This window comes from Tasmannia lanceolata, unplaced genomic scaffold (assembly GCF_043159265.1).
Source record: "Tasmannia lanceolata isolate RefF3 unplaced genomic scaffold, GAP_Taslan_0.1 ptg000011l, whole genome shotgun sequence".
In the NCBI taxonomy this organism is placed as follows: Eukaryota; Viridiplantae; Streptophyta; class Magnoliopsida; order Canellales; family Winteraceae; genus Tasmannia; species Tasmannia lanceolata.
Window position 1 is genome coordinate 19,050,012 of NW_027518688.1, and position 116,037 is coordinate 19,166,048.

Consider the following 116,037-nt stretch of genomic DNA (forward strand, 5'->3'; position numbering starts at 1 on the left):
AGCCGTCTTATAAAACTTCCCCTTCAACTTGGTAGGAATCTTATGGTCGCACAGAACTCTTGAGGCAAGCTTCTACTTCAACCAGCCTCAGCTTATTCTATGGTTAACATCATCTTCAATCTCTCCTTTCTTATGTAGAATTGAACCAAGATAGCGAAAGATATCTCTCTTAGGTACCTCATGTCCAGACATATTTACTACATCCTCGCCTCGCCTCCTTACACTACTAAAGTTGTACTCCATATACTCTGTCTTAGTCCTACCCAATCTAGAACATTTGGATTCCAAAGCAGTTCTCTATAACTATACTTAACATTTACTCCTGCGTTGGTTTCGTCGATTAATACTATATCATCTGCAAATAACATACAACACGGCACCTCATCCTGGATACCCTCTGCACGCTTATCCATAACTAGCGTAAAAAGATAAGGGCTTAGAGCTGATCCTTGGTGCAGTCTTATTGCAATTGGAAACTCACTAGACTTGCCATCCGTGATTCTAACATCAGTTACTACTCCATCATACACATCCTTAATCACATCAACATATTTAGTACACACTTTCTTACTCTAAAGGGCCCACCACATAGCCCGACTACGTCATCTAATTTTATCTCAATTCTCTTTTGGTTATTGGATTTTTCTGTTTTTTCCTAGGTGAACCTGACCCAACCCAACTCAATCCAAGCCGGTTTCAAGTTAGACTGATTGGGTCAGGCTTGAGAGATTTGGAAGCGGTTTGAGTTAGGGTTAACCATCTTCAAGCTGAGGCTCGGGTTGGGCTGTACTAGGGCTGAGGTAATGCAATCTTGGGTTGGGTTACGGTTGGGATCACCCCGACCCGAGTTGCACTCCCAGAGTTTCTCTTAAAAATATAGAAATTTTGGTCCATGGAAAAAAAATCCATGAAAAATGAGTTAGTCAAAAGCTGGAATTCTTTTTTTTCAAGGAAAAAATATTTTGAGAATTTTTTCCCCTGTATTCAAACTGGCCACTGGTGATTTTAGAGCTAAAGATTTTTTATATAAAAACATAAAAGAGAAAAGGTGTTCGAAATTTATAAGCCATTGACATGAGAGAGATGGATTTCTCATTTTAAATCCTCAACCATCATAAGTCCAACTAAATGCTATTGATAATTCCTTATTAGGATGATCCTCAACACTCGATCCATCATGGCTAGTGTTGCAACTCGAGTCGATTTTTCCAAAACCCTACCTGAGAAATTATCTCGGGTCGGGTCGGGTTTAATTTTCTTTTATAGAAAAACAGAGATTTGTTACCCGACCCTATCCGAGATAGTTTCTCAGGTTGGATGAGGTTGGGTTTTCATGTTCCAGCGATGAATAATTTTAAAGATTGTAGAAAACAACAAATCTTCACACCAAAATTTCTAAATTTATGCCATAAAGCACATTTTTTCCATGTCACAAAATGATCACCTCAATGATAACAATTATATCAATATATTGGAAACAATTTGCTATGTTATTCAAGAGATATTTAAGAAAGTCATAATGCACCTATATGAGTCGGGTAGAGCTTCAAGTTTGGGGTTTTCTTCCTTAGACCTGACCCTACGCAAGATTGAGTCAGGTTTTTCATTCTAAAACCGAACCCAACCAAAGACCTATGATTTCTAAACCCGACACATGCTTTTTCCTAGTTGTGTTTACCCAACTCAAGTTGCAACCTAAGGCTCTGTTCACTCGCTTTCCCAGGAGACCAAATCCCGGGAAAATGGGTATTTTTTCCAGGGAAAGATAAAATAGTGTTGTTTTGTTGCATTCGAGGGAGAATGATTTTATGCACGTGGAATATTTGCAGCAATTAAAAATGACGTGGAAACTCTACTTTTCCTTGCCTTGCGGGATTTCATTTCCGACCCAAAACACACGGAAATTATTTCCTTTCCCACACGAGCTCGTGGTCGTCTCTCGTTTTCCAAACCTGGAAGGCCCTAGCGCTGTGAAAAAACCTCATCGTCGGCGGCGAAGAAGCTACCTTCGGCGAGACACCGCAGGTACTCCTCTCTCTCTCTCTCTACCTCTCCTCTCTCTCCTTCTCTTCTCTGTTTCAATTTTTTTTTTTTTGGAAAAACAAGGTAGATTTGGGTTTTTGGGTTTCCAGACCTAGATCCCGCTGGTTTTTTGGATTTTGAAACCAAGATTTCGGGTTTTTGGGTTTAGAAACCTAGATTATGGGTTTTTGAGTTTCAAAACCTATATTTTGGCTTGGGTTTTTTGGGTTTCCAAACCTAGATCCGAATGAATACCTTTGCTAGATTTTTGGGCGCGGGTTTTTGCTGGTCCCCTTGAAGAACTTCAATCTGATGAACTTCAATCTGATGAATACCTTGGCTAGATTTTTGGGCGTGGGATTTTTGGGTTTCCAGACTTCAATCGGTTCGATTTTGTGTTTATGGGGTCGGAATGATGAAGTGGGTTTCATCAGAACTTGAATCTGATGAACCCAATGCATTTACGTTGTTGGATTTTGAGTTTTTTTGGGGTTCGAAGGAGATGTTAATGTGAAAATGTATTTGGGTTTTTGTCGATCTCTGATAGTTTTGGCTCTATGTTTTTTGTCACAAATAGGGCTTGTTCTTCGACACGGTTTCCTCGGCCATGCAAGCTATAGAGACATTGGGTACTGCAGAAGATATGTAAGCTTTGTTGCTCTACATGCTATATGTTTTTCTTAGGCTTGGATGTAACGGGAGAGTAATTTGCATGCTTGATTATTGAATATAATTTATCTCATATGTTTAAAATGACTTTTTATGTTTAGGTTTCCACCACTGTTTAATTGGCAAGTGAACGAGCGCAGGAAACCTTTTCTTGCACATTTCCCAGGATTTCCTGCGCATGTGAACACGCGCAGGAAACCTTTTCCTGCACAATTTCCATGGATTCCTTTTCCTTTTGCCACGTCAGATTCCCAAGAAACCTTTTTCTTTCCTGGGAAAACAAGTGAACAAAGCCTACACTTGTTTTCTAGCTGCAGGAAAAGAATCTGATGTGGAAAATTGGAAAATAAAGGAAAAGAAACTGTGAGAAAATTCCTTTTGTGAGAAAATTCTGTTGTTCAGTTGGCCGAGAAAGGAAAAGAAAGTATGCAGGCAAAGTGGGTTTCTCAAGAAAGTGATTTTCCCATCCTTTTGGTGAGAAAATTTAAAGGGCAAGTGCAAGAAAGTTGGTTTTCCACGTCATTATTTATATTTTCCACCTGTGTAATTCCGCTTTCCCAAGAAAACAAGTGAATGGTGGAAAATGTCAAATCATGTCCAATCACGAAAAAATTTGGCTTACTTTCGTCTTCTTTCCTTTCTCAAGAAGGCAAGTGAACAGAGCTTAAGGGAAATGATAAATGTGCTCCTTTTCATCACTTGGGACACCCAGCTGTATCATACAATCAGGTCACTTCATTGATGTGAAGTACATCAGCAGCTTTTCAGTCATACATATAGTGTAGCTGGGTGTCCCTACTCCATAGTAATGAAAAGGGGTGTAAATATCACTTCCCGACCTTAATCATGTCTAGTTTATGGTTCCCCCAAGAAAATCTAAACCGTTAGTCATCTCATTAAGTGCGTGTTTGGCGTACCGTTTAAAACACCGTTTGGCGTTTGAAACACCGTTTTGGGGCCAAACGGCCGTTTGGGAGTGTTTGGGTGTGCAGCCACCGTTTGAAACGAGGGGGGGAGGTCCGTTTGCAAAACGCCGTTTTGAACGGAGTTTTTGGGCTGTGGGTTTTCACGTGTTTGCCCTCACCAAAACCCATTTTTACATATATATATATATATATATATATATATATGCGACTTTATGCGTTACGTCAAATACCAAAAAAGTGGGGGTGTTAATATCATTCTTGAGGACACAAATTTGTTAAATTGTTAATATTTAATTCAAAACAAGGGGCTGCTGATATCATTATATGATCTCTTAATTTTGATTTTTTAAAGACAAATGAATTAAAAGAAACCCTAGTTTCTTACTTTCTTCATCTACTTTGCAAAGTTGCAAACCCACTTGTCCGCCTCACTGCCTCAACGCCTCCACTCGTTCGTCAAATCCGGCCGTTAAGAAGAAGAAGGAGAAGAACCCCAAAGGTATAGCAATTTTTTTTTTTTTGGCAATGATGTTTAATTTTAATAGTGTTTGAATGAGATCCTAATGACCTTTTAATATTGGGCCCAATGAGAGAGTAGTCGAGTTACATTGAAGCCAACCAAACAATGCCCTTTTTGGTCATTTTACTACTAAAACTCCGTTTTGGGGCATTTGCAACCAAACACACAATACCTCAGTTTGCCGTTTAAAATGCCGTTTTGATATGGCCAACCAAACATGAAAACGCCGTTTGGCAAAACACCGTTTTGCAAAACGGCGTTTTAAACGCTATTTCAAACGGTACGCCAAACACACCCTAAGTTAGACCTGGCAAAAAGTGACCCGGACCCGCGGGTCCACCCGGCCCGCACGTAAATTTACGGGTCCGGGTCACCTGTTGGTGACCCGTTAGAAATTGACCCGCGGGTCCACCCGGCCCGTCAAAAGTGGGCCGGGTCGGGTGGACCCGTGGGTGCCCGCGGGTGCCCGTGAAAAAGTGCAAAAGACGGTTTTTTTACTTTTTTCCGTAGTTTTCTCGGTAATTGTCATATTTTATATGTAATTTTTTTACTTTTGACCTTTTTACGGTAATTTTTCATTTCAAACTTAGAAATTCTGAGAATATTTCAAAAATCCGTAATGATTACTTCTCTTTATTCTCTTTGTTGATAGCAACCTTTGCCCCAGACCCTACTTCACCCAATCTTTGCAGCAAAGGAGGGGCTACAAGCCGAAAAATAGCCCAGGAGAAGGTGGCTAGCAAATCCCTAAATAAAAAAAAAACTCTTAAAAAATACGTCAAAAATCCGGGTGACCCGCGGGTCGACCCGGCCCGTACGGGCCAGGTGCGGGTCCAATGTCAATGACCCGTAGAATTTTCCGGGTCACTTTGACCCGGCTCGTTTGACCCGGACCCGTACGGGCCGGGTCAAATCCGGCCCGGCCCGCCCGTTTGCCAGGTGCCTAAGTACTATAAAACTAACGGCCTCGATTTTACATATACATGCCCCACTTAAAGACCAAAAGTTCTCTTTTACCATTGATCATAAAAGCGACTTTCTGCAGAGTCATACTGCACTAAAGCCCGTCTCTCTTTCGTGGCTCCTTCCCACTTCATTTCCGTTCATCGCGAGTTGCAAAAATGCCTCCTCGATCAACTCAGAAAAAGCTCACCAAATCGTCTCCAAAACCCTCCCCAAAAACCCTAGAAGCCCAAAACCCTAAAAAAATCAAAACTGTAATGGAAACCCCTTCCAAAGCCGAAAATCCTCCTCAAGAGATAATGCTCGAATCCACAGCCGATAATGGCGGAAAAGCGGTTTCTTCAAATGGTATTTTGCTTCTTATTTGATTGTTTTTTTTTTGTTCTCTCTGTTTTTTTTTGCTTTCTTAATAAGTTCTTATTGTAATCAGACTCAGTGGTTGTAGAAACTAGGGTTTATGAAAAAGTTGTGGAAGTAAAGAACGAGATTTTAATGGAAGACAAAGGTGGAAAAAATGTAGAAATTAGGGTTTCTGAAGAAGTATTGGGAGTGAAAAATGAGATGTTAATGGAAGAAAAAGGCGAAAAAAATGAAACCCTAAAATCCAATGAAGAAGAAGAATATGAAGAATATGAAGAATATGAAGAAGAGGAAGAGATTGAAGAAGTTGAGGAGCCTGTTAGGGAAAGGAGGAAGCAGAAAGAGTATGAGGTTTTTGTTGGGGGGTTGCATCAAGACGCTGTGGAGGAGGATTTGGAGAAGGTGTTTAAGAAGGTGGGGGAGGTTGTGGAAGTGAGGTTGGTGAGGAAGCCGCATTCTCAGAAGAATAAGGGCTTTGCTTTTGTTAGGTTTGCGACCGTTGAGCAGGCGGAGAGGGCCTTGACTGAGCTGAAAGTCACTCGGGTACGCCTTGTTCAGTGTGTTTGTTTTTCTTATCTGTTTATTGGTATTGAGTATTTTTGTAACTTGTTTTTAATGCAATCATGTATGTTTAGTGCCTTTTTTTTTGGATTTCTTTGTTCTGTATGTGAACCAGCTAATTATTTACATTGGAATTGTTGGTTGATAATGTGTTGGTCGAATAATAGGATATGATTGATTGCTGGATTTGGGTGATTCTGCTTAGGCCCTGTTCGTTTAAGATCATTGCAACCGATTGCGAAATTTTGAGTACAATAATCGGTTTAGCACTCACAATCGGTTGCCTTGATCTTAAACGAACAGGGAAGAATACTAGTAATTAGGAATTTAGTTTGTTATGTAATGTTCTGGTTAAACTTGAATCTGATGCAAAGCTTTTAAGTTTTATTTCCCCATTTATTTAAAAAAGATAACGAAATTATATTAAAAAGAAGAGAAATTTACAAAAGGTGGGCTGCTGCTGCTGCTGAGGTTGCGCCTCGTGCAAGACCTGTTGATGAACACCCGATTGAGCCAAACAGTCCGCTAAATCATCGGTGCATTTAGAGATACAATTAAATTGGATATGTCAATTTCTGCATTAGTCCCTAATGTCATTAATGTATCTCGCCAACCGCCGCGGACCCTTGATGCTACCACCGTTCGCCCAAAGAGATGGCAAGGGAGTAGTCTCATTCGTTGTACAAAAACTTTGTGTTTCTGCGCTGAAGATTTTGAGCCCGATTAGAAGAGGATTGTGTCTCCGCTTCATTTGAATTGGTTCTTCCAATTAGGCCAGAGTAGGACCAAACTGTATTCTCAGCATGGTTTCTAAAGACTCCTCCCACTCTCGTCCTGTATTGTCGAGCAAACAACCATCAAAATTTGCTTATGCCGAGTAATCTGCCAAGCAATATCCGATCCGATCGTGCACAAATAAATGGAATTGTAGAAATAAACAAGCCACAAGATGCACATACACCGTTATTTTACATGACTCAATGAAGATGCCTACTTCCACGGCCGATAACATGATCTTCTACTATGAGAAATCAAAATACGAGTATTACAATGGATCAACACAAAATCCGCAATTGCAACCCTTACCCTTCTTCTCAATCAAAACTGTACACCGAGCAACCCAAGAGAAAATCAAGAAGCAACCTGAGAGAAAACCCAAGAAGAACACAATTCCCTCTCTTTCTCTGTCACCCCACTCCAACCCCAAGAGAATAGCCTTCTCTGTACCCACCCAGGAGAAAAACCACGCTTGCATTTTTCTCTCCAACTTCTCTCAGCCGCCAACTTAGCCTCTCCTTGGTCATAGGTTTTTTTTTTGGAATGGTTAAGCATTTCATTGAAAAGGACCGAGATGGTCAAGATATACAAAGAGGGAACATAATAGAACAGAGACAATATACAAAGAAGAAAAAACAACGAAAGAATCATGGAGGGAGAAAATCACAAAGCTCTAGCAACTCCAAGTGAACTCCACTTTTAGCCAATGTATCCGCCGAAACTTTTGCCGACCTCCTAATGTGACGAAAGGTAGTGCAATCAGATCCCATAATGTCTAAGATCTCATTGAAGAAATTTGCAAACCGCCAAGGAAAGGTGCGTGAGCCGGATAACCACCGGATAATATTGAGTGAATCGCCTTCCACCACAATACGATTAATATGTTTTTATACCTAGGTTTTCCAAAACCTAAAGAACTATCCTTTCTAAGTTTAATTCCCCACTAAGTCGTGAGAAACAAGACATTATCCCAATGGCTTGATTGCATTGAATGGGTAGCCCTCCACACAGTTGATTATCTTTTTAGGAATTTTCTCCCTTGGGATCTGATTTCATTTTCTTGTGAAGTCCTAAAAAGCATAACCAAAGAATTATTTTCGAGCTCATGCCCAATGGATAATCTGTACTTTTATCTTCCAAATCAGCATTGTGAAAGAGACCTATTTATCCTTGAAAGTCCTCCTGTCTTCTCTCTCCCTCTCTCTCCCACATGCTCCATATGATTGCATAATTCATCAGCCATAGTATTATGTCCAAAGATACCAAATGGGTATATCTTCATCCAATGAACAACTCTAATATGGGCTTTAGCATAACCCTTGAAAGGCCAAACCATCTCACGGATCCAATCTTTATAAGAGAGAGGGCAGTGGATAAGGAGATGATCAACTGATTACTCCGCATTGTTGCATTGTGAACATTTGTTTGCTGGGTGAAATTCTCTTCTTTGGAGGTGATCCATTGTATTGATCTTCCTAAACATTATATCCCATGAGAAGCATTGGATACAGAGAGGAACCAGAGCCTTTCATATGTGGTGCCATCGAACCTTAAGTGTGTCCTTTGTTGTAATGAACTTGAACCTGAATCCTGGTGAAAACATTCCTTTCGGATCCTGAAACCAAATCCATTTGTCATATTCGACCTGTGGAGCATAACAATTTTCAAGAAGTGAGGGTAGACCGACCAAAACATCAAACTCAGATTCCTTCCAATTATGGTAGAACTCCCATATTGTCTCTCCCTCCCTCCCTCCCTTTCATTGTAAGAAGACACCGTCGCCCTTTTGTCCCTCACCAACCTGTAAATGCTCGGAAAGAGACTCGCAGAATGGAATCGAACCCACCCGCATATCCTACCAAAACCTTACTATATTCCTTTTCCTAATCCTATACCTTATCCCTCTGTTCAACGACTCCCCCAAACGACAGATTAGACTCCCTAGCCTCACTTCCCTCGCCTCCCATCCCATTCCTCCACATACTTGCATTGAATGCAATCGTTTTTCTACAAAGCATGTCTTTCCTCACCGCATCGCCAAAGCCATTTGCCTAATGAGGCCACATTCTTGTCTCAGATTGCCAATTCCTATCCTCCTTTCACACTGCAAATCTCTTCCCACCAAACCAAATGTTTTAATCTCTTTTTTGAATCCTTTTCTTCCCATAGAAAATCTCTTTGGAGATCCCACCAACACATCCTCCCAAAACCTTACTATATTCCTTTTCCTAATCCGATACCTTATCCCTTCGATCAAGGACTCCCCCAAATGACAGAGTAGACTGACGAGCCTCACTTCCCTCACCTCCCATCCCATTCCTCCACATACTTGCATGCCGTCATTTTTCTCCAGCGCATGTCTTTCCTCACCAAATCGCCAAAGCCATTTGCCTAATGAGGTGACTTTCCTTGTCTTCAGATTGCCAATCCCTATCCTCCTTTATCACTACAAACCTTTTCCCATCAAACCAAATGTTTTAATCTCTTTTTTGAATCCTTTCCTTCCTATAGAAAATCTCTTTGGAGCTTTTTAATTCGACTAGCAATTGTATTCGAGATTTTGACAAGCAACAAGAAATAAATAGAAAGATTAGAAAAAATTGCTTTAATAAGGGGATTTTATTAGCCAATGATAATTACAACTACTTCCACGCTGTAAGCTTGTGTTCCACTCTTTCAATAATGGGAGACCAAATTTCGTAGAAGGAATTTTGTGCCCCATGAGGAAGAACACGGTAATATAATGGAAACTTTTCCTTACTGCAACCCATGATATTAGCCATCTTGACTAATTTATCATCCTCTACCATACATCCCACCATAATGCTCTTGCATGTGTTCTTTATGTTTGATACCTTTTTCACCACGAATAATCTTGAGATTGCTGATTTGCCTTTCTTCCGCTCCACAAATGATCAAAGTATCATCTACGAATTGAAGGTCGGTGATGAACCCAATGCCATTCATCTTAGCTCCTCTAGTAAGAGCCTTTCCCCCAGCCCTACTTATAGCTTCACCCAACATGGTGAACAAGAATGGGATAAAGGGTCACCTTGTCTTAAGCAATACAAACTCTCAAAATATCCCTTTTGGCTGCCGTTGATAATAATGGAAAAATAAAATCGACGCACGATTTCACCACAATCTCCATCTACAGCCAAAACCCATATTGCCAAGCGAATATTCAGCAAACTCCCATTCTTTGTGGTCGTAGGCCTTCTCCATATCAACCTTGCAAACCATCCTTTGAAGTCCCTATTCCCACAATTGAACATTGTTGTTAGCAATAAGAACCCTATCTAAGGTCTGTCCATCTTGAAAGTAAAATTTCCTTTTTCGGGATAATTCGTTTTAGGGTTACAAAAGGTGATAATAGAGTTCAATTCTAGATTTATCCCTAGTGGAATGGGGTGCCCCTGAAAGAATTATTCCCAGATCTTTTTTAGTGTGGTTAAAAAGCACTAAAAAGAGAGTCCACAGTCAAAGATTCTTTCATTCAAATAAATGGAAGGGTGGACTAGAAGGTAGAATTCCGTAGAAACTTCTTCGATATGGAGATAGAGAGGGTGGGTGGTGTTTATGGGTACTTTGGACTCCGTTTTATCTGGCTTGAGACGGGATTTTCTCTTTCCATTCTTTCTACCAACACCTTGTGTTGGCTGCGCCTTCCTCGTCTCTGAACATGATTTGGGTTTTTTGCTCTACTAAGGGGCCGTTTGGATACGCGGATTTTAGTATCCGGGATTTCTTCAAAATTGTAGCTAAGAGACAAGAGAAGAAGCGGACCAGCGTCGTTTTTGACTCGTTTCTTGACTTGTCGCCCTTCTTTTCGTCAGCAAGAGAGTAGTAGATTCTCCCATATTTCCAGGTTTTAGAAATCTCAGGATGCATGAGAGATTTTTAAAACCTGAATTTCTCACTTAAAATCCAAGAAACACTGCCAGGACAACATACAGCAGCTTGATCATGAACCCTCTTTTACACTGTTTTCAAACTAAAAACCTGGATTCTAAAATCCGCGTATCCAAATGGCCCCTAAGAGTCTGTGCTTTTGGTTGGACTACATACCTGAAAACGATTTTGACAGCTGACCACTTGCATAGTCAAAACGTTACAATAGTCGGTTATTGCGCTCTATGCATAAAGGTGGGGAGACTGCAAACCATATCTTCATTCATTGTAGGGTGACTAGAGAGATTTGGTCCTATATTACGAATTTATTTGGAATTGCTTGGGTCTTCCCATATAAATTTACTGACCTTTTGGAAGGTTAGAGCTTTGCTTTGTGGTCCTAGAGGGATCGCACTCTGTGGATAGTGGTCCTTCTAGGTGATTTGGAAGGAGATAAATAGGCGCATCTTGAAAGTTCTGGCAAAAAATTCTTGCAATATCTATCAACATGCTTTATCGATGATTGTTCATTTGACCAGAGTTCTCTCAGGTTTTAGGGGGATATTCGAATCTACTTTGAGACGATCCTGGACGGAGCTTTGTGTCGCAAGCAAAATTGTGGTCCACACCCATACTTCTAAGTAGCCCCCACTTGCTATTGGACATATTAAGCTGAACTTTGACAAAGCTAGTATGGACAACTCGGACCCGATTAGAATTTTTTGTTGTGGTCGTAGTGGTGGGAGGAGAAGAGAGGGGGGGGGGGGGGGGGGGGGCTGGCTTTGAAATGAGTGTGGTGATACTGAGTGGGCTTACTTTTGGCCTATTGGAGAGAAGAATACGAACAGCGGTCAATTGCAAGTTTTACTGACCGAAATCCTTAAGGTGGATCCGAGGGACCTCAACAATTTGATCTTGGAAAGCAACCTGCTTAATGTTATTAGGTGGTTGAACCTTGTGGCTGGTTATCAATGGAGATTTGAAGATCCTATTGAAAGGACCGTGGATCATACTAAGGGTCACCCAGTAATATTTCAGCATGTTAGACGCTTGGCCAATAGTGAGGCCGACTGCTCACTCGCAGTGAGGTGGGCATTGCTTAATTTAGAGTTTTTCCCTTTCCTCTTGGAGGTTTTGTTATTTTTTGTTTCTCCTTTTTCTGTTTGTATGTTGACCATCTTAGTCCCCTGGGCTTTGCCCTCTACTCATTGCCACAAAAAAAAATTCCCCATCACATTCATAAACCTCATTGCGAATGTTTTGGCATTGATTTTGTATCAACTTCCCACAAGGTTTATGTTGATTCAGGACTACCAACAATAGGTAATTTCCAGTAACGAACAGTCTTAGAGAATGGATCTAGGCAATCCAACTGTAATCTGATCTGTTATGTAAGTTAAAGACTTAAAGGTAATGGATGAAAATGTAGTTCAGATTGGAATAGGGTAAAGGAAATTAGCTACGCATGTTGTAGGGATCTGATCTTATAGTCTAAGGCGGTCTGATGTGCAGGAATTAGGGACTGTTGCCGGGTTTTATTGACTGTCACAGATGGTATGGGACGGTTATGGAGCGAAGGGGGCCGGAAATTGCCGCAGTTAATATGGTTGGAATTGTGAACTCTTGTGGGTGAATAGGGAAGAGCTTAAAAGGGTTCCAGGGGCTGTTTTAGGACTGTCTGCAGGTGGCTTGTTAAATAGTCTAAACACTGCAGATGTACTATTGCTAGTTGGGTTTTAGCGGATCTGATACTGTATTGAAGATCATCACAGATCTGGGAGTTGACAGTGTTCAAATGGTTTCTTGAGGTCGCAGGACATCAAGGGTATAAGATGGAGAATCGGCCCTAAGGATGGTGTGCAAAGATGGGGATTTCTGGGAAGTCAAAGATATGGGTTTTTAATTGAGCTCTGCAGTTCGTAGGTTGAGGTGATGGCTTGTCTGAATGGGAGATGGGAGGAAGGATTTAAAAGCTCAAGGGAGCATGTGTAACTGCCGCAAGATTGCAAGTAAGCAAACACAAAATGAAAAGAATTTTGGTAGATAAAGATAGAGAAAAAAAAGGAGGAATACCCATGTGGGGTCTTTCTTAGGCTAGGTGAAATAAAAAAATGAAGAGAATATGAGAAGATAGAGAAAAAGAGAGGAATACCCATGTGGCGTCTCTCCCAGTCTAGGTGAACACCATAGGTCTATAATATTTATAGACCCTTGGTACATGACTTGCTAAAAAAAAACTCCTAAACCAATTTAGAAACTAGAATCCTATTTTGAATTTGTAGTTTTTAAATAAATCAACTTACAATCCAAAGTAACCACTTACTAAAAAGCAACAACTCCAAAATGGAAACTACACAAGGACTCTTGAATCAACTTAAAGCAATAATTAAAATAGAAACTAATCCTAACATGACTTGATTTGAACTCTGAAATTTAGACTGAAGCAAAAAGGAAACAATCATCTTCACTTTATCAACAAGATATTAATTAGGATCTTTTCATTTAAAGAAATCCCCAAATTAGAGAAAGCCAAGCTTATGCAACCAGTTATGTATCAATCATCTGTATTGATCCACCATAAGTTGCTGCATGTATGTTCATATTGACTCCATCTATCTACTATTCATGCATTATTAAGTTTCCTGATGTTAATCTGTGCAGCGTCTTGCTCTCGGAAAATTACCCTTCATTTTTCTTAATCTTTTATGCATAATGCTCCATGTTCTTGGAGATTCCTTCGAATTCCACTGTAAATTTATTTTACTTTTTGAGTGCATCAATTTTTGCAGGTGAGAGGTAAGGTCTGTGGAGTAACAAGAAGAAATGACAATGAAACGCTCCATCTACGGAACATATGCACATCATGGACTCAGGATGATGTATATTTCTAATCATCTTCCTTACTATTCTTATTTTCAATCATACATGTTACTTTTAGGGGCCATTTGGATACGCGGATTTTAGAATCTTGGATTTCCTCAGAATCCTGGATGGCAGACAAGGGATGAAGGAGACCGTCCCGTCGTTTTCTGATTTCTCACCCCTCTTTTCGTTGAGCGAGAAAGTTGGAGATCGTCCTAAATTCAGGTTTTAGAAATCTCGAGATAAGGGAGGGATTTCTAAAACCTGGATTTCTTACTTAAAATCCAGGTTAATGGGTTGTAAAATCCAGAATTTTACACCACTTTCAAACTAAAACCTGGATTCTAAAATCCACGCATCCAAGCCCCTTAACATTTTCAACACTTTGTTGTACAGGTGCCTCATGCTTTCCCTTTTTCTGTGGGAATTTAAGGCATAACTGCAGTTGTTTATGAGTCTTCTTGTTGTTTTCCACAGCTCGTAGAAAAACTGAAAGCTTATGACTTACACAACCTAGAGGAAGTTCATTTGATGGAAGACCCTACAAATAAAGGAAAGAATAGAGGCTATGCATTTCTTGATTTCGGCACTCATTCGGATGCAGTGGCTGCCTGTACTAAACTACAAAAACGAGATGTTTTCCTTGGTACAGATATCAGAGCAGAGGTTGCTTTTTCAAATAAGCCAGATGCGGAGGTTATGGCTCAGGTATGGATTTCTTTTCTAACATGTTCCGTGGTAGACTTTTCCTGTAATTTGAATTCTCAAAAAATCTTTGTTTCCATCAAAAAAATTCCCCCGGGCTTACCTGATGCGTGTGGTTTACGGGTGATTGCGCGCATCCGTAGGGAATAGTTCTGCCCTAAAAATTGGGGTGGGGATACCCTATGTCATAAAAAAAAAGGTTTTTGTTTTCCAACGTGTTCTGTGGTGCATTTTGCCTGTAATTTTGATTGATATATTGCCCTTGCTGCAGGTCAAATCTGTTTTCCTGGATGGTTTGCCTTCTAATTGGGACGAAGCCCATGTCCGCGAGCTGTTCAATAAGTATGGTGAAATTGAAAATATAGAACTTGCTCGCAATATGCCTACTGCCAAACGCAAGGATTTTGGTTTTATCTGCTTTAAAACTCGGGATTCAGCATTGACTTGCATTGAAGACGTCAATAAAGTTGGTGTTGTTGATGGAACTCAAAAGGTGTTGTGTGCTTTGAACTTGACGCCGTTGTACATTCCATCTGCTCTATACTTATGTGTTGTTCTTATGTGCTGGAATTATAGGTGTCAGTAAAGGCTACTCTACGGAAACCTTTGCTAAAAAGGCCGCCACCAATGCTTATGGGTGGTTGGAGAGGTTACGATAGTAAAATCCGTGGTGGGAGGTGGGTACAACCACGTGGAACTGGACGCTCTTACCCTAGTAGGCCAAGCAGAAGCCGTGAATTTGGTAGGTTTGATGGAATTGGTCGATCCCCATATGTAGATGATGAATTTGAAACAGCAGTGCCTCGTATGGGGAGATATGGTGCTCGGCTTGAGAGGGAGTCTATCAGGCGATTACCTGGTAAACCGGTTCTTCCCTGGGACCATCCTCGGCCCCATATTTCAATTTTAAGCTTCTATTATAGAAGGAGTGCCCTTATCAAATTAAGGCAAAACATTAAAGTATTTTTAGGTGTCCTTATCAAACTTACTAACCATAGTAAGCTTGTATTTACTAAAAATAACTACTTGCAGCTCCCGCAGCAGCTCACAGCAGATCTAGAGATCCATATTTTGAGAGCAGTTCATCAGGTAGACATATACCGAGGAGTGATCGAGATTTTTCACCTTCCTATTCTGGGCGTCCTTCTCGCGGGCTATACTATGATGATGGTTACGATCCTCGGTTTGAGTATTATGAGAATCGTTCTACTGCCGCTTATGATTACCCTGCTCCCTCCGGATCAAAACGCTCGTTTTCCACCCTAGTAAGTTTCATAAGTTCCTGGTGTTGGTTTTGCAGTTTCCAAATTTTGTTTTGTTGGAGCAGTTCAGTAATGAGTTTTCTTTAGGAGGAGGACCTGCCGGTATCATATTCCCTTACAAGACGTGCTAAACGTGGGTTAGATTTGGAGTTGGATGCTTATCCACAGCAAAGTGTTTCTGCGTACGATGAATATTCAAGGTAAAGTTTGGTTTTCGACAATGACACTGGAATAATATCTGCATGTCCATTGATCATATCTAGGGGTGCAACTCGGGTTGGGTTGGATCGGGTTGAGGCCAACCCTAGCCCAACCCGAGATAGCATTCCCTCAACCCTAACCCGACCCAACCCGAGCCTCGGGTTGAGGATGGTGTACCCTAACCCAACCCGCTTCTAAATCTCTCAAACCTAACCCAACCCATCTAACCCGAAATCAGGTCGGGTTGGGTTCAGGTTCACCTAGTGCCAAACAGAAAAATACAAGAAAAAAACATAACCCAAAGAAAATCAAGATAACATTGGAAGACGGAGGTTGGGTTCGGGCCGGGTCGGGTTGTCAAGGCCTCAACCCTAATCCAAACCCAAAATTAAATCGGACTGGCTTTTCCCAACCCTAACCCAACCCAACCTGAGGAAATGTCCTACCCAACAGAAGCCAAAATCGGGTTGAGCCCGACCCAAATTGCACCCCTAATCTTATGCTGATGCCTTTGATGTTTCAACAGGATTTTGCCAGATGACCCTTTAGATTATGACCGGAGAGGGTATCCAAGCCGGAGTTATGGAAGGGGTTATCTGTCTAGAAGTGGTGCCTCTAGATCTTTCTACTGAACTGCGATGATGCCCATGTTATGTCTCACGCCTTCTCTCTCTCTGTGGTATGCGCTTCCTGCCATTTCGGGTTTTGAACTCCATGTTTATCTCTGCATTGCAAGGTTGCATGGGAGCACTGGTTTCTGAATCAACTGGGTGAAATTAACTCCAGTTGAATTCCTTCTAATCACGTGAAAGTAATTCTAGGGTATCATTTTAAACTTTTCTCTTAATAACTTAGTTGTTGGATCTGCAACAAGTTACTTCGAGTGTCTCTCTTTTATACATGTTACTTTTGCTGTATTTGTTGTTATTTTGTTGAGCAACTGATACCAAATAGTAGATTGTGCTTGGCAATCCTCCCCCCCCCCCCCCCCCCCCCCTTTATTTTTTTTCTCTTTTTCTGAAGGCTCTGTTCACTCGCGTTCCCGGGACACCAAATTCCGGGAGAACACCTCCATTTTTCCCGAGAAAGCTAAAATTCGCATGTTCACTGGTCTACACGGGATTTTGAAGGAGCATAGGTGGAAATGTCACATCTGACATGGAATTTGGGAAAAATGATGTGGAAATGAGTCTTTTCTCACAAGTGTGAGATTCATTTTCCCTTTATTTTGGTCGGATTTGCTTTCCCAGGAAAACTAGCGAAAAAGTGGGCAAGCAGTTTCTCGGGAAACCTTTTCCTGCACAGTTCCTGCGCAAGTGAACAGGCGCGGGAAACTTTTTCCTGCACAGTTTCCCTGGATTTCTTTTCCTAATGCCACGTTAGATTCCTGAGAAACCTTTACTTTTCCTTTCCCGAGGAAACAAGTGAACATAGCCAAAGATTAGGAACCACTATTTTCTCTGTGGCTGTTTTGAATCATCACCATTTCATAGTGAATTCTGTGGGTCTTCACCATTTTGGACCGGAACTTATAGGGGCCGTTTGGTTATCAATATTTTTTGTATCAATATTTTAAAATCTTTGATGTCCTCAAATTCTTGGATAGAGACGAGGGAAGGAGACCGTTCGTCATTTTCTGATTTCCCGCCTCTTTTTTCATTGAGCAAGAGATTAGGTGATCGTCCCAGGTTTTCAAGTTATAGAAATCTCAGGATGGGGGTGAAATTTCTAAAGCCTGGATTTCTTACTTAAAATCCAAGGTAATGGATTGTAAAATCCAGAATTTTACACTGCTTTCAAACTAAAACCTGGATTCTAAAATCCACTTATCCAAACAGCCCCTTGGGGTATCTTCAATGTCTGATTTTACAGTCAGATATTGGAGATTGTGTGGCATTATAGCTGGGAAACTCATGCCTTGTAGGTGATTTTGTTTGGGACATTCTTTAGTAGCCCAGGAACTTTCTACTAAACTAGCAGTTCTTGCTTTTGAAACTCTTCATACTGAGTTAGGTCCTTTATTTTCTTTAGTTAATATAACGAGATTTAGAACACCTTTTCTGTAAGCTATTAAGTTCTCAATAAGTAATTTATTAAATTTAAGGAAATGATATTGGCACTTCTTTTTTTTATGGTTATGCTTTTATAGTTAGCTATTGAAGACTTTCAGTTTCCAAAAAGCTATAAAATCAAGTGAGGAATGCCATTATCAAGACAAGTGTGTCCGAACAGCACCTGTTTTGGAAAATGATATTAGACTTGTTCTGTTTATAGCATTCCTTAATCCCTTGATTGGCTGTTGGTACATTCGACAGCTAATTAGAACATTGCAAAACGAAGAAAAAAAAGTTATTATTAAGTAGGAAGTGCCAATATCACCAGCACCCTTCTTACACTAGCCATGTTTGGCAACAATGAATTTTTTTTCATGATAAATTAGTTTAACAAGGGGCGAGAAAGACGTAGGGCGCGCGCGGGAGAGGTAGACTTATGAATATTAATTTAACTAATTATTTTAATTTATTAACATGGATCACGGCAAGCACTTAGTATAGGCAATAATAAGAACATATCACCAATTATTAGCGGGCATTGATAAATCGGCCCCAAATATCTTAAATCGACCCTCTTTGTGTCTTTCTCTCTGGACCTTATTAGCATGCATAAATCAACATAGACTCAACATATCTATAAAATATTGACTGAAAGGCCATTGTGTGTGCGTAATGCAGGGGGAGTGAAAATATCATCGCCCTGTTGGAAATATTAATACCATTCTTCTTAGAAAGGGATTTGCTAGGGACCATTGCAGAAGGAATTTCGCGGAACTGCTGTTGCATCAGAGTGTGTATTCCCCTTTAAAAGGTCAGTGTGCATTCCCTTTAAAAAAAAGCTTGAATATTATTGGAGGAATGAAAGAAGCAAGGGCCATCTTTATGCAATGGCTAAAGAAGGGCCCTTGAATAGATCCACGTCATTATGTGCAACCGGATTTAGTTTCTCAACTGACTTTTAAAATGACGTGGATCTATTCAAGGACCTTCTCTTGCCCTTGCATAAAGAGGTCCTTTGTATCTATCATTCCTCATATTATTATTAGGGCGTCAATGATAAATTCGCACCTCCTGTAGGATAATTCACACCCTATAAAGGAGGATATGTGACAGACGTTAACACTTTTTAACGCTACAGGGGTGCGAATTATCCTACAGCGGGGTGCAAATTTATCATCACCCATACTTAGACCTGGCAAGAAGTGACCTGGACCCGCGGGTAGACCCGGCCCACCCGTATTTTCAAGGGTACGGATCACTCATTCGTGACCCATTTGAAAACGACCCGCGGGTGCCCGTAGAGAAATGAAACAAGGTTTTATTTTGGGCTTTTTACCGTAATTGTCATGTTTTAATGCATTTTCTTTGTAGTTTTTTTCGTAGTTTTCATATAAAGGTACCTCAGTACTTTTTTCACTAGTTTTTCTACTCTCTAGCCCTTTTTCTATAATTTTTTTCCAAAACTTAGGACTTGCGGCATAATTACTATGATTATTATTATGCTAGCCACCTTTGCAGGAGTGGTACTTCGGTGCAGTTTTCATCACGTCAAGAATAAGATAAATCTCTCAAAAAGTCTAAATGGCTAACATCAAAAGATGGGCGAGAAGTAGCCTTCGGCGAAGGTGGCTAGCAAATACCTATAAAAACAACAAGAATCTTAAAAAAACAGAAAAAAACAAAAAATTACCAAAAAAACAGGTGACCCGTGGGTCCACCCGGCCTGTACGGGTGGCGTCCGGGTCAACCATTTGTGACCCGTAACTTTCCGGGTCATATTTTGACTCGGCCCGGCCCACCTGTTTGCGAGGTCTACCCATACTATATTACTATTCTTCTTCTACGAAAAGTAAATATTAGTGGGTCGAAAATTATACATCAATCTTGTGTGGGCCTACAAGATCAACGGTTCAAATCACCCAACACATGTACCGTGAACGGTGGTGTGGCACACAAGAAAAAACTGTTTTTCAATTACAATACTAACCCTAATTTCCCAAGAATACGAATAGGGCTGGCAATTTCACTCGTTAAAACGGGGATCTGCCACGCCTCGTCCTGAACGGGGAGGGGATTCCCCGGCTTGGAGAGGGGACGGGGTCTTAACCGAAGCGGGGACGGGGCGGGGATGGAGATGGCCCTGCCCGTTTTTATATGCAAGCCATTATCAATATCCTCTTATTTTAGTATTGTTTTAGTGTTTTTTAAGTTAACAGAAAATATTTTTTTTATGCTAGTAATATTGGCACTACCATATTTTGATAAGTGCACAAACACAGCTTGTCGTTTTCTTTTTTTGGGGTGTTAAAAAGCTTCTTTGAGGTGAGGATTTTTGTGTGAGGCGGGGATGGGGAATGGTCTTTCCCGCGGGGACGGGAATGCAACATCCGGCCCGGGCCGCCCCGTCGCCAGCCCTAAATACGAAAGTGTGAAATGGTCAATAATTTAAGCCTTAGGGTATAATTAGTAACTAATGTCCTCAGATTTTTCTACACACTTCTCGGGCGGCGCCCCTTTCAACTCGTTATTCCCTTTGAACAAACAAAAGCTCTCTCCTCTTTTCTTCTCCTTTCCTCTCGCTCCGAGAGAAAAAAAATCCTAACCCTAAAAAGGAGGAGAGAAGAGAAAAACGAAAAAAAAACCCTAACCCTAGAAAAACCAGAGCTATCACAAATGGCAGATTCAAGATCTGATCGAGACGATAACAACAGCCATGTCCGTCTTTACAACCCATACAAAGATCTCCAAATCCCAATCTCAAACCCTTACAAAATCCCAACCACACCTGAATTCCTCTTCGAAGAAGAATCTCTCAGGCAACGTCGATCCTGGGGAGAAAACCTAACATACTACACCGGCACCGGATACCTCGCCGGAGCAATCTCCGGTGCCGGAAAAGGCCTCATTGAAGGGGTTAGGGCATCAGAAGAAGGAGACACGACAAAACTCCGCGTAAATCGGATTCTCAACGCGTCCGGTCATTCTGGGCGGAAGTTTGGAAATCGAGTCGGAGTTTTAGGGTTGCTTTATGCTGGATTGGAGAGTGGGATTGTTTATGTGAGAGATACTGATGATGTTATGAACAGTGTTTTGGCTGGGCTTGGGACTGGAGCTCTGTTTAAGGCTGCGTCGGGCCCACGGTCTGCGGCTGTTGCGGGTGCTATTGGTGGGCTTGCGGTTGGAGCCGTGGTTACAGCGAAGCAATTGGTGAAGAGATATGTGCCTATTTAGGGTTTGGTTCTATTTGGACTCTCTCTCCCTTTTTGTTGGGTTTTTTCTGATATCATTCTTCTGCACTGTTGAAAGATATATATATGTTCCATTTTTTTTTCTTTTTTTCCCCCTTTTTCGCTATGTGCAACTGTGGAATGTGCGGATGCTGAATATTTACAGCTAAAGGCGTTTAATTATATGCTTATCATTGTCTGGCGCTCTTAATAATTCGCATTTCGTGAATTTATTGTGGCTTTGCTTGTTTTGTTTCTTAAATTTTGTTGGATTTTTTTTTTTTTTGAATGTTAGATTATATGTGGATTCTTGTTTCTGATTGGGCAATCTTTGAAATAGGAGGCTGTGCATACAAGTCTTATGTTCTCTGCCGTAACGATTGGGACACCTTTATGATTTTAGGAATCCTTGACAAAATCTGTTCTATGAATTTATTGTACCTTTGCTTGTTTTGCTTCTTAATTTTTTTCTTTTGAATGTTAGATTATATGTGAATTGTTGTTTCATATTGGGCAATCTTTGAAATAGTAGGCTGTGCGTACAAGTTTTTTGTTCCTCACATCCTGATGATTTGGACACCACTCTGATTTTAGGAATCCTTCACAAAATCTATTCTACCCGATAGGTGTAGGCGTGTAGTTTTGATCTTTCTAGGATAGCCCATCGAAAGAATTTGTTTTGGGCTCATTCAAGGGTTTTGGTACTTTAGTAGCTGGAATTTCAAGAGAAGCAATGATTGATGCTTTTGGAGATGCTCTAAGGGATCCTTATCAGCTTTGGAAATGATCATTTTCTTCCCTGGTTGATATACTGGTTGTCATTAGATAATTTCTTTCTACCACTTGGTGGAATGTTTTTTGATGTGTGATGCAGGTGAAGTTACCAAGAATGTTCTGTTTGTCTCCGTGAAAGAAATCTCTTATTTTCTTAACTTCAATTTTCGTCATCTTATCTGTACCTTACATTTCAAGCATCAAATCTTGTGCCTTTTTCTTGATTTTGGTATCATTAGAAAGGTTTTTCGATACCTTTCTAACGAGCCGAAGATCACGAGATTCGGATGTGATTTGAGAAAGTTATGGGCATTTTACGATAACGATTTATGCCAATTATGAGATTTCTATTTTAGGGATATTTTATTCAAGTTTTAACTTTTATTTAGCTTAATTTAGATTGATAGACGGTTGAGATTAATTGCTTAGGCCTAAAGTTAACTCTTAGGGTTTCTTTTCTTATAAATAGATATCATCGAAGCAATGTAATGTGGTTCTGTGAATTATTGAATGAAAATTGGCCTTTAGGGTTTTCAAGTTCTTTGAGAACTTCGAGCATTTTCAGTTTCGCTCTGAGAAACTTGACTTCGATGGGATCGGAGTAAATCTCATCCCCTTTGACGACGATGCGCGTCAAAATGCGTCCAAGAAAAATCCTTGTCGGCTCGGCGCGGACGTGGTTGGGTACTCGGTTGACGTAGTTATAACTCGGGAGAGTTAAAGGAGTTTTTATCGACTCCGTAGGACAAAACACAGAATGCAGCCAAGGGAAAAAAGGGAGTCGACTTGGGGGAGTCCACGATGATGTGATGTGAGTTTTAAAAGTATGAATGACTGTATATATCTCTCAAAAAATGAAAATGACCGTATATGCAACATGCCACTGCATCATTTGTTGTTTAATATAATGAGTGGGTTATTTTTCTATGTAAATATCACACCTGGAGAGTGGATGATCTAAGTGGGTCTTAGAGGTATGTGGGCCTAGATCAAGGGGTCTGATATGCAAGATAATCTTTCGCATGTGTGCATGTGAAAAGAATAAGATATGCATCAATGGGATGAGGTGGTATGACACATCTACGTGGAGGAGGTCTATCCCCTATTTTTGTTGGATTGAGTTTCTCCTTTCTTATTTCGTGGGGAGGAGTAAATATCTCTATTTCCTATTTCAAGGAGAAAAATATCTCAATCTCCTATTTTGTAGGAGGGGAGAAAGAGAATTGAAACTTACTATTTTTAGTAAGTACACAACTTACTATTTTTAATAAGTATGCAAATAAGGATGGAAGGGAATTCCCTACGATTAGAAGTAAGGGGCATTTATGTCAACAAGGATTAAAGAAGGGATTGAAGAGGGCACTTGGAGGATACCCACATCTTGAGTGTTAGAAGTAGATAAATTTTTTCTGAAATGGAGGTATCGTACACTGGGATGTAGATCTGTGAGTGAGGATAATTTCTCCCATGTCTCCCATGTCTTTTCACCTTTGTTCATTTTTTTAGGTTGGGAAGATAGATGATTATTGTTTAGTCTTTCTCATTATTTAAAGAGTCTTTAGAAGTGTTTAAATGCCCCATGAGCGTGGAACAAACAGCGCAGATACAAAGGCAATTCCTTTTGAGGGTGACCATATGAAAAGAGGAAAATGCATCTAGTGGTGTGGAAGGAGGTACGCAAGCTGATTAAGGCAGGGGGTGGTCTACGGATCGGAAGGGTAAGGGAAGTAAATAAAGTATTGCTAGGGAAGTGGTTTTGGAGGTTTGGAGAAGAATCCAATCATTTATGGGTGTAATTGAAGGCAAGTATGTCGGTTTGGGGGGATTCTAAGCCAAAGTCACAAATTTAATAAAGGGGTCAGATTTAGTGTATATTCGAGAGGATACAATTTTGTCTCACAAGTGGTGTGGGTAGAGGCCCCGTTGAAAGAATCTTTTCCCGATATATATGTAGTGGTGTTGGATAAGGAGGCAGTGATGTTGGATAAGGAGGCCTGGGTCAAAGACTGCCTTGATCGAGGGGAGAATGGCATCTCTTGGAAGATTAATCTGAGAAGAAATTTCTTCGATAGAGAACGGGACCGAATGGTGAGGTTATTGGAAGTTTTGGATCTGCTTGAGGGTTGCTATATGAAAAATTCTTGAGGGAATGATAGGGTTTGGATCTGGTGTTCTTCTGGGATGTTTATTATCAAATCATTCTACAATCAGATTACATCTAACTCTGCATCTTTGTTTGCAGCCAGAGTGTGGAGCATACCAGCCCTGCCAAGAGTATATGCATTTGGTTGGATTGAGGTCCTAGATAAAATTCTCAGTGGGCCACCTTCATAATCCACACGTAGACTATCGATCATTGCGCTTTATGTCTAGAAGCGAGGGAATTAGTGGATCATATTCCTACATTGCAAAATCACTAGATATATTTGGACCTAAATGCTCAGCAGATTTGGAATGATTTGGGTATTCCCATCAAAACTCTCGGATCTACTGGATAGTTGGTCCTTTACCCTGTGGTGAACGAAAGATATTGCTGGCCAATATTTGGGTTCTAGGGAAAGAGAGAGATATGCGAGAGTGTTTTTAGGGGCATCGTAAAAGGACCCGAGCAGCACATATACACAAAGGCAATCATGCTTACCATATCGAGCCAGGGCTCTTCCTAGCTTTCGGTTTGTATCTGCCTATGATCTTTGCCATGGGTGGAGAGGTGTGCACAAGTGGTGAGGAAAGGTTGCCCATTTCCCAAAGCTGGGAGCCTCCTCCACAGAGATACTTAAAGCTGAGTTTTGATGGCTCAAGCATTGGGAATCTTGGTCCAGCTGGAATAGGTTGTCTCCTCAGGGATGAAAGTGAAGCTGTGAAGTGGGCTTACACAGGTCCTATTGGGATAGTTGACTCCAATGAGGTAGAGATTAGAGCGGTTCTTCAAGGAATCCGGCTAATCATGCCAAGCACCCTTTGATCAAGTGATGGTGGGAGGTGATTCAATCAATGTTATGAAATGGCTAAAGGGAAGCCTTTCCCATCCGCAGAGGTTTGTCCATTGGATGGATGAGATTATGGATAAAGTGGCAGGATCAGACATCTCCTTTCATCATGTAAGAAGATAGGCAAAATACCGATGCCGAGAAGTTATCCCAAGAAGGAGTATCGAAGGGTACGCGCGCGGGGTGTTGGGGGCGGGGCGGGGGGGGGGGGGGGGGATGTGGATGCTTCTTTGTCCTCCCCATTTTTCTATTTCATGCTTTGACCATCTTGGCAGAGAGTTGAGGTTTGTGAAGGTATCCCAGTGAGTATCAAACTTTCCTCACTGTGAAGGTATCCCAGTGAGTATCAACCTTAGAGACCATCTTACCTCTCAGATCCATTCTAGATCGGCCCCTTGAGATTGAGGAGGAGGACCTAGTTTAGTATCTAGAGGATTGAGGATGATGAGCCACTACGAATAGTGTACTGAATGTTAGACCTACTAAGGGAGTTCGTTTTCTATCGACGGGTATATTAGAGATGGGGGAAGATGTATTCCCAGCTTCAGTTCGGTTTCTCAGGTGCAAAAATTTTTCAACAGGGAGAGCCATGATCCAGGTGGATCTTAGAGGTACGTGGTCTAAGAGCAGGTGGTCTCAATTGGATGAGAATATTTCTCATGTATACATGTTGCACATGTGTAAAAAATATGTTATGCATCAAAGGAATGAGGTGGTATGACACATCTACATGAAAAGGTCTGTCCCCTATTTTGTTTCAAAGAGTTTATCCATCCAAAGGGAGGAGAAAATATCTCTATGAATTCGCAGAAAGCTTACTATTTTTAATAAATACACAACTTACTTTTTTTAGTAAGTACGCAACTAAGGATTGAAGGGAACCGTCTACTATTATATGTCGGGGTGGGGGAGGCATTCATGTCAACAACTATAAAAAAAAAAGGGATTGAAGAGGGCAGTTGGAGCTTACACACATCTTGAGGGTTTGAAAAAGAAGATCGATTTCACTTGTTTTTCTCACCGGAGAGGAGATAGAAGATGTATGTAAGAATATAACGAAAGGAATAATGCCTAGGAAGGTAAAAGCATCCATGGAGATTATGGAGTTGGGAACCTCGATCGACCATGGAAAATTCCACCCTGGGAATTTGATTGAAAGCTTGAAAGGCGTCTATTTGTTTCTACGGCAAGGTGAGTACTCCATGAAAGATGCTCCTAATACCTTAGAGTTGAACAACGAATGTTGCAGAAAGAAAATGTTAATGGTAGAGAAGAGGGTCATCACCAAGAACTTCCAGGGTATTCAGCAAAATAGGAAGGATACCTTGGAGGAGAGTGACACTGGAACAACTGCGAAGGAAAATAACTCTTGCAACCAAAGATCATTAGAAATCAATAGCGATGATGATCTTGGTGGGGAGGGGTATGGGAGCAGAAAAGGCGAAGGAATAGAGGTTTTTGAAAAGCCCCGGATAGCAGATCTCCGTTCTTACCCTGTGACTGGAAGTGTGGAACCTAAGTTTACCACAACTTCAAGCCAGGGCTGACTGTCGATGGTGCTTGAAGATTCCACACTAGTAATCAAAGTCCAACCATAGCAAACAAAAGACGAGCTTCAAGATAATCGAGGAATGGCTGCAAGGGGGATCAAGTGGATATTCGTGAGGAAGGAGGTTACCATGTGGTATCATTGTAAGAAAGGTGGAGCTAATTTTTTTTCTTTCTAAGTGCTTGATAGGCAAAGTCAATATGCCAATCTGGAGCATAGAGGAAATACACAGCTGGGCGCAATGGTTTTGGGATATCCGAAAACTCCCTTAACCGTTGACGTTGAACGATGAAGAGGTATTGTTTTACTTTCAATCGGAATCACAAGCCGAAACTATCCTCAAGGCTGGAAGTTGGGTCTGGGGTTAGAAACTTCTGAAAATCGATCCTTGGAATGCGGCATATAGAACTGGAGCAAGGTCAATCTGGGTCCGATTTTATGGCATCCCACTGCATGCATGGGCCACATCCATAGTGGAAGCCTTGGGAAGATTGCTAGGATCGGTTCTGAAGGTGGATATGAGAGCCGACCGGCAATAGAAGAAAGCATGGCTTATGCCAGGGCATTAACCTTGACTGGTGATTAGGGATTTCTGAGATCTACAGTCATGCTGAAGGTGGGGGGAAGCTGGTACTCTATTGGGGTTGGGGGTAGACTGGCAGCTGAAGAGATGAGGCGGGACAGATCACGCTTCCTATTTGGGTACAAAGGAGGAGACAAGGTTGGGACGGCTCTAGAAGGGAGATGATATAGAAGAAAGGGGGAGGTGGCAAAACCTACTGGGAAGCCCTAGTGAAAGTGAGAAAAGGGTCTGCAAGAGCCGGGCTGCAGCAAGGTCCAGGGAGGAAGACAAGAGCCGGGCTGCAGCAAGGTCCACGTAGGAAGACAACTCAGGAGCTGTCTGATCAATCACCACAAATCAATGGCCCAGACTATCTCAAAGAGAAATTGAGGAAAGATAATTTCTGCTCAATAGTCTGATATTTGCGAGAAAAGATTTAATCCAAGCGGTCCATCCCAGAGAGAGAGAGAGAGAGAGAGAGAGAGAGAGAGAGAGAGAAAATTCAAGCAAAATTCCTTGTTTTTGGAAGAAGAAAGGGGGAGGTGGCAAAACCTACTGGGAAGCCCTAGTGAAAGTGAGAAAAGGGTCCGCAAGAGCCGGGCTGCAGCAAGGTCCAGGTAGGAAGACAACTCAGGAGCTGTCTGATCAATCACCACAAATCAATGGCCCAGACTATCTCAAAGAGAAATTGAGGAAAGATAATTTCTGCTCAATAGTCTGATCTTTGCGAGAAAAGATTTAATCCAAGCGGTCCATCCCAGAGAGAGAGAGAGAGAGAGAGAGAGAGAGAGAGAGAGAGAGCACCATTCCCTAGAAAATTCAAGCAAAATTCCTTGTTTTTGGAAGAATTTGGTTTAAAAGTTATGAGGAGGGGACAAGGAATCTACCTTAGTAGACATGCAATTATTGCATGTGAGACATCCAAGGCAGTCAAAAGGTAGTCCAATGCTATTTTGGCAACCAAACGTGGAATGACATTCCAAATCCAAGCAAATTCCTACGGCTGCTGAGCTTTTGTGCAACCAAACACACCCTAATGCTCCGTTTGGTTGCCATTGGGTTTTTATTTTCCAGGAAGTTTGTTGGAGAATAGCTGCGATGTAGGGCAATTTCCTTGTTTGGTTTCCAAATAGCATTGGACTCCTCTTTTACTCTCTTGGATGTCTCCCATATAATAATTGCTTGTCTGGTGACATTGACTCCTTGTCCCTTCCTTATGACTTTTAAACCAAATTATTCCAAAAGCAAGGATTTTTGGTGGAATTTTCTAGGGAATGGTGCTCTCCCTTCTCTCTTCCTTCTCTCTCATCTCTCCCTTTATTGGTAATGACACCCCTACTTATTCTCCTAGTCTCCGAGTATATGCCATGCAACCAAACCCTACTTACACTATTCTCCGAGGTAATTCTAGACAAATCAAAATACTTCTCTCCTTCCTGTTGACTTCATATTCCACTACTCTCTGAACCATCCTCGAGCAACCAAATGGAGCTTAAAGAAAAAGGTCTTGAAAAGCTGGCGGGAATGGTGAGTTCGGACAAGATTACCTCCTACACTCATATAAATTATGATGAAATCATCAATTTTCTGTTGGTAGAAATGGTAAATATGGCAAAAAAGAAGACTGCCATTGATAGGAAAAAGAAACAAGGAACATCCTCTCCCACTAAGGAGGAAACGTAAATGGGCCTGGTCAGAAGCGAGGAGAGTCCATATTGGCCTTCCGAAGAAGAACAGGAAGCCTTGAATACTTGTGGAAGACAGCAAATATGAGGCTGAAGAGATCTTCGCTGATAACCAACCTACACTGAGGGAAGGTCGGGTGGTTCAATCGTGTGTGTTTTATGACCGGAAATGCAGGAGATGAAAATGGCAGCATGGGATCCTATATCTGTGGAGACAATGGGGAATCTTCTGAGTCCCAATCCCCCAGGCTTTTTTTGAAAGATGGGAAGAAGAAGACACGTGGCAGCGACTGTAGATAATTTGAGGGGATTTTAACACCGTGAGATTTTCCCATGAGCAAAGCAATGGGGGAAGGATCACAAGGAGTATGGCGAAGTTATCAAATTTTATTCAAGAAAATGAACTGGTGGATCCTCCTTTAAAGGGAGCAAGATATACATGGACAAACAATCAGCCTAACCTGATTCTCTGCAGGCTCCATAGAAGGCTCGATGGAAAATGGTTCCTGTTAGTATTGCAAAGGGCCTTGCCACAGCAAACATCGGACCATTGCCCAATTATGATCAAAATGAAAGAGGATGACGACGAGCCAAGACCTTTCAAGTTTGATCTTGCACTGTGTGAGGAACCGGGATTTGAAGGCAAGATTAAGCAATTGTGGCAAGAGTCAGTGCTGACAGGATGGAAAGGCTTCATTTTGAAGCAAAAGCTAATACTACTAAAGCAGAAAATCAGAGAATGGTATACGATCATGAAGAATGGAAGAGAGTCCAGGAAAACTCTGGTGATCCAAGAGATCGAGTGGCTGGACATGTTGGAGGAACTTCATCATTTGAATGAGGAGGGAAAGAAGGAGCAGATGTCACCAAAGCTGGAATATGAGGAGATTCTTAGAGTTGAAAAGATTACATGGCAACAAAAGTATAGAGTGATTTGGCTTACGGAAGGGGATAGATTTACAAGATTTTTCCATAGGATTGCTAGTGCAAGAAGGCAAATCAACTCAATCAACTCTTTGAGAGAAGGTGATGAGTTGATTGAGGACACGTAATGCATAAAAGATATGATCTTACGCTACTTGTCTATCCTATACTCTTTGGAGTATGATTGGAGATCAAAACTGGAGGGAATCCCTTTCAAAAGGATCAACATGTCGCAGTGTGCATGGTTGGAAAGGGAATTTTTTTTTTGAATGGTAGCAGTTATATTAAAAGAAGACTGAGGGTGTCCCCCTTACAACACAGAAAAATAAGACAAAACTAAGGCAATACAATTAGGGCGGGAGAAAATCATAGAGTTCTAAAGCCTGCAGCGATACGCCAACTTTTGCTAAATTATCTGCTACGTCATTAGCAGAGCGCCTCACATGATTAAAAGTTACCGGCCGCCCCTGTAAGATATCTGTAATCTCGTCAAAGAATTTAAGAAAGCGCCACGGGGGAGTCCGAGGTCCCCTGAGCCATCTTATAACATTCAGCGAGTCACCCTCCACAACACAGCTGTCTGATATTTCCCTAACCAAGCTGACTATGCCTTGATGCGCTGCCCTTACCTCAGCCTCATTCGAATCCGCTATGCCGAGTGGCCCAGAATAAGCCTTCAGGACGACACCGTTGCTATCTCGTAATACTCCACCAATCCCTGCAGGGCCTGGGTTGCCCAAGCTTGAACCATCAAAATTTAATTTAAAGTGCCCTTCTTGAGGAGGGCTCCAATGCTGAAAGGGTACCTGTTGAACTTCCTTGCTATGGCACACTACCGTCCACCCTTCTCAGAGATCAAATGCCGAGACGAAACGGAATACCGGCAAGGCTCTAGCCCAGGAGATAGTAAGCGAAATTACCTTAATAAATAAAAAGAACGGAGATTTAGCTTTCCCATCAAAGATCCGAGAGTTCCTTTCTGTCCATATTACCCATAAAACCGCCATTAAGGATAGCCACCACAACCTCTTTCCCTTGCTTCCCCAAGGTATACATCCCCAGCCGGCAAACAAATCTTGCAAACATGAAGGGAACACCCATATGATGCCAAATCGACCTAGCAGCCTCCCCCAAATCTCCCTTACTACTCGATAGTGTATGAAAATGTGATCAACCGACTCCCCTGATGCAAGGCATAAAGTACAGTGATCGACAATCAGCATGTGCCTTTGACGCAGGAAGTCCACTGTTTGTATTCGATTTCTTAACGCCGCCCACCCGAAGAAGCAGACTCTAGGGGGCGCCTTTGTTTTCCACACCTTTGCTATTAGATGATTAACCTCAAAAGGCACCAACCTATTATAAAAAGACTTTACCGAGAAGCTGCCTGAAGACGTTGCGGCCCACAACCTTTTGTCTTTCCCAGAGACTCTAACATAATTCTGCTCCAGAATCTGAAATAAGTTCGTCACTGATGGTAATTCGCGGTCAAAGAAATTCCGACGGAAAGGAGGCTGCCATATAACTTTTCCTCCAACGTAATCAAAACAATCTTTCACGTAGAGATACTTATTCGCTGCAACTAGATAAAGATCCGGGAATAGGGCTTGGAGCGGTACAGCCGAACACCACCGCATGGGCCAGAAAGATATCCGCTCGCCGGAGTACACACGATACGATATTTCACGATCAAATAGCGGTAAGAGGCTGAGAATATCCCGCCAAATCGTCACCCCCGGTTTGTTGAATATATTCAAGGAAGTCCATTCACCTGGAGCAACACCATATTTACCTGAGATTACTCTAGTCCATAGTCTTGACTTCTCTTCACCAAACCTCCATAACCATTTACCCATCAGTGCTTGATTGACCTGCTTGATCCTCCGAATACCTAGGCCTCCCCCTTGAAGGGGCATACATACTGAATCCCAACTCACTAGCGCCAGGACCCGCTTCGACGCTAAACCCCCCCACAAAAATCGTCGTTGAATCTGTTCAATGCGCTTGACCACAGACACCGGGCATTTGAATAATGATAGCTGATAAATGGGTATATTGGCCAAAGCAGCTTTGATCAAGGTTAACCTGCCACCTTTAGATAATAAGTTCCTCTTCCATGTATCCAGCCTTCGCTCAATTCGATCCACAATGTGATCCCATGCACTTTTTCGAGGTCGACCTATTCCCAGAGGCAATCCCAGGTAAGAGGCAGGCAAACTCTGCAAGGAACATCCCATAATCGTCGCTAGATCGGAAGCACCTTCGGCGGACATATTCAAAGCGTAAAGACGAGATTTTGAGAAGTTGGAAAGGGAATTCATAGAGGAAGGCCCCGTTCATTTCAGATTGAGACAGCCGATGGTGAGGGCCCCAACTGATTATTGGGCCAAAATTAAACATAATTTTGGGCCAATAATCGGCTGGGGCCCTGACCATCGGCTGTTAGAATCTGAAACAAACGGGGCCGAAGGAGTTTGGGCTACAATCAGTAGCATGAAAAAGGACAAGGCTCCAGGTCCCGATGGCTTTCTACCAACGATATTGGGATTTCATAAAAAATGAAGTCATTGAATTCTTGAAGGAATTCCAACAGAGAGGGAAACTGAGCAAAGAAATAAACACCATCTTCATCACTCATACCGAAGAAGGAGCAAATTAATTGGAAGGATTTCCGACCTATTAGTCTATTCCATAGCATGTATAAAATCCTGGCCAAAGTGTTAGCGAGAATTATGAAGTGATGGGAAGTATCATCTCCAAGTTTCAAGGGGCTTTTGCAACTATGTGGATGGTATTCTTATAGTTAACGAGATAGTTGACACAACAATGAGAGGAGGTAATTGAGGAATCATGTGCAAAATCGATCTAGAAAAGGCTCATGACCATGTAGATTGGAAGCTTTTGGAGTACATACAGGAAACGATGGGCTTTGGACAGTGTTGCGGAAGATGGATTAGGGAGTGTATTGCTACGTCTTACTCTATCAGTATCAATGGGGTACCGACATGTTTTTTCAAGAGTTCAAGAGGCATAAGACAAGGAGACCCAAGCCTGCCTTACCTTTTTAATTTTTTATAGTATCACTGGAAGCTCTTAGTGCACTCGTATAAAAAGTGGAAGGATTTGGAGTGATTAGGGGATTGGAACGAAGCAAATACATGCATCTATTATCCCATCTCCAATATTGCCTATGGAATGTATCAAAACCTTGTTAATGTAGTTCCCATTTCATTATGTTTTTATCTACTAGGTTCTTGCATGTTTATGCTCATGGTATGCTGATTTTGTGTAGAAAAAGTGGAGTAATCATTTCCCTTTGCTAAAAAATATTTTTTTGGAGTAAAAGTGTTTTGTTTCTTTGCCTACCAGGCTATCATATTCGCAATATTTTCTGGAAGATTATGATTAAATAATTACCAACTTCTTTACCATTCTTTTCAAGTCAGTCTATATATAGTCTATGCAGAATTCTATTTTTTAGTTGTTGGGAGGAAACAGCTAGGCTGTATGGGTTTTGTTTGGCACTGCAAAGATTTATTTTGAAACTGTTAAAAAAACCCAAACCCCCCCCATTAGTGGTGCATAGCTGGAGGAGTGAACAATGATGACTTCGAATTGTGCAGATTCAAATGCCCATAATGGAACAGAGAACTAAGGATTCAATTCCGCGCATTTGTATTGATCTCAATGATTGGATCAAAGCACAGAGCTCATGATTGAGGACTAAGCAAGAAGGGGTGGAACATAGACCAGAGGAATGATATTTTAGAGTGCAGGGAGGTAGAAAATTTCAACAGATGCAATGTTGCACTAGGAAAGTATAGCTTGTGTAGGAACCAAGGGGTCAAAATCCAATATGGAGTCAATCCTAGTTTGAGTAATGCCTGTTCTAGTTGCAAAAGCTTCCATGGTCGCGAAAGCCATTTTTCAGGATTCTAGGTTCCAACTGAGCTTCTTCTTAAAAAAGTTTTAATTATTTTTGAAAAAAGGATTATGAGTGCACTTCCGGGGTTAAGATTGCCCCGTATAGAATGAGACTGTAGATGCTAGGCTCCTGATTTAGCAAGGCGATCAGCCAAATCATTGGCGCTTCTAGGATGCTCAAAAGCATTCTAGCAAAATACTATTCTTCAAAATGGTATTCTTTCTCAAGCTCTGTTTGGTTGCAGGTAGTTACCTTGTAGAGTAGTGGTGGTAGTAATCAAACTGGGGAGACAAGCCCTGCAGTCTCCTTGTAGTTACCTCGTTGAATGGTGGTAAGTAGTGTGTGACCCTCAACCGTGTAGAATAGTGGTAGGATGTTTCATTACCACTATATAGAGAGAGGAGTGAGAGGAAAGAAAAAGCATAAATCCTATGGAAAACCAAGTAAAAATCTGTTTTTTGCTTCGATTTGTCTGGAGTTTGCTTGCACGGCACATCACAAGATAAGGAGACATACCTCTGTTGGTCTTCAGGGATTTTAGTTTTCTACTGGCAACCAATTAGGAGATTTTAGTGGCATGGCACCCAAAACCCAAGTAAAACCCCTACAAACAACTAAACAGACCTGGAGGAATTTGGATATTCCAGCCACTATTTCTTTTTACGACACAAGGGGTGTGACCCAGGGAAGAAAAGGGGTTGTACATATCATTACCCCATTGATAAAATGTAAAAAGTAAAGGAATAATAAATACGATAAGGTGAGTTGGACGGCTTTAATAAAATTAAGGTGACTTGGATCCAATGGGGTGCCCTTGCAGCTGAGTTTTTAAAGGGCGTCCTTCAATTTAGCATTTGTGTTAAATAATTATTGAACGAGTTGAGCAAATTGTGCATCCGACGGTCGTGTGAGCCCACAATAAACCAAGATTGTTAAAAGTATTGGTTCTTAATAATAGGCATCAAATGGCTTCAAATCGTATTAATCTAACTTCATCAAACCCCCAATTCCCTATCCGCCTACTCACTCTCTCTTATCAGCTCCTCTCTTTTAAGTCATCATCTCTCCCATCAAACCCTCATCGCTTCCATCTAGCCTTCATCTCTCGGTCTCTATCATTTTAAACATTTTTAATGGGTTAATGTTAACCTTATATAAAATGTCATGTAAGTAAAAGTCAAAGTTAGTCCATGAAATTTAGCCACATTTGTCACTCAGGCTACTAATCAGGGTTTGCCATCTAACATCTCTCAATTCTGCCTCTAATAATCATCCCAAAACTGAATAAGCACTCTACTTTCTCTGATATAAACAGCCCCAAGATCTTTTATACAGAGAGATTATCCACCCGCAAACCTGTTCGGTCTAAAATGCTCTGGCTCGGAGTCGGGTGTGGTGGTGAGTGTGGAGTGAGTGCGCGGGCATGCCACCTCTTGTGAGGTAAGATTGAAAATTCGAGGGGTTGACGACCGAATTTTTTTCATCCCCTGGGATTGGATTTTAGGAGATTCAGGAGAAGAGGGGAACAACACTTCTTCCTTGGGCTCCTCAGGATGTTTTATAGTACGAACGTGACACCAAATGTGGGGATGTCGACACACGCAAAATGTGAACGACACGTTGACACGCGCAGAAAGTGAACGACTCGCAAGTTTAAAATGTCGATGCCCGCATAATGCAAATGATATCGCAGATGCATGTAGAATGCAAATGACTTTCAGGTTTGACAGACCATTTGATCTAACTACCCAATAGAACAATTAAAGCAAATGCCAGTGTGAGGGATAACGAATTTAAGAGATAGACTTACCTACTAAGATAAATTGATTATTTCCTTAATCCTAGCTTCTATAGCTATGAAAAGAAAAAGACAATACAAGAAAAGTAAATGATAAAAGATAAGTACTAAAACGTGTTTGATTTTGGTTCTGAGACCTCTTATTTGGACACAGGCGTCTCCTTATATAGCTGTATTTGGGTTACCGCTCTCCATTACCCCACATTCTTAAGGAGGGAACTTCTGATAACTGCCTATCTCAGGCTCCGTTATTTGCGTCTCCTCTTTTCTTCCAGGTGGTTGTTACCCCACCTTCCCTCAAGTGACATCTGGCATGCCAATTCTTTAATCTACCCCAACCGAGTCTTAGTCTAGTAACTCGGTCCCTTCTGGCCGATCATCCTCAAAACGGGTGTAAAGAGTAACCCATCTGACTTATGCTCAAACGAGCTATCATCATCCTGTAATTCGGTCTCTCGCGACCCATTTCAAATTTAAAATTGGTGTAAACACAACCTTAGTTATCTTAATCATCCCTTAAGCTTGGAATTTCATAAGAAGCACCACAAAAAACCAATAAAATAGTGATGTCTTTCCATCATCTCTACCAACAAGCAATCGTTATCTGCCCTCGAACCAAAGACTTGAGGAGGTCACTCCTTTCGAGGGATCGCTAATGAAATCAACATCAAAAGAATACTAACATATTTACTGCACCATGTGCATTTCTCTGTATCTAATTTCTTCTACGCAATCTCTATGTTTATGTCATTTTCATAGCATAGAAATTCCTTTGTTGGGTAGTCATAAATGGTTGATCCTACTCTTCACATCATAAGGAGACTGTTAGGCCAAAGTTTGGAAGCCATGATTTTTATTTTCTCATGGAATATTAGCTTACCAAATTTCATAGAGTAGGAAGAGTGGGAGAGGGATAGAAGTGAGAGCATGACTGAAAAGTTGCTGAAAAATAAGGGAAATATAATCCTTATTTTTAGTAGTGTTTTTCTTTTCCTTTTTTTTCATTCACTTCTCACCTCCTCACTCGGCCTTGTAAATTCTCTCCCTCCCTTACCGTTCCTGTCCCTCGTCCCAACCCTTTATAAATTAACATTCCATGGGAAAAACTTTCATGGCTGCCAAACATGGCCTTAATGTTTTGACGAGAAGCCAAATCATTGACATTGGATAGATCATTCTCGATTCAGCATGGAACTAAGATGTTGTGAGTTATCTCATTGTCGTCATTAGACGAGTCGTACTACTGTTGATTGTGATTATATACCTTGATGATCTTAGAATCTTAATCACGGTCTATTTTGAATTGGACTGTCCATCGGAGTATCCTAAGTCCTACTTGCAATTTATACGGCTTAGGGTGAGAGAAGTTTACCATTTCGAGTATGATTTTTAAATGTTACGAAAATATCCCGCATGAAGAGAAATAAATGAACAAAAATGTGAAGGTATTTTTGTACATTAGCGCCCTTTGTTCCGATCTAGGACCCTCAATCGGATTTTGTGGCTACGTTTGGGTCACGATCCTAAGTAATTTCGAATCTTAGGATGTGGATGGATCCATCTATTAACGTTCAGATCTTTTGGATCCAATGGACCCCTAGCCACATGAATCTCAATACCACTTTCCTAATAGATATCTTTTGATTGATAATGTGAAGTATCCCCTGCTAAGAATTCATGAACAACACCATCAACCTCAATTGTGCTGCTTCCTGAGGACTTCTTGATTCCCATATCAACCAGTATCTTCCTCACTTTCATGGCATCTTCTACCTTACCAGCCATGGCATAGACGTTTGAAAGAGCTACGTAACGACCCTCCTCGTGGGGCTCTAATTCGATTAACTGCTTAGCCGCTACCAGCCCAAGTTCGTAGTTGCAACAAGTCTGGCAACCACCCAACAGAGCTCCCCAGACATAGGAATCTGGTTCGAAAGGCATGTTCTCTATAAGGAACCTCGCCTCATCTAAAAGCCCACTGCGAGAAAGAACATCCACCATACATCCATAATGCTCAATCTTAGGCTCAATGCTGTAGACTTGGCTCATGCAATCGAAGCATCTACGAGCATGGTTGACCATACGGCCGTGGCTACACGCCATTAACAAGCCCATGAAAGTAATTCTGTCTGGAATCAAACCCCTCTTCACCATCTGCGAAAAAATAGAAAGGGCATTGATCCCACATCCATGGATGGCAAAACTAGTCAACATAGTATTCCATGACTCCAAATTTCTTAGTGGATTCTCTGAGAACACTAAAACTGCGGCATCTAGACTACCACATTTCGCATACATATGTACAAGAGCATTATTTAATGTTGGAGTGAGCCTAATTTCAGCATTTCTATTGATTAAAGAGTGTATCCATTTGCCCATGGAAAGACAACCCAATTGAGAACAAGCCGAGAGGGCACTGACTAGAGTGACTTCATTAGCCTTAAAGTTATCAATTTGCATATCGCGGAATAGTTGAAGAGCCTCCTTAGGCATCTCGCTCTGTGCGTACCCACTTATCATTGCATTCCATGTGATAATATCTCTATTGGGCATTTCATCAAACACTTTACGAGCGTTCTCGATAGCACCATTTCGAATATAACTGACTAGCATCACAGTTTGAAGGGTTGGGTCTTTGTCATGAATTTTATCAAACAACTGGCGTGCGAAGCTCAGATGATGACAAGCAGAATAGAAACTAATGAGAGAGGTGGCTATGAATATATCAGAGCTGGACCCAGTTTTGACGATATGGGCGTGAATGGTTTTGCCTTGTTGGAGGGCGGAGACGAGCTCACAGGCTTTGATTGCCGAAATAATGGTGAGTTTGTTGGGGAAACGGCCTTGGGTTAGCATTTGGTGGTAGAGGAGAAGAGCATGGGTGGGGGATTTTGAGTGTTGGTTGATGTGGTTGAGGGTAGGTTTTGTGATACAGGAGAGGGAGGGAGAATTTGAATGGATATGGGTGGCGGGAACGCCAACGGCCATTTGCTTCTTTTTTTTTGGCCGGGAAGTAACGGAAATTTGATGGTTATTGTGATGTCACGCGACAGGGTTGGGTTGAAGGCAAGGTTTGGTAGTTTCTTGTTCCTAACACAATCTCTCTTTCTTTCTTTAGTCCATTTAAAAAAAATATTTTTGCTGACTTGAGAGTTTTAATTCAATTAATTAGACTATATATATATATATATATATATATATATATATATAGATGGATATGGTGCCTACAAAAAATCAGGTCCATAGGATCATCCTAACCCTTTCATTTATGGAGGTTAAAAATGGGTAGATTTATGGAGGTTTATACCCATCCATTTCAACCTCCACAAATGGAAGGGTTAGGATGATCCTATGAAGTTGATTTTTTGGGCACACCCTATCTATGTGAGGGTGTATCAAATGAATGCTTTGGATCATCCAAATAAAGTGGGCCCCTTATGTTTTTAAGCGCCACCTCATATAAGCTATATGAGGTGACACCTTAGGAACTCTATTCTCATATATATATATATATATATATATATATATATATATATATGAGGAAAGTTTTTCTAGTCGGCCGACTAGAGAACCTTCTCTAGTCCGCCGACCAAAAACACAGTGGGCCCATGTTATTTGGAAGATCCAAAGCATTCATTTGATGGGCCCTGGCATAGATAGGGTGTGCCCAAAAAATCAGCTCCATAGGATCATCCTAGCCCTTCGATTTGTGGAGGTTAAAAATGGACAGTGGAAGTTAAAAACACAGTGAGCCCACGTTGTTTTGATGATCCAAAGCATTCATTTGATGGGCCCTGACATAGATAGGATGTGCCTAAAAAATCATCTCCATAGGATCATCCAAACCCTTCGATTTATGGCGGTTAAAATGGACGCGTATAAACTCCACAAATCTGTCCATTTTTAACCTCAACAAATCAAAGGGTTAGGATGATCCTAAGCAGCTGATTTTTTGGGCACACCCTATCTATGCCAGGGCCTATCAAATGAATGTTTTGGATTATCCAAATAATGTGGGCACACTTTGTTTTTTGGTCGGCAGACTAGAGAAGGTTCTCTAGTCGGCCGACTAGAAAAACTTTCCTTATATATATATATATATATAAGGAAACTGTTGGTGCGCTTAAGCTCACCAACCTTATGGTGCGCTTAAGTGCCCAATCACATGGGTCCCACATTTTCTGTGGTGATCCAAACCATTCATTTGCAAGGTCCTTACATAGATGGGGGGTGTACCAAAAATCAGCTCCAAAGAATCATCCTAACCCATCCACAAATCTGCCCAGTTTTGTCCTCCACAAATGGAGGGGTTAGGATGATCCTATGGAGCTGATTTTTGGTACACCCCCTATCTACGATAAGACCTTGCAAATGAATGGTTTGGATCACCACAGAAAATGTGGGACCCATGTGATTGGGCGCTTAAGCGCACCAACAGTTTCCTCTCTCTCTCTCTCTCTATATATATATATATATATGAGGAAACTGTTGGTGAGCTTAAGCTCACCAAACTTATGGTGAGCTAGCTTGCCCAATCACATGGGGGCCCACTTTGTTAGGATGATCCAAACCATTCATTTGAAAGTCCCTTACATAGATGGGGGGTGTACCAAAAATCAGCTCCATAGGATCATCCTAACCCCTCCATTTGTGGAGGACAAAAATGGACAGACACCATAAGTTTGGTGAGCTTAAGCTCACCAACAGTTTCCTCTCTCTATATATATATATATATATATATATATATATATATATATATTATGGGGGCGCGGTTTGTGAGCTAGAGCTCACAAATACACCATATCCATGTTCTTTGAGTCATCCAACCAATTCATTCTATAAGACCTCACATAAATAGTGTGTTCCTAAGAAACCACCTCCATACCATAATCCTAACCATTCAATCTATAAAAGCACATTTTCTAGCCATCCATTTTTAAACCTCCACAAATCATAACCATAACCATAACCATAACCATAACCATAACCATAACCTATAAACTGACCGGACTAGATAAGTAAAAAAACTATGGGATATATGGTTTGTGAGCTATAGCTCACGCTGAGCTCTAGCGCACAAACCATATATCCATATATTATATATAGTCTAATAAATTGATTTAAAAATCTCATGTCAACAAATTTTCATCATATTGACTTTTTTTACATCTTAAAAAAAAAACAATTATGATTGAAAAAATAATTCTGGTGCATGCGTCACACATGTAAGGTGCTAGTAATTTCTCATTTTTTTTGAATGATGAAAATGTTATTAAGAAGGAAAAAAAGGGGGAACCCCCGAAATCGAGATGATAAAATACAACACAGAGCTTACATACAAAATGCTTAACAAAGATGGACTCAAACCCTCAAGAAGGAAGAAAGTCGGAGATCGTCAATCTCTCCGTATTAGCTCCCAAACTAGGAAGTTTGTGGCATTACTATTAGAAGATCTTCGAACATGCTAAAAAAATAGGGAATACAACACTCGGTCCTAAATCTCCACAGATGGGGATGACTCCCATGAAACCAATGAATGACATTGAGAGAGTCACCTCAACGATTAACATCCATAAATCCCGTCTCAATAAGCCTGATACCTTGAAGAACCACCTCACCTCTGCTTTATTTGAGCTGAAGATTCCAACTTGGCCCGCAAAGATCCATCTAGTTGAACTACTCTCATCCTTGAGGACGCCACTGAGTGGCTCCTGCAGGACTAAGGTTGTTCCATACTAGATCCATCAAAATTGAGCTTCAACTGACCTGAGCCGGAAGATTCTACCCTCGAGAGGGGTCTCAACAAGCCCACCATTGATACAGTTGAAGCATAAATGATTAAATAACACCAACTCTAACCGCTTAAGCTTTTGGAGTAATTGGTTGTTTCACTTGTTATAAGAGCAATTGCCTCACGACAGGTCTTATGTTCAAAACCCAACAACTCCTTGATAGAAAAAAAAAAAAAATGAAGCAATTTGAAGATAATTTGGACACATCCAATTTGACCAAGTTCAATTATAAAACATGTGGCACATGTTTCAAAGGTGGAACTCACACTATTAGATATGGCCTATCATAAATGTCCATGTCCTAACAACCTTTCCAATATAGGGGGTTCATGCCCTTCCTAATTAATTTTTAGTGTCTAAGTTAATTTGGACATTGGTTGCTCTGTTAATTGAACTCTCAAAATACAATTATTATTATAAAATTAAGCAATATTTGAATATTGACTAAATTAATCCCTAACCTATTTTTTTTTACACTTTTAGTATTATTTCTTTATTTTGTAAACTTTAAAATTAAGCTGCGCACTGAACTCCGTAGTTTTTTTATTTTTCTTAATACATAGGTCAGAATAAGTTTAGGTTTTCCTAATCTTTTAATCTTTTGTTTATTTTTTTTAAATATTTAATATATTAAAAATCTATTGATAAATCTAAATTAAGAGTATGGTCTATAAATAGGAATTAAATCACATGCGATTTCGTGAGAGGGACAAGAGCCCCCCCCCCCCCCCTATACTTTAAGAGTAGTTATATGATGTATGCACATATAGTTTCCAATGAAAAATATTAATCTATTTCCAAAGTTTTAATCTTCTCTTTTTGGAAGATGTAATTCCTAACAAGATCTCAACAACCATGAACTTCCACAACAAAGAAAGGGGTGCTGATCTCACAACATAGACGATGCTGATATTAGCTTCCTACATTTTCTTCTTTCCCTCTTTCCTTAGTAAAATATTACTATACTTTCTTTTGATAGTGACACTCCTTTTTTTTTTTTTTTTTTTTCTTGGAAATAATTATCTAGAAAATGAGTTTTCTAGCTCTTGGCTATGTTATTCCATGAAATATATTTTCCAAAATAATTTTTTTTCATTGTTTTAGGTGAGTTGAGTGAAAGTAAGATGAGCACACGGGTGAACCACACGTGGTACTTTCCATTATGGGGCCAGTAAATATTTGTACTCTCAACTAAACTAAATATTGGACTCACTACTGTGGAACCTACGCATGGTACGTCGAGGTTAGAAAGGGTTGTGATATATCTTCACCCCCTTTTTCTTCCCAAGACCACACCCTCTACTTCATTTATGACTCATCTTTTTACACTCCAAGAGGGTGGCCCGTGGAAGAAAAATATATGGGCTAACATATCATTTCCGGACAAAAAATCATGGACCCTCAACTGATGTGTGCCTCTCATTTGATGATTCACAAGCATTAATTTGCCAATCAATTTTCATTTGGTGCAATTTTGTCCGATCAACACAAATAAGAGGAATGATAGATGCAAGGGGTCTCTTTATGCAAGGGCCGGAGAAGGGCCGTTGAGTAGATCCACGTCATTTTTTAATTCGGTTGAGAAACTGAATTGGTTGCAATTAATGACGTGGATCTATTCAAGGGCCCTTCTTTAGCCCTTGCATTTATCATTCCTCCACAAATAATGATTTATTTTTCTTGATTGCCAATTTGTAGGCCTAAATTGGACGGAAAATCTCTTGGGAAAAATACACTTAGACCCCTGTGGTTTTTGACATATTCATCTTAACCCCTAAAGTTTAAAAAGTTACAAGTAGACCCCCTGTGGTTTCATTAGGTTTTTTTAACTGGACGGAGCTGATGTGTGGGGGAGTTTTATTTGTTACAAATAAACCCTCAATTTAGGAGTTTTATTTGTCTTCATTTACATCATTATAATGATTTGCACAAAAATCCTAATGTTTTAGGGCTTTATTTTTTGTTTTTATCAAAGTTTTTTTCTTGAAATGTGGGTTTGATGTAGCTATGGGGTGGGGTTCGATTGTCTGTGGTGGAGGTGACGGCGGTGGCCGGAGATGGCAACATCAGTGGTGGCCGAAGGTGGTGGCCGGAGGGGCGACAACGGCAGTGGGAAATGGCGTAATCCTAATCTCTCTGCAAATGAGGGTATTTCTGTTTTCAAAATATTAACCATGGTTAGTTTTAGTCTTTCTGTGAGGTTAAACTGACGGACAGTTGACGGAGGGGGTGTACTTGTCACGTTTTGAAACCACAAAGGGTCTACTTGTAACTATTTAAACTTGGGGTTAAGTTGAATGTGTCATAAACAACAGGGGTCTAAGTGTATTTTTCCCAAATCTTTTTTATGGATGGAAGGAAGAGATATACGCTACTAAGGGGCCGACAAACGAAAGGGTGACATTTATTAGTAGTGCAGAAGATATTATCATAGAGATATACATTGACTAAACTTGCTTCCTTCCCTGCGAAGTATTTAATTGATGTCTCAGACCTTCAATGCTCTGTCTCTCTCTCACTCTCTCATATATACACACAATCTTGGATGCATGGTTTCTCATGTGGGGTCCATCATTCATGATCAATAATGTGGGCTTCTGATATTTTAACGAAAAAGAAAGTTTCATGGATTAGGTTATATGTTTTAATTAAATTTTAGGTACTTTTATATAACAATATGATCCGGGGGGTTTTCTAGGCAATTCGGAGAAAGCCATTCTGCGGCTCACTTTTGCATGACAGAACAACCACGTATGCTCAATTTTTAGCAGATTTTGTCTTATTCATTTTGTTCATCTGAGATGGCTTTTCTCCCGTGCAAAGGTGAACTGTGAAATGGTTTTCCGCAAAATTGCCTAGTTTGCCAGCCATATTTTATTTTCGGGATTTGCTAGGGACTATCATAGAAGCCATTTTCGAGTAGGCTCAGATTTTGTCTTATTCATTTAATTCATCTGAGGTTAGGGATGGAGCCACAAATAGCATCGGGGTGGCCATGGCCTCCCAAAGACTTGCAAAATCCCTTTTATGAGTACAAGGGCTAAAAGAAAAATAGATTTACCAGCATTCCTAAACGCCTGTAATGGTAAGCGCCCCCCCCCGACCCCCACCCACCCCCCAAAAAAAAAAAAATAAAAAAATAAAAATTCCGGCCCCTGGAGTAAATTACTGGCTCCGCCCCTGTCTGAGGTGGTTGCTTTCCCGCACAACAGCCACCCGCGAAATGCCTTCTGTGGTGGTTCCTAACAAATCCCTTCATTTTCATATGAACAGCTTACAAAGGTACAATTAGAATGGATAAATCATCTTTGATTGAGTTGATAAGTAAAAAAATTTCTCGAAGTTCAGAGGCACGAACGAGACATTGACACTTACAATTAAAAATTTCTGATCTACTCCAAAGTCCAAATAGGTGGGACACTGACAAATGATGTGGCCTGTGGGTTAGTTGGATTGTCTCATGGAGGCCTAGACACAACCCTTAATTATTTGGGTGTGACCCATACCCCATAAAAAAGCCAATGAATTGTCCCAAATTCATTTTTTCTATAGTACAAAAACACCCATTATTTTTCTACTTACAGGCTAGCCATGAGGGTAATTTTTGGAATATTACATCCAATATTGTAAAACTAAAAAAAATTCTCATCAAACTGAAATGCATGTACTGAAAATTCTAATATTGTCCAAAAATTTAATTGTGTAAAACAATAGTAAGACCTACTGACCTTGGATATTCAAATGGACGGTTTGATTCTTCATGAGACTGCCACAAACACAGAAAATACGATCTGCGGATCCCACCAAGTACTAGAATTCAAATGAATTGTGACACATACATATGTGAATCCGATCCGAATTGGGTCCATTGACAGCCCCATACTTTAGGCATCGAAAATTTAAATTTTCTATCCTTTTTACTATACATAAGAAAGTCGAGGTGCGTACCTAATAACGTTCCAACCATCTGTGCTTTTATGAATAATGTTTTATAGGGTAAATCATTGTTGAGATATGATCATAATATCAACCTTAGGTCTAAGATATAACACGTGTGAGGCTTTCTACATATGCATCATTCAAAGCAACGAGTTTTATCAGCTGTAGCAAAGAAAGAGACTTCATAGGAGCCAAATATTGAAGAAATAGGTACGATACCAGTGATTTTTGGGCCCCACGATGGATCTTCATGATTAAATGGTCCCATCTTAGTAGTGCCATTATCAAAATATGGTAGTGCAGATATCAGTCCCCTTGCATTATTTTGCAAATGGCCTGTGCTTGTACTTTTGGCTTTTCTTATGTTTCAGCACATCCATTGTGAAAGAGCCCTTTTGTCACAGCCAGGTTGCAAATTTAAAGCTCTCTTAGTTTCTTACATTTATGCAAACAACCTTAATTATGAGACTGTCTTACTTCTCTTTCTCCTTCCTTCTATAACAATCTATAACTGTATGTTTCATTAAGTTTGTTGCTTGAAATAGCCTTTGATGGGTTATATACTTTATTATGACAGTTCTTTGCATTAATTATGTGGCTATTCTTCTTTCTTCAATATATTTCTACACTAATATTAATTGTGATCTTGCTCTCAGGGAAACTTCACTCTTACCTTTGTCTTTTGCTCTTCTTTCTGGCTCTGTTCGCTTGTTTTCTAGCTGCAGGAAAAGAATCTGGCGTGGAAAACTAGAAAAGAAAGGAAAAGAAACTGTGAGAAAATTTCTTTCGGTGAGAAAATTCTGTTGTTCACTTGGCCGAGAAAGGCAAAGAAAGTATGCAGGCAAAGTGGTTTTCTCATCCTTTTGGAGAGAAAATTTAGAGGGAAAGTGCAAAAAAGTTAGTTTTCCACGTCATTATTTCTATTTCCACCTGCGTATTTCCGCTTTCCCGAGAAAACGAGTGAACAACGGAAAATGTCAAATCATGTCCAATCACGGAAAAAATTGGCTTACTTTCTTCTCCTTTCCTTTCTCAAGAAGGCAAGTGAACCGAGCCTTTGAGTATTTTTGTGGAAGAAGTAGTTCAGAATTGAGTTTAGATTTATTAGCAAACTATATCCATAATAATAATAATATGAAAGCTTAGGTGTATTATAGGGACAATGTTTCACTCACAAAAATGATAGTTATTGTCCTGTATAATGTAATTTTTGTGTTTAGGTGAAATTGTTGCTCTGAGATTAAGGTAGGGATTCTATATAAGATCTTGCCTATAGACCTTTTGGGTACCTTGATTTGTGTTTTTTTTTTTCTAATTTCTTTGTTTGTTGTGTTTCAATCGAACTCCATATCAATAATTTTCATTAGAAATCATTTTCTTGTTTCCCTGTTTCTCAACTTAGGATTTTCGTTTTGTTAAAGACCAAGATTAGACAAGGGTTTTTTTTTTCAACCTAGAAAAATTGTTTGTTGCTAACACAAGAAACATAACTTCAATAACATTCAAGTGAAGTTAACGAATATTTCTAATTTTTAAACTTTTAAAACATATGTAACACCAAGCAATCTATCTGTTCTGAAAGTAATTACATTCTCCCTCGTAATGATGCTTTTTTTTTATCATTCATTGACCATGGGTGTGTTGATTGAGACAATTGATATTGTTACATATTGTTGGGGTTCTACGCGAAAGCAAAGATCCCACATTGGAAAAGTGAGAGATGTGGATGGGCTTATAAGGGCTCGGGTACCCTCCCCTTAACAGCTAGCTTGGGCTAGCTTTTAATGGTGAGTTCTACCAAGGTCCTGACAAGTTGTACTAGAGTCGGGGCGTGGTAACTTTGGTTTGCCCTCGAGGATGGTGAAAAATCCCTTGAAGAAAATCTCCAAGTTCTCACGTTGCTCCCCCGTGGAAGGGGAGATTGTTGGGGTTCCACGCGAAAGCAAAGATCGCACATCGGAAAAGTGAAAGAGATGTGGTTAGGCTTATAAGGGCTCGGGTACCGTCCTCTTAATGATTAGCTTGGGCTAGCTTTTAAGGGTGAGTTCCCATAGTTCGCTAACTCTGTTATTTTAAAGAAAAACATGTTTTTATTGGTGTGCCGCTTAATACTAAACTTTTACAGCAAAAAAACTCATTTTTTGAGGAAAACGTTTTAAACATGTTTAAAACATGTTTTAACTATTTTAAATGCGTTTTTTGGCCAACTTTCCAATTGTATCCCCACTATATTTTTCAAATGACAAAATTTTAAATGCATTAACTACTTTTTTTTAACCAATACTGTATTAAACTTGAATTTCTCTTGTCCCCCCTTTTTTTGCCGAATATCGTTTTGCTAACTATGGTTCTACCTGAGTCCCAACACATATTTTTCCTTCAAAAATATGAGTAGACAAATGTAAAGTAGGGCTCACTTGTTCAATGATCTAAATTATTTATCTACAAGGCCTTGCAATGAATGGGCCATGCACCGAAATTCGCACCCATCGATTGATCCTAAGCCTCTAATTTTTGGAGGCTTTCTTGATGAATGTGGACCATTTTCTATTTATTTTCTTTTAGTGCATGACCCGTCTATAGCAGGGCCTAATAGATGAAACATTTAGATTTTTAAGTGAAAAATAACTATATTAATAGAAACCATCTTTCAATTGCTTGACATTGGGCAGGGATTGGCCAGAGTAGAAAGAGTATCTTAAGGCTGATTTAGCCAACCCATCCCCAAGATTGTTGGCACTCCTAAGAATATGGACGAAAGAAAAAACAAAAAACACAGTGATGCATAGTGCAAATTTCCATCCAAAAACTTAGCTAGTCACGAAGGACCGATACTCTTACTTTTATCCCAAGAAATAGCATTAGACGAATCATCTTCTACCTCGGATTTACCTTCCATCTTGTTGGGAGGTTGTCTTATTTCCTTTGCTTCTTTCCTGTTGGGGTTGGCAAATCAAAATAGGAAAGGAAGGCAAAATAGAAAGATGTTAGGTTAAGTTTTTATTTGAAAACCTAAGGATAGAAAACCTCTTGTGGTCAACAACCAAGAGTGGTGGGAGACTCTGTGTGTTGCGGTTGCACAGGAGTGGCGGCAAGAGGTTTGGGCTAGATCAGAGAGGAGAGTGAGAAAGAGAAAGGGAGAGAGAAGAGGGCTTCTTATCGGGTCTTTTCTCTTGGGAGTTTTCTCTGGTTATCGCATGTACGATCTTGGCTGAGAAGCAAGGAAAGGGTTGAGAGTTTGTGGGTTTGGGTTAATCCATTGTAATCCTTGTATATTGTTTTCTCATAGTGAAAGATCATGTTCTCGCCCGTGGATGTAAGCATCTTGACCAAACCATGTAAAATCCCGGTGTTCATCTTGCGGCATGTGTATATCTTTCTACTTTTTATTTACTTGTGCACGAACGGATCGAATTTGCCCGATAGATTTTATCAACAAGTGGTATCAGAGCTGTGGTTGGAGTGATCGTTGAGGTTGGTGGAGCGATCGTTGAGGCTGGGTAGGGTGATCGTGTTATGATTGGATTGCAGTTGTAGTGATGGACAAAGGGTAGAAAGATTATCCAAGATATTCTTGTTTTAAGTGAATCCCTACAACGAAAAGTGAGAAGTCTAAAATGGTGGTAAAATCGAGTTCTACTTAGTTGAACATCGACATGTTCAACAGAAAGGTCAGCTTCACTCTATGACAAATGAGGGTGAAGGACATTCTAGTTCAATAGGCCCTGGCTAAGGCGTTGAAGGAAAATGATGTGAGCCAGAGAAGATGACAAATGCCGAGTGAGAAGACATTGAGTCTAAGGAGGTCAATACAATCCGACTATGTCTGGTGGGTAACGTTCTTTTTAACGTTATGGAAGAAGAATTGGCGCCTAAGTTATGGAAGAAGTTGGAAAAGCTTTACATGTTAAAAAGCTTGGCCAACCGATTATATATGAAGCAACAAATGTACGGGTTTAAAGTGTAGGAAAATAGATTTATTCTGGAACACATGACTCTGTTTAACTAACTTGTGGATCATCTCCACAAGGTTGAAGAAAAGATGAAGGAAGAAGAAAAGGACATTTGGCTTTTTACTTCACTGTTTGATTCATATGACAATCTAGTGACTACGTTATTATGCGGTAAGGATACCATGAAGGTAGAAGAAGTCACAATGACACTCTTATCAAATGACACTAGGAGGAGGCCTTATCAAGCTGTTGGTCAAGAGCACGGGTTGGATGTTCGTGATAGTAGTGAAGAAGGAAGGTCGTTTGACAAAGGATCAAGAAAAGGCAGGTCAAGATTCACAATTTACGGAAAGGGTGTGCAATGCTACTTTTGCAAGGAGTACAACCACATAAAACAAGATTGTCCGAAGCGAGCTAACCAGTCGAATGTTGGTGCTAAAAATACTGTGATGGCTATAACCAATAAGCAGAGCAAAAAGGTTGGGGATGTTCTCACAGACTCCATAGGTAATCACATTTCTCCTCTTGATGAGTGGATTTTAGATTTATGGTGCTCTGTTCATGCATGCGCCAAGAGAGAATATTTTTAAAACATTCTAGGAGATAAGGGTAGGTGTAGTGTCTTTGGGTGATGGGTCAAATTGTGATGTCACGTGAGTTGGAACGGTGAAGATCGAGATGTTCGAAGGAAGGATTCATACTTTGGGTGGTGTGACGTATGTCCCAAAGATGTGAAAGAATTTAGTATCATTTGGCGGTTGGACTCCAAGGTTACAGGTATTTAGCTGCAGGTGGAGCCATGAAAAGCACACTTAGTTGTATGATTCTGATGAAAGGAGAAAAGTGTATTGAATTATATCATCTGGTCGGGACACGGTGATTAGTGATCCTAAGAACTCGATGGATAGTTAGAAACGTAGTGGGGCACGCACATGCACAAGGGCTCTTTCGTAGTTGGTGTAGGGGCGTATTTCTAGGTTGCAAACGATGGTAAGAAGGTGATAGTGGTACATGCGTTGGGGAGGATGGATCGAGATCCCTCTCTGGAGTTGACCGGTTGAGTCAACGGGTCGGCAGCTACACATGTGTATTGGCTATGGTGTTCGAATTAGGAGACAGAAACAGGATGATTCGAGGGTGTGTGGCTGGTACTTTGGACGGCCAATAGTGGTTTATGGAACAACAGACTGGTGGCGACATCAACGAAATATCTTCAGGTGGTAAGGAAATAAGTCAAGGTGGAGATTGTTGGGAAGGTTTCCTTATTTCCTTCACTACTTTCCTGTCGTCGTTGGGAAATCAAAATAGGAAAGGGAGACAAAATAGAAAGATGTTAGTTTAGTACTTTTTTTTTGAAAACCTAAGGATAAATCCTCTTGTGTCAACAACCAAGTGTGGTGGTATCCTCTTTGTGTGTGGGAGTTGCACAAGAGTGTCGGCAAGAGATTTGGGCTAGAGAAAGCGAGACAGGAGAGAGAAAGAGATAGGGAGAAAGAAGAGGGACTTTTCTCTGTTCTTTTTCTCGGGTTATCTCTTGTTTACGATCTTAGTTGAGAAGCAATGAAAGAATTTCTGATTTGTGGTTTGGATTAATCCATTGTAATCCTTGTATAGTGTTTTCTCAAATCTTAGTGTTATCTTGTGGCTTATGTTTGTCTTTTTACTTTTCATTTACTTGTACACAATCGGATTGGATTTGCCCAAAAGATTTTCTACTCATGTAGACCCTAAAGAGGCCTTTGCCAGTGTGGAGTACGAACCTCAACCTCAATAATATGTTAAACCAATCGGACTTAAAAAGGCACAAGTAATGACATCATTGTTATCTCTAAACACACCTTCAATTGCTGCTTTGTGGGGGTTGCCAAAAGGGAGATAAATGGTTTAGATCATTGAACAAAACAAATGACCCCCACTAGTAGTTTTGGCTACTCTTTTTTTTTCTTTAAAAAATATGAACATACATCATATAACAACCCCTCTAAGAGAGGCCCTATAACTGTTACCCTATAACATTTGATTTATTAATATTTGATGCCCATGCTAAAGTGATTGGGATCTTTTCTCTACATGGGTCAAAAGATCAACCATCGTAAACGCCTCACCCCATGTCCTGCATGTGCTATAGACCCAGTAAAAGACATTAAAAATAAAGAGAAATGATATCTACACTCTCTTGCTTTGGTAATACTAACCTCATTTTATTAAGATTTTTCTAATTAGTTAGTTGTCAATAGCTTTTTTAGCACTGTACCTGCCTTTAAGAGCAAATTAGAAACCCATGAATAAAGAAACCTGTGTTAATATGAAAACAAGGGTGCAGCCGTGTAGATATGATTTCCAAAAATAAAAGAAATTCATTCACTCAAATGATAAGGACATGGGAAGTGGCATCCCTCAACTAGGGGTGCCACTTGGGTCGGGCTCAACCCGAACCAAACAACCCGATTTTGGCTCGGGTTGGGTTAGCATTTTTCTCAGGTTGGGTTGGGAAAAGCCAACCCGATTTCATTTCGGGTTGGGTCAGGGTTGAGGCCTTGGCAACCCGACCTAAACCCGACTTCCATCCCCAAATTTTAACTCTATTTTCTTTTGATTATATTTTTTCTTGTATTTTTCTATTTGGCCCTAGGTGAACTTGAACCCGACTCGACTCAACCCGACCCAATTTCGGGTTAGATGTGTTGGGTTAGGGTTTAGAGATTTAGAGGTAGTTGGGCTAGGGTTAACCATCCTTAACCCGAGGCTTAGGTTGGGTCGGGTTAGGGTTGAGGGAATGCTATCTTAGGTTGGGTTGGGTTGGGTTAGGGTTGAGGGAATGCAATCTTGGGTTGGACTAGGGTTGGCCTCAAACCGATCCAACCCTCAACTTGATCCAACCCGACCCAAGTTGCACTCCTATCCTCAACTTTCCCAATATTTCTTTGTGGTGAAAATGACAAATAAAAGTACGAAAAAATAGTCATTTCTTAAAAAAAATATAAAAGATTGAAAATGCCGAAAAGGAGTGCTGTTATGGAGACCGAGAGTGGAACTGAAAGTGTAACATAACAAATCCCCACATGCCACATGGCATGGGAGGGTAGTTTTGCCATTTTCCATGGAGAAAAAAGCCAAAAATCAAGGGAAAGATTTCTAATGTGTTAAGAGGCTATTTGTTAGGTTACACTCTCGGTTCCCAATTGGGTCACCATATCATTATTCTTAAAATAACCATCATCTATCTATACTATATATAATGGGAATACTTGCGTGGCCGTTGAGGTTATTTAAAACCTTATAAACATAAAGTTTCATTTAGGTATGAAATACCTTATAATCCAAGGAATGTTTTTATTTAAAACCTTATTAACATAAAGTTTCATTTACGTATGAAATACCTTATAATCCAAGGAATGTTTTAGAAAAGTTTGGAAAGGAAACATATTTCTAAAATTTCCTACCTTTTTTTTTTTCACAAAAAGAAAAAAAGAAAACTTGAACCAAGTTCATTTTCCTCTAAATTTTCGTAAGAATTTTTTTTTTACGAGAAATATTTTTCTTGCAATCCAAACAGAGAAAAGATAATTCCACCGCTTTCCACTCCCTTTTGTTTGTTTATTCCTGGTAAAGACAAACAAGAGTGAGTGGGTGGGTAGACCATAGACATAGTTAGGTCTCTCTTTCAACTTATTGGAAGGTTGTAGTAATTTCAAGAAATCTCTCATGATAGAACAACCTCTTTCTTAACTAGAGGTTGCCATGAAACTTTGACATGTGACCTCTCTCTCTCTCTCTCTTGTGGGTTTTGGACGCGTGATTGATACGAGAAGCTTCGTCTTCCAATCTTCTTTCTTCGATTACACGGTTGGGTTGCCAAAAAAGAAACTTCCTTTTATATGTGGAGAGGTTTGAGAGGGCCCCAAAAATAAGAGGTTATCTTTTCTTTGTCATACAAAAAAAAAAACAAATTAATAGAGAGAGAGAGAGAGAGAGAGAGAGAGAGAGGACTTTGTGGGATGCTTTAAATGCGTTTTGTTGGTTTTTTTTTTGGCCCTTCTCTTAACAACTAAGTCTTCTCCCTAACCGACCATAAAAAAAAAAAAAAAAACTAGGGGCTTTTGCAAAAGAAGTACTCAACTTTGATTTATTTACAAAGTCTGTCTTCTAGTTTCACAATTTGCAAAGGGAAGTGATAAATCAACCTCCAAATATCTTAAATAGACCCGAATATGGGAATTGCCATCAATTTGTGACTAAAATAGCTATGGTAGGTTTGTTTTTTCTCACAAAAGACCAGGAATGTCTTTATATGTGAAAAGATGAATATTACCTTGTAAAAGAGCAAAATTCCCATGATGCTAGTGATGATATGTTTTGATAGGATGGGTTGGGTTCCGCCAACTCAATTCAAACCCATGCATAGGGTGGGGCCCACCATTTTACCTTGGGGGTACATCCACACAATTTTACACATCATGAATTTGAAGGTATGAGTCCATTTTTTTTTTTTACACACCCATGCATAAGCAAGCTAGTATATATGAAGTTTCCAACACTCTTGACCTAAAACTTATCATTGACTGTGACTGTCATGGGCATTTTGGTCTTTTTACAAGGTAATTTTTTTGTGCATTCATAAGAAAGCTAAGTATATATGACATGTTGGTTTTTTCAATGAAACAAAATAAAAAATAATCTACCATGGGTATTTTGGTAATAAATTTATGACATGATTTGCAAAATTCCCTCAAACATGATGACTCTATTTGCAAATTTTAAAACTAGAAGACTCTCTTTACAAATAAAGCAAAGTAGAAGAATTCTTTTGCAAAACCCCCCAAAAAAAGTCCTCTCTCAGTCTCTCTTATATTTCAGCTATCCTCTCACCACGACCATTATTGGGCGTTCTCACACAAGAAAAAATGCCAACTGAGAGAGTCTGTTCTTTCTCATCTCTTCCTCTGACTCCACCTCCTCGCATTTGGGTTGAAAGAGCAAGAAGAGATAATGGAGAATCTTTTGTTTCTTCATTGTTTGGCAAGATCATTTCAGCAGTACTCACTTTCTTCTTTGCAATGGGTTGGTCCTTTTTTCTAAACTCCTTTCTTCTTTCTTTTTCTTATCTGTGATTAAAATCTGGTTTTAATTGAAGAAACCAACAGAGAATTAAATTGAGAAAGATGGTATTTTTCTTTCTTTCTTTCTTTTTTATCTTTGGGTTTTAAAGCTACATTTGGGATTTTACTGAGGAGGGTTCTGATTTCTCATATGTGTTTCTCTTTTTCTTGTTTAATTATGTGTGATTTGTATGTTTAAAATTGGTTATGCCATTTTTTATTGAAAAAAATGCCATTTTTCTTGAAAAAAAAAAAATGTTTGCCCTGATATCCCCTAAAAGTCTCTTCATGTAAAACCTAGATGGGTCTTCCTCTTTTTTTCATTGTTTATGCATTTTTCTTCTTCTTTTGGTCTTAAAGCTACATTGAGATTTCGCTGAGGAGGGTTCTGATTCAGGAATTGCTGTTGATTTCTGATATGGGTTTCTTCTTTTCTTGTTTAATTATGTGTGATTTGTATGTTTAAAGTTAATTCTGCCAATTTTTTTTCTTGAATTTATTTGCCCTGATTTCCCCTGAAAGTCTCTTCTTGTATAACCCAGATGGGTTTTTTCTCTTTTTCATTGTCTAGGCATAACTAAGATAGGCAATGTCTTTGTCCAGTTCTGTAATTTTTTAGAATTTTAACATCTATCCATTTTGTTTTTTATTGAAACTGTTTGCTCTTATATCCCCTGAAAGTCTCTTCATGTAAAACCCAACTGGGTCTTCCTCTTCATTGTCTATGCATAACTAAGATGAACAATGTCCTTGTCTAGTTCTGTTTTTTTTAGCATTTTAACATATATGTTAATAATAACTAAGGTTTCTTCTTTGTTATCTATGCAAATTTCTGATTTCTATGAGGTTGCAGTGGGTTCTATCTTAGGGGCCATGACAGGGGCCATTGTAGGCCAAGCGACCGAGAGTGGGTTCTTTCGGGGGGCTGGAATTGGAGCTATTTCTGGAGCTGTTTTCTCAATTGAGGTCCTCGAATCATCTCTTCGTATCTGGCGTTCTGATGAATCAGGAATTTGGAGTTTGCTATACATGGTAAATTAGAATCTAGTTTGTTTGATTGTTTTTTCAATGCCATTTACGATTTTATTCATTATATATTTGTGGTTTTTGTGTATCCATTGTGGATTGTGGAAAGTGAAGAGAATTTTATAAGAACCTTATTTGATGTCAGATTCCTGAATCTGATCTTAAAGCTAGATCTGAAGTTGCACATTTCTTGTATATTTCTTATTGGGTAGTTATTTATGTTGTAATTTGATTCTTACAGATTGATATCCTTGCTAGTCTTTTGACTGGGAGGCTCGTTCGCGAGCAGGTCGGTCCCGTAATACTGAGTTTAGTACAGAGTCAGGTACCTATACTTACTGAGGTGAATTTTGATGGTTGAAACTAGATTTAATCCTCCATTGTGATGCGATGACACTTTTTGGCTCTTTTTTTGTTGCAGATTAGTTCCATGGAAACAACTTTTGAGGAGGGTCGCGACATTTTTGGTACGGGTGGCACCAAAGGGCTGGCAGTGGATTCAGTTGAGAAGCTCCCAAAGATCAAGATTACAGCAAAAAACAATATGGATGCCTCTGGGGAGAAAATATGTTGTTCAGTGTGCCTACAGGTCAGTGTTATTCGCTATGATTAGCTTACACTTGAATGCATGGTTTTAAATTTTGGTTTCAGTTTCGGTATGAAATTTCGGCCCTATTCTTGTAAAATCACGGAAACATTTCGGTAAGAATTCATGACCGAAATTTAGGTAACATTCTTCAGCATTGGTTTTTCTGTTTATTTTTTGTCTGTTTTTTAGCAATATCATAAAGGAACTCGTTCTTCTTCTCTTTTCTGCGAGTAGAGTTATTTTTGTCAGGGTTTCGGTCGAAATGTCGTCATTTCAACATAAACTTTTTTTTATCTGAACAGTTGCATGTTTAGCATATTTCGGCCGAAATATTAATGGAATCTAGAAATTTTGGGCGAAATGTGGTATTTTTCCAAATCTAATTGGATTTTGTTTCGGTAGCCGCTGAAATCAAAATATTTTGGCCAAAACAAATTGTTTTGGCTGAAATTTAAAACCATGCCTGAAAGTAGATGGGTTCAATAAAATAAGGATAAGTAAGATTCTTCAGCACTGGTTTTTTTGTTTAATTTTTATCGTTTTTTAGAAATATCATAACGGATATTGTTCTCCTTTTTTCTGCTAGTAGAGTTGATTTTTGTTAAGGTTTCGGTCGGTTGAAATGTCAACATTTCAATAGCTACCTTGCTTCTTCTTTTTTTAATCTGAAAAGTTGCTTGTTTCGCATATTTTGACTGAAACATTAACGAAATCCCAACATTTGGAACAAAAAGTTGTATTTTTCCGAATCTAAGAAATCAAAATATTTCGGCTGAAATTTAAAACCATGCTTGAAAGTAGACGGATCCAATAAAATAAGGATAAAGTTGAAAGATGTGGGTTTCAATTAACATTCTGTTCTTGTTGCCCTTTTCAGGACTTTCAACTTGGGGAAACAGTGCGGAGCTTGCCTCATTGTCAGCACATCTTTCATCCACCTTGCATTGATAACTGGCTCATCAGGCATGGTTCCTGCCCACTATGCAGACGGGATCTGTAGTTCGTTTTTTCCTACTGTAAATTATGAGATGCTGAGATGTATATGCCATTGTTGAGGCTGTAGATTCTTCTCTATTCTTTGATATTTATTCTTGTCTTTTTTTCCACCTTCTCTGTAACTAGTTCTTTTGTATAACCGATCATGTAGTTCTGATTCCCATCTGCTGTTCACTGAAAACATTCGCAATCCAACTGTTTTGGCATTAACGATTGATGAACATACTGCAAAATTGGAAAACACGTATCGAGATTTGAAATCCTGTCTTTTCTTCCTGTAATCCTCTCTTGCATGATCAGAGGAAGTGCAGGAGAAATTCCAAAACTTACACATCGATAATGGAACATTTACTTTAATCTATAAGAAACTGAAGTGCTGAACTGTTCAGAGCTTGTGTAGTTAATCATGGAAGCTCAAATATTATGGATTGGATCTAGTTATTTGAGGGATGGTTTAGTTGGGAGTCATCCACTTTTCAAGAAGTTTAGGGATTTGGTTAAATTTCTATTTGAAAAAATAATAGATGACTATCTTTTACTAGAAAGTGGGTTACAGCCACTAATTTTCTATGGTTGTTACTGTCCTTTGTTTTCTACAAGTGAATCCCAAAATTCTCACACAATGCTTTATTGTCAAACCAGATTCTTTAATTGACAGTTTGATTTTTACATCTCTCTTTATGTATGCTAGGTAAGGTTGCGTGACCCTTAGCAGTTCATTGGTATAAATCATTATCAATCATTATCAATTACAGAGTCTCGTAATTTCCTTATCATTAGCAACTTTTTGAAGTTTTGTACTAGAATTAATATTAGGGGTGCAACTCAGGTAGGGTTGAGGCCAGCATGAACCAGACCTGAGGATACCCAACCAGAGTTTTTAAGCTTACTAAATAAAAAAAATGATAAAAAATGTCGGGTTTCACTTGGATCGGGTTGCCCAAGCCCTCAACCCGAACCCGATTTGAACTCAACCCAACCAGACCCAACTTTTTTTCAGGTTGAACCCGACCCGAGTTGCACCCCTAAGAATTATAAGGGAGGAGAATTATCCTCTGGCTTTGCTTATCGAATGAGATACGTAATCCGCTGCTTGCGTTAATTTCAGCTCATACATGAGTATTTTCCAATCTTTGAGTCAAGAAGTCATATTAATTATATGGTTGAAGGCAAGTTAAGGCTGCCATGGGCATTTTTCTTCACCTCTGATGTTATGAGCAACAAAAGAGGAGACTCTTCTGATCCTGAGATATTTAAAATCTGTCTCTATTGCTATATAAATGGTTTCTTTTATTGCTTATGCTGTGTACTGTATCTGATGCTTGCGTGACGTTCAAAAATATGAATAAATATATTATGGGTCTCCTTGGCAATCACAACATGTACATTCAAATCCAGCTATTTTCCGATTGAGCGAGCCATTTGTTTTCACTCTGTTCCTTCCTGGTTCGACTCTCCGAAAATGAGTTATACATGTTAGGCATAAAATTTAATTCATGCTTAATGAATTTTATACAATAGGCTGAAAAAAAAAGAAAAACTCATGCTTATTAAGGAGCACCTGTGATGAATATCTTGCAATTCATTGTCTTAGAAATTCCATTTGATTCTCAGGCCTGCTTACAATATGGATTCTGTCATAAGCATCTGTTATCTGACAAAGGATGGTTGTGCATAACTGGACCACTTTATATAAGGAATGAGAGTTGAGATTGACTTGGCTACCCATATAGATCTATTAGACATTCAATGGAGCCAAAGACAGCCTACCTGAGCAAATCTGTTCAACTTATGTGAAACATCATTAAAGAGACTCAAAGGTAGGGGTGTAAACGGATCGAATTAGGAGCGGATATGGCTATATCCGAATTCGATTACAGTATACACTATCCGAATTCGGATTCGGATTAGGATTCGACGGATATTTAATATCTATTACCGAATTTGTATCCGCCGGATATTGTTCGAATTCGGATATTATCCGTATCCGTTTATCCGGTAAATTCGAACATTTTATTGCAGCACTTTATCTTTTTTCTTCTACTTACTCGAATGAATTTTCCAAACCCTAAAACTAGACCTCTACATTCTCTTCACAAAATTAACTCTCAAGCCCTAAAATATATGAGATCCTCTTCTTCCTTTTAAAACAAAGGCAGAGAGAGAGAGGGAGGCGATGGGGATGGATGATAGTGTTGGTAGTGGTCTTTGGGTTTTTCCTTCTTTTTTTTTTGTATATGATGGAATGGGTTTTGGCTATTTTTGTTTTTATTTTTATTTTTCTAAAAAGAATATTCACTTTTCTTATAGAAACAAAAGATAGTGTGTCATTACTAAAAATAAATATTAATGATATTATTAATAATAAATAAAAAGGATTTACTTCTCGGATTCGGATGTTAAACGAATCGGATTCGGATATCTCATAAACGGATTCGGATAATATCCACTTGAAACGGATTCGGATGCGGACGGTAATCGAATTTCCGAATATCCATTTACACCCCTACTCAAACGGAACATAATACTGGGGTATGGGTTCTCATAATAACTTTATCAGAAATTCTGCTTTGTCATAAAAAAGATTTTGAGTTCTTTTCTTTTTTTTGGGAGGGGGTCAAAATTTGAGTTCATTTCAAGCCTTTGCTTTGTTTCAATCTTTGAGTCTAGCGTCGTAAGGATAAAACTTCAAGTAGCATCTTGTTTAGAGCTTTGATTGATAATTTTGCATAATGTAACTAGATCAGGTATTTGGAATCCGTGTCTATCACTGTAGAAATGTGTTCCTCAATTTCATGAACTTGGTTTGAGGGTCTCCGTGGGAATCAGAACCTGAACTTCCAAGAGTTTTTTCCTCGATTGAGCTAACCATTTTGTTAAGTTTAATCCATCCTGGTTCAAGTTTCGGATTACACCTTTACACGATAGCCTGAAAATCATACTTCCTAAGTTTATCTGTGTTGAACAGCTTGCACTTATTATCTTAGAATTCAATTTGATTCTCAGGCTCCCTTATAATATATGTTCATAAACATCCTACCTAAAGTCGGTAGTGCACAATTGACCCAGTTAATAGAAGGGATTGAAGTTGACATTGACTTGGCAACCCTTACAGATTCATAGGTTTGAAACTTCATCGGTCATTCATTTGGGCATTGTTTTGTCAAATTTTCTTCAAGGGGAACCAAATACAGCTTACCTAAGTTACCTTTGCTGACTAAATCTAACATATGTGAAATATCTTAAAAGATACCCAATGAGACTGTAGATCTGCATTTGGGTTCTCATAAGAACTTTCTTATAAGTCTTGTGAGACCACAAACCAAACATTTTGAGTTCATTTCAAGCTTTTGCTTTGATTCAATTTTGGATCTAGAATGACAATGATGCAATCATAGGATATATAGTATCATTTTAAAAGCTTAGATTGATAATTTTCAGGAATAGAGCTACACTCTGCTATTGTCATCCTCTGTCAGAAAGGTATTGAAATGCCAAGGAAAAGTCAGGGAGATTCTTTCACTCTACATCTTGAGGAAACACCTAATTTTGGATGCAATTGCTGAAAAACTTCCACGTTTTAAAATGCAAAGTAGATTAGTATAGTTCAACTGCAAAACTCATAACTACCAAGAATCAAACCGTCCAAATTAAGGACAAAATTCCGCATGCTAAGATTGATGTGTTTTTTCCACCCATGATGGGGCTAACAAGTCCAGATACAGCTTCAAGAAATTTAAAACTCCAACCATTTCAACTTTTTGCTTTAGAGATTTTCTCCTCCCTCTGACTTTTGCAGCCCACCAACTTATTCGATTGGCAACTAGCAATTTTACTTCATTTTGTATTAACTTATGCTCTGTATTTTACTTTGTTGGCTTTTTATCTGCCATGTCACTGGTTTGTGCAGCATTCAATGCATACTATATATATAATAAGGGGAAAACTTGGTTTTCCATGTTCATGCCCCCAACTTATTTAAAACTTTATAATTGTAAATTTCCTTACAGCTATTAAAAAACCTTTGTATAGTTTTAATAACTATTAAATATCTTACAAACAAAAATTCCTCTTTAGCCATTAAATATCTTATAAACATAAATTCTCTAGGGGTTGGGCCTAAAGCTCAATGGTTGAGGCTTTGTATCTCAACCTTCAGGTCGCAGGTTCCATCCCAGCTTACCTACCAAAAAAAAAACATAAATTCTTCATTAAATCTTATCTATACTTACGTGATGGCAAAAGATGGCTCCCATGACAAGTCTCCAATGCCAAGTAAAACCTTACAAATGTAAAAATTCACCTAAAACTCATAAATTCAAGCTCTCAACTTTTTTCAATTTTGTTTGTTAGCCCATTCAATCTCAGTCATAAAAGCACAATTGTTTTTGCATGAATGATGTTTGGCCATAGACCCCAAATACTGTTACTTGCTTAAGATTGATTATTATTTCTTTTCATCAATTACATAAATAGGTTGAGGCATACCAAATTCCAAACCAACCCCACTAGATGATGTTCTTTTCCACTCGAACACAGAGACATTTAGTGCAAAAGTTAGGCCAGATTTTGAGACTGCACACACAAATCACCCTCTTGTTTCTTCTTGTCATAATTTTTATTATTTCCTGTGATTTTTTGACACAGGATATTACATTTTCATCACTATTTCCTATTAACTATAAACAACTGACATTTTCCCTTCACATATAGAATAGACCCACACAATTTTTTCCTTTTCTTAGGGTAGATCAACAAGAACCCTGCAATCAATATAACAAGACACACAGATGCACTTGCAAAATCAGACATTTAGACCAAGAACCATCAACCATGTTCTAAAAAAATGCTCAAGAAGCATCAGCAACCATGTCATTTTGAACCTGTCTGACCGCCTTGACACACCTCGGATGCACCTCGTACCCACACTCTATACACTGGTATGCCCACCCGGACCCTTGCTCCTCGCACCCACAACATATAAAGGGCCCACCACCCGAGCCCTCGGACACTAATGTAAGCTCATGGCGATGACCCTCATGGAACTCGAATTTCGGAAGGCTCTTAGCTTCCTCATCCATCTGCCTCTCCAATTCCCTCAATTGGGCTTGTGTGAATGGATATGCTTTCTCAAAGTGTAAGTTTATGAGCTTCCTACCATGTTTAGTGACTGTTTTCCCATCCGGGCCCACGATCACCAGACAAGGGATCGCTTGCACGTCAAAGTACTTCGTAAGTGCTTTGATGGTTTGATCACCGAATGGCAATGCGAGCCATGGCATTGTGGCGAAGTACGAGTCGAACGCTGATTGGTCACGATCACTTGACACGAGTGCTATCTCAAAGTCTTCATCTTTCTCTTCAACTAGTCTTTGTTTGATCTTGTGGTAAACTGAGATCAACCTGGGCGTGAATTTGAGGCATGGAGGGCACCACTTTGCTGAGAAATAGAGTCCCACTGTTTTCCCTACCAAGGAAGCAACAGTCACCTGCAAAGCTCAATACCCATGAGACCTTTTTTTTTAAAATAAAATAAAAATTTTACTAATGAGAGTTTTCTGTTCTTTTACATCTACACTGTATTCTATATTATATTGCAAACTTTCACTGCTTCACTATCCAAGAATTGTCAGTTGGACTGTGCAACCCACTAGCATTCTGGGTGTAATTTTGGGGATACTGCAATCCAAGAACATAAACCTTAGAGATAAAAGTCTACAGCATAATCAAAAAAAGAAAAAGAGGGAAAGAAAGGAAAAAAGGGTTGTCATCCATTTAAGTATTTATACCATTTCTTTCCAGAATAACCCATCATGCTACCCTGTTTATCTCATTTATCTTGGAAATGCCTTTACCAACTAGACTGAAAATTTGGGAACCTACTTATTACCATTTACTGCCAACGTACTCCTAATTCATTATATTTGGTTATTCCCATACAAATCTTTTAACCTTCTTCAACAAGTGGGTGAAACACACCTCCAACCACACCAACAGCACTGAATAAACACATCTAGAACATTCCTTGTTGATATCTCTACTAGTATGGGTCGACATGTTGGAAAACTTGATAGACTGAGAGGCTTATCTCTACATTAGATCCTTCCCAAGAACCCATGCTTTAATCTATTTACCCATCAAGCCAACAAGACAACTTTGGCAGATTTGATGCTATACTAACCAGCAACCTCATCAACCACCAGGTTTCATAACTCATTTGGAAATTAAAAAAAAATCTGATGCATGCATGTAGCCTTTTGAGGAAACTAGAGGGTCTGTTCAGGTTAGAGGGGTGGGGGGGGGGGAGGGGTGGTGTTGGCACTTATTGATTACCCATGAAGGCAAAGAACATCTCTTGTTGATTGATACATGGCCCTACTGCCCACAATTACTACTTTAGAGAGTCAAGTGTATATCACATTATCTTTTCTTTTATCTTATTTTTCTGATGTACTAGGTGACCCATAACTTAGGGGACTTTGCCATGCTTGTAGTAATGGCGGTCCTTATCTTAAGGGGGGTATATTATATTTATAAATGTAGAGGAATGCTAGGCTCACTCTCACAAGCAAGGTATTCTTTTTCCTTGCTTCCAGGCTGCACCATCCATTTCGCAAGTGTCTCATTTTGGGGCAATTGATATGGTTGGCCACCACCAAAGACCAGTTTTATGCTGATACAAGATCCATTTCCTCTGTCAAGGCTTGCAAATATCAATGGTGCCTAAAATGTCTTTCTTTTGAATCAAACAGTTAGGATCAATTAGCTGTACAGCACATTCCTTGTTGATATCTTGGAAAAAGACTCCAACAACAAATAAAATCTAAGTTTTTAATAAAGCGAAGTGACAATCAAATATCTTCTCAAATGATCTGTTTACAACTGAAGAAGTCCAAATCCATTAAGGTTGTACGGGCGAGGGAGAAGTAATTGTTCTCAAAGTAAATGTGCAAACAAGAGATGAAATGTGTTAAGAAGAGTTTTCTTTTACTCTCCACTAATCTGCATTAACTAGAATTAGTTGGCTACATAAGAGAAGCCAGAAAATAGAGTATCATATTCACAAGAATTCATGCCTGTTCTAATTTTACAACTAATAAGATCTTATATAATCTCAAATAATATGAAAGTCCTTATGTAATTTAAATATTATCTGAGTGGATACTGATTTTTATCTAACTTTAATCATCTTTAACTGAAAGCCCTACTCATAAGCAAACTAATATAAATTTACCTCCAAAGTTCCCAACTCAACCTTATCCTAATCCAATCATATTGCACTTCATCTTTTCAAACCTATATAATTTTGAATTTAACGAGGTTCTAAACTTTTGAATATTTCCAATCTGATAATCCCTCACTGGAAAAAGTGTCTATAATTTACTTTGCTAAAGCCATGAGGAAAATATTTTTCTGTGCGCTGTATGTGTTTGGTTCTTGCTAGGAAAACTAGGTAATTCACCTATGTAATCATGCTTTCATAGTCACAATATAACAGAATTGTGTAGCTTCTGTACAATAGTTGTTACACTGTGATATTGTCCTGTAATAAAGATTATTACCCATTTGATAGTCTACCTGTTTGATTAACAGAACACCCAATGTGCATCAAAATTCAACTATCTTGTCTGTGATTCACATTTTTGTGGGACCCTATATCTTGTCTGTGATTATTACCCACAAGACTTGGACAAAATCCAACTTCCTACTTGTTGTCTATACATTTTTCCTAACCTTATTCTTCATTTTCATGTCACTTCCATGGGCATTTGAAGCTGGATGCTGTATTTTGTCAAAAACTTGCACAATGTGCATGTATTTGAGATAGAAATAGCCTTTATTTGTTTCAAGTCTATATCCTACGCTACCACAAAGTGTTTAAACCATATGTGCTCCTTCATTTGGAATCTCATTGTCTTGTTTCAATCTATACAATGCCCTTAACAGATCCCAAATGTAGTATGAATGTGATATTTTTTTGCATTCAGAGTCCCTTGGTAGATACACGTAGATCTCTCTATTGATTTCAGTGTGCAAAAGTACATTTTTCACCTCCATTTTTATTTCAGGTTACCGGCAAATCTAGCCTTTTTACTCTCTTCAAATCCAAAACTAGCTAATCCAGATCCCTTCAAAACTAACTAATCTCCAAATTTGAAATTCAAGAAAAAAAAAATCTTCAAACTTGACATTCAATGAAGGTTATCCTCACTGGCTGAAATCCTCTAATTCCATGTGTCAGAGTCGACATATATTCTCCCAAATTCTTCATTGGTAGTAAAATGAATGGGTGGAAATTTCAAAGAATCAAGCATTTTATAGTGCTATTCATGTTTAAGACTTCAAATTCTATTAACTTGGCCAATACTGTTTTCAAGTGACCGTAGAGGGATTGAGTTCTAAATCCTGTCATTATCTGGTTTATGTTTTCCTGAATCAACTTATGTACCAAAAGGCAAAATGTCATTATTCTAATCACTCTTTCAAAACTCCCCATGTCAATTTGTGACTCGGTCGAGTTGACTCCCTTTTACCTTTGCTGAGTTCTTACATGTTTTGCCTTCAAATCAATCATAACTCTGACTCTCTAGAGTTATGATCGTGTCAACCGAGTATTCAGCCAAGCCGTGCTAAGTCGATTAGGATTTGCTTTGGTGGTGTTTTGGCCCCATCAACATTTTAAAATGCTGATTCTAATCAAACAAGACCAGAAGCTTCGAAGTCATAAAAGGAAAAGGTTGATCTTGTATTTAAATCACTCAGAATGGGTTCAATGACAAAATTAAGTTAACCTTAAAAATGATAATCGCAAGAAATCTGTTCTTCTTCTTGCATTGGAGGAGTTTCTCACAACCAATAGAGTTGGTTGTCACTTATGTGGTCAATCAAATGCTAATAAGAAAAGGTACAAATAACCATTCAAAAAAAAGAAAGAAAGAAAGAAAGAAAAAGGTACAGATATCATTTTTCAACAAGGTGATATTAATTAAACAGAAATAATGGAGGCTTAAACAATGGCATGTGTGTCTTGGTGCCTTTTCCTAGAAGAAAAGAAAGCCATAGGGTATACTAGTGGAAAGAAAACGTGCAAGAATAGTACATGGTGCAAAGATTAGAAAGGGGTTTACCTTTAAGCCATGGATCACAATGTCATGACTCATGAGATGTTTAATCCCAATACTTCAAGTTTCTTCTATTATAAACTATGGTAAAGAAAAGGTAACATATTCATCAAATAGATATGAACAATGCATTGTCAATGGTGGTAAAAGGAGAATTGCATATACTTCAACTAAAAGGGTTTGAAAACCTGAGAACAATTAAGATAGGGAAATTGACAAATTCACCCCCTTTGTTTATTAAGCATTGCCCCTTTTGGTGGTTTAATGAGTAGAGACAGGAGAGTTCAATGGGTATAAGACTAATACAAGGGGATGACCCTAGCAAAAAAAACGAGGGAGGGGGGATTGCATTTATCATCATCCATCAAGATTTATGAACACCCCTTTTGCCTCTCAGGTGAAGCCATGCTTCACAAATCTTGAGGCACATTCTAAACTCATGGTCATGATTTCACCAGAAATAAAGGACATAGCAGGTAGACCCATGTGGTGGGGCCTACCATGAACAAGCCCACCTTAATATTTTAGGACCCCCAAAACCTTATATAAATGAAACTCAAGCAAACTTAGATAGCTTTCAGATCCTCATGACACCTTTCAAATTCCCAATTTATTGTGCCTAATCTAGATCAACCGTTTGGTTGCCGGGTTTTTTTTTTTTCCTGGGATTTATGTGGGTAAAGGTAGGAGACAAAAGAGGGGGACAAGCATTAATTAGAGAAATATATTATGATGAGTGGAGAGAGAGGGTAGAGAGAGAAAGAGAGACCACCATTTTCAATTAGATGAAACTCAAGCAAACTTGGGTAGCTTTCAGATCCTCATGACACCTTTCAAATTCCCAATTGTTGTACCTAATCCGGAGCACTTGGAAGTTCCAAGCATTGGCAACGTGTCATCAACAGTCCAAATATAGTCACAAGATCTCTTAATAGATAGATCACACCCTCCTTAAATTTCAACTTCATTCAAAATCTGAATCATTCTAGAATGCCCAATAAACAATGGCCACCTATTTAAGTCTGTTATTCCAATAACAATCTATAGGGCACACCTCAATGGAAACATTATATAACATCCATCCAGACCCCTTTTAGCTTTGCCCAAGCCTCCACAATATGTTAGATCACTTTAGCCATAGGAATTCACACCATGTGGCTCATCCCCCCTTTACCTTGTTCCAAAAATTCCATCCAGTTGCCTCCAAACTAAGAATCCCAAACCTGTCTTTATGCATTCTTTACAAAAGCCAAAATAACCTCAACAATTGCATTAAAAGAACCATTCATACTAATCTTATCATTTATTTATTATTATAGTGTCTTTAATTTCCATTAAGCCATAAGAATGCATAAATGATCCAAGGGCTATTTTCAGACAATGAAAAACAAGAAAATGGCATGCCTATGCATGAAACTTTACCAAAAATATATGTTTTTGTGACAAAAACTTTATAAATACAGAGCCACAACCTAAAACAAAGTATTAAATAGCTATAAAGAAATTTATAGGTCTACGACATTTAATATATTTCGTACATTTCGTACTCAAATAGGGGCCTTTATTATTTCTAACAATTGGTATCAGAGCTTCACGATGTTGAGGTCCTTATTACACATTAAATTTTTAGTGTTCTTTGTATTGTGTATGTCGGAGATGTCTAATGAGTTTTACTATATTCAAAACTTATTTATGCCCTATGGAAGTTGAAGATGTACATGATTTTGATAAAAGAAGTTTGTGCAATCGTGGTTGAAGGAAAAGAAAATAAGCCTACATGTATGAAGCTTTTGAGAAAGAAAAAAATCATGTAGCTATTGCAGACATTCCTTTACTTGATCATTTGATTTTGTTCGATATATATGATTAGAGCACGACTAAAGATTAATTTATAGGACAAATTAAATTACAGAATCTTTACAAAGGAAAATCCATGATAAATCACATCAGAAAAATGTGCCAGCAATGCCATCAAGCAAGGTAATTCTAACATCTCCAATTCAAACTATTTTATTTGTGCTATTATCACCCATGTAAACAATTCAACCCTTGCATGACCCATACATATAAAACCAGTCTCTACATGGTGTCACATGAAAAGAAGAGGATGAATCCAAAATCCAGTAAGACCGTAATGTTTTCTTATGGAATAGACAATGTATAGAACTTTTCTCTATTAAATTTCCTTTTGAAGTCAGATTTGGGCTTTGCTTTATTTTCTTTTCTAACTTTCAACTATTTTGCAAGTGATACTTCTCCAAAAAGTTCTAGCACCTTACGTTCATGTACCCTTTTGACTTGTATCTCATTTGATTTTGCCCACTATTTGCTTTCTTCATGATTCTGTGAATCATCTCCTCACCATCATGGCATAATAAGAAAACCTTCCTTTTTGTTGTTGTGAGTCTCTTCGATAAGCAATGTAGAAGTGAACGAATTTCTTGGACTTTATTGAGATTCAAAATTAGACCATCCCATGAATCCGACATGGAACAAAACAACACAACAACAGGGAAACCTTTTCTTCATTGCCAATCTTGTCTTCAACCATTGCCGATATGTGAATAGGAGTATTAAAGTAAGGTATTCCTTACAGCTTTAAGTTATATGACTACCTTCAGAGATGAACCCTATTAGACATAGATTACCTTTCAGCTTCGTGGAGCTAGGTAAATTTTCTATTTTGTGTTTTTAGCTCTTTCATTCATTTTCTTTGTGTTTTCTATAACTTTTGTGTGTGATGCGTCTATCAAGGATCAAAGCAGAAACCAATCTTTGGTATACAAAATGGGTGCTACTGGGAGATTTGTGATAAGTGTTAATTTGTTTAATTTTCTTAATTGAAGCATATTCCTTTTATTTCAATAATCCTGTTGAGAAAAATCCGCAGGGCAATCCGATCCGATCGTTCACAAATCAAACGGAAAAGAAAAAAAAAAACAAACAAGCCACTAGATGAACACCAAGATTTTACGTGGTTCGGCCAAGCCTACTCCACGGGCGAGAAACATGATCTTCCACTATGAGAAAACAACATACAAGGATTACAATGGATTAATCACAAACCCACATGCAAACCCGTAACCCTTTCCTTGCCTCTCACAACCCAAGACCGTACAAGAGAATAACCCGAGAGAAAACCCACAAGAGAATACCCGAGAAAAACCCTGAGAGAATACCCGAGAAGAAACCCACTCTCCCTCTCTCTATTTCTCTCTTCACAAGAGGCAACCGACACACCCGAATCCTCTTACTTTGATCGTGTGAAGTAAGTTGTCTTATAACATACCTAGGTTAGCAAAACCTAGAAAAAACAAGTCACTTATTTTGCCTCTTGCCTTCCCAAAATAGCCGGCTGGAAATAAGGCAACTTTCCAACAATCTCCACCTTCGCTTATTTCCCAGCCACCTGAAGATTTTCTGTTGACGTCGTCACCGGCCCGCTGTCGCTGCAAACCACCGTTAGCCTTCTGAAGTACCAGCCACACACCCTCGAATTACCTTGGTTCTGACTCCTCCCGATTCGATCAACACGGCCGATGCACATGTGTAGCTACCAACCCGTTCACTCACCCAATCAACCTTGGAGAGGGATCTCGATCCATCCTCCCCAACGCAGGTACTGTCACCTTCTCACCATCGTCTGTAACCTGAAAACTTGAGACCCTACGTGTGCACGCGTTACCACTCTGTTTCCAACTAACCATCGAGATCTTAGGAACACTAGTCACCTTGTCCCCTACCAGACGACATAATCCACCACACTCATCTCCTTTCATCAGAACCATACAACCACGTGTGATTTTCATGACTCCACCTGCAGCTGAAAACCTGCAACCCCTGGAGTCCAACTGGCTAAGTGATACTAGATTCTTCCTTATCTTAGGGACATACGCCACACCACCCAAAGTACAAACCACTCCATCAAACATTTTGATCTTGACTGTTCCAACTGTCGTGGCGTCACAAGTAGATCCGTTACCTAAGGACACTACACCCACCCTTGTCTCCTGGAACGTATCAAAATATTCTCTCCTGAAGCATACATGAACAGAGCACCCTGAATCTAAAATCCACTCATCATGAGGAGAAGTGTGATTACCTGTGGAGACAGTGAGAACGTCTCCAAACTCTTCGGTAAGTTCATCCGTTACCGCCACCACAGCATTCGTAGCACCATTGTCCGTCTGGTCAGCTCGGTTCGGACAATCCCGCTTGACGTGGCCATATTCCCTGCAACGGTAACACTGCACACCCTTTCCGCTGATCTTAGATCTTGACCTGCCTTTACCAGATCTCTGTCAGACGGCCTTCCTCTTTGATTCCCGCCATGAACAACCAACCCCTGCTCTTCATTTCCACCAAGAACAGGTTTCTTCCGCATCTCATTCGATAAGAGCGACAACGTGACTTTTTCTAACTTTATTGTATCCTTACCGTACAATAAAGTCGTCACCAAGTTGTCAAACGAATCAGGAAGAGAAGTAAGAAGCAAAAGGGCCTTGTCTTCTTCCTTCAACTTTTCATCAACCTTGTGGAGTTGATCCACAAGCCCGTTGAACACCGTAATGTGTTCCAGAAGATCTCTGCCTTCCTGCATCTTCAGCCCGTATAATTGCCGCTTCAGATATAACCGGTTGGCCAATCTTTTTGACATATAAAGCTTTTCCAACTTCTCCCATAATTTAGGCGCATCTTTCTCTTGCATAATGTTAAACATAACGCTATCTAGGGGTGTTCATTATTCGGTTAAAACCGATAACCGAACCGAACCGAATTAGTTCAGTCGGTTCAGTTCAGTTTATTTGGCAATTCGGTTATTCTGTTATTCGGTTTCGGTTATCTCAAAAAAAAATTCGGTTAACCGAAATAACCGAAATAATGATAAAAATCATTATTTTTTCAAAAAAAAGTGTGATACGGGCACTCCAAAGGATGATCAAAATCGTCCATTTGATTGATAACAACTTAATTAGGTTGTGCTCCAAAAATAATTTCGATTGGATGATCCTAGCCCTCCGATCGAAACCAAGATTTTGCTTTTTTCCCTCTTTTTTTCCCACTATTCGGTTTTTCGGTAACCGAATAACCGAATAACCGAATTTTTAATCGGTTCGGTTTTGGTTACCGAAATTATTTCGGTTATTGAATTTCGGTTATAACCGAATAACCACCCCTAACGCTATCTGCCAAACATAGTCGAATCGTGCTGACCGCCTTCAACTCTATGTCTTCCCACTCGGCATCCATCATCTTCTGCGGCTTCCCATCATTTCCCTTCAACGCCTTAGCAAGGCCCTATTGAACTAGGATGTCCTTCATCCTCATCTGCCATAGAGTGAAACTTCCATTTCCGTCAAATCTGTCGATATTGAACTGAGTAGAACTTGATTTTACCGCCATCTCAGATTACTTTGCACTTCTCGGTATAGCGCTCCACCTCGAACAAGAATCTTTCTACCCAAAAAATCGCTCTAACCGCGATCCAACCACAACACCCATGATCACTCCAACCGACCTCGACGATCTCTCCACTTGAGCTTTGATACCACTCTGTTGAGAAAAATTTGCTGGGCAATACGATCCGATCGTTCACAAATTGTTGATTAAATTGTCTGATCTATGGTTAGTCGAACCCAAATAGTGCAACTCGAAAAAACAATTACTTGAATTAGAAAAACTTTTCTGTTTAAACCAGAACTTATCTATTATGTAGAAAACCCTTTGGAAATTAGATTGAGAAGGAGAAGGCTGAGTCGTGCCACTGGTCATTCTCCTTAAGAATCGTATCCGCCCCCTACCGGTGCAACCGGGATTCGCGAACCAACGCTCCAAGATAAAACAGCCAAAATTGGCTCCAGTCCACGTGCACTCACTGACTGATCCACCCAAAATCACCAACGGAACTGTGCTCAAATGGGAACGGAACGGAGGAAGAAGGTGGCAGAAACAGAAACAGAGCGGAAATTATAATTCTGTTTTTGCAAGAAGCAGAAAACAGAACGAATTTCTTGTGTGTTCAAAACAATGCTCTCTTATCCCCTTTTATAGACACCATGTGTCCGTTGAGAAGAGCCATCGAAGGAGAGAAAACGTATAGAGAAGTGTCTGTTGGAAGAGACCATTAAAAACAAAATGTTTTTCTCTCCAACAGTCATATTTGTGACCGTTGTGATTTGAAACGGATTTGTAATTAATGGGGTGTCCCTAACAAAAAATGGGGTAAAAATATAACCGTTGTGTTTAATTAAAAAGACAATTTTTATTTAAACCCAAATCCAAACCCAGACCCGGACCTCGGACCTCGGACCTCGGACCACGACCACGGCCCGGCCCGGAGAGGCGAGGCGCGCGCGCGTGTGTTTTACACATAGGCTTGTGCTCTTCTAAAAGCTCAAGACCCAACAAATTCTAAAGCCCCTTGAAGGCCCAAGCCTTTCTCCAACTCTCCATCTTGTATGGATGAGAAAATTTCTCACAAGTTCCCATTTGGGATTATTTAAATTTGCTTGTAGTTGAGAGCTCACTTCATACACATTCTCCAAGGTTTTGGGTTCAAGTCCCCATTCAAGCAATTGATTCTAGCTTTCAAAGAAAGAGGGGAAAACTTTAATTTGAATCTTCCCTCCAAATTTTAAACACAAAGCAAAAGCATCTTTGACTTTCTATTTAAAATATTAAAATTTTCTAACAATCCCCCACAAGATTCAAAATACAGTTGCAATTTGAAAACGGAAGTATTTGAGCACATTAGAAAAATAGAGTGGATTCATACCAGTGTCTTTTGGACTTCAACCGATATTTAAGATAAACAGATTACGTTACCGAGTACGGGTAGAGTTAGACTCCTTCAACCTTTCCTTGTGGGTGTAACTGACTAACCTGTTACCCACACCGTACCTTCGATTCCTTGGTGATTCATTCACAGTTTTGGAACATTTTGGCCTTGTTCCCCTCTTGGTTCACATGAATGTTCTAGAGAATTACTCGTTAAATTCTCATAGAAAGCGGCCTCACCTCCACATTCACTTAGGTCAGTCATCAAGTATGCACTGCAAGTAACATACCACCCAATACAAGTTATGAACTGATTAAGAGTCTACAATTCATCCTACCTCATTTGCAGTGAACACTATCTTCCTTCATTTTGCATCTAGGAGTAGGGGGTGATAGTGTTAACAAACCATCCGATGACTTGTTAGTACCCATTGAACCTAATTCGAGGGATCTCCTTTCACATAGGTTGGGTGTCCATCACTAACGGTTCATGCCACGGGCTTTAACCCCATTCTTTGCGATGCCTCATAAACCACCTTGTTTATTTGTGGCTTTGTCAGAGGATCTGGCAGATTCCTCTCCGACCTTATAAAGTCGAGTGCTATTGTTCCTTCATTCAAGTATTGCTTTACCAAATTATGCCTCAGGCGAATATGCCTTCTTTTGCCATTATACGTCTTACTTCTAGCCTTGGCTAAAGCAGCTTGACAGTCACAGTGTAAAGACACCGAGGGAACCGGCCTTGGCCATAAAGGCACATCTGCCATAAAATTCCTGAGCCATTCGGCTTCAGCTCCTGCTAGGGCTAAGGCTATAAATTTCGCTTCCATAGTGGAACTTGTACTACATGTTTGTTTAACCGATTTCTAAGAAATCGCACCACCACCAAGGGTGAATACATATCCACTGGTAGACACTGAATCTCTTAAATCAGAGATCCAATTCGTATCACTATAGCCTTCCAAGACAGCATGATACCCCTTAATATGCAGTCCAAAATTTATTGTACCTTTTAAGTACCCCAACAACCTAGTCAAAGCCTGCCAGTGTTCATGTCCTGGTCTATGTGTGTGTTGACTAAGCTTTCCAACTGCTAGTGCTATGTCAGGTCTAGTACAATTCATCAAATATGACACTGAACCTATAATCCTTCAGTATTCCTTTTAGGATACCATCTCACCTTTGTTTTTCTTTAGGTGAACCTGACAATCTAAATGTGTCTTTGCAGATGAACTATCATATTGTCCAAACTTCCTAAGAATGTTCTCCACATAGTGAGACTGTGACAATATTATTTCACTTTCTTTTCTAATGATCTTCATTCCTAGAATTACATCAGCTTCACCCATATCTTTGGTTTCATTGTTTGACATTAAAAATCTCTTAGTAGATTTAACTATGTCCAAACTAGTACCCATAATCAGTATATCATCTAGGTACTTTAGGAGTTTCTTTCTTCATAGGGGAATGATGTTCAAAGAACTCTGCATCCCTAGATTCAATAATTGTGTTATATTCTAGGATATTTTCAACTGATTTCAAAACTATAAATTTGTAGGTTGTACTGTTTTGAGCATATCCTATGAATACACAATCACAAGTTTTAGGTCCCAGTTTTTTTTTCTTAGGTTCAGATTGGCCAAACAACCCCAAACTCTCGAGTGAGTCAAACTAGGCATTTTGTTATGGCATAGATCATATGGTATTTGACCCTTTTTCTTTGGAGGAATCCTGTTATATATATAACAAGTCGAAAGAAGTGCTCTCCCCCACAAGTTCAAGGGTAAACCAGAACTAATCAACATAGCATTGAACATATCCTTTAAGGTTCTGTTTATTCGTTCTGCTATACCATTTGATTCAGGTTGGTATGGGGCTGTGGTTTCATGGATAATACCATTATCATCACAGAACTTAGTTATAGAGTATTCTGTACATCTATCTGTCTAAGTCTATTTATCTTTTTGTCTAATTGATTTTCCACTTCATTTTTGTACTTTACAAAGGCTTGTTCAGCCTCATCTTTGGATCTAAGAAGGCATACTTTAGTGTATCTAGAGTAATCATCTATAAAGGTTATATAATACTTTTTACCTCCTCTAGATTCAAGATTTCTGAAATCAGCTAGATCACTATGAATTAATTCTAATAATTCAGTTTTTCTTTCAACACTAAGGTGAGGTTTCTTTGCGAATTTTGCTTCAACACATATTTCACATTTTTCTTTACTAGGTTCAATCTTCTCATTTATTAAACCTAAGTTACAGAGTCTTTTAATGTAAGGTGCACTTCTATGTCCTAATCTACCATACCAAATATCAAAAGATTCAACTATGTAAGCAAAAGAAGAGGATGATTTTCATTCAAGATTTCAAGTACATTCAGTACAAACAGACCATTGGCATTATAGCCCTTTCCTACAAATACATTATTTTTACTAAGGATAGCCATGTCTGCTTCAAAAGTGAGCTTCAGTCCATTCTTGTTGAGGAGCGCACCAGACACCAAGTTTCGCCGTATATCCGGCACATACAGCACTTCTTGCAATGCAAGTATCTTTTCTGAAGTTAACTTCAGTAGGACCTTGTCTTTGCCCATGACTTTCGAGGTCTGTGAGTTGCCCATATAGACCTGATCTCCTCCATCAACTGTAGTGAAGTTGTAGAAGGAACTTCGGTCTCCACATATGTGCTTGGTAGCACCTGTATCCAGCACCCACTCTTTTGGATTTCCCACCAAGTTCACCTCCATCGCAACTGCTGCAATCATATCTGCCTCGATTAGATTAACCTTAGCACTGGACGAACTAGTCTTTCGGTGTCGACAATCCTTCTTGTAGTGTCCGAGTTTCCCATACTCATAACAAACTCCTTTCTTCTTAGGTCAAGCTTTCTTGAAATTCTTTTCTATCTTCGGTTTCAGATTCTTAGACCTATCATTCTTGGTTTCAACAATGTTTGCCTTAGAGGTATATTCTTTGGCCTTCTGTTGCTTATCCTTAAGTCTGTTTTTCTCTTCAATTTTAACACGAACAACAACTTGGTCTAAGGTGCATTCCTTTGTCTTGTATTTCATACCGATCTTAAAATCTTTCCAAGACAAAGGCAATTTCTCAATGAGAGAACCAGCCACGAATGTATCAGGTAACTTCATACCTTCCTTAGCCAATTCACCAATTATGAACTGATACTCATCTATTTGGGCAGAAATAGGTTTTCTATCTTCCATAGTAAAGTCTAAAAAATTTCCTATCACATATTTTCTATTTCCAGCATCCTCTAATTCATACTTAGTTACTATGGCATTCTAAAGATCAGCAGCATGCTCATAGGAATAATAGACATTATAAAGTTCATTTGACAAACCATTCAACAAATGGTTTTTGCAGATATAATCTTCAATATCCCAATCAGCAGTATCTTCATTTGGTTTTTGTTGGGTAAGGACAAAAGCAACACCAATTTGTTGTAAAGCAAACAAGATCTGTAGTTTTCACCTTTTGTAATTCAAACCAGTTAGTCGTTCGATTTTGGAAAAATCAGGAACAATATTGAGAATTCTGTTCCCAACAGCTGTTCGAACGACAGAATTTGGATTGGAATTCTCACCAGAGATGGGAAGAACAGAACTTGGGTTTGGATTATCAGAAGCCATAGGATCAGATCTGAAATACGATTCTTAAGACTGTTGATTAAATTGTCTGATCTATGGTTAGTCGAACCCAAACAGTGCAACTCGATAACATAATTACTTGAATCGGAAAAACTTTTCTGTTTAAACCATAACTTATCTGTTATGTAGAAAATCCTTTGGAAATTAGATTCAGAAGGAGAAGGCTGAGTCGTGCCACTGGCTCTCCTTAAGAATCGTATTCACCCCCTACCGGTGCAACCGGGATCCGCGAGCCGACGCTCCAAGATAAAACAGTCAAAATTGGCTCCAGTCCACGTGCACTCGCTGACTGGTCCACCCAGAATCACCAACAGAACTGTGCTCAAAAGGAACAGAACGGAGGAAGAAGGTAGCATAAACAGAAATAGTGCAAGAAGCAGAAAACATAACGAATTTTGTGTGTTTTCAAAACAGTGCTCTCTTATCCCCTTTTATAAGCACCATGTGTCCGTTGAGAAGAGCCATCAAAGGAGAGAAAACGTACAGAGAAGTGTCTGTTGGAAGAGACACCATTAAAGACAAAACGTTTTTCTCTCCAATAGTCATATTTGTGATATTGTGATTTGAAACGGATTTGTAATTAATGGGGTGTCCCTAACAAAACATGGGGTAAAAATATAACTGTTTAATAAAAAAAGACAATTTTTATTTAAATCTGGACCCGGACCCGGCCCGGCGAGGCGAGGCGTGCGCGTGTGTTTTTTACACATAGGCTTGTGCTCTTCTAAAAGCCTAAGACCCAACAAATTCTAAAGCCCCTTGAAGGCCCAAGCCTTTCTCCAACTCTTCATCTTATATGGATGAGAAAATTTATCACGAGTTCCCATGTGGGACTATTTAATTTTGCTTGTAGTTGAGAGCTCACTTCACACAAACATTCTCCAAGGTTTTTTGTTCAAGTCCTCATTCAAGCAATTGATTCTAGCTTTCAAGAAAGAGGGAAAACTTTAATTTGAATCTTCCCTCCAAACTTTAAACACAAAGCAAAAACATCTTTGACTTTTCTATTTAAAATATTTAAAATTTTCCAACACAAATTAAACGGAAAAGAAAAAAATAATAACAAACACGCCACAGGATGAACACCAAGATTTTACGTGGTTCGGCAAGCCTACTCCAAGGGCGAGAAACACGATCTTCCACTATGAGAAAACAATACACAAGGATTACAATGTATTAATCACAAACCCACAAACCTGTAACCCTTTCCTTGCCTCTCACAACCCAAGATCGTACAAGAGAATAACCCGAGAGAAAACCCACAAGAGAATACCCGAGAAAAACCCTGAGAGAATACCTGAGAAGAAACCCAATCTCCCTCTCTCTCTTTCTCTCTCCTCTCTCTTCACAAGAGAGGGCCGACACACCCCAATCCTCTTACTTCCTTTGATCGTGTGAAGTAAGTTGTCTTATAACATACCTAGGTTAGCAAAACCTAGAAAAAACAAGTTACTTATTTTGCCTTTGGCTTCCCAAAATAGCCGGCTGGGAATAAGGCAACTTTCCCAACAATCCAATGTTAACTTTCAAAAATATTTAGTTCCTAAAGAATAAGAATGCACAATCCTAGTTTTGTGGTTGAGTGTCTTTTGGGTACTTTGATAGCGATACAAGGCTACCAGTGACCATTGATCAAGTGGGGACTGAAGGAATTGGAGGGCTGGATGTAGATAGTTACGATGAGGGTTCAGAACATCAGCAGAACAGTAAAGAACAGAGCAAGGGACGAAGAGAGAGACATAAACCAGTGTGGATGGACAATTACATCAGCAATTAGTCAATAATCAGTAAACAGTAGTGTTAAGAACATAATTTCATAATAGAATGCTAAGAATGGGATTTTAGAATAGAAGAATGCTATATGTATTTCTTCATTACATTAGAGGTATATATATACAATTACAAGAATAAATTAGGATCCCAAGATTGTAGAGAAATCTCAGGATTAGAATACTACAAAAGAAAGTCAAATATACATAATAAATTACAGCAAATATCTTGGCTGTCAATTACAATAGAGATGGAAAGAATTTGCCAGCAATCTTTAGCTAAAGATGGAAATGGATCATGGTAGAGATTAGAGCCAAGGATAGAAATGAATCATGCTCAATCTTGGCCTAAGGATCTTGTAATATCCAAAGTAGAGATCTTGCCAAGAATCTCTTAACACTCCCCCTCAAGTTGGAGCATGAACATTGAGAATGCCCAACTTGCTGACAAGAAATTGAAACTGATCTCTGCCCAATGGTTTTGTGAATATATCTGCCCGCTGGGAAGTTGTTGGTACATACGCTGTTTTGATGTCACCAGATTGGATCTTCTCTCGAATGAGGTGGCAATCAAGCTCTATGTGCTTTGTTCGTTCATGATAAACTAGGTTGGCAGCTATGTGAATTGCAGATTTGTTGTCGCAGTACAACTTCATAGGTCCAATATGGGGAAAGCTAAGATCTTGAAATAGGTATCTCAACCATGTTAATTCACAACATGCATTGGCCATGGCCCTATATTCAGCTTCAGCAGATGATCGGGAAATAGTAGCTTGTTTCCTCGTTTTCCATGAGATAGGACTAGAGCCAAGAAATGTACAATAGCCCGTAGTGGAACGACGTGTCATTGGACAACGACCCCAGTCCGAGTCGCAACATGCAGATATTTGTAAATCATTGTCAGCAGAGAAGAGAATTCCCTGACCAGGAGATCCTTTTAAATACCGTAAAAGTCTAGTAGCAACATCAAGATGAGGCTTCCTCGGTTGTGACATAAATTGACTGAGAATATGAACAGAAAAGAGTATATCTGGTCGAGTGATAGTCAAATAAATGAGACGTCCTATTAAACGTCGAAATGGAGTGGGGTCCTGTAAGAGTTCACCATCTCAATTGTTCAATTTTATATGCTGCTCCATAGGGAAGGCCACTGGTTTGCATGCTAACATCCCATATCTTGCAATATTTAAGGACATATTTGCGTTGTGTGACCAAAATGCCTCGTTTGGAACGAAGGACTTCAAGTCCCAAAAAATAATTCAAAGGACCCAAATCTTTGATATGAAATTGAGTTTTGAGAAAATTCTTTAAATTGTAGATTTCACTCAAGCAATTGCCAGTTATCACGATGTCATCAACGTAAACCAAAATATAAGTGTACTTGTTACCAGATAATTTAGTAAAGAGAGAATAATCGGCTTTTGACTGTGAAAATCCAGCTATACTTAAGGCATCAGAAAACTTGGCAAACCATTGTCGAGAGGCTTGTTTAAGCCCATAAAGTGATTTATTCAAGCGACAAACGTGTGTCTCCCCCTTGCTGGTGTAACCGGGTGGAATTTTCATAAACACTTCTTCATTTAAATCTCCAATTAAAAATGCGTTCTGGACATCCAACTGATGTAAAGACCAATTTTTGGTGGCAACTAAGGCGAGTAGACATCGAACGGTGGTGAGCTTAGCGACTGGTGCAAAGGTTTCATGGTAGTCAATGCCTTCTGGTAGTCAATGCCTTCTGTCTGGTTGAAACCTTTTGCAACAAGCCGCGCTTTATAGCGCTCAATAGATCCATCGGCATTGAACTTAACTTTGTAGACCCATTTGCAACCAATTGGTGTTTTTCCAGGAGGTAAAGGAACTAAAGTCCAAGTATGATTTTCTTCAAGGGCAGAAATTTCTTTGCTCATAGCTTCGCACCATTTTGGATCATTTGTAGCTTGTTTAAAGGAAGTTGGTTCAATAATGCTTGATATAGTGGCAGCAAAAGATTGGCATCCAGGGGATAAACGGTTGTAGGACAAAACTTCCTGCAAAGGATACTTTGGAACTTGGCCAGTCATCGAAGTTGATGTTGAAGCTGGGGAAGTACTTGTGGTCAATAAACAATGATAATCTTGGAGGTATGTGGGCTTTTGTTTGGCTCGATCAGATCGACGAGGTGGCTGTGGTACTGTAAGTGGTATAGAAGATGGTTGGATTAGAACGGGTGGAATAGTTGAGGATGAAGGTGGGGTAGTGGTAGGGTTTGATGGGGATATTAGAAGAAGGGAGGGTGAGGATGATATAGTAGTGGGGTTTGGGTGAAGATCAGTGGTAGGGTTTGGGTGAAGATCAGTGGTGGGGGGTATAGCTGGAAGATGAGGGTCATCAGGTAGGGGTAAAGGTATGACAGATGGGTGGCTTTTATGGGTATGTGAGGCACAGGGGAATATATGTTCATGGAAAATTACATCCCTGCTTGTGAACACCTTTTTGGAATCAAGATCAAAAAGCTTGTAACCTTTTTGGAATGGAGGATATCCAATGAAGATACACCGACGAGCTTTGGAGTCAAATTTATGATGAAAATTGGTATTATGAGCATAATACAAGCAACCAAAAACTTTGAGTTGTTGAAGGTCGGGAGGTGAATTAAAAAGCTTCATGAGGGCTTCTATCATTTAAAAATGGAGTAGGTAAACGATTGATTAAATATGTGGCAGTCAGCAAGCAGTCCCCCCAAAATGCAATGGGTAAGTTGGCTTGAAATAACAGTGCACGTGCAACCTCTAATAAATGAAGATATTTTCTTTCTGCTATGCCATTCTGTTGAGGCGTAGCAACACAAGAGTGTTGATGGATAACACCATTGGAATGAAAAAAATGTTGCATGTCATGGGAAAAAAACTCAGTTCCAGAGTCTGTTCTGATGGATTTAATAGAGCAATGAAATTGTGTTTTCACATAAGCAAAGAAATATTTTAAGAGTTGGCGTGTCTCATATTTATGTTTCATTAAGAAGACCCATGTAGAACGACTATAGTCATCAACAAGTGTGAGAAAATAATGTGCCCCAATACGGGAGGGAGTCGCATATCCACCCCAAATGTCACAATGCAATAAAGTAAATGCAGAATTGGTAGTACTTGAGCTATTAGGAAAAGGAAGCCTAGAAAATTTTGCCCGAGGGCAGACATCACACAGGCAATTATCAAAAGAAACTACAGAATATTTTCTACTAAGAGAAAGTAAGCGTGCAGATGATGGGTGTCCAAGCCGGTGATGCCACAGGCAGGGATGCTTATTTGAGGGAGAAGCACAAATAGTAGGTTGAGTCTGGTAGTGTAGACACCCCATTTTGACCAAGCCCCAAAAACAAAACAAAAAAAAAAACAACAAAAAAAAATTGGAAAATCCCTGAGCAGCTGGACCCGGACAGGTCCTCGAGAAAAAGAAAAGAAAAGAAAAGAACTAGATAATAATAGCCTATAAATTAGCAGCTTAAGGCTCCGGGGTTAAATCTGGGATAGCTCGAGACCGTCAGTGGGCCCCCATGAAGTTTCAACGAGATTCAACAGAATTTACCTGGGTAATGGGGTTCATTTCGAAAAATAGTGCAGAAGGGGGTCGAATTAGTCAAGTCAGGAGGTGCCCTGGGCAGAGAAAAGCGAGTGAAAAAAATCCAAAAGAGGGTTGTTCTGGGAAAGAAAGGGTACTGAAAATTCGGTTGCTTCTTGGTCAAGAAAACCTCACCCCACCTATAAAATGCCATTCAATTAGGGTTCTGTGGAGGGAGGCCTCATTTTGAAAAGAAAAAAAATTAAGAAAAGAAAACAGAGAGAGGGAGGAGGAAGAGCCGCCGACCGAATCCACCCACAGCCACCTCCCTTCTTCACCTCTACCTCCACCTCCCTCCATGGGAACCCCACCTCACATGACCATTCTCTGCATCTTCTTCTCCATTTCCTCTTTACCAGCCACCACCCCCAAAAAAACCCCCTTCTCAGCCACCGCAACCACCCCCATCTCTACCCAAAACCCATTTCCAAACCCACTTCGAAGAAAACCAAGATTCGGCCGACCCATTCTCAGCCGCCATCCCCATCTCCTATACCCTCAAAACCCCATTAAAACCCATCTCTGTCAAAACCTCCTCTATTTCATCTTCTCCGGCGGGTCTTGCCGGAATCCGGCAAGCCCATCACCGTTTTCTCGACCACCATAGCTGCCGGCCGAGCTCCACCACATCGAACCCATTTCACGGCCATTACATTACCCATCATCTCCATTTAAAACCCATACCCCACCTCCTCTGCCACCCAAAACCCATTTTCAAGATCAAAACCCATTTCAAAAAAAACCAAAAAACCCAGCCACCGTACCCCATCCGAACCATCTCCTCCACCCTCTCTACGTCTCCACCTCTCCTCTCACAGCCACTATCAAACCCCTTTCAACCATCCCCAAACCCTCTTCTCCGATCCCACTCCGCCGGAGCTCCGGCCAAACCACCATCTCTAACCCCCATCCACTACCTCCGCTATTTTTACCAAGCCCATTTCGGTTTCATCTCCACCATCTTCACCTCCCAAAAACCCACTTCGATTTTCTGCCCAAACCCATTTCAACACCCTAATAGCAGAGAGGGATAGATAGAGGAAAGCTGAGATTGAGAGAGAGGGAGGAGCTTCAGCTCTGTAGTCACCGCCACCATCACTTCTTCGATCTCCGGCAAGACCACCTCCTTCTCCGGCCAGCCGTCTCTCTTGCCGCCGGCAAACCCCCACCCATCCACCATCATCTCCATCTCCGTTTCATCTCAGATTTGGGATTTCTTTTTTATTAGAAAAGCAGAGAGAGAGAGAGAGAGAGAGAGAGAGAGAGAGAGAGAGAGAGAGAGAGAAAGAGGGGGAGAGGGGAGGAGCCCCATTTCTGTGAGCAGATGAGAGGTTCTCTCATTTGTTTTTATATGTAGAAAAAATTAGAAGGGGAGCTCGAGCTCCACTTTCCGGGCGCTCTCCGATCAACCCTGTTTCATCCGCCGAGGCTCCGTCTCCCCCATTTCGTTGACACCCCATCTCCGATCCAACCCAGCAACTACCGAGATTACCTTCATCGATTCCGGCAATTTTGCCGGAATCCGACCGTTTCCTCTCCTCTGATCTTGGATCTTTCATCATCGTCATCGCTGGTCTTGCATTCAACCCAAGAGAGGTTCTGTACATGCATTGCGTCCTCGCGGCGCGGGGATCGTCTCCGGATCGGCAACTTTGTGCGGCACCGGCAATGGAAAATTAAAGAGTAACTAGCCCAACTCAGGTAATTTCTCATCCTCTTAGGCATTTTGGTCTGAATTCGAAGTAGGGATTAGTTGTCTGGTTACGTTTTGAAGTTTATTATGATCTCTGGAAATTCTTTTGGCTTATTTCTTGAAATTCAGTTCTCAGGTTTTCTCTTTGTCACATCTATTCTCAGTGCTTTATGATCCAATGCACCTTGATTCATAAGCTTGAGCTTATAGTAGTCATCTTCAGATGGTGATTTTCTTTATTTTAGTTGGAAATCTATCAAATGGCTCATCTCAGGGCATTCCTTTTCTCTGCATTCCTGATGATCAACCTTTATCTTCATGTTTCCTATCTAATGAATTTCAGCATTTTAGTAGTCTTCGCGACTCAGTTGAATATTTTGATTAAGCCCAAACAGGTTCTGTTCGTGGTTCAGATCGCACATTAACAAAGGTCTCAATTGAATTGTTATGTTTTTGTTTTATTGCAAAAGAGAAAATTCCTTGTACAGTGGCAGCATGAATCAGTCTTTTTCGGGGGTTTTAGAACTCTTCGCCTCAGGGAATTTGTCTTTTTCGGGCGCGGGCTATGACGGAATGCTTCTTGAGCCAACCCTTTCCCTTCCTGCCTTAGAGTTTTCGCAGGTTAAGGGATTCCTTCTTCCTTTTTAGAGTCTGTCATAGAGAGTTTAGGAGTCTGTCCTTTCATCTTTCAGAGTCAGTCTTCAGCATAGGAGTCAGTCCTTCAGTCTTTCAGGAGTGAGTCCTGTCATCATAGGGGTTAGGATTTTGTCCATTTCCTCATCAAATCACGTGATTTTTATCCGCTCCTGCAAGGTATAGGATGCTGTCCAACCCTTGCAGAGTTGTTATTCTGTTCATTCCCCCCGCAAAGCATAGGATGCTGTCCAACCTTTGCGGGACATCAGGAGTCTATCCTACCCTTATGATGATAGGATTCTGTCCTCTTGTGTCGAAAAAAATCAAAAACATCTAAAAAATCAAAAATCTCAAAAATATCGAGTCATTAGAGTGTAGTTAGGAAAATCTGGTCCGAACTACGGATGGCTTGATCCCTAGCTGAGGGGTACGTAGGCAGCTCAGGCATGCAGCTGGCATCCTGAGTTCAGTCACAATTTCCGCAACTTCACAACTTCACCATTTTTACATCACCCTTTCTTTTTACACTATTTTCACACACCATTTTTGCACCCTTTCACCTTTTTTTTACATCACCATTTTATAAATATTTCTCACATTTTCGTCCACCCGAGTTCAGTCAAACCTTTTTAATAAATATTTTCAAACATTTCAAAACAAAAGCAAAAATGGGCAAGGATGGTGACTGCCAGGTCACTCGGAGCCCTCTTTTCATTCCATTTCCGGTTTTCATCGTGATTTTCGGTTTCCATCGGTTTTCTGATGTTTTATCGGGTTTTGGGACGGGCGATGATGTAGCGTGGCCCCTTTACAGGGATTGCCCTCGCTGAGCCCAACGATAGGTTATGACGATCGCGAGACTTGTCCGATCTTCAGCAGATTAGGATCGCTGGGCTTGATTCCTTTTGAATCTCCCTCTGAGCCTATCGTGTGTTCCATCTTCTTTCCCCTGGCATTTTGGCTCTCACGTGCCGTTGATTTTCCGATTTCTTTCTTTTCTTACACCTTTTAGCTTGTTGTGCGCTTATCTTAGATTTCTTATGCATTCTAGTTTGTTTGTTCTTCTAGCGTGCGATCGATTGCCATTTTCTTAGTCTTATCTCTTGCATAGGCTCGCATGCTAGTGTGTTTACCTTACTGCTTTGATTGCTTAGCTATAGCGTTTATCCATTCGTCTTAGCTTGATTATCTGTCTAAACTTAGATATTTGCTTTCCTTATCTCATTATATCTGTCATTATCTGTTTAGCTGTAGCTATGCATGCGATTGTTTATTGCTTTCTTAGATGTGATGAGTTAGGATTAGATGCGATGAGTTAGGATTTGGATGTTCACTTTCTTTGCCCATCCCCGTGTCATGCATGCTTAGATAGACGTTATCTCGGGGATGATGGTTCCCATTTCACATGATTTTTGCCCAAAACTCTTCAAAGTTAATAATAAATGGCATAAGAGACCAGGTGCTTGCACTTGGGCGAATTGGGGGCGCCTAACCCCTTCCCCATTCGTCATCAGGCACGGACCTTTTGTATCTCTGGTTATCTGTTGCGACGGAGCACAGCATGGGATCCAGGGCCCACTTCCTTGGATGGCGACTCTTTCTTTGTTTAAGGTGCGTCTCGAATCCGGGCCGGTCCCCGAATCGAGAGGTATCTCACTTCACATCGCCGCTCATGCTGTGAGGGGCACTCTTTCGAGAGTTCCTTGGCGGAGCTCTCCTTCACGTGGATGATCCGGAGACTCGCGAGGGGGGCACGTCCCCCCGCCTCTCTCGGATCGGGGTCCACAGGTAGGTATTCAGACCACAAGTTTCTTTACCCGCTCCAATCATCATTTTCGTTGACTGGTCCTGAAATAAGCAATGATCAGGGAAGAAAGGTACAAAACAATTGCTATCATGAGTAAGTTTTTTGACAGAAAGCAAATTGTAGGAAAATGAAGGAACACATAACACTTGGTTGAGGACAAGGTCATTTGATAAAATGACAGTTCCAACATGTAAAACAGGAGCAGGTTGCCATAGGGCAATTTAACTGAAGCAGAGGTGGCGGGTGAGACGGAAGACAGAAGAGATGGGGAGCAAACAATGTGATCGGTGGCACCACTGTCAATAATCCAAGAGTTGTGCGATAAAGAAAGACTAGAGCAAAGAGAATTACCTGCAAGGTTCGCAATGGAGCTTCAAGTACCTGCCTGCAACATGTTTAATAGTTGTTGGTGCTGTTCGGGTGTGAATTGAAGGGCTGTTGCATTGGAATATGCCCCGGGTGCAGCTGAGGTGTTGGCAGAGAGAGTATAGTTGTGGGCAGTAGGGACTGTTGCACGATTGTTATTGCCAAAAGAGGGCTGTTTTCCACGTGGAGTAGAGTTATAACGAGGGTGACTCTTTGGGAAGCCATGAAGCTTGTAGCATTGATCCTTGGAATGACCATGCTTCTTGCAATATACGCAAAAATCAGTTGGGGGGTATCGGATTGGAGCATGCTGTCCATTTCTTTCAACAGTTGGCTGGACATTGAGCCGAGTAGAAAAGGCTGTATTTTCATTAGTTTGTGGAGAGATATAGAGGCCACGTTGGGTCTCCTCTTGGAGAAGAAGGGAGTAGGCACGAGAAACGGATGGCAGAGGATCCATAAGCAAAATGTGACTGCGGACAATGGCATAAGACTCATTCAACCCCCCAAGAAATTGCATGAGTCGTTCTTGTTCTTGGTATTCATTAAAGTTGGAGGATGTATCACAAACGAAGGTAGAGTAAGAGGCTAATTCATCCCACAAATGCTTGAGTTTGGTGTAATAAGAAGATAGTGAAAGTTGATCTTGGTGAAGATTGGGGATGAGCTTTTTTAACTGAAAAATACGAGGGGCATTTTTGCGAGAAAATCTTTCACGAAGGTCATTCCAAACAGCATGGGCTGAAGGTAAATAGACAACACTATCAGCAAGGTCTTTTTCACAGGCATTAACAATCCAAGAAGAGACCATGGTATTGGCTCGAACCCAAGATGAAAACATTGGTGAATCAGGTTTAAGGTTGTGGAAGGGAGCCATCAACGAAAGCCCACTTATTTTTTGCAGTGAGTGCCATGGTCATGGCACGAGACCAAGTAGCATAATTCTCTCCGGTGAGAGAATGAGAAACAAGAACAGTCCCTGGATTGTCAGAGTGAACAGTCCCTGGAATATTGAGTTTGTTAGAGTTTGTGGCCACGGTGTCAATCTGTTAGTGGCAGCTTTTATAGAGTAAGCAGATCGAATCAGAAGGCAATGAATGAAAAAGATTTCTTTCCCATTCTCTCTTTTCTCTTCTCTTCTTCTTCTTCTTCTTCTGTGAGTCTATGAAACCCTAAAAGTTGCAGAGGGTTCATCAGAACAGAGCATAACATTGGCGCTTTCATTGACCCAAATTCACCTCTTCCCCTTCTCATCCATTCCACCAGCAAAGCACCATGGCCGAAAATACACGAGCTCAATCCAAAATTGATAATCAATTTAAACAGTACCAACAGCAACTCAACGAATTGCGCCTCCCGCAATCCCAGCAACATGAAGAGCTGGTCACTATGATCAAACAACTGCAACTCAGCCAGCAAACAATTCCAAATCCACGATCCAGTGGGGAGGACCACTCTTCTGCAATTTCAGCTGATGCCATTGTTCCAAGCCACCAGCAATTCAACAAATTCCTTCGTATGGATGTTACCAAATTCAATGGTACCGATTCCATTGGATGGACGTTCAAGGTTGAACAATTTTTTAATTATTACAATACTCCTGATGAACAGCATTTGGCAATCACATCGTTCCACCTTGAAGGCCCTGCCCTTTCTTGGTATCAATGGGCTAAGGCAAACAATTTGCTACACTCATGGAGAGGATTTTTGGATGCCGTCAAATTGCGATTTGGTCCGTCAATATTTCAGGATCCAAAAGGGGAATTATCAAACGTTCACCAGACATCTTCAGTGGAAGACTATCAAACCAGATTTGAAGAAGCTTCTAACAAGGTCAGTGGCCTCTCAGAATCATTTCTTACAAGTTTCTTCATATCAGGTCTTAAACCAGATCTAAAAAGGGAATTACTTGTTTTACAATCAACTTTTTTATTACATGCCATGTCCCTCGCAAGAATTTATGAGCAAAAATACGAATATCTGCGAAAATCATGGAAACCTGCTTGGCCTAAACCTACGGGGGGACCCGGTTTATTACCAACTCCATCTTCCTTCCCTGTCAAGACTACCACTCTCATTCCGCCAAAACAAATTCCAGTGCGAACAAGACAATTGTCGAAAGAAAAACTGAAACTCAAACGAGAAAAAAGGGGTTTGCTAATATTGTGATGAAAAATACGTCCCAGGCCATGATTGTCGAAAATGATTATATCATCTTGCAGCTCTAGATGATGAAAATGACCTCTTCCATGGTGAATTTGATGACAACGTCCCACTTGACGAGGTCGAAGAAATACCAAAAGAAAATTCTGCAGGAATTAGCTTTCATGCTTTGGTAGGACAGCAAAACCCAACCACAATCAGAGTTACTGGAATTAGTGGCACAAGTTCAATTCATGTCTTAATCGACAGTGGTTCTACCCATAATTTTGTCAAAGAGAAGGTTGCAAACTCACTAAATTGGCCTTTAATTCCTACCACACCCTTCAAAGTCCTTATTGGTAATGGTGAATATTTGCTTTGTTCTAAGAAATGTGTTAATGCCAAATTTACCATACAAAGTCATGCGTTTCAACTTGACCTCTTCGTTTTACCGATCAGGGGGGCAGATGTCATTCTCTGTATACAGTGGTTAGCAACATTGGGACCTATACTAACTGATTACAAAGTCTCTACCATGGAGTTCACTTGCAAAGGAAAAACTGTCAAGTTAGTAGGAGAGTCAGCATTAAACCCTTCTCTTCTCAAGGCGACTCAGCTGAAGGGTTTAACAAATTCTGATTCAATTGCTTCATACTTCCAGTTGATTTGCATCGATGGAACAGAAACGAATTCGTCAGCAGCAGAATTCAATTCAATTGAAGTTCCACAAGACCTACCAGCTGCCGCATCTGCAATTTTACACCAATTTGCAGAGGTGTTCCAAAGTCCAACAGGGCTACCACCTAACATAGAAGTAGATCACCAGATTCATCTCCTCCCTAATTCAATCCCTGTAAATGTGAAACCATACAGGTATCTTCATTTCCAAAAAAATGAAATTGAACGATTGGTCAAAGACATGTTGCAGAATGGTATTATCGTTCCCAGTCTTAGTCCATACTCATCCCCTGTTCTCTTAGTAAAAAAAAAGAGACAATACCTGGCGTTTTTGTGTCGATTACAGGGCTTTAAATGCTATCACAATCAAGAACAGGTTTCCTATACCAACCATTGATGAGTTAATGGACGAACTACATGGGGCAATTGTATTTTCTAAATTGGACTTATGTTCTGGTTATCCTCAGATTCGATTGAAAGCAGAAGATTGTGCAAAGACAGCATTTTGAACTCACGAAGGTCATTATGAGTTCTTAGTGATGCCATTTGGGTTGACCAATGCACCGTCCACATTCCAACGCACCATGAACCTGATATTCAAGCCATTCCTCCGAAGGTTTGTCATAGTCTTCTTTGATGATATACTTGTTTACAGTAATTCTAATGAAGATCGTATGGGACACTTAACTTCGGTTTTGAACTGCTTACATATTAACAACCTGTTTGTTAAAATGAGCAAATGTCAGTTTTGTCAACAAAAGATTGATTATTTAGGTCATCTGGTATCTGGTATGGGTGTGCAACCTGATCCTGATAAAATTCGAGTGATGCAAGAATGGCCTCGTCCAACATCCTTGAAACAGCTAAGAGGATTTCTAGGTCTTACGGGGTACTACAAAAGATTTGTCCAACACTACGCCACGGTGGCATTCCCTCATACTTCCATCAAAATGACACCATTTGAGGCAGTTTATGGCCGCCCCCCTCCTTCAATACCTTTATACATTTCAGGTTCTTCCCCTATTGAGGCAATCGATACGGAACTCAGTCAGCGAGATACTATTTTGACTAAACTCAAGACAAATTTTATTCAAGCTCAATCGAGAATGAAAACCATGGCAGATCAAAAAAGGCAAGATAAATAGTTGGAGGTAGGCAACTGGGTCTTACTCAAACTACAACCCTACCGTCAGCAATCTGTTGCTAACAGGTCATCTCATAACCTGAGTAAGAGGTTCTACGGACCCTATGAGATTATCGCCAAGATTGGAAAGGTTGCCTATAAGCTGAAGTTACAGGAGGGCAGCAAGATCCACCCTGTTTTCCACATTGCTCTGTTAAAGCCATTTCATGGACCAGCACCACAATCAATCTGCACCTTGCCGGTTCACAGTGTCAACAATCAACCTCTCATTTCCCCATTAGCTATTCTAGACACAAGAGTTGTGCTCAAAGGAAACACATCAGTGACACAGGTACTTGTACAGTGGAGAGGATTGCTGCCAGAGGACACTTCTTGGGAAAACTTACACGAGTTACAACTGGATTACCCACACTTAAACCTTGAGGACAAGGTTAATTATCAAGAGCAGGGCAATGATAGCGATACAGGGCTACCAGTGACCATTGATCAAGTGGGGACTGAAGGAATTGGAGGGCTGGATGTGGATAGTTACGATGAGGGTTCAGAACATCAGCAGAACAGTAAAGAACAAAGCAAAGGACGAAGAGAGAGACATAAACCAGTGTGGATGGACAATTACATCAGCAATTAGTCAATAATCAGTAAACAGTAGTTAGTAGTTACTAATCATCTTATTAGTACTTGCATTTGACTTCTATGTAGAAGAGGAATATTGAGTTTGTTAGAGTTTGTGGCCACGGTGTCAATCTGTTAGTGGCAGCTTTTATAGAGTAAGCAGATCGAATCAGAAGGCAATGATTGAAAAAGATTTCTTTCCCATTTTCTCTTCTTCTTCTTCTTCTTCTTCTTTGTGAGTCTATGAAACCCTAAAAGTTGAGGAGGGTTCATCAGAACAGAGCATAACACACTTCTACTCTTCTTTCTTCATTTTTTTGGCATTTTTATATCAGAAATATTTCAACGTTCCATATTTTGAAAATGGCATTCCTCTTGCCTATTTTGAATGGATGCTGAAAGGTTGTTGGGAATTAATATAGGGCGATGATAAATTCACACCTCCTTAGGATAATTCTCACCCCTTTAACAAATGCTCAGAAAAGTGTACACGAAGGAAGGCGTTCCATTACTAAATCAGCATAGTGCGGATATTACCCACAAAGCAAAACCAAAAGTGAACCCTATTAAACTAAGAGCAATGATAGATACAAGGGAGCCCTTGCATAAAGAGTGACAGAAGGGCTCTTGATTGGATCCACGTCTGATTTTACGTTTTCAACTGCTTTTAAAATGTAACTAAAAATGATGTGGATCCAATCAAGTGCCCTTATGCGGCTCTTTATGCAAGGGCTCCCTTGTATCTATCATTGCTCTCTTAAACTAATAAAAAGAATAAAGGAAATTTTACGTAACTAACGTAAGTTATCTTCATGCATGCATTTACATCCGAGTGAATTGGTATTTTCACGCAAAAAATTAGGCCATTTCCCCCATTTCAGCCTCTAAAATGGGTGGCAAACCCTAATCTTAAAGGTGGCAATACCAACCCTCTCTTTCCATGCAAGCCATGAAGGGCATTTCAGTCATTAAAAAAAATCAACACAAACTGACCTGTTTAGGCAAGGGTTGAGCCAACAAGTAGTCTCTACCATGGTTTATTAACAAATTTGCTAGGGTTTGAGTCTCATGCTTCTCTCTCTCTTCCTTCTTCAGCTCCTCCAACCTTGCCCTAGAAAACGGGAATGCTCGGACCCCGTAACGGTATACCAATTCAACCCCGTCTCGTACCGCCATTTCAGCGTCCTTATCTGGTTGTAGGACGATCAAAGAGGGTATCCCTTCAATGTCAAATAAGCAGTTCAACGCCTTTTTCGACTCTAAGTCGGAGAACGGAACGGATAGCCATGGCATTGTTGAACGGTAGCGATCGAAGGCTTCGAGATCTTCATCGGCCGATACGAAGACGATCTCGAATCCGGCCCCACATTCCTTCAATTGATTGTAAATTCCGGCGAGGACCGGAGTGAAATTCCGGCAGGGAGTATACCAATTGGCCGAGAAGTATAGACCCACTACCTTTCCCTCTAGGGCCGATACGTTCACCTGCATGGGATGAAAGTTATTTACGTAATGAAAAATTAAAGGGTTGAGGAGTTTTTGGTCATTCTTGTAATTCATGGCGGTAATTTTGTACAAACCACTGAAGAGGTTAGGAGTTTGGTAATTTAAGATATTTGTTTTGATATTCCCACCCTTTCTCTGTCCTTCTCTACGCCCAAGAATCCCATTGTCCCAACAGCTCATAATTTCAAGAGGGTGCGAATATCAAGGGAGTCGACTAGGCAAGAATAATTAGTGACACTTCCATGGTGGGGTACACGTTTCGTTTTGGTGAAAAAGAAGATGTCAGAAATGACAAAAATACCCTTATCGACTGGTCGAATTTTCAAATGGGTTTTGCTTGCGAACGTGAATTTACACTATAAGAAAAAAAAAAAACTCAAAGCATGTGTAAATTCATGTACCAAGGTAATTAAATGCCCCTTAACGAGTGCCTTTTCAAATACGATGCTACGAAGATTATTATCCTTCGATAACTACTAAAAGTTACGTAACGTTTGGCCCGAATCGGGCCACACATAACCTAAACCGAAACATCACAATTACGTATAGTCGATTACTGCTAAGTGAAATTGTGGGAGCCGGTTTTTTCCACAGGACGACAGGGGATCACCACAATCGGATTGATAAAATTGAGTGTCTACATATATATCGACCTATATAGACACTTATTTACCATAGTAATAATGTGTAAAGATGGTAATTAAAATTGAGTACGAGAAGACTAGCTATACTGATATGTTCCATATTCCGATATTTGTACCGGATATTGTTAAACACAAGCAAAATAAACGATTCTTTTCAGAAATTTTCACATGACTAAGTTAATACGCTGATTTATTTATTTTCTATGTTCTGCTCTATATCATACTAAAAACATGGGTACTTCATGAAAGGGAGCCATCTAAACTGCGCCGTGGTGGATATAATCTTAACAGAGCTATTGGGTTTTTCATGGACAACAAACCCAACTACCCGGCGCATGTTAGATCTCCACCCTTCATCCAAATCTATTTTTAAGAGAGAGAGAGAGAGAGAGAGAGAGAGAGAGAGAGAGAACCTGGTTTCCTGTTGGAGAGAGAAGGAAATCTCTATGTTGAGAGGCTAAGAGAGATGAAAATGTAGGGTGGGGAGCCTTATTAGATTCACCATTAAAAGCCCATAAATCCACACTCTCCTTCTTCAAAGGGATCTCATTAACCTCCTCCTTCCTCATTCCTCTCTCTTTACCCTCTCTCTCACTAAATTACAAGAAAACTACACACAATAGCTCCTTCAACATTCTTATATGCTTATAAGACCATGCATCAGATAGCATGGACATGAATGTATGTACATGAGCATGACATGGTATGTCACATGAACCCATCAAAAACCTCCATGTGGAAACAAGAAATTAGCAAAATCGGCACATTTATCCTTTTATTTATTCGTTGTTTTTCTCTACAACGTCGTTAACATTCCAAAAGAGAAAATGCTCAGCTGTCTAAATTGATCTGGACACTCCCAAAACTAAACAACACGTGGCATACACATATGTGGCTAAGATCATTAGATCGTAAAATATTTCACATCAATGGACAGGATTCCTTTGGTTATAGTGGGCCCATGCAGGGTACTGTCTCGGTAGAAGGAGTAAAGGTCCAAAGGACATCTGACTCTGAAACCCAACGCCCGTGATTTTCTCTAATGTTCACGTTTTTCTCGGCAGTTTCTCTCTTGCTTATCAATTTATCATTTTGAGAAATTATAAATTCTCGACAAGAGAATCTATGTACAGATTCTCGACAGGTGGACCCAACACCTGTCTACAGAAGTGGGTCCCACTTTTTAAGGCATGGACTATAAAAATGTTAGGGATTTTTTTAAAAGCCTACTTCTACATTGCTTTATTTGCAAAAACACCCATAGTGGATTTTTTTTTCACGCATAAGAAGAGCAAAATATCCTTAATATGAAAAGACCAAAATACATGCCGTCAATTTGTGACAAAAACACCCGTAGTGGATTTTTTACTCGTAAAGAGACCAAAATACCTATGGCGACAATGATTTGTTTTGAATCAAACCTAACAATGGCCATAACAGCAGCAACGTATTCCCCTCTAGGCAAGATCTGCTGATCCACTGTTGTGTTCCTTCAGTTGGCGAGTGCAGTGAGGGACCAAACTAAACAACTATATTCTTCAGGATGATCAGGAGACTAGCATTTGCATACATAGATCCGATTAGGCCAGGTTAGGAGGATATTATTGATACTTTTTATAGAGGATTATCAGAGGACTACTTGATGGAGGATGACCTTACAAAAATATGACCAAGCCCCGTGGCTAGTCTGCTCTCTTTGGACTTTTCAAACTTAGCGAACTTAAACATCTGTAGTAGTATGTTCTTGGCCCATGCTACACATGGGTGTAAAAGAAATGAAACCACCCCATCAAAACATGAGGTGTAAAACGGTGGGCTGCATCTTATATATTGGCTCGAGTGGAGATTGTGGAACCTAGCTACCTGTTCACGTTCAGTCATGAGAGATCGAATCACCGAATGATGGCTTGTTTGGACCCAGTCAAAGAGATTACATGTGCCAAGCTGGCATTTTCAGGGAATAAGGCAGTAAACATTGTAAGGAGAAGATGCGAGTAGTGGAAGCTTGAAGTAGGCAGTTACTGATGAATTCTCTCCTTGAGAACATAGGTTAATGGGGAGTGGTTGCTCGAATAAAGTTATAAAAGAAGATGTCTGTCTCCAAAAAAAAGGTCCACCAAACATGTCTTAACATTTATTTTTTATCATTTACTCTCATTTATTTTTCCTAGTTGTAGCTTGTCCGTTCAAATGAAGGAAGCAATGAATCCTTCTTCTCAAGTAAGTCTTTCGTTGTTTTACTAGTTTGTTAGCATTTTGCTCTCATAGGCGGCGGCGGCGCACATCAATGTTTTCCCCCGCAAGTTGTTCACATTTTACTTGTGCCGACATTCCCACATTTAACATCGCATCGTATTGTAAAAAGTTCTTTCTATCTATATAAACGCAGAGGAGCCCAAGGAAGTTCCCCTCTTCTTCTTAATTGCCTGAAATCGAATCCCAAGGAAAGGAAACATTTCGGTCATCGACCCCTCGAATTGAATTTCAATTTGCCTCTCAGGAGGCAGGCACTCCTGCACATTCACCACACACTCACACACATCCACCAATCCATACTTGGTGCACTAACTGACCCAATGGATGATTTTAGTCCCAACACCACTTTTTTGGCACGCCCAATGAGACTATACAGCATTAAATGGCTGATAATATTAGAAGTAAAAGTGCAAGCATCAGTGCCCCTAGGAATAACGTTTTCAACGGTGCCGAAACACAAGATCAAAGGACTTCTAACCGGGAAAATCCTCGGCTGGGACGAATCCTAATCCCGTTTTGCAAACTAGAGCAACTACTCCACAAAGATGCCCTCGCATTCACCACACATTCACACATTTCCATCTATCCACACTCTGTGTGTTAACTGACCACGCCGAATGATTTTAGACCGACCTCATCAAAACATGTGGCAAAATGGTGGGCCACACTTGATGCTTGGGTTTGAGACTTTGAGTTGAGTTAGTATTTTGGTCTTTTTACTAGGTAATTTTCATCTTTTTTCGCGAGGGTTGCTAGACTGAAGGGCGCCCTTGCAAAAACACAATGAAAGGGGGGCTTCAATGGGGAAAAGTCACCAAAGTGCATTTAATGTTAACTTTTACATGTTATAAATGCACTTTGGGGACTTTCCACCAATGGGGGCACCCTTTCATCATATTTTTGCAAGGGCACCCCTTAGTTTAGCATTCCTCATTTTTCATATAAGGACATTTCGGTCTTTTAATAAGTCAAAAACAATCCACCGTGGGTATTTCGGTCACAAATTGATGGCAAGACACAATTTCCAAAATTCATTCAAATGTGATGGCACGATTTGCAAATTGTCAAACTAGAAGACTGTTTTTGCAAATGAAGCAAAGTAGGAGGGGTGGAGTTATCAAATAAGAAGGTGGGATTTACCCCATCAGTACCCTTGAGCTTTTCATTTGGTGGGCCCACACCAATGAATACCTTCTAATAAAACAATATCTCACCAAAGGGTTCAAAGAAAAATAAAAAAAAGTGGATTATTCGTTTTACCAGCAAATCTGAGGAGATCTCGTCATTCTCATGACAGAATACGCAAGATTTTTCAACCACCGTCCGATTAACGACACGTGGAAGCAAGAGGACAAGTGTCAATGTGATTTGGGGGTTGTTGGGGAGTTCAATAATTCGAAAAGGAAAGTGGGCCCACGAAAATACCAACACACCATATCTTTAAAAGCCACGTTAGCCATTTGAATTCTAACACTATTGAGATTTGGACACGTGTTTCGTTTAGTTGCCGTGCTGAAGTAAATAAAGGACAGATGGACTCCACCACCACCTGTCTCTTTAGTTGGTGTTGCTTTTCAAGACAACGGAGAAAGTATTGGCCGTTGGGATGATGCCACGTGTCTTATAGAGCTAAGATCCTTCCACGCCTTCGTCTTGGAATTCGTATATAGTTAAGCAAACTGGCCACCAATGTCTAAGTCTAATTACGACAGTAAGTGGGGAAAAAGAAAAGGAGACTCGTCTCTTTGAAAACTAATCAGACGCATTTTCATTGGCTGTATGGAGGTGTTACGAACCCGATTCGGTTCTTAGCGGATTTGATCTTCTTAGAGGGAAGATCAGCCAATAGAAATTCTGGAATAAATTTTGGCGTGTATTTATTGATATTTCCTTCGGGAAATGATATCTGAGCCAAGGTTTTTAAACCCTTTAAATACTACACGACAAACAAGTGGAGCATATGTTTATTGAAACACTTGGCGCATATATCATTTCCCTTTCCTTCTCTCTTTATACATTAAGGCTTTGTTCGCTTGTTTTCCCGGGAAAGGAAAAGAAATTTTTTCTCGGGAATCTGACGTGGCATGAGGAAAAGAAATCTAGGGAATCTATGGAGGAAAAGGTTTCCCTTGACTGTTTCTGGACTGTTCACTTGCGTAGAAAAAGGTTTCCAGGGAAACTGCCTGCCCTTCTTTTTGCACTAGTTTCTCAGGGAAACGAAATCCGTGTGTTTTTTGTCGGAAATGAAATCCCTAAAGGGGAGGAAAATGAGCTTTTCCATGTAATTTTTTGACTTATTGCAGAAATTCCACATGTGTAATGAGCCACAATAAGTGTTTCCCAGGCACACTTGCATAAAAGTAGGAGAAAGAATAGGAACTCCTGATAACTTATAACTCAATAGACTCTAACTAATTACTCTTGATTCCCACCACTACATCCTAACTAATATGTAAATCAGCAATGAAATAGTTATGACTAATTAAAATGTATCATAAATAAGGGCTCTACAGTAAAATCCACTTTTTCCTAAACATGATCCCACATTCCTAGTTTTAATCCATTGTCCACTCTTATTATTTAGTAGATAGCTGAAATTAAACCCACAACCACAGGGTTGAGAGAGTTCAAGCTCAACACCTCACTTGATTAAACACTTTTTTAATTAGTTGATGATAGTTTTGATTAAAGAAAGGAGTGCTATTATTAAAATAAAGGGGTACTTATTTGTTTATTTAGAGCTGATAAAGAATAAGTATTCGTAGTGATCCAAGTATTCTTAGCCTTTTCTTAAGAATAGTTAAGCAATTAGAGGCTGTTTTAATATTGGCACTCTTTTCTTAATTTTCACAACTTTCTAATTGTTAAGCAGTTATAGGCTGTTATAAACTTATAATTCCCCAAAACCTATCAACACCCAATAAAAAACTTGGGAGTGTAATTATTAGAGCAAGAGATTGTAGATGTTATTTTCCTTTTTATTATTCATTCATTGATTATTGTAGGTCCTTTTTCTTTCTTTCTTTTTAAGATCATATAATCCAATGGTGGAAGTTCAAATGGAATCATGGCATTTGCAAAGAAAGATGATTATGATTGAGGTTTAAAAAAGGGGTGAGATACCCACTCATTCACTTTATTAAAGCTAAGTTCTAGCTTTCAAAATTTAAGATCATTTGAGTACTTTTTTTTTTTTTTTTTTTTTTTGAAGAATTGTATTTAAAACTTAAATCAATTCTTTTAACTTTTAAATAAATTTTTATGACTCTTCTTTTTAAAAAAAAAAATAAATCTTAATAAATTACAATTCTAAAATGTAAAAGAAAATTTTGCCTATAAATCTCTAATTTGCAAAGTGTTTCCCGATTAGCCAGTGAAATTATAAAATGGCTAAGGCCCCATTTAGATTGCATGAAAAAATATTTCTGATAGAAACTTTTTCCTTGTGTTAGAATATATGGGATATTGGGAAATCAGATTGTTGTAGAATATATGGGATATTGGGAAATCAAATCTGATTTCCCAATATCCCATATATTCTAACACCTTGGGAAAATCTCTCCCTTCCACGTTTTCGGGAAATGATATATGGTTATGGTTTATTTAGAAGGACATCTTCATAAATCAAAGGCCCTTAAAAATAAAACTTGAACAGTGCTGGTTCAAGTTTTGTTTTTTCATGTGTAACCAAACAGTTGAAAAGGAGATCATAATTCTCAATGACCAATTGAAATATATTTATTAATGAGGAATGATAGAATGAAGGGTGCCCATGCAAAAATCAACTCCAAGGGCGCCCCTATTGGTGGATTTTAGCAAAGTCAACACATTTTCAACTTTTTTAGGCGCATTCCACATTTTTCGGCGCTTCACTTTGCTAAAATCCACCAATAGGGGCGCCCTTGGAGTTGATTTTTGCAAGGGTGCCCTTCATTCTATCATTCCTCTTATTTTATTTTATTATATTGACTTACCCAAAAATTTCCAATTAGGAAACTATAAATCCCTAAAATTTCCAATTAGGAAACTTACCTATCATGAGCTCCTAACTACTTGCTTATGAGAAACCTACATTGAACTTCCCTCCCTGCCTAACCTCCCTATAAGTCTTTAACCGTGTCTCTTTCTGTATGCTTCATATTCCACCTTTGGTGACACTTTCTAAGGAGATTTTTTTTCACAACATGTTTCTCATATGCTTCCTCTTTGCTTGCCCCATCGCTTTCTTAGTGCTTTCCACGTACCCATTTTTCTTTTAGTCTTCCTTGGTGACAATTTCTTTCCAAATTGGAATATTCTAAACTTTAATTCATGTCAGCTTTCAATGTCTACTCAGGCTCTGTTCACTTGTTTTTCAAGAAAAGGAAAAGAAAATGTTTCCCGGAAATCTGACGTGGCATTACGAAAAGAAATCCAGAGAACAGTGCAGGAGAAGGTTTCTCTGGACTGTTTCTAAACTGTTCACTACGCAGGAAAAAGTTTCCAGGGAAACTGCTTGCCCTTCTTTTTGCACTAGTTTTCCCGAGAAATGAAATCCGAGTGTTTTTGGTCGGAAATGAAATCCCTAAAAGGGTGGGAAAATGAGCTTTTCCATGTCATTTTTTGACTTATTGTAGAAATTCCACATGTGTAATTCTATTTTCCCTGGAAAGCAAGTGAACGCCAGAATTCTGTCTTGTCAAGGAAATAAGAGGCCGCTTTCCAGGGAACACAAGTGAAAAGAGCCTCAGGGAATCCAACTCACTTTGTTCAACTAGAACTCTTTCTAAAGAAACTATCAACCTCACCTTGCATCTTAATGAAGACTTCTCGTTAGTGATATCTAGTGATGGTGAGCTTACTGCCGTTCATCTCGCGTGTTCACATAGGAAGATCTTAGGTAACTGAAAGTCCCCTTGCATGTAAATACTTGTGTTTAAAGTCCACTTACTTCAAAGTGGGGTTAAGGCTAGCTTAATTGGAAGTTTCTCAATGCCTCAATCTTGCGATCACAAGCTTCATTCCCAGTTTACCTGAAGGGGAAACAAAAAAATCCTTCCATTTGAGGCCATATAACTAATGCCAAATTGGTTGATGCTCCATAGGCAATTTATAGATTTTTCTTTTGATCTTTACTAATGCATTTTTCACTCACAAGATCATAGCTTCAAAACTCCCAAGTGCCAAATGTGATGTTTCTTATTAAGTAATTAGAGACAAGGAGAACAAATATTTCAAAATAAACTAACAGTGGGACATTTTATAAGAAGAAAACTCTTGAGGTATTCAAGGTACAATACTTAATTGCTTCTGAGAAAATAAACAACAATTGTGGGACTAAACCGACAACACAAAACACAAAATCATAATATGAAAACTTGAAAAAATGTGGAGTTTCTAATCTCATCTTTGATCTTCAATCGTTGGTGCAGTTGGTGGCAGTTCAAATGTTTTTGGAGTAATCTTTTGAGGTGTAGAAGTGGATGACGAAATTTTTATCAATATCAATAAAGACCATAAATCAATGGCTAGCAAAGGCAGATAGATCTTCCAAATCAGAATGACTACTTTTGTGGCAGGGCAGTGGACAAGTATCCTAATCAGTTCTAAATAATGAAGTCCAACAATATTAAACAGATCAACAAATGGTTTCATACACTTGACAAAACTGACAAGAACTTATATTCACATTTTCTTCAACCACTGTTTGGCAAGACAGGTATGGAATTTCTTCTTTTGATTATTTTACTTCTTACTGTATGTGTAATCCTGTTCACAATTTTATTGAGGACTGCTTATACAAATAACTACATCAAAGATATAGTGGGATCTTGGCAATAGAATAAGGAACATTATGAACTATTAAATTATGCTCAGCTCCTTTCTTCCTTCTAATTGGTATGAATGCAGTTTTTCTCTAAGGTTCTTTCCTTACCTTGAGTGAGAAAGCGTCCTCGAAGCTGATACTAGTCCTCTCTTACTTATTGGAACCAGAGTGGTAGCAAGAAATGGTCTTTAGAATTTTAGTGGTACTACTAGAGAAAGAAATCAGACAATGGAAGTTGAGCCCTTATCTCATTAATGGTTCTATTGAGGCTACGCAGCGCCTCAACATGAGGTTCATCTTGTTCCACTGCTATTATTTTAGCGAAATTCCCTTCCTCAAGGTAGTCCACCACCCTGTTAGCTGCTTCTAGGCCAGTCACATATGCTTTCTCCTCCATTACATAAGAAACAACGAATTGTTAATTGTCCTTGTCCAATTTAAATCAAGATAATTCATTATATAAATATCAGTTTGTGGTAGATATTTGATTCCTTACCTGCGACCACGATCCATGACGATTGATTATCCAGTCTCCAGCCATAAACAAGTTTGGAAAAGTAGTAGAACCACGCATCATGTACTTATAGGAACCTGTAATAGAGAATGTTAATGGATCTGAAATGTACCATTTCACATAACCAATATTAGCATGTAGTGGTTGATTATTTCACATTGAATCACAACATAGTTACAAGATTGATTGAATAATTGAAAAATTAATGAAAAATTCCCAATTTTATGCCCTATATTAAACATTAAAAAATCCAAAATAATTCAAATAGTGTCACATTTTTCAAATTAAATGCAAATTTAACGAATACTTCATCACTTTTCCATATATTATTAGTAAATCTTGAGTTAAATCCCAAATTAGTGAAAAATAATTGTAGTGGAAACCATGGTTTTAAATTTCGGTTTTGGTATGTATTTCGACCGAAATCCGGTACACAATAAAAATAATATATTATTCATTACAAAAATTATGCTGAAATGTCGGGAAAATACCATATTATTTTTAAAAAATTGAATTCTCGAAATTTCGGCCGAAATTTGGTAAAATCTGAATTCTTGGATTTCGCCAAATTTTGGTTTCGGTCTCAACCGAAATCCAAAATTTCGAATTTAATACCATGGTGGAAACTAAACTCACAACCTAATCTAGCAAACCCATGTTCTTAACCATCCTGTTTCTGTCGTTTCTTATTTACAAAAACACATGTGCTTTTTCCAATTCTTTTCAGAAATCTTCCTAAACATTTCCAATTTATTTTTCGAAAATTTACAAAAACACATGTACTTCAGAATCTGAACTTTGTAACTATGATTTACAGTAGTATTGGATTTGAGTCTTCGCAAAACCAAATCAATCATGATTTGATCTACCTATTATGTCATAAAAGAAAGTATGATCACAATAGAGTTTCTATCCCATAGGTAAGAGCTATTGTATTCTCCTTGTGAAAAAAGACATGCAGAAAAGTGTGAGAGCACCTATTAAATGATCCAAAGCATTCATCTGTTGTGCCCTACTGTGGATTGGCATGCCCCAAAAACCTCTTCCATCAGGAAGCTCTATGTGGAGATTTTTCCACTGAACATGGCCAGTTGCCTGTTTAATTTCTAACCATCTATTTATAGGCTACATATCGAAGGGTTAGGATTGTCTGATGAAATAAACATTCATGGCCTTGTATTCTTGACTTGGCCAGGAAGACGATTTGGACCATCAAACAGGTCACCCATTCTGTAGTTTTACCAAGTCCATATTTTTCTGAAGGCTCGAAAACAAATTTTACGTCCACTTTTCCACTTAAAAATGGTGTAAATTTTGTTCTACATCCATATCGGAAGCATCTAACCGAGCTCTGACGGCATCAGACATATCCATGAAATTCTCGGAAGGAGCACCAATTAAAGATTGTAGTTCAGGGATGACATAACTTGAGTTCTTAACATGTTAAAATAAGACCATATACAAATAAACTGATGTTCATCAGGGTCATAGGTTCTAAATGCAGTTTAGAAAAAATGGAGAAAAGAATGTGGATAGGGAATGTTTAAACTTAAAATTTAAAAGAAATCACTTTTATAAAGATGGGTTTCGTGTTTTTACCATTAGCTTTCTTTTGATTTTGAATTGTCACTGAAGAGTGATTTTGTAATTTGCTTATTTGTGTGCCTTGAGCTTTGCACACCTTAATTTTTTCCCAAATTGGAAAACTCAAGAGAGTTTATTTTGGCTACAAACAACTCCAATACCTCTTCATTAATCGTTATGCATTGCCAACTCAAATGGCTTGGCTTGGCTCAAGGCTCAGTTCGCACTGAGCCGTGTACATGTGGCATGGTGCAAGGGCGCTTGAGATGCACTTTGCACTTTGCTCGCAATGCTGCAAGCCACACTGAGCCACTGTGTGACCCCTAAGATTTAGCGGTCCTTGCAGTTGATGGTCCACTCCGCTTGGTTGTACAAAGTCTCGTCCGTCCCTTTGGGTTATTGTCAGCCAACTCAGACTAGCAACTAGAGGCCTATATAATGAGGAGTGCAAAGTCACGCCTGAGATACCAGAGAAGAGCAAAGAGAGTTAAGAGGAGTTTTCCAAGAGAAGAGGACAGCATAGAAAGACAGAGCCAAGGGTCCAGCACACCTAAGAACAAGACTGAGCCACTGCTGGAGCTCTAAACAAGGAGGTTAACAGTGTAGGGTTCAACTGTGAGACCAAGAGCAGTGTTCTCCTAAAAAACTACCATTTTCATATTGGCACAGTATCCTTCATTGTTTACAATGTTCGAATCTGACCAATTGAGTATATCAAGACATCAGTGCTTACGGTATTTGAATTGACTACTTAAGTTTACTTGACATCATTTAAAGGAGTTTGTTTTCTATCTTCACCATTTACGATGTTTATTTAGACCAAGTTGATTTGATCAATAGACTTGAACTACTAAGTGTTTTACACTTCACTAATTGGCTTCTGAGAGCTTTCTTAAAATCTTGAAATTGAGCAAGGAAGGTTGGGCTGTAACTCTCTAGCCAGTCAGAATGTTACCTGGAAAGAAGTGGGTTACAGATTTAGGACATCTGGAAACTTCTTGCTCCACGACATTGGCCCCCTCAAACTCTTTAATGCATTTGGAAAGGTATGACATCACTTTTGCAACAATCTGCTCATCTTTTAGTGGCAAAAACTGGTTGGCATGATACTGCACAGAAATAAAACAGGCCAATAATGCAGAAAATTAAAATTCTAGGAATTCTTCTTTTATTGAAAAGTAAAACGAAATCAACTCCAGAGAATGGAACTTACAAAATCAGCCTTCAAAACTGTTACTGGTTCATCTTTATACTCATCATAAATGGAATTCAAATCGAAGAAAGTCCACCCATTTGAATCATCAAAACCAAAGCAAACATTGCTTGCCTTTGGAATATTGACCTAATAACATGTGGAAGAGGTTTGCTTTTAATATAAAACACACCTTATTATTGATGGAACAATGAAGATAAAAGTTAAAAGAAAAGCATATATCATTGTACTCACCTTCCTATCCAACTTAAGTTGAACAGAAAGCACATCGATTGCCGCCAAATTCAAAACATTCAGAAACTCCTGCCTTGTTTGTAGCAGTGAACTACAAACAGTCCAACTATCATAAATGCCATTTCTCTCAAATGTTGTCTGAAGATTATAATATGGAGAAGAAATTCCAATTTATTTGGTACATGACAGAAGCCTATCTGTGATCGCTACTTAAACATAGCCTAAAGCCTGATAATTCAAGTGATAAGGCAACTTTGAAACATTAGGAAAAATCCAACTAACCCACAACTACTCTACTCATCTTAAAACAAAATTAAACAAATACAATGAAGGGTGGCGTACCGAAAGATATTGTAAAATTCTGAATTTCTACTAATTCTTGGATGAAATTACAGATAATCGATTCAAGAGTGCTTATATAGAGCACTTAGGTGATAAACATAGAATAAAATCTTGATAACTATGGAAAGAGACTATTCTAATACAATCTAGTTGCCTAAGCCATCTAGGTTACATTATCTAACCAACTTTCCCAATCTATACCTCCAAGATGATCCAACTTTGAGATCTTAACCCAATCCAATGGTGAGAACATATATTCTAATAAAAAAAAAAGGACGGCCCATTGCATGAGGCTCCCACCATTGCGGGGTCTGGGGAGGGCTAGATGTACCCAGCCTTACCCCTACTTTGCAGAGAGGCTGTTTCCGTGACTCGAACCCGTGACCACCAGGTCACATATATATTCTAATAGATAACGAATTTTTGAGATACCTGTTCATGACAATCTGTTGGAGTGTGGAGACTCCAACAGCTAAGACGACTGCATCGGCTGCATAAGTCTCTTCTCCGCAAACAACTTCTGAAATGCATCCATTCTCCTCATTTAGTGAGAAATCTGTCACCTTTTTATTCATGTGAAATTTACATCCATTTGCTTTCATAGACTCCAACCATGGTGTAAAAATTTTCTCCTGGACTGTCCCACGGCACCAGACAACATCGAAATCTTGCTGTAGTGTAAACAAAGATAACATCCAATAAAAGCATACATTTTCAGAGAACAATGTATTCCAAATGCTTATGTAAAAAATACTATCATGACAAGATGCTACAATTTTATGTAAAATTCAGATAAATGTTTTCGTATGAAAAAAATGAAAAAATAATAATTAAAGCAATAATTAAACCTGATGAGCAAGGATGAAATAGTAAAGCATTCCCAGTGTTGCAGCCGCACTACATTGCTCTGCCGAAGCAAACAATCCAACCTGAAGTATTGGGTTAAAAACATTTCGGTAAAGCCTTTCTGAGCAGCCGTACTGCTTAAAAAGCTCCCTTGCAGTCACTGCCATTGAGAATATATAGGATTGTAGAATTATGATGCTCTCAGTTTAGTCAGTGAAACAAATAGAGGAAATTCGGCATAAGCCACAGGTGGTAATATTTGAGGGATTTTTCTCACTTGCATCATATCTTCTCCAGGCAACATCAGTGTTGTCGAAGTCAATCACTACAGAAAATAAGGGCAAATTAGGTGCATGAATGCAAACGACATTAAGGAAAACTAAGGAGATCTGAGACTTCTACAGAGATATATGGTATTTAAAGAAATTATCCGATTATCAGAGAGGATCTGAGACTTCTACAAAGACACCATGAGATAACATTATCGGTCTAAGAATTACGCTGAACAGAGATCACATTCATTGATAAGATGGTGCCAAGATCAACAAGTAAACTCTTCTTGGAAGAACCGAAAGAGAACCCTTCCGATCTGGCAGATAAGATTACCCAATTATGGTGGGACTGTTACCAACGGATTGGACTCACGGTGCATGAAAAGATCAAAAGACCTGATCAGCTGCCACATCTATACATGTGACAGTGGTCAATTATCCAAATTAATTTGGACAGGTTCTCTCCCAAAAGTTTTTCGAATCAAGAAATAAGAATACTATAAATATAAGAAGAAAGAAGGGGACTCTTTGAATGCCATCCCTTTGCTTAATGGATCGCAAAAGCCACATTGGAGATTTTACAGGTTGTTTGATTGGATGAGATCTACTTCTGTAGTGTTCCAGCATGTTCGCTGCTCGGAAAAAAAGGAGGCTGATAACCTAGCTAGAGATGGAGTGTCCAAGGAAGAATTGGCGTTATTTGATTCTCTTCTGCCATAATTTCCATTTTTTTGTAGAGATTAGCTTTATTGTACTGTTCTTGTCTTCTATATGTATCAATCATCTCGGTCTTCTTTGTTGTTCAATAAAATTGGCTACCATTTTCAAAAAGAGAAAAAAGAAAATTAATTTTTTATTCCTAATAGTTTTGTTGATGTGTCTGTAAAATTGATGGCATGTCAGAACAGAAAATGTTTTAGAAAATGGAATGTCCTTGATACAAAACAAAAAAGCAACATATAAACTACAATAATCTAACCTGCAGCCATGAGAGGAAGTGAAGTGAGTCGATCCACCAAAGGGATGCCAAGGAACTACATCATGAAGAAAACATCTTAACATTATCAACAGCAATCCAAGCCTGTAGATAACCATGCCCTCGCAACTGCAAGCTAAAAGTCCTTTTTGATGGAAAGACAAAAGCTAGGAGACAGTTAAAACCTACTTGAGTGTAAAAAAAGGTTCCTAAAGGAGCTGGTAATCGAGGTAGATCTTGAAATACTGGAACTTCAACCTGTGAAATAATCTCCAAGTCAGGACACCTACATATCACTCAGTCGAAGCACAGTTTGAGACTTGGTTAGATATTGTTCCTCAGATACCGCCACCCAAGTGATAAATAACTTAAAACTTTAGGCAATATTTACAAATCATTCAACGTATTTCATTGTCTAGGAGGGATAACACTTGTTTTTTAGTACCAGCAGCCACAGATTTATCTACCTTTTTACTATGACTTATACCAAGCAGTGGTGACGACTATGCTAACATAAGTATGTCTTTTCTTTTAAAATGAATATGCTAGCATAGGTATGTCTTTTGTAATTTATATAGATCTAAGAGGGGCATCCTGGATATAATAACTAACATCTCACGCATAATCTGGGACATCCTGACAGTCTTGAGTGAATAAATACCTCCATACCCTCTGGGGAATACTGTGCTGACCTTGTCCAGTTAGTGAAAGGCTGGACTCTGAGCTCATCAACAAGAGAAAATATATTACGGTATGGGTACCAGAAACCTGCGGACATCATTACAGAAAAAGAAAGTTGACTGGGAAATATAGAAAAATTAAACAAACCTATTATTTTCAAAAGCAACTAGATGTGGAAATATTAAATAAATCTTGGATCTTTATTAGTAGCAGATGAGCAGTAGCACTCTTACATAAAAACAACATAATAGTATGTTGTCAAAATTGATGAAATTCACATCAAAATATATGTTTTTGGTAGCTGATTTACCGCATTTGAGCCACAAAACCACCAATTAAAGAGCCAATAAAGATTTATATTATTCTTTCTAGTAGCTATCCTTAATTCTCTTATCTCTTGAACCTATTCGACATTTTCTGGATAAAAGAATTGACCCCTCCCCCAAAGTAGTTTGGGTTCGATAAATAATTCATGCATATGGCTATTTTCGACGGAGTGCAAAAGGTATGTCATCCCTCTAATTTCCTCATCTAAGAAGGTTAATTAGGAGAATTATTGATTATTATCTTATTTGAAGCTTCCTACTCAGATGTTTATATTGGACAAGGAAGCTTGCTCTATAATTCCATGAAGATCTGATCTCTGATGCGCAAAATCTATCTTTAGGAATTGGAAGTAGCACACTGAAATGCCTAACAGAAGTAGAATATGCTTAAAATGATATCCACCATAGAAGGGTTATTAACTCTGGAAAGATCAATCAATTTCTCCATTGTATGCCCTGACTTGACTACATAGTCCACTTCACATGTAGAGCTTTTTCATCTTTTTCTTTTTAGGATTTTATTTTATTTTTTGATTGCAAGTGTATAATTTAGACCCAGAACTTTATCATTCTGCCCTTGTGGATATCACCACTGGTGAAAAGGCTCCATTTCATGGCATATTCAGTTTCACAAAGATAAATTTCTAATAGCAAGTGACTTGAAAAATGTGGAGGTCTATCAAAACAAGGACCTGCTGACCTATGTTCATCCTTTCTCATTGAAATTCTCATACTATTAAATCTCAAAAGCAAAACAATATCATCGCCATAAATATGGGACATATATAAATGGACAAGAAATTCATATCCTTATAGCCTAGGAAGATGATCTTGATTAGATGGGTTGAACCAATAGCGAAAATCCTGGGACAGACAGCGACAAAAAGTGTAGAGACAAGGCTTGGCTACTCTATCTAGTGATGTTCCTGAAACCGCATCTCAAAACTGGATCGGTACATATGGTCCGTAAGCTCAATGAAGCAGAATCTATCAACTCTGTCTACCTGACCTGGGTCTGGTTCGGTTGAATCAATAGCTCGCCTAGTATGACGGAGTGATTTGTCGTGTGGTTTCATTGTGGTATTGTTTTGTCTTTTTATGTTTGTTTGGTCTTTGATTTGTGCCTTTTGCCTATTGTGTTAACGCTCTCTTCTTCTATTTGTTGTAAACACTGTCCTCTATTCTTTTTGTGCTAATGACTTAATGCTCTCCACTCTTTCCTCTCTCTCACGAATTTTCATGGCCTTGGATTTTACAGAGATCAATGAAGATCTAAATTGATGAACTTATCAGGGATAGACCTTCTTATAGTTCCAGCAAATTTGTAGCTATAGATAAATGTGGCAATCCGAGGTTAAGAAATATGCAATGTGATTCTCTGTATTATAATATTCCAATATTAAGAGAACATGACATGGTTTCACCATATTCAAGTTATATATCTCTCTAGTGGAAAACACAGATTCATTTCCTTATTAAGAAATAAATAGGAAAAGAGAATCCCATGGTATGATTTACCATTGATTCCAACATCAGCAGGGCCAAGGTTTCCAGCCCAATTGTCAGCTTCAAGAAGGGTGACATTAAACCCCTGGAACCAAATTACAAAAAACCCATAAAACCCCTGGAACCAAATTACAAAAAATCCATCTCTACATCAACAGGAATGTGTAAAACACCAAGAAGGCTGACATTAAACCCTTGGAACCAAATTACAAAAAAAACTCATAAAACCCCTGAAATCAAATTACAGAAAACCCAACTCTACATCAACAGAAATGTGTAAAACACCAAGAAGGGTGACATTAAACCCTTGGAACCAAATTACAACAAAAAACCCATAAAACCCCTGAAATCAAATTACAGAAAACCCATCTCTACATCAACAGAAATGTGTCAAACACCAAAAAGGGTGACATTAAACCCCTGGAAACAAATTAAAAAAAAAAAACAATAAAACCCCTGGAACCAAATTACAGAAAACCCATCTCTACATCAATAGAAATGAGTACAAAAATAGATATGTGTTCAAGGGTTTTTTACGGTTTGAAGAATCTGACATGAATTTCAAAGAAAGAAAAGGAGAAAAAAGAAACCCAAAATAATGTGTGTGTGTGTGTGTGTGAGAGAGAGAGAGAGAGAGAGAGAGAGAGAGAGAGAGAGAGAGAGAGAGACCTGTTTGGAGAGATGATGAGTAGCACCTAGGCCAGCCCAACCAGAGCCAATAACAACCACATTCTTCTTATCTCCATTACTAACCAAACCTTCTGCTCTGCAACAAAACCCACCATGGTACAAGGGTGTGAGGACCCCAGAAGCCCACATAGCTCTCCCAACTCCCAACGGCTAATGCCTCTGAATTTCTTTCCCCAGTTTCAAAGAGAGAGGGAGTTTTGCAACCCTCCATTTTGTAGTTGGGTTTGCAGATGGTTTAGGTTAGGAGTTGGGACCACTCATTTATATACATGGTTACTGTTTTGTTTTGTTTTTTCAGTTGAGGTTTTAACTTTTAGCCTCCTTGATTTTGTTGATCCTTGTGGGCCACCACTCCAGGCCATTGCCTCTTCCTCCTCCTGTGAATTAACCAGTAACTCCAAAAGCTTAAGCTGTTGCTTTAACACTACACCTGGCAAGAAGTGACCCGGACCCGCGGGTCGACCTGGCCCACCGGTAATTTCCTCATCCGGGTCCCAAGAAAATGACCAGTTTCAATTTGACCTGCGGGTCCACTCCGCCCGTCAAAACTAGTCCGGGCAAGGTGGACCCGCGGGTGCCCGTTAAAAAAGCCGAATACTTTTTGGGGGCGAGGGATAGAGGATATGTGACAAAAATACCTGAAACTGTGAGGGTATTTTCGTCAAATCATTAAAATCCCACTTCCCCAAGTTGAGCTGTTGTTGTCATGGCGAGTACCCAAACTACCATTCTTTTAGTTGATAAGTGATTAAATTCTTTCATGGTAGGTCGAGGACAATTTGGTCACTGCAAATTTTCCTCTACTTTTTGTAGAAAAAATGTCAGCGACCTTTTTGAGGGAAGTGATATATTCACCACATGTCTGACGGGTGTCTTAGCATATTGCACGTGGCAGAGAAGTTTTTGAAAAACAAAACAAACATTCGTTATAATAAAGCGGGTGACCTGCGGGTCGACCGGCCCGTGCGGGTGGGGTCCGGGTCCACCATTAGTGACCCGTAAATTTTGCGGGTCATTTTTTACCAGGACCCGTGCGGGTCGGGTCAAACCTGGCCCGGCCCACCCGTTTGCCAGGTCTATTTAACACCCCCCTCATGTGTGGCCCCCTCTTTTGGGTTTTGCCATTGCATGTTGATTTTGTACTATCAAGGAGGTTTGAACTGAGGACCTTTGCTTTATTCCCGGGTGAAACAACCGAAAACTCCAAAAGCTTAAGCAGTTAGATATGGGGTTATTTAATTTTTTATACTCTAACAACTCCTACGCCCTTGATCAAATGATACTAAGCCCTTGACCAGCAACACCTCCGCTAATTCCATCTTTATAGTTAATTCTAATGGATGTTATCATAAATTAAAGGTCCCTCCTAGTAAAAATTGAATAGGCTTGGTTCAAGCTATCTTTTTCTCATCTGAAAAAAAAAAAAAAAAAAAAAAATGATGGAAAATTTAGAAATAATTTTCCTTTCCAAACTTTTCCAAAAAAATCTTGCAATCCAAACCGGGCCAAGAAAACAATTACTGGGATTGAGCCTCTTGCTCAATCGTTAAGGCTTTGTTTTTCAACATGGCGGTCGGAGGTTCAATCCCAGCTTACCTACCAAAAAAATACATTTATTGCACGATGGACCACTATCACGGGTTAGGCTATGAATATTTTGGCCATCAGAAGTCCGGTCTATTGCCCTTGGTCCCACCCTCATTGGATTATTCTAGAACGGCGGCGAACCACCCACGTCGCCGCAATCCGAACACTTCACCGGACCATTCAATCGGTAGGAGCGACGGGCGGTGTGTACAAAGGGCAGGGACGTAGTCAACGCGAGCTGATGACTCGCGCTTACTAGGAATTCCTCGTTGGGGTCTCCACTCTTGGCTTGGTCTTCGCTCGCATTCTCTTTTGCACGGAATTCCTCGTCCCGTGTGTTCCTTCCCCTTCCCCTCTAACTTCCGCGCACAGCGGGTCGCCTAGCAATGAACAAATATGATGAAAAAGAAGTCATTTAAGATAGGGAATGATATCAACACTGCAACGTTTTAATAAGATGCGTGAAAACATCTTGTCATGTAGTGTTTAAATGTAGGGCTGCAACTCGGGTCGGGCGGGTCGGGTTTTGGAGAACCCAACCCTACCCGAGAAATATCTCGGGTCGGGTCGGGTCGGGTTTTTTTTCGGAAAACCCACGATTCCCAAACCCGGCCCTACCCATGATAAATCTCGGGTCGGTTCGGGTCGGGTCGGGTTTTTTCACGTTGACGCAAATTTTTAAGGAAAATTCTTGTTTGCCAAGGCAACTCAACTCATAGAAGCAGAAATTACACTCACATTACACTTGAATCAAACAATGATGTAATTACACTCACATCACACTTGAATCAAACAATGTTGTAATCAAACAATGCTGTAATTACAATCAAACAATGCTGAATCAAACACTTGAATCAAATCAACTCATAGAAGCAGAAATTACACTCACATACAGTAACAGTGGGTGCGTGGGTTTTCACTTTTAACTTTGGGATAATTACTTTTACACCCCCTCTAGTTTTTGACACATCCACTTCTACCCCTATAGTTTAAAACGTGACAAATACACCCCTGTAGTTTCAATTTGTTTAAGGTTTGCCCCCTCAGCTGAAGGTTCGTCCATAGATTGAAGGGTTAGGATGATCCGATGGAGCTGATTTTTTGGGCACACCATATCTATGTCAGGACCCATCAAATGAACGCTTTGGATCATCCAAATAATGTGGGCCCCTACCCGAATCCAAACACTACCAAAAAATCATCCAAATAATGTGGGCCCACATTGTTTGGATGATCCAAAGCATTCATTTGATGGGTCCTGACATAAATAGGGTGTGCCCAAAAAATCAGCTAATTCGGATCATCCTAACCCTTCAATCTATGGACAAACCTTCAGCTGAGGGGGCCTACCTTAAACAAATTGAAACTACAAGGGTGTATTTGTCACGTTTTAAACTATAGGGGTGGAAGTGGATGTGTCAGAAACTAGAGGGGGTGTAAATGTAATTATCCCTTTAACTTTTAACTAACAATAGAAAAAAATGTACATACTATAACTTATGTAACTCGGGTCGGGTTGGGTCGGGTTGGGCCCCTTCAAACCCGGCTCGACCCGAGATTCATGCGGGCTTTTGAATGCTGAACCCGGCTCGACCCGAAACCCATGAAACCTGAACCCGACCCAAGCTATTTTCGGGTCGGGTCGATGCGGGTCGGGTAAAACCCGGCTCGAGTTGCAGCCCTATTTAAATGGCTGTGAGAAGGATATTACAGTTCTCAAAAAGCTCTTATAGGCCTTTTAAATACTAAACCACAGGATGTTTTGCGCATCTTATCAAAACATTGCAGTGATATCATTTCGTTAAGATATCATTGAGCCAATGATATTTTGCATGCCTTAATCTAGAGAATGAAATATCCTTTTTGGCATTGGGCTTGGATCCATTGGGCCGAGAATGATTGTATGTAGATCAGCAATCACAATCACCAATAAGAAATGCCACTTGCACATTGAATTATGGTTATTTTCTGTTTACGAAGATAGAAGATTGTGTATGATATGTGATTATGAAGCACCAGTATTTTCAGAAGTTGTTCATAAGTTGAGCCACAACGTAAATAGGTTGTAACCTAAAATATTTATGGTGTTTCTACCCTCCTAAAAGAACTGTGATGGCTCCTTCTGCTCTCCTTTTGAAAATGTAGTGTTTTCCTCGTTTTTTAAAGATCAGAGGCATTGAATTTAAGGGTGCGACAACAGTGTTAATTGTGTCCAATGGATCCATATCCTAAGGTCCAAAATTATTTCGGATCATGACCCAAACGTAGCCACAAAATAGATGGTGACTCCTAGATAAAGGGCATTAATATACTACTCTTCCTATTTTTGTTAATTTATTTTCATTCCTGAGGTGTAATTTCGGTTTTGCGGCATAGACACGAAGAGTAGTGGAATAGGGGGCCAAGAGGGGGTAGACAGGCAGCGGATTTGTCTGGAATTGCTTTGGAGAATAGTGCAGGATCCAGCATCCTATTTCAATTCGCCAATGAACACTATGGGAAGAAATTAAAATGGAAAATTTAATTCAAAAAATTCGAATAAAATTTTCATTCCGGGGCAAAATTAAAATGCCACTTGTGAGGGGTATGAAAGAGATTCCAACATTTTTCCCATTTAATTCTATCCCAGGGTCAATCTTGCCTCCAAACACATTGAACAAGGTAAGCAGGACCTAGCACACTGTTGAAGTATAAATGATTCAATAACACTCACAGCTTCATCTTTTGGGCTAATTGGTTGTTTCACATGGTATTAGAGCCCAAGCAATAGACTTACGCCTCTTCTTGTTTTCCTCCTCTTCTCGTGGCCTTATCAACCAGCAACAACACTTCTTCCTCATCCTTTTCTTCTCCCTTCAATATCTCAAATATATCCAACCTCGTTTCCATTAGGCTTGATCAAGGTAATTTCTTGTTATGGCATTCCCAGTTTGAACCGCTTCTTCTCAGCCATGATCTCATGGGTTTCGTTGATGGCTCTAAACCATGCCCAGAAAAGTTTTTTGGTCATAAGAATGGGACCGTTACATCAGACATTGATCATGCCTACGTTGAATGGTACCGACAAGACCAAAATCTTTGAAGTTTGTTGCATGCGATACTCTCCGAGCATGTTCTCTCTTAGGTCATTGGCCTCCACACCTCTCGTTCTGTGTAGAGAGCCATTGAAGAGTGCTTTGCCTCATCTCTCTCACACACACACACGATTGAATTAAAAAGACGGCTACAAAACCTTCGCAAAGGTACTTTATCAATCACATACTATCTTCTTAAACATAAGAGTCTTATTGATGAGTTATCGGCCATTGGGCACTTTGTTGATGAATCTGATCAAGTAACTCATATTTTGGATGGTCTGCCCAAAGAATATGATCCTGTTGTTATGAATATTTCTGCCACAAATAAAAAAGAGCCTATTTCTTTTGCTTTTGTTCGTGGTCTTCTCTTGAACCTGGAGATGCGACTTGCACGTCATCATCTACAATCAGTATCCTTGGATGAAACAACAACCGCATTGTTCATACCCCGCAATACATCTACATCATTACACAACCAGAGCAGTAATCGATCTCATTTCTATCGTGGTTGCGGCTGTGGACGTAAATCTCGGGGAGTACGTGGTTCTAGTTCATTTCCAACTCCATCTCCATCTCCCAACGCCGATCATCCTACTTGTCATATTGGTAGTCGACTTGGTCACATAGTTCTTGACTGCTATCGCCTACCAATTGTGATTCAAGGGCGTCATCCACCTCCAAAACTTGTTGTCATGGCCGCTTCTGCCACCCCTCCCATCGACCAAATTTGGTATATCGACACCGGCACAGCCGATCATCTCACTTCGGACCTTTGGAACCACTCTCTACATTCTGAATGTCAAGGCACATGAAAGATTTCTGCTGGCAATGTTGAAGGTTTGCATGTTTCTCACATTGGTCACAATAACCTTCATACTCCCCATGCAAATTTTAATCTGACCAACATGTTACATGTCCCAAATATTTTTGCCAATCTTTTCTTTGTTCACCATGTCACTAATAATAATTGTGTTATTTGTTTCAACTAGTCTGGTTTTCGCATTAAGGACAAAGCTATGAGGATGATGCTTTTCCTCGGGCAGAGTGAGAATGGTCTCTACCCCCTTCATCTGCAATGCACCCACATCAATAAATCCCGCTATACTGCTTATGTTGGTGAACGAGTTCAAACGCCCTCTGTAGCACTCTCCGTTGGTCATCCCTACGCTAGTGTTTTGCAATGCCTAGTTTCTTCTTTTAATTTACTTGTCATTGGCTCCTTTCTGCTTTCCTCCGTTTGCTCTTCATGTCAAATGGGCAAAAGCAAGAAGTTGTCATTTTCTATGCCTCCTTCTATTTCTTCTCGTCCTTTTAGATTTGATAATTTGCCACATTTAGGCCCTGCCCCTATTTTATCA

The 116,037-nt window shown here is 39.6% G+C and overlaps 6 protein-coding genes and 1 pseudogene across 13 annotated transcripts; 4 read left to right on the forward strand and 3 right to left on the reverse strand.

Annotated features, from left to right (window-relative positions):
- The first annotated feature begins 5,182 nt into the window (after window positions 1-5,182).
- On the forward strand, window positions 5,183-16,596 carry LOC143886548 (uncharacterized). 3 transcript variants are annotated; one of them, XM_077390571.1, is made up of 9 exons: window positions 5,183-5,448; window positions 5,531-6,003; window positions 13,479-13,568; window positions 14,029-14,259; window positions 14,528-14,749; window positions 14,833-14,998; window positions 15,289-15,521; window positions 15,606-15,718; window positions 16,246-16,596. In XM_077390571.1, exons 1-9 carry the CDS (start codon window positions 5,259-5,261, stop codon window positions 16,349-16,351), a joined length of 1,824 nt encoding a protein of 607 aa, XP_077246686.1. In that variant the 5' UTR covers window positions 5,183-5,258; the 3' UTR covers window positions 16,352-16,596. The 3 variants fall into 3 exon arrangements, with proteins under 3 accessions (XP_077246686.1, XP_077246685.1, XP_077246684.1); XM_077390570.1 differs by having other exon boundaries at window positions 5,546-6,003; window positions 14,833-15,115; XM_077390569.1 differs by having other exon boundaries at window positions 5,184-5,448; window positions 14,833-15,115.
- Window positions 16,597-20,253: 3,657 nt separating this feature from the next.
- Window positions 20,254-21,194, forward strand: LOC143886549 (mitochondrial import inner membrane translocase subunit TIM23-1-like). Its single transcript, XM_077390574.1, has one exon. It carries the CDS (start codon window positions 20,447-20,449, stop codon window positions 21,002-21,004), a length of 558 nt encoding a protein of 185 aa, XP_077246689.1. The 5' UTR covers window positions 20,254-20,446; the 3' UTR covers window positions 21,005-21,194.
- A 7,734-nt stretch (window positions 21,195-28,928) lies between these two features.
- LOC143885971 (uncharacterized) lies at window positions 28,929-29,612 on the forward strand. Its single transcript, XM_077389996.1, has one exon. It carries the CDS (start codon window positions 28,929-28,931, stop codon window positions 29,610-29,612), a length of 684 nt encoding a protein of 227 aa, XP_077246111.1.
- A 7,221-nt stretch (window positions 29,613-36,833) lies between these two features.
- Window positions 36,834-38,195, reverse strand: LOC143885972 (pentatricopeptide repeat-containing protein ELI1, chloroplastic pseudogene; annotated as a pseudogene).
- A 15,528-nt stretch (window positions 38,196-53,723) lies between these two features.
- LOC143886550 (NEP1-interacting protein 2-like) lies at window positions 53,724-56,811 on the forward strand. Its single transcript, XM_077390575.1, has 5 exons — window positions 53,724-53,952; window positions 54,844-55,022; window positions 55,258-55,341; window positions 55,438-55,605; window positions 56,483-56,811. Exons 1-5 carry the CDS (start codon window positions 53,796-53,798, stop codon window positions 56,603-56,605), a joined length of 711 nt encoding a protein of 236 aa, XP_077246690.1. The 5' UTR covers window positions 53,724-53,795; the 3' UTR covers window positions 56,606-56,811.
- A 4,366-nt stretch (window positions 56,812-61,177) lies between these two features.
- On the reverse strand, window positions 61,178-93,489 carry LOC143886551 (putative nucleoredoxin 2). Its single transcript, XM_077390576.1, has 3 exons — window positions 93,183-93,489; window positions 91,613-92,104; window positions 61,178-62,090 (listed from the first exon to the last, which is right to left on the reverse strand). Exons 1-3 carry the CDS (start codon window positions 93,336-93,338, stop codon window positions 61,452-61,454), a joined length of 1,287 nt encoding a protein of 428 aa, XP_077246691.1. The 5' UTR covers window positions 93,339-93,489; the 3' UTR covers window positions 61,178-61,451.
- A 7,174-nt stretch (window positions 93,490-100,663) lies between these two features.
- Window positions 100,664-110,240, reverse strand: LOC143886552 (uncharacterized). 6 transcript variants are annotated; one of them, XM_077390577.1, is made up of 13 exons: window positions 109,995-110,234; window positions 109,338-109,410; window positions 107,474-107,580; window positions 107,002-107,070; window positions 106,816-106,870; window positions 105,842-105,889; window positions 105,567-105,724; window positions 105,151-105,389; window positions 104,377-104,467; window positions 104,143-104,271; window positions 103,885-104,038; window positions 101,328-101,422; window positions 100,664-101,222 (listed from the first exon to the last, which is right to left on the reverse strand). In XM_077390577.1, exons 1-13 carry the CDS (start codon window positions 110,142-110,144, stop codon window positions 101,040-101,042), a joined length of 1,551 nt encoding a protein of 516 aa, XP_077246692.1. In that variant the 5' UTR covers window positions 110,145-110,234; the 3' UTR covers window positions 100,664-101,039. The 6 variants fall into 6 exon arrangements, with proteins under 6 accessions (XP_077246692.1, XP_077246697.1, XP_077246696.1 ...); XM_077390582.1 differs by having other exon boundaries at window positions 107,482-107,580; window positions 109,995-110,134; XM_077390581.1 differs by having other exon boundaries at window positions 107,002-107,098; window positions 109,995-110,134.
- Window positions 110,241-116,037: the final 5,797 nt, after the last annotated feature.

What these genes read in the sequence shown, in the direction of transcription:
- LOC143886548 (XM_077390569.1), top strand. Translation starts at nt 5,259, where the DNA reads ATGCCTCCTCGATCAACTCAGAAAAAGCTCACCAAATCGTCTCCAAAA. An exon ending in ATGCGGAGGTTATGGCTCAG is followed by an intron (nt 14,260 to 14,527) that starts GTATGGATTTCT and finishes CCCTTGCTGCAG; the next exon opens with GTCAAATCTGTTTTCCTGGA. An exon ending in AACGCTCGTTTTCCACCCTA is followed by an intron (nt 15,522 to 15,605) that starts GTAAGTTTCATA and finishes AGTTTTCTTTAG; the next exon opens with GAGGAGGACCTGCCGGTATC.
- LOC143886549 (XM_077390574.1), top strand. Translation starts at nt 20,447, where the DNA reads ATGGCAGATTCAAGATCTGATCGAGACGATAACAACAGCCATGTCCGT.
- LOC143885971 (XM_077389996.1), top strand. Translation starts at nt 28,929, where the DNA reads ATGGCGAAGTTATCAAATTTTATTCAAGAAAATGAACTGGTGGATCCT.
- LOC143886550 (XM_077390575.1), top strand. Translation starts at nt 53,796, where the DNA reads ATGCCAACTGAGAGAGTCTGTTCTTTCTCATCTCTTCCTCTGACTCCA. An exon ending in TTTGGAGTTTGCTATACATG is followed by an intron (nt 55,023 to 55,257) that starts GTAAATTAGAAT and finishes TGATTCTTACAG; the next exon opens with ATTGATATCCTTGCTAGTCT. An exon ending in TGAGTTTAGTACAGAGTCAG is followed by an intron (nt 55,342 to 55,437) that starts GTACCTATACTT and finishes TTTTTGTTGCAG; the next exon opens with ATTAGTTCCATGGAAACAAC.
- LOC143886551 (XM_077390576.1), bottom strand. Translation starts at nt 93,338, where the DNA reads ATGAGGAAGGAGGAGGTTAATGAGATCCCTTTGAAGAAGGAGAGTGTG. An exon ending in TCTCTCCAACAGGAAACCAG is followed by an intron (nt 92,105 to 93,182) that starts GTTCTCTCTCTC and finishes CATCCCATGCAG; the next exon opens with GTGAACGTATCGGCCCTAGA. An exon ending in CTCAACCCTTGCCTAAACAG is followed by an intron (nt 62,091 to 91,612) that starts GTCAGTTTGTGT and finishes TGAGCTTTGCAG; the next exon opens with GTGACTGTTGCTTCCTTGGT.
- LOC143886552 (XM_077390577.1), bottom strand. Translation starts at nt 110,144, where the DNA reads ATGTGGGCTTCTGGGGTCCTCACACCCTTGTACCATGGTGGGTTTTGT. An exon ending in TGCTGATGTTGGAATCAATG is followed by an intron (nt 107,581 to 109,337) that starts GTAAATCATACC and finishes TGATGTCCGCAG; the next exon opens with GTTTCTGGTACCCATACCGT. An exon ending in ACTTCCTCTCATGGCTGCAG is followed by an intron (nt 105,890 to 106,815) that starts GTTAGATTATTG and finishes TATTTTCTGTAG; the next exon opens with TGATTGACTTCGACAACACT.